This window comes from Mobula hypostoma, chromosome 6 (genome assembly GCF_963921235.1).
Source record: "Mobula hypostoma chromosome 6, sMobHyp1.1, whole genome shotgun sequence".
NCBI lineage: Eukaryota > Metazoa > Chordata > Chondrichthyes > Myliobatiformes > Myliobatidae > Mobula > Mobula hypostoma.
The window spans coordinates 24,269,787-24,376,166 of record NC_086102.1 but is presented as its reverse complement, the minus strand read 5'-3'; the positions used below and the strand labels follow the sequence as shown (position 1 = coordinate 24,376,166).

The following is a 106,380-nucleotide window of genomic DNA, read 5'->3' as shown; positions in this document are numbered from 1 at the left end:
CACATCCCTCCTCTTGTATTCAAGACACCTTGTACTGAATGCTAACATTGCATCTACCTTCCTTGCTACCGACTCAACCTGCAAGTCAACCTTTAGGGTATTCTACACAAGGACTCCCAAGTCCCTTTGCATCTCAGATGTTCGGATTTTCTCTTTGTTTAGAAAATAGTCTTCACATTTATTTCTACTACCAAAGTGCAGAACCATGCATTTTCCAACATTATATTTGCCACTTTCTTGCAAATTTTCCTAATCTGTCTAAGTCCTTCTGCATCCTACCTGTTTCCTCAACACTACCTGCCTTTCCACCAATCTTTGTATCATCTGCAAACTTGGCAACAAAGCCATCTATTTCATCTTATAAATCATTTATATACAGCATAAAAAGAAATGTCCCATCTCACCAGAAATGCATAGTGTTATTTACAAAATAACTGCGAATAAAAAGTAAGTGCTACAGCATACAAATATAAAAGTACTGAGACAGTACAATATGGGTGCAATACTGCTTAGCGCTGTGATGAGAGGTTCAGCAGGGTCACAGCCTCAGGGAAGAAGTTCTTCCTGTGCCCGCTGGTGCAGGAGCAGAGGCTCCTGTAGCCCCTACCGGATGGGAGGAGAGTAAAAAGTCCATGGTTAGGGTGAGATGCATCCTTGATAATGCTTGATAATACCCAGGCAGCGTTTATGGTAGATGTTCTCAGTGCTGGGCAATTGGGTGCCGATAATCTGCTGGGCAGTTTTCAACACACACTGGAGTGCTTTGCAGTCTGATATGGCACAATTGCCATACCACACTGAGATGCAAAAGATGTGTATGCTCTCAATGGTACAGCGGTAAAAGTCCGTCAGTGTCCTGGGACAGAGGTGAGCTTTCTTGATGCTCCGCAGGAAATAAAGGCATTGTTGCGCCTTTTTGATGAGGATGGAAGAGTTCAGGGACCAGGTGAGATCCTCGGAAATGTAGACACCAAGGAATTTGAAGCTTGATACACACTCCACTACAACTCCGTTGATGTAGATAGGGATGTGAGTGTGGCTCCTAGCATGCCTGAAGTCCATAAAGATCTCCTTGGTCTCCTGGGTGTTAAGGGCCAGGTTGTTGTTGGCACACCACGTGGCCAGGTGCTGGACCTCATCCCTGTAGTCCATCTCGTCATCCCCTCTGATCAGGCCAACCACCGTGGTGTCGTCTGCGAACTTGATTATGGAGTTAGAACCATGTACAGGAATGCAGTCATAGGTGAAAAGGGATTACAGAAGAGGGCTCAGCACACAACCTTGAGGCACACCGGTGTTCAGGGTGAGAGTGGAGGAGGAGAGGTTGTCTAACTTAACTGATTGGGGTCTGTTTGTCAGAAAGTTCAAGGTCCAATTGCAGAGGGATACGCTGATACCAAGCTGGTGAAATTTGGCGATCAGCTTGGAGGGGATCACAGTATTGAATGCCAAAATAAAGTCAATGAACAGCATTCTGACGTAAGAGTTGGGGCTGTCCAGGTGGGTCAGGGCAGAGTGAAGTGCCGTGGAGATGGCATCCTCTGTTGACCTGTTGGTGCGATAGGCAAATTGATGGGGGTCCAGGGTAGTGGGCAGACAAGATTTCAGATGTGTAGAACCAGTCTCTCAAAGCATTTTGCAATGATGGGGGTGAGTGCAACTGGGTGGAAGTCATAGCTGTAACATTACCTCTTAGCTCTTAAACTCAATCCCACGGTTGATGAAGATCAATGCACCATATGCCTTCTTAATCACATAGTCAATCTACATAGCTGGTTTGAGTGTCCTATGGACTCAGACCCCAAGATCCCTTTGATTCTCTACACTGCCAAGAGTCTTACCATCAATATTATATTCTGCCATCATATTTGACCTACTAAAATGAAACACTTCACACTTATCTGGGTTGAACTCCATCTGCCACTTCTCAGCCCAGTTTTGCATCCTATTGTCGTCCCGCTGTAGCCTCTGACAGCCCTCCACACTACCCACAACACCTCCAACCTTTCTGTCATCACCATATTTACTAACCCATCCCTCCACTTCCTCATCCAGGTCATTTATGAAAATCATGAAGAGAAGGAGCCCCAGAACAGATCCCTGAGGCACATCACTGGTCACCGACCTCCATGCAGAATATGACCCATCCACAACCACGCTTTGCCTTCTGCGGGCAAACCAGCTCTGAATCCACAAAGCAATGTTCCCTTGGATCCCATGCCTCCTTACTTTCTCAATAAGCCTTGCATGGGGTACCTTATCAAATGCCTTGCTGAAATCCATATACACTACATCTACTGCTCTACCTCCATCACTGTGCTTAGTCACATCCTCAAAAAAATTCAACCAGGCTCGTAAGGCACGACCTGCCTTTGACAAAGCCATGCTGACTATTCCTAATCGTATTATGCCTCTCTAAATGTTCATAAATCCTGCCTCTCAGGATCTCTTCCATCAGCTTACCAACCACTGAAGTAAGACTCACTGGTCTTTAATTTCCTGGGCCATTTCTACTCCCTTTCTTGAATAAGGGAACAACATCCGCAACCCTCCAATCCTCTGGAACCTCCTGTGTCCCCATTGATGATACAAAGATCTCGCCAGAGGCTCAGCAATCTCCTCCCTCACCTCCCACAGTAGCCTGGGGTACATCTCGTCCGGTCCCGGTGACTTATCCAACTTGATACTATCCAAAAGCTCTGGCACATCCTCTTTCTTAATGTCTTTCTGCTCAAGCTTTTCAATCCACTATAAGTCATCCCTACAATCCTTTCTTCTCTCTCTTTCCTTTCTGCACCACGGACCCACGCTCAGTGCCTGTAACCCGGTTGCCGTGGCGTTGCCCCGGTAGGTCATTCCCACAAAAGTATCCAAAGCGGTATACTTATTTCAGATGGGAATGGCTACAGGGGTGCTCTGCTCTAACTGCCTATTTCCATTTCTCCCGGCAGTCACCCAGCTATTCGCCTCCTGAAACTGTGGGGTGACTGCTTCCACGTAACTCTGATCAATTATCTCCTCACTCTTCCGTACAAGCCGAAGGTCATCCAGTTGCTGCTCCAGATCCCTAACACAGTCTTCAAGGAGCTGCAGCCAGATGCACTTCACACAGATGCAGTTCCCCAGGAGACTCTGGGTCTCCCAGGATTCCAACATCTGGCATGAAGAACACACAACTGCCATTTACTGTACCAGGTCCAGTAAGAGAAAAACAAAAAGAAAACCTGAACAGAAGCTTACCCAGAGCCAATGCCTCCTTCGAGTCGAAGCCTTCATTGAGCCAAAGCCTGATGTTTCTAGTCTTGCCACTGGCCTACTCCCAAAAATGGCTGAAGATTCCTCTCTTTGCTTATCGATTTCTCTTTTCAAGATCACTCCCAAATAACTAACTTCTTGTTTCAGCACCTGTGCTTTTTGAGGGTTTACCTTCAGTCCCAATGCAAGTAATAAATGCAACAGTTCTGTCAATAGCTGATAATGTTCTTGCTTGGTTTCAGTCTGCAGAAATTGATCATTTACAAATTGTACCAAGTACTCGGGTTTTGAAAACCATTTCAACCCTTTCCCTAAGCACTGGTGAAATATAGATGAGAAATCATGGAACCCCTGTGGTAGGGCAGTCCATGTACCTGAAAGGTAAATGCAAACTTGTATTGACGGTCTTGTTCTAGTGGGATAGACCAAAATCCATTATTTATGCCTAAAACTGTGAACCATTGTGCTTTTTCATTCTGTTGGACCACTGTCTCTGGGTTAGTTGCTACAGTTGGGCTCTTAACAGGGTTACATTTATTCATCTCTTGATAATGTATTGTCAATCTCCAACTACCATCTGGTTTCCTCGCTGGCCATATGGGTGAATTATTAGTGGAGGCTACTGGTCTCAGTACCCCTTGTTGTTCCAAACTCTGTATTAATTACCTATATCTTCCTCTGCATTCTTGGGAAACCAATATTGCTTTTGTGTTTAGGGTTCTGGACCTTGTATGCACACACTGCCAGCCATCTTTCTGCAGTCATGCTTGTGCCTTGCAAGTTGTCCCTGAGTTCTGTGCAATAATTAGTGGTGGACCAATCCATTCGCAGAGAGTGGGAGTTTCGCACAGGTTGGGGAGTGGAGTTTGAAGAGGGAGTATTTCACAGGGCTCTGGCGCATTGGCAGCAGATTATTCGATTCGCGATTCATTAGCAGGAGCAAATAAAAGTAAAGCAGGGTCAAGCAGAGCAGCCATTGTGTGAGTGGGCCAGTGTAGGAGTGGGAATTTGAGGCTTTGGTAAGCAGGCACAGGTAAGTAGCAGGTAAGGCTTTTGTAGTGGTTGAATAAAAAATCACAAAATTACAGCTAATTAAATAAAGTAGGGATGATGCAGGATCAGGTGATGTGCTGTGGCTGCATGATGGTGGAGCTGGTGGACCCCATTGTGGTTCCTGGTGACCAGATCTGCAACAAGTGTTGTCTGCTCAATGAAATCAGGCTCAAAGGTGATGACCTGGAATCTGAGCTTCAAACACTGCAGCACATCAGGGAGGGGGAGAGTTACCTGGATTCTCTGTCTCAGGAGGTAGTCACACCCAATAGATCAGCTGCCTTAAATTTGGTCTGTGGTCGGGGACAAGAAGGTGTGACTGCAAGCGTGGTGGGTAGTGGGATCCAAGAGACAGTGCTGGAGGAGCCTCAGCCCTTGAGCTTGTCCCAACAGGTCTGAGATTCTTGCTCCTTGTGTGGGTGAGAGTGGGGGCTGTAGGAAGGATGAGCAACCTAACTGTGGCACCGTATTTCAGGGAGCCATTCAAGAGGGGGTAGAGAAGAGAAATATAGTGGCCATTGGGGATAGTATAGTCAGGGGAATAGACAGAGTTGTCTGTCGCGAGAATAGAGTGTCCCGAAGGCTGTGCTGCCTGGGTTTGGGACATTTTATGCAGAGCAGTTTGCAGTGGGAGGGGAAAGATCCAGTTGTCCTGGTCAATGTGGGTACCAATGACATAGGTAGAACAAGGAGAAAGGCTCTTCTGAGGAAATTTGAGCAGCTAGGGACTAAATTCAAAAGCAGAACCAAAAAGGTGATAATCTCTGGATTACTACCTGAGCCATGTACAAACTAGGGTCAAGAAGATTAGAGAGTTAAATGTGTGGCTGAAGGATTGGTGTGGGAGAAGAATGTTTGAACTCATGGTAAATTGGCACCAATATTGGGGAAGGAGGGAGCTGTTCCAGTGGGACGGGCTGCACCTGAACTGTGATGGGACTGATTCCTCGCGAATCACATAACGAGGGCTGTGAATAGGGCTTTAAACTAAATAGTATGGGTGTGGGTTCAACTGATTGGAGAAGATGGATAAAGTTTAAAAAGAAAAGTGTGGATATGTAGATAAAGTAAAAGCAAAAGTTAAAAAAGAGAAAAGTAAGAGTGGAGTGAAGAAAAGTCAAGTGCAAAAGAGTAAAAGATTACAAGAATTTAGAAGCACAGTGAGTGTAAGGGAACTTTATCTGAATGCCTGTAGTATTCGAAACAAGGTCAGTGAACGTAGTACAAAGGGGTGTGAGTTAGTGGCCATTACAGATACGTGGTTGCAAGGTGGAGAGGATTGGGAATTAAATATCCAAGGATATCAGGTAGGCAGGAAGGTAAGGGAAGTGGGATAGTGCTCTTAATTAAAGATGAGATCAGAGTGGTAGTGAGAGACAGTATAAGATCTAAGGAGCAGAATATTGAATTCATCTGGGTAAGGATTAGGAAGAGTAAAGGGAAAAAATCACTGGTGGGAGTTGTCTATCGGCCACCGAATAATAACATTACAGAGGCACAGGCAATAAGCAGAGAAATATCTGAGGCATGTAAGAATGGAACAGCAGTTATCACGAGGGAATGTAACTTGCATATAGATTGGGTGAAACAAGTTGGTTGAGGCAGTCTTGAGAAGAACTTCATGGAATACATCTGTGATGGCTTTCTTGAACAGCATGTTACTGAACCTACAAGGAAATGTGCTATCTTAGATCTGATCCTGTGCAATGAGACCGGTAAAATTAGTGATCTTGTAGTTAGGGATCCTCTTGGAACGAGTGATCACAGTATGATTGAGTTTCTCATACAAATGGAGGGTGCAGTAGTTTGATCTAAAATCAGTGCATTAAGCCTAAACAATGGGTCTACAATGGGATGAGGGAGGATTTGGCTAGTGTAGACTGGGAACACAGGTTTATGGTGGAATGGTTGAGAAACAGTGGAAGACTTACAAAGAGATTTTTTACGGTGCTCAACAAAAGTATATCCAGTTAAAAGCAAGGACAGTAAGGCTGGGGAGCGCCAGCCTTGGATCGCTAAGGAAATAAAAGAAGGCATCAAAATAAAAGCTGGTGTATACATAGTTGCCAAGAATAGTGAGAAACTGGAAGACTGGGAAAACTTTAAAAAGCAACAAAGAACCACTAAGCCAGCAATAATGAAAGGGACGCTAGATTATGAAAATAAACTTGCACAAAATATAAAAACGGATAGTCAAAGTTTTTATAATTATATAAAGCGGAAAAGGGTGGCTAAAGTGAACATAGGTTCCTTGGAGGAGGAGAAAGGAGAATTGATATTGGGTAATGAAGAAATGGCTGAGGTTTGGAATGACTATTTTGAGTTGGTCTTCACAGTGAAGGACATGTATGACATGCCAAAGAGAGATGTATGGGTGTGATGGGAGGTGAGGATCTCGATACAATCGCTATCACTAAGGAGGTAGTGCTGAGCAAACTTGTGGGCCTGAAGATCGACAAGTCCCCTGGTCCTGATGGAATACGTCCTAGGGTACTGAAAGAACTGGCAGAAGTTATAGTAGAGGCTTCGATGATAATTTACCAAAATCCTCTGGACTCTGGGCAGGTCCCAGCAGATTAGAAGACAGCGAATGTCACGCTACTGTTCAAAAAAGGATGTAGGCAAAAGGTAGATAACTATAGGCCAGTTAGTTCAACATCTGTAGTTAGGAAAATGCTTGAAGCTATCATTGAATAAGAAATAGCGAGGCATCTAGAAAGAAATGGATCCACCAGGCAGATGCAGCATGGATTCAGCAAAGGCAGATCTTGTTTGACAAACGTACTGGAGTTCTTTGAGAATATAATGAGCACAGTGGCTAGAGGGGAACAGGTGAATGTTATTTACTTGGATTTCCAGAAGGCATTTGATAAGGTGCCACATGAAAGACTTATCCATAAGATAAAGATGTATAGAGGATGATATTTTAGCATGGATAGAACATTGGGTAACTAATAGAAAGCAGAGAGTTGGGATACATGTGTGTTACTCTGGTTGGCAATCAGTGGTGAGCGGAGTGTCGCAGGGGTTGGTGCTGGGCCCGTAACTGTTCACAATATACATTAACAATCTGGAAGAGGGGACCAAGTGTAGTGTATCTAAATCTGCTGATGATACTAAATTGAATGGAAAAGCAAATTTGTGCAGACGATACGGAGAGTCTACAGAGAGAGATATAGATAGATTAGTTGAATGGGCAAGGGTCTGGCAGATGGATTACAATGTTGGTAAATGCGAGGTCATCTACTTTGGAAGGAAAAAATGGAAGAGCAGATTATTATTTAAATGGTAAAAATTGCAGCATGCTGCTGTGCAGAAGGACTTGGGAGTGCTTGTGCATGAATCACAAAATGTTGGTTTGCAGGTACAGCAGGCTATCAGGAAGGCAAATGGAATGTTGACCTTCATTGCTGGAGGGATTGAATTTAAGAGCAGGGAGGTTGTGCTGCAAACGTACAGGGTACTGGTGAGGCGGCATCTGGAGTACTGTGTGAAGTTCTGGTCTCCTTACTTGAGGAAGGATATAATGGCTTTGGAGGTGGTGTAGAGGAGGTTCACCAGGTAGATTCCAGAGATGAGGGGGTTAGTCTATGAGAAGGGATTGAGTTGCTTAGGACTGAACATACTGGAATTCAGAAGAATAAGTGGAGATCTTACAGAAAAATATAAAATTATGAAAGGGATAGATAAGGTTGTTTCCACTAGTAGGTGAGACTAGAACTAAGGGACAGAGCCTCAAGATTTGGAGGAGTAGATTTATCAGTGAGCTCCAACCTTGCGCTATAGACTTGTTTCATAAGAATGGGCCCTTTTTCTTTTTTCTTTTTTTCTTTTCTAACCATGTAGTCAAATTCAGAATTATAAAGCTTAATCGCTTAATCACATATTGTGTACTGTTTGTTATTTCGTGGTACTGATTTGTAACAGGGGACACATCACACAGCATCCATCCAGCCGAGATTTCTTAAGTTTGGCCGGGCTAGGGGCTACCGTGCCCTATATTAAGCTGCTAGCTGAAGCGAGAGTTGCAAATCTCTTTCAGGTGACCTCTCATCCTCCGTTGCTCCAAGGAAGAAAGGCCGATGATCTCAGAGCTAGGGTGCTGAATTAGAGGGACATTACGACCACGTGTGTCCTTTGTTTCATGGAATCCTAGTTAACCCGTTCCATATCAGATGCAGCAATTCAGATCGATGGGTTTACTATACACCTTCAGGATAGATCTATAGAGTCTCTCAAAAGCAGAGGTGAAGGAGTATGCCTCATGATCAACTCTCTTGATGCACAAGTATATCAGTGCTGTCCCAATTCTGCTCACCAGACCTGGAATATATAGCAGTTAAGTGCCATCCTTTTTACCTACCAAGGGAGTTCTCCGGGGTCACTTTGGTAGCAGTATACATTCCAACTCAGGCCAATGTCAATCAGGCTTCAGATGATCTGAGCAATGGGATGAACATGCATGAAACAACGCATCCTAACGCCTTCACCATTGTTTTGGGAGATTTTAACCAGGCCAGTCTGAAAAAATTACTAAGCAATTACCATCAACAGATCACTTACAATACCAGAGAAAACAACACACTGGACCATTGCTACACCACCATTAAGAATGCCTACCGTGCTATCCCACACTCTCAGTTTGGAAAGCCTGATCACCTGGCTGCACTTCTACTCCCTGAGTATAGGCAGAGACTGAAGATCGCAGCACCAGTAGTGAGGACCAAGAAGGTATGGACAAGGGAAGCACAGGAGCGCCTACAGGACTGCTTTGAATCGGTGGACTGGACTGTATTCAAGGATCCATCTTCAAACCTGGATGAATTTTGTTGCAGTTGTTTCCAACTTCATTAAAACCTGTGTGGATAAATGTGTGCCTACAAAGACTTACTGTACATTCCCAAACCAAAAGCTGTGGATGAACCAGGAGGTACGTCATCAGCTAAAGGCTAGATCTGCGGCATTCAAGTCTGGCAACCCAGGCCTGTACCAGAAAACCAGGTATGATTTGCAGAGGGCTGATTCAAGGGTGAAGAGATAATTTTGAATGAGGTTGGAGGCAATATTGGATGCATGGCAACTCTGGTATGCTTTGCAAGACATTACTTCCTACAAAACGAAACCCAATAGCATGAATGACAGTGATACTTCACTACCAGATGAACTCAACGCCTTCTATGCCTATTTTGAAAGGGAGAACACAACAACAGCTGTGAAGATCCCTGCTGCACCTGATGACCCTGTGATCTCTGTATCAGAGGCCAATGTTAGGCTGTCTTTAACAAGAGTGAACCCTCGCAAGGTGGAAGGTCCAGATGGAGTACTTGGTAAGGCTCTGAAAACCTGTGCCAACCAACTAGCAGGAGTATTCAAAGGCATTTTCAACCACCCATTGCTAAGGGTGGAAGTTCTCATTTGCTTCAAAAAGGCAACAATTATACCAGTGCCTAAGGAGAATAATGTGAGTTGCCTTAATGACTATCGCCCAGTAGCACTCACATCAACAGTGATGAAATGCTTTGAGAGGTTGGTTATGACTAGACTGAACTCCTGCCTCAGCAAGGACCTGGACCCATTGCAATTAGCCTATTGCCACAATAGGTCAACGGCAGACACAATCTCAATGGTTCCCCACTTGGCTTTAAACCACCTGGACAACACAAACACCTACAGTGGTATGCAAAAGTTTGGGCACCCCGGTCAAAATTTCTGTTACTGTGAATAGCTAAGTGAGTAGAAGATGACCTGATTTCCAAAAGGCATAAAGTTAAAGATGACACATTTCTTTAATATTTTAAGCAAGATTACTTCTTTTATTTCCATCTTTTACAGTTTCAAAATGACAAAAAAGGAAAAGAGCCCGAAGGAAAAGTTTGGGCACCCTGCATGTATTTAGTAACACCCCCTTTGGCAAGTATCACAGCTTGTAAATGCTTTCTGTAGCCAGCTAAGAGTCTTTCAATTCTCGTTTGGGGGATTTTCACCCATTCTTCCTTGGAAAAGGCTTCTAGTTCTGTGAGATTCTTGGGCCGTCTTGCATGCACTACTCTTTTGAGGTCTATCCACAGATTTTCGATGATGTTTAGGTCAGGGGACTGTGAGGGCCATGGCAAAATCTTCAGCTTGCGACTCTTGAAGTAGTCCATTGTGGATTTTGGGGTGTGTTTAGGATCATCATCCTGTTGTAGAAGCCATCCTCTTTTCATCTTCAGCTTTTTTACAGATGGTGTGCTGTTTGCTTCCAGAATTTGCTGGTATTTAATTGAATTCATTCTTCCCTCTACCAGCAAAATGTTCCCCGTGCCACTGGCTGCAACACAAGCCCAAAGCATGATTGATCCACCCCCGTGCTTAACAGTTGGAGAGGTGTTCATTTCATGAAATTCTGCACCTTTTTTCTCCAAACATACCTTTCCTCATTGTGGCCAAAAAGTTCTATTTTAACTTCATCAATCCACAGCACTTGTTTCCAAAATCCATCAGGCTTGTTTAGATGTTCCTTTGCAAACTTCTGATGCTGAGTTTTGTGGTGAGGACGCAGGAAAGGTTTTCTTCTGATGACTCTTCCATGAAGGTCATATTTGTGCAGGTGTCGCTGCACAGTAGAACAGTGCACCACCAGTCCAGAGTCTGCTAAATCTTCCTGAAGGTCTTTTGCAGTCAAACGGGGGTTTTGATTTGCGTTTCTAGCAATCCTACGAGCAGTTCTCTTGGTCTTCCAGACTTCAACTTGACCTCCACCGTTCCTGTTAACTGCCATTTCTTAATTAGATTACAAACTGAGGAAACAGCTACCTGAAAACACTTTGCTATCTTCTTACAGCCTTCTCCTGCTTTGTGTGTATCATTTATTCTAATTTTCAGAGTGCTAGGTAGCTGCTTAGAGGAGCCCATGGCTGCTGATTGCTGGGACAAGGTTTGAGGAGTCAGGGTATTTTTAAAGCTTTAAAGTTTGCATCACTTGGCCTTTCCTAACGATGACTGTGAACAAGCCATAGCCCTAACAAGCTAATTAAGGTCTGAGACCTTGGTAAAAGTTGTCTGAGAGCTCAAATCTCTTGGGGTGCTCAAACTTTTGCATGGTGCTCCTTTGCTTGTTTTTCACTCTAAAATTGTACAAAACAAAAATAATACACAAATTTTGCTTCAAATGTTGAAAAGAATGTTTCATCTTTAACTTTATGACTTTTGGAGATCAGTTCATCTTCTACTCACTTAACTATTCACAGTAACAGAAATTTTGACCGGGGTGCCCAAAATTTTGCATGCCACTCTATGTCAGGATGCTGTTCATCAACTATAGCTCAGCATTTAATACCATCATTCCCACAATCCTGATTGAGAAGTTGCAGGACCTGGGCCTCTGTACCTCCCTCTGCAATTTGATCCTTGACTTCCCGACTGGAAAACCACAATCTATGCAGATTGGTGATAACACACCCTCCTCACTGACTATCAACGCTGGCACACCTCAGGGGTGTGCACTTAGCCCACTGCTCTACTCTCTACATACATATGACATTGCGGTTAGGCATAGCTCAAATACCATCTATAAATTTGCTGATGATACAACCATTGTTGGCAGAATATCAGGTGGTGACGAGAGGGCGTACAGGAGTGAGATATGCCAACTAGTGGAGTGGTGCTGCAGCAATAACCTGGCACTCAACATTAGTAAGATGAAAGAGCTGACTTCAGGAGGGGTAAGACGAAGGAACACATACCAATATTCATAGAGGGATCAGAAGTGGAGAGAGTGAGCAGTTTCAATTTCCTGGGTGTCAAGATCTCTGAGGATCTAAACTGGTCCCAACATATCGATGTAGTTATAAAGAAGGCAAGAGAGCAGCTATACTCTTCATTAGGATTTTGTAGAGATTTGGCATGGCAACAAATAGCCTCAAAACCTCTATAGATGAACAATGGAGAGCATTCTGACAGGCTGCATTACCGTCTGGTATTGGGGGGGGGGGCGCTGCAGAGGGTTGTAAATATAGTCAGCTCCATCTTGGTTACTGGTCTACAAAGTACCCAGGACATCTTTAGGGAGCAGTGTCTCAGAAAGGCAGCGTCCATTATTAAGGACCTCCAGCACCCAGGGCATGCCCCTTTCTCACTGTTTCCATCAGGTAGTAGATACAGAAGCCTGAAGGCACACACTCAGCGATTCAGAAACAGCTTCTTCCCCTCTGCCATCCAATTCCTAAATGGACATGGAACCCTTGAACACCTCCTCACTTTTTTTAATATACAGTTTTTCTGTTTTTGCAGTTTTTTAATCTATTCAATATACATATACTGCAATTTATTTATTTATTAATTATTTTTATTTTTTTTCTCTTCCATGTCATGTATTTCATTGGACTGCTGCTGCTAAGTTAACAATTTTCACGTCACATGCCGGTGATAATAAACCTGATTCTGATTCTATTTATTTTGTGGGCTCAGTCTTTCTGGCCCCTCCAAGGGCAAACCACATTGCTCTACACTTCTTCGTCTCAGGTTTGGCCATTCTTTCTTAATGTGTCCTCTTTGACCACAGTTATAGCTTTTAATCACTCCACCATCAGTTCTCCCTCTTCCTGGCCCTATTCTGTTTCCTCTGCCCTCCCTTGCCCCTAGATAGCATGGCAGGGAGGCTCTTGGCATGGGTCCCCTAGCCTGACTTTTAATAGACATCGCCTTCTCAATAGAGGGTTTAGTTGGTCTTTGTATCTCCTTCTCCCAAGCTCTACGCATTTTCCTCAGTATTCATGCACCAGTGTGTGTAGGATTAGAAGGATCAAACATTCCAGTGCCTTTGTAGATTCATTGGTAAATAGTCCAGGTCTGATGCTGTTCCATACCCCCTTGGAACACAGTCCATAAACCGGATGCAAATACAGTGGGATGTTCACCTCTCCTCTGGTAACAGTTGGCTAGCCCGTCTACCAGGTCCCCTCTGCTAACACCCATTACAGATATTATTGTGTTCTTTGTTTCCTGACTTGTTCCCCCACCATGTCATTTATCTGGCAAAGCTGAGTGTATAATTGGATGTAACCATATCTAGTAGCCTTATCTGCTAAATCATGCCAATCAATGTCTCCATATTCACCCTCCTTCCCTTTTTCAGATCCAAAAGCACATACAGTATTATTCCTGGCTGTGTGGCAAGTTGGTCCTGCAGCTTTTGAATCTGTTTTGAACACTTTGCATTATCGCCAGCATTGTTTCATTAATCCTTCCACCACGTCCTTCACTTCACCCTGATTACTTTTTTTCTGTAAGTAATTTCTCACACTTCAACTGAAACTGGTTCATCAGCATCAAGTCCATACTCCTCTGACCCTGTGAATCAGTAACCCTTTCTCTTAACGTTTCTATCTCCTTCTGGAGCCTTTCGCGTTCTCCTTCTAACTGATCTCGCTCAGCTTCAGCTTTCTGTCGGAATTTGTTTTCCATTTCTAATCTGTGCTGTTCCACCTTAGCATTTTGTTGTAATTTTATCAGATTCTCAATTAAACAGCCAACTGCTACTGGTTTTTATAATTGTTTAAACTTCCTGCGCGACAGCTTCACTTGGGTGAAATTCTACTGGATGTTCCCTGCGGTGTTCTCTTCACAGCCAGGAGGACCGACAAGCTCCTCATATTGCAGCCACTTGCCCAACACGTAATTCTGGAGGTACCCCTCCAATCAAAGCAATCCATGTCCGTTGAATTTCCTGAATTCTTCATGCTGCTAACTACCCAGCCACAGATCTCTCTGTACCTCACCCATGTCGTCGGACTTGAGTCTTCCGCTATCCTCGAGCCCCCAACAGGGACGCCAGTTCTGTTACTGGAATCACCCCTTGTAATAATGATCAGTGAGGCACCGAGAATCTGTATTTGTTAACTAGTAACTTCTATTGTCTCAACTAAAAAGCAAGTGCATTCATAAACTAACTATCTGTGTGCACCCTGCTAGAATCCCTGACCCTCCATGACCAGTCAATGAAGAGAAGAGGCATTCCCAGAAAAGGAGTCTATGCTGGCTAGGCAGTCCTTGTAGTCCCGATCTCCACATGTCCATGGGGTCCTACTTATCCGCGATGGTTGGTCTCTGGTTGCTGGAGAGTTATCAGCCCGACATATTTGGAGATCCTGACTCTTATCGTGTTCCTCATCAATTGAACTGGTGGATCTCCATCACATTGGCTCAAGGTCACCTGACCTACCTGGGTCACCGTGTTACTGGGCATTGTTCAGGGCTACAAACAACACTGTTTCATGGCTTTGTCCACCCCAGCCTTGTGTATTTGTGAGTTTCAGCTCTGACTGTGTCTAAACCAGTTAAATGAGGTGACCCAGACAGAGTCTAATGAGATTACAGATTGCTTCTTTGGTACGTCTGGCATTGTATATAAGTAGATACTCATCCAAGAATAGTCTCATCTTTAGCAGGTCATTACCTGAAGCTTCCTGTGTCCACATTCAATTGCTCTGGTTAGATTATTCAAGAGCAGGAATCAGTTCAGAGACCACAACATTTGTGGGGAGGGGTGGAGGGTGGGAACAAAGACAGCTGATTTGTCTGCTTCCCCTGTCCTTGATTAGACTGTAGTTTCTTCTGGCCAACAGTTCATAAGACCAAGGAACTTATTCAAGACCTCTGGAGAGGGAAAGCAGAGATCCACGAGCCAGTACTCATCCAAGGATCAGAGGTGGTGAGGGTCAGTAACTTTAAATTCCTGTGCATCACTATCTCAGAGGATCTGTCCTGGACACATCATATAAATATAATTGCAAAGAAAGCTTGACAGTGCTTCTACTTCCTCAGGAGTCTGCGGAGATTCAGCATGTCATCAGAAACCTTGACAACCTTCTATAGATGTGTGGTGGAAAGTGCATTACAACCTGGTATGGGAGCTTCAATGCCTTTGAGTGGAAAATCCTACAAAAGGTAAAGAATAGGTAAAGCCCTCACAACCATTGAGCACATCTACATGAAACATTGCTGTAGAAAAGCAGCATCCATCATCAAAGACCCTCACCACTGTCACAATGGCGGGGGCTTTGGGAGCAATGGTGGACCCAAATGCAAGGCACATCTTGTGAGGTTAATTAAATTTAGTTTATTGTTCGATGCCAGGAGAGGAAGGCAGGAGCAGGAGTAGCGAACTGGACAAGGACAGAGGACTACAACTAGGCTGGGACCAAGGGTCTGGGCTAGGATGGAATCGGCTCCCAGAACTACAGGAGGCATGAAGAGACTAGGGTATGGACTCCGAGCCCGAGACTGGGTCTGAGTACCTGGGTCTTGCCTCGGGCTCGGACCCCAGAACCAGGCATGGACATGACATGGGCTAGGGAGAGGAGGAACATGGAGAACAGAGCCTTGGTCTCGGGAGAGCAGGTACATGGAACCGTAGACACATACACAGAACACAGAGCCAGGACCCCTCCTTCGGTACAGGACATAGGGCCGGGACTCATGACCCTCCGCGGGGCAATGGCAAGATGGCCTGACTTACCCCACGGAGGCGAGGACAAGGTAAGACAGAACATGACCCCCTGGCAGGGCAACGGCAAGAGGGCCTGACCTACCCCATGGAGGCGAGGACAAGACAAGACATGACTCCCTGCGGGGCAATGGCAAGACGGCCTGACCTACCCCACGGAGGCGAGGACAAGACAAGACATGACTCCCTGCGGGGCAACGGCAAGATGGCCTGACTTACTCCACGGAGGCGAGGACAAGACAAGACACGACCAACACGAATGAACACCAGACAGTACCTATCTAGCTCCGGCGATGGAACTAGACCGAAGTGCAGGCGGGGGCTGCAGATGAGGGCTAGAGGCGAGAGGGGCAGAGAAGGGACTCAGACAAGGGTTAGGACAGGAATCACTGACCGCCAGGGCCAGGACTTGACTCAGAACTGGGAAGCCACCAGGGCCTAGGACTCGACATGGTACTTGAACGCCGCCAGGACCAGGACTTGACATGGTACTTGAACACCGCCAGGGACAGGATTTGGATGTGGAACTTGGACGCCGCCGGGGCCAGGACTTGACATGGTACTTGAACGCCGCCAGGGACAGGATTTGGACGTGGAACTTGGATGCCGCCGGGGCCAGGACGTGGACATGGAACTTGGACGCCGCCGGGGCCAGGACGTGGATGTGGTACTTGGACACCACCGGAGCCAGGATGTGGTGCTTGGAACCTCCGGGTAGTGCCAAGTTCTTGACTCGGCCCGGGAACAGTAGACAGTGGCTCTTGATTCTCTCCGGCAGGTTAACAGACGGACCCACCTTGATGAGGAAACTTTGCAGGCTCGCTTCGAGGAGGGAACTGGACAGGGTTGCACCGGTGAGGAAAGGCGAATTACCAGCACTCGCTTCGGGCGGAGACAAGGCTTGCTCTGGCCAGATGACATTGGCACGTCGTGACTTTGCAGACGCTTCTGCACCGAACGGCTGAAAGCCGGAGATTATAAACTACCGGTTCAGCCGAGTGTTAATTGCCTCTAATCACCAAAGTCGAGGAACACGGAAAAACAGGGAATCAACAGTCAGGATCAAAACATAAACAAGCTAAATTTAAAGGGACCCCGATCCGGACCATGACAACCATCACCCAGACCATGTTCTTTTCTCACTGCTGCCATCAGGTAGAAGGTACAAGTGTCTCAGGACTCACACCACCAGGTTAAAGAAAAGTTACTATCCCTCAACCATCAGGCTCTTAAACAAAGGGAGATAACGACACTCTTTCTTTTTCTGGTGTTCCCACAACCAATGGTCTCACTTTGAAGGACTCTTTATCTTGCTATTTTGTGCTCTTTCATTTCATGTTATTTCATACTCCTTACATATTGCTATATATTTATATTTGCATTTGCATAGTTTGCTGTTCATTGATCCTGTTTACAGTTACTGTTCTATAGATTTGCTAAGTATGCCTGCGGGAAAAAGAACCTCAGGGTTGTTTGTGGTGAAATTATGCTCTCTGATCATAAATTTTACTTTGAACTTTGCTATCCTGGAAGACCACAAAGTTTTGGGCAGACCAAAGGGTGTCTTTCATTGAGTTGATAACCTTCTAGCAGGAGTTGATATCAGTCTTGGTGAGTGTCCCTCTGCAAAGATGTGGGTGACTGTCACTTCCCCACCACAGCCATCCCAAGAGCAGTGTGCGTTGGGATGATATCTCATCCCTACAGGTCAGATCTGACCGGGAGGGTCCCTCTCACCGCTGGGCTGGCGATGGTTTCGTGCTTGTTGCTGAGTTCTGGCGACGAGTCATGTTGTCAGCTCGTTTGGAAAAAAACACCACAGTATCCATAGAGTCCACAGATGTTCTGGATATTCTGTGCTGACCACTGCCTGCTGTAGTTGGAAGAACTCTTCCACAAAGACAAGGTAATGCAGTAACATCCAGCTGACAGGGGCATTGTCCTGTCTGGCTATGGGGCCAGAGCCCATCCTCCATTACACAAGGGACAGGTAGAACCGCAGCATGTAATGGCATTTGGTGCCTGTGTACTTTGAGTTTACACAGTCTGAAGCAACCACACATGAAAGTGGTCATCAGGATGAGGGCAGCATTGGGTATTCTTTTGTCCTCATTCTCTGGGGACTTTTGCATCATAGACCATCAGGCTTGCTGCATCTTGGAAGCGCAGAAATGCTAGAGGATGGTGCAGATGGGGGATCAGGGAACAGGCCACATCTGTGCCAAGTACAGCAGGCCTGATGATCAGGTTACTCACAGTTATTGACACAATCCACTGTTTTCACAGACCCAACTTTCCTTTGACATTTCCAATCTGCTTCAGCCAATTCTGATTACATACCTCAGCCCCTCTGAACCAGATCCCCAGGATCTTCAGGTAGTCAGACCTGACGGTGAAGGGGATGTGGGATTGGTTGTGTTAGTTGTCAAAGAGCGTGGCCTTACTCTTACTGCAATGAGTCTGGTCCCCGATGCCAACTCAGACTAGTCGTAGATGATGATCGGTCTGCAATCTAACTGTGGAAATAAACAAAAGACAGCAACATCATCCACGTACAGGGAGGATTTGACCCAGGTGCCTCTACTGCTCGGCAACGTCACCCCACTGTTGTCCTTGTCTCTCCTGATGAATTTGGTGAAGGGTTCTATGTTGTCCTTAGGCATCGTTTCTTTTGGGACAAATTACATCACCATTGCAAACCATCTAGTACACAAAATAATGAGCAGAAAGATAGGGTGATTGCAAGCAGGCCTTTTCCACTGAGGTTGGATGAGACTAGAACGAGAGGTCATTGGGAATTACTGGGAGCAGGTTATGCATCAGGGGTAGCAATGGTCAACACCCTAGATATAGCAGAATTAGTAAACCAGATACAATCCCTCCAGCCAAAAATATAGAATATTACTGGAGAAAATTATCAAGATCAAGGAGAAACTAATCAGATTGGTCGAGATGTATCCCAGGTAATTCTGGATGTGGTTAAATTTCAGAAACCCCTTCAAGATACAACAGATCTGATTATTGACCATCCAGACCTTATCTAAGGAAATACATAAAACTGAGATCTATACTATATATGGTAGTTGTTTGCTTACCATGATTGGCACTGATTTATTATAAGTTGATGTACATCAAGTATCAAATTAGATTAGATTAGATTCAACTTTATTGTCATTGTGCTGAGTACAGATATAAAGCCAATGAAATTCAGTTAGCATCTAACCAGAAATGCACAGAATAGTATTATTTACAAAATAACTGAATAAAAAGTAAGTACTACAGCACACAAATATAAAAGTACTGAGACAGTACAATATGGGTGCAACACTGCTTAGCGCTGTGATGTGAGGTTCAGCAGGGTCACAGCCTCAGGGCAGAAGCACTTCCTGTGCCTGCTGGTATGGGAGCAGAGGCTCCTGTAGCACCTACCAGATGGGAGGAGAGTAAAAAGTCGATGGTTAGGGTGAGATGTATCCTTGATAATGATTTTCACCCTGCCCTGGCAGTGTTTATGGTAGATGTTCTCAATGGTGGGCAATTGGTTGCCTATAATCCACTGGGTCTCAGATGAGCATCTAAAAGAATGGGTCAGAGAAAGGGTGCTATTGTGTCATACTAGAAACCATACTATTATCAGCAGAGTACTGGGTACCTGTGATGATGGTAAAGGAAATTTTTATGTTGGTCCAGTATTCCACATTCCCTGGCATGGAAATTATTCAATCTACCCTTTGAAAAGGGTTCACAATGTTAGTAAATATCATTAGAATGCATGGATATCCTTAAGTAACCCACCAACACATGCTATTGTTATGAATAGTTGTGGGAAAGGGATAGATTTATCAAGATGCCGTCAAGGGACAGACCACTGATCTTGTCCAGAAGAAATGACAAAGCTTACAAATTGTGGTTTCAGTACTTATGAAAAATGCTCTTTGTGTATTTTGCCTGTGAATAATCAGTCTTTCTTACAATATGTATGGTAGTACAGGCATATTATGCAGCAACAGCAGCCACAAGTTATACCTAAGGGATGAAACAATGCCCTTTGGAAAGTCACAATGTTGCCAGAGGGAATGTGACTTTAGATCTGGCCACTGGAGGATGAACTTTGCCTCAGCTAGCAGGATACACAGTAATGCAGGAGAACTTCAAGATCCAATGCACTGATACAGGTGAATATCTGTGGGACTATGTTGTTACTGAGTTGCCACCAATTCCTCACTTGACTGCAGACAGGATACGTGTTGTGGAGGAGGCAAGGGAGATCATCCATCAATGGACTAAACACACTAAAGTAATGAAAACACACGCTGGTAAAGCAAATTAAATATTGAATGACCCAGGTGTTTGGAGTAAATTTTCGAATTGGGGGACAAACGTTGAAGTACATCCATGGGTAAGAATAGTATCACATGCTGCTGTAATACCAATTTTATGTACCCTGATAATTGCATTGCTCAATGTATATCACCTGAGAAGATGGAAGCTGAAATAATGGAAAAAACTGCGGATAATGCTCTCATGAAACAGCAGAGACCAATGTCAGCATAAAGTGGGTGGATTTAGTTAGTACTGTAAATGTTAATATTTGTTATAGAATGTAAGTGTTGCACACCTACTGGGGTTCCATGGCAGTCATATGGGCAGTCAACTGATTGAGAGGAGGATAATGATCCTAAGATAAATATCTTTGGATCAAGAGGAGGGAGATGTTGGGCAGAAGGAACTATAGTAGAATCAGCAGACAAAACAGTTGACTTTTTCCACCCATTTTGTGGACAATGAACTGACCTTGCTCCGGGATAGTCTAATCAGAGCAATTCAATATGGACACAAGAAGCTTCAGGTAATGGCCTGCTGAAAATCTGAGACCATTCTCGGATGAGCAGCTACTTATATAAAATGCTGTTATGGTCCGGTCCATGAAGTCCACATTCCGGTTCACGGTCCGGTCCATCGACCCTTGCTCCAGGTTTTCCTGTCTACCCTGTTTCTGTTCTTGTTGAGCACTAATTGAGGCAGCTGATTCTCGTTGGGGCTGGCTGCATAAATACCTCCAGAGACCAGGGCGTGGCTGCTGGATTGTTCTTGTCCTTACTCCTTGTATCCTTTCCCTTGCCTTCTGTTTCCTCACCTGAAGCCTTGCCTTGTCTTGCTGGTAACTTTCGCCTTGCCTAAAGTTCTTGTCTCGCCTTGCATTGCCTGAAGCCTTGCCTTGTCTTGCCGGTATCTCTCGCCTCGTCTCGCCTGAAGTCTTGTCCTGGAGCCACCCTGTACCTAGCTCCCTTCCTGTCCCTTGCCTCTGCCGGGTAAGTCAGGCCGTCTTGCCGATACCCTGCAATTGGTTCTGTCCCTTCCTGTCCTTTGCCTCTGTCAGGTGGAGTACCGCGCCCTGCCCTGGAGTACCACACCCTGCTCAGGAGGAGCTTCAAGACCCCAAGCCTCGAGCCTCTAGTCTCAAGCCTTGCCTCAAGTCTCTAGCCTCAAGTCTCTGGTCTCCAGCCTCGCCTCAAGTCTGAAGACTCCAGCCTCGTCCTGCCTGCCAGCCAAGTCACGTCCTTGCCTAGCTCTGGGGTCCGAGCCAGAGGCAAGACCCAGGTTCTGGGTCCTTATCCAGTCTCTGGATCAGAGTCCAAGCCTGGGCTCCTAGCTCTCTTGTCCAGTCCTGTTCCAGGTTCCCGGTTTTCGTGTCCATGTCCTTGTCCTCGCCCTGTATCCTAGTCCTGTCCCTAGTACTTCAGTGTCTGTGTCTTGCACTTGGGTCCGTTCCCAGCCACCTCCTTATGACAAATGCCAGACGTACCAAAGAAGCAATCTGTAATCTCATTAGACTCTATCTGGGCCACCTCATTTAACTGGTTTGGAGTTGAAAGACACAAAGGAAGGGTGCAATAACTCTACTGGGTGTTTTTATAGACCCCCCCCCCCCCCAATAGTAACAGAAACAACAAGGAGTAGATAGGGAGGCAGATTCTGGAACGGTGCAATAATAGGGTTGTTGTGATGGGTGAATTTAACTTTCCAAATATTGACCGGCACCTCCTTAGAGCAAGGGGCCTGGATGGGGCAGAGTCTGTTAGGCCAACTAGAGGAGACGCTGTACTTGATCTGGTATTGGGAAATGAACCTGGTCAGGTGTCAGATCTCTTGGTGGGAGAGTACTTTGGAGGTAGTGTCACAAATCTATTTCCTTTACCATAGCGCTGGAGAAGGATAGGAGCAGACAATTTAGGAAAACATTTAATTGGGGTAGGGGTTCAAATGATGCTTTTAGGCAGGAACTTGGGAACATAAATTGGGGGTAGATGTTCTCAGGGAATTGCACGGCACAGATCTGGCAAATGTTGAGGGAACATTTGCGTAGTGTTCTGCATAGGTATGTTCCATTGAGGTAGGGTAGGATAAAAGAACCATGGTGTTCAAAGGATGTAGAAAATCTGGTTAAGAAGAAAAGCTTATGGAAGATTCAAGAAACTAGGTGCTGTTAGAGCTCTAGAAAATTACAAGGAAGTGCCAGGAAAGAGCTCAAGAATGAAAGTAGGAGAGATAGAAGGGGCCATGAGAAGGCCTTGGCGAGTAGGATTAAGGAAAAACCCCAAGGTATCCTTCAAGTACAGGTGTCCACCACTTTTCTAATGTTCGCTTTACGAAACCTCACTGTTACGAAAGACGTACATTAGTACCCTATTTTCACTTTCAGAAGGTGTTTTCACTGTTATGAAAAAAAAATTCAGTGCGCGATAAAAAATCAGCCCGCGAAAAAATCAGCGCACGGTAAAAGGCAGCGGTCCCTGAGCAGCCGCTCTCCCCCGGATTCTCACCGGCATTGCTTAAACACGAGCCTGTGAGCAACCGTTTGCAAGATGAGTTCTATGGTATCGGAAAAGCCTGAAAGAGCTCGTAAGGGTGTTACACTTACGTTAAAACTAGACATAATTAAGCATTTTGATCGTGGTGAACGAAGTAAGGACAAAGTGAGTTTGGCTTGTGGAAGCTGACGAACATGATGTTGAAGAGGTTTTGGCATCCCATCACCAAGAACTGACAGATGAAGAGCTGATGCAATTGGAAGAAAAAAGGATAACAATTGAAACCGAATGAGTAATGATAAAGTACGACTTTAATTTTGAAAGGATACGTCGGTTTAGGGGATATTTGCAGGATGGTTTGAGTCCTTATTAAAGAACTGTGTGATAGAAAAATACGTGAGGCTCAGCAGTCAAGCAAGCCTTCTGCATCAGCCACAGCAAACGACGAACCTCGACCTTCGACATCGAGGCGGGCAGAGATAGAAGATGAGCTGCCTGCTCTAATGGAAACAGACAATGACGAGATGACACCCCAGTGTCCCACCACCCCAGCCCCCAGGCCACAGACAGATACCGATTCGCGGAGAATGCTAAGGTAGCCGGGAGGCACACAGCACATCTTTAAGAGAAAAGCCAAAATAAACATGCTAATTAATTAGGTGCCGCCGACACGTAATTGTCGGCCCAGATCAGAGACGACGCAATTGGAAATCTGCACTGGTCTGGGCCGACAATTACGGGCGGCACCTAATTAATTAGCATGTTTGTTTCGGCTTTTTTCTTAAAGATGTGCTGTGTACCTCCCGGCTACCGCTGGACCCCTGCGTTCTTCATGGCAATGTATCGCTCGGTGGCTCAGGGGGTGGGGGCCACTGCACCACCCAGCCTGCCATGACTCAGTCTAACACACCAACATCAGTATGCTCGGCGCTGAACCTATTCCGGTAAGTGATACTACACTGTACATACATTATTTCTACTTTATATCGGCTGTGTATTTTTACGCGTTACTTAGTATGATTTGGCAGCTTCATAGCTTAAAGGTTACTGCAGAGCGCTTGTGCGTGTTTTTGCCAACAGCGCTTGCGTGAGATTTTTGCTCTGGAGAACAGTTTAGTAATGATTGTGGAAAAGTATTTCTACTTTACATAGGCTGTGTATTTATCATATCATTCCTGCTTTTACTATATGTTAATGTTATTTTAGGTTTTATGTGTTATTTGGCATGATTTGGTAGGTTACTTTAGGGTCTGCGAACACTCACAAAATTTTCCCATATAAATAAATAGTAATTGCTTCTTCGCTTTACAACATTTCGGCTTACGAACTGTTTCATAGGAACGCTCTACCTTCGGATGGCGGGGGAAACCTGTATGTGAAGAGCAAGAGGATGAGCCATGTGAGAATAGGACCAATCAGGTGTGACAGTGGAAACGTGTGAATGGAGATGGAGGTGGTAGCAGAGGTACTTAATGCATACTTTGCTTCAGTATTCACCAGTGAAAAGAACCTTGGCAATTGTGGGGATCACTTACCATGGACTGAAATGCTTGAGTGTATAGACATTAAGAAAGAGGATGTGCTGGAGCTGTTGAAAAGTATTAAGTTAGATAAGTCGCCAGGACCGGACGAGGTATATCCCAGGCTACTATGGGAAGTGAGGGAGGGGATTGCTGAGTGCCTGGCAATGACCTTTGCATCATTAATAGGGACAGAAGAAGTACTAGAGGATTGGAAGGTTGCAAATGTTGTTCCCTTGTTCAAGAAAGGGAGTAGAGGTAACCCAGGAAATTATAGACCAGTGAGGCTGACTTCAGTAGTGGGCAAGTTGTTGGAGAAGATCCTGACTGGCAGGATTTATGAGCATTTGGAGAGACATAATCTGATTAGGGATAGTCCGCATGGATTTGTCAAGGGCACGTCGTGCCTTATGAACCTGATTGAATTATTTGAGGATGTAACAAAACACACTGATGAAGGAGGAGCAGTGGATGTAGTGTATATGGATTTCAGTAAGGCATTTGATAAGGTTCCCTATTCAAGGCTCATTCAGAAAGTAATGAGGCATGGGATCCAAGGAGACCTTGCTTTGTGGATCCAGAATTGGCTTGCCCACAGAAGGCAAAGGGTGGTTGCAGATAGTTCGTGTTCTGCATGGAGGACGGTGACCAGTGGTGTTCGGTAGGAATCTGTTCTGGGACCCCTCCTCTTCGTGATTTTTATAAATGACCTGGATGAGGAAGTAGATGGGTGGGTTTGTAAGTCTGCTGATGACACAAAAGTTGGGGGTGTTGTGGGTAGTCTGGAGGGTTGTCAAAGGTTACAGTGGGATATCGATAGGATGCAGAGCTGGGCTGAGAAGTGGTAGATGAAGTTCAATCCAGAGAAGTGTGAAGTGGTTCATTTTGGTAGGTCGGTCAAATTTTGATTACAGAATATAATATTAATGATAACACTCATGGCAGTGTGAAGGATCAGTGAGATGCTGGGGACTGTGTCCATGGACACTCAAAGCTGCTGCTCATTGTTAAGAAGGTGTATGGTGTGATGGCCTTCATCAACCATGGGATTGAGTTCAAGAGCCTTGAGATAATGTTAAAGCTATATAAGACCCCAGTTAGACCACACTTGGAGTACTGTGTTCAGTTCTGATCACTTTACTACAGGAAGGATGTGGATACTATAGAGAGAATGCAGAGGAGATGTACAAGGGTGTTGCCTGGATTGGAGAGCATGCCTGATGAGAACAGGTTGAGTGAACTTGGCCTTTTCTCCTTGGAGTGACAGAGTATCTGATAGATGTGTATCAGCTGATGAGAGGCATTGATCGTGTGGATAGCCAGTGGTTTTTTTCCTAGGGCTGAAATGGCTAACACAAGCGGACATAGTTTTAAGGTGTTTGGAAGTAGGTACAAGGGGGATGTCAGAGGTAAGTTTTTCTCACACAGAGAGTGGTGGGTGCGTGGAATGCACTGCCAGCGATAGTGGTGGAGGCAGATGAAATAAAGCCTTTTAATAGACTCTTCGATAGGTACATGGAGCTTAGCAAAATAGAGAGCTATGTGGTAGGGAAATTCCAGACAGTTTCTAGAGTACAATACATGGTTGGCACAACTTCATGGGCCAAAGGGCTTGTAATGTGCTGTAGGTTCCTATGTTCTATGAGTCCATAGGCTGTGGAATCAGTTCAGAGTTGAGGTGAGTGAAGTTATCCACGCTGATGGTTGAAGAGCAATAGCTGTTCCTGAACCTGGTGCTGATCAATGCATTGAAACTTAGATGCAAGGGCTCCATTGGCAAGGACCACCGGCAAGACTCCTTCTACTACAAGGACTTGGAGGGGCTGAGTTGGGTGTAAGAAGCCCCTCAAATATTGAAAGAGCATATCACCCTGCGGGGGGGGGGGGCAGGGGGAGAGGGCATGTGAGTGGCAATGATGCCATGGCTTTAAAAGAAAAGGAACACTGCTAAATGTAATGACCATGAATGTATAATTTGTACTATGTTTATACTTTTGTATCCATTTACTATTGTGAATAAATGCTGTGCTGTTCTGCAGGAGGTGCCTGTCTTTTACTGGAACCTTTCCGGAGTCTGGGATGTTGTTTATCTTTAGTCAGAAAGCCCTTCCCCCATCCAGCAAAGGGGATTGATGCCACTGCTAGGCCAGAAGGCCAAAGGAATGGATTGGAAGATGGACAAGTATGCTGCTTCCATTTGGGCTCTTGGCTGCGGCCTTTGGCCATCCCGTCATGAGGGCGGAGCTGTGGAATGATCTTGGCTCAGCCGGAATGACTCATTACCCCAAAACCCTCCTTGGGAAGAGGGCTTGCACAACAGGAGCCATCTCTAGGAAATGACCTCTGTTGCCCCTCCACAAGTTGTGGATCTGTTTCCTGCCTGTTCTGCTTCATCGTGCTCAGCTGATGCCCAGCCACACTGTGACAGACATTTCTACCCCCTGACAGTGAAGAGAGACCCCACTAGAGTCCCAACTACACTGAAGTCCTCCCACTTTACATCTGAAACCTGGGGTGGAGAGTGTTGCACAGACCGGTGACCTGTGCTAGAGTTGGTGCAGACTCAAAAGCTGCCTGCCATTTACGTGAAGAATTGCAGTCCCTCCTGACGTACTTGAAAGGGCAGCTCCTCAAGTTCAGCTCGCACTTCAGCCAGCCCCACTCCCCCGAAATTTGTGGAGAGTTTTTAGAAGAGAAGGAGAAGGCGAGTCAGTTGAGGTAACCTCCTCATCACCCTGCTCCGAGTGTGGCCAAGAAGGCCGCTGGTACCTCCACCATAACTGAGTGTCTGCCCTTCTTCTGAGGAATGACACCTGGGTTTTCCTAAAGAAGCACAGAGAGCCCACAGGCCCTCTTGTGCCTTTCCAGGATCGGTGGTCACTGCAGGGCATAACTGCATCCCGGGCAGGAGTGGTCATGTCTCAATCTCAATCTCGTTCATTTTTGCCAGAAATTCCATGCACGTTGTCTACGTCTGAACACGCTTCTTATAAAAGAAAGTAAATTGAGGGACATTGATGTTGTCCACCCTGATTTGTCTCAAAACAGCAGACACCTCCTCTGTAATCTGTGTAGGGTCCATGGCCTCACTTCTATAGACTCTGTACCTGTCTCCTGAGTAAACACAGATGCAAGTCTCCCCCATCTCTTTTGGCTTCACTCAGACTGATTTTCCAGAGGACCAATTTTGTCCTTTGTAATCATTTTGCTCTTAACATATCTGTAGAAGCCCTTGGGATTCTCCTTCACGTTGTCTGCTAGAGCAACCTCATGCCTTCTTTTCGCCCTCCTGATTTCTTTCTTAAGTATCCCCTTGCATTTCTTGTACTCCATCAGTACCTCATTTGTTCCTACCTGCCTATACCTGCAATGCACCTCCTTTTATTTCTTAACCCAGGGCCTCAATACCTCTTGAAAACCAACGTTCCCTAAACCTGTTACCCTTGCCTTTTATTCTGGCAGGTGCATAGAAGCTTTCTACTCTCATAATTTCACTTTTGAAGGCCTGCGACTTACCAAGTACACTTCTGCCAGAAAACAGCCTGTCTCGATCTACACTTGCCAGATCCCTTCTGATACCATTAAAACTGGCTTTTCTCTAATTTAGAATCTCAACCCACAGACCAGACCTATCTTTTTGCATATTTACTTTGAAAGTAATAGCATTGTGATCATAAGATGCGAAGTGTTCCTCTACACAAAATTCTGTCATCTGCCCTGTCTCATTCCCTAATAGCAGATCAAATATCGTGCACACACTCATTGGGACCTCTATGTATTGATTAAGGAAAGTTTCCCGAACATGTTTGACAAACTCTATCCCATCCAGTCCTTTTACAGTATGGGAGTCTCAGTCAATATGTGGATAGTTAAAATCCCCTGCTATCACAAACCTATGTTTCTTGCAACGGTCTGCAAACTCTCTACAAATTTGTTTCTCTAAATCCTATAATATAGCCCCATTAACGTGGTCATACCTTTCTTATTCTTCAGTTCCATCCATAAAGCCTCACTGGACAAGTTCTCCAGTCTGTCCTGATGGAGCACTGCCACCACCCCCCTTTAATCCCTCATGTTCTTTCACCTCTAAAACAATGGAAACCCAGAATACTGAGCTGGCAGCCTGCTGCTCTTCCAACCAAGTCTCACTAATGTCCACAATATCATAATTTTGAGGTGTTGATCCATGCCCTGAACTCACTTGCTTTTCCTACAATACTTGTATTGAAGTATACTCAATCAGAGCATTAGTCGCACTTTGTAGAAGCAAGCCACTCTTCCTACCTATGTCATTGGTACCTATATGGGCCACAACCTCTGGCTACTCACCCTCCCGATTAAGAATACTGAGGATTCGGTCAGAGATTTCCCAGACCTGGCACCTGGGAGGCCACCTGGGAATCTTGTTCTCGTCCACAGTACCTGCTGTCTGTTCCCCTAACTAACGAATCCCCTGTCACCATAGCATCCCTCTTCCTCCCACTTCCCTTCTGAGCCACGGAACCAGACCGAGTACCAGACACTTGATTGCTCTGACTTTCCTCTGCTAGGTCATTTCCCACCCCACCCCCAGCTGTATCCAAAGTGGCAAACCAGTTGTTGGGGGGATGACCACAGGGGTATTCTATCTTTGCCTCTTCTCACTGAAGCCTCTTGAGCCAAAGCCTCAATCCCTCCATGCTAACACTGGCCAACTCTCACAATTCTGCTTTAAATTTACAGTAACTTCTTCTTTTATTAGCCCTTGCCAAGTGTCTAATTACCCAACGATCTCAATCGATGCTGAATGTCCCAAATGGCCAGGCTCTTTTTTAAAATCTTGCATTCATTCATCACAAGCCAACAGGCCTTTTGATCTCAGGCCTGCTGAATGTTCCCACTGGCCCTGCTCGCTTACACTGAAATGTTCTGGAAGACAATATACTGCTAGTAGCAGGACCTTTAGTAGTGTTGATGTGCAGAAGTATTTATTTTATATTGAGCTAGAGTGCGGAATATGCCCTTCCAGCCCTTCTAGCTGTGCTGCCCAGCAACCCCCGGTTTAACCCTAGCCTGATCACAGGATAATTTACAATGACCAGTTCACCTACCAATCAGAATATCTTTGGACTGTGCGAGAAAACGGGAGCACCTGGAGGAAATGCATGGGGAGAACATACAAACTCCTTATGGACTGTAGCGGGAACAGAACTTGAATCACTGGTAAAGTGTTGTGTTAACCACTGTGCCACTTGGGTTGAATCTTGGGTTCATGTCCAAAGTCCCTGGAAAGCCGCTGCATAGTTTGATAGGGCACCAAGTAAGCTGTATAGCATGCTTGCTTTTATTAATCAAGGCAATGAGTTTGAGTTGAGAGGTTACATGCAGTTGTATAAAACTACAGCTAGGTTGCATCTGGAGCCTTGCATTTAATTCTCTTCAATTCATTGTGGGAGGGATGTGGCTTTGGAGAGGGTGCAGAAGAGGTTCACTGGGGGGACTTTCACCTGCTGCTTAATGGAGTAACACAAAACTTGTGTGGCTATGTTTAATTCTTCCCTTTCCCCAGTTTAAGCTCTGAATTTTTAACTTTTATTTGTCAGATCTTAGAGGGGAATAGTTGTCACTATGTCACACTCTTTAAGAAGTGGAAAGCAGCTTTCTGAATCCAGCAATGGAAAGGGAAAAACTTCAAAAGAAAAATCAGCGGATATGCCTGTTTGGGCTGAGCGTTTAGAACATGCGTTGATGGCTCTCGACAGGAAAATAGATAATAACACTTCTGAGATGAAGTTTTTTCGACAGAGTTTTCAGTTCGTAGAGGAAAATATTACCTCCTTGAATTCTGAACTTAGAGTCGAGGCGTCAGATAGCAGATATTTCAGCCCGCTTGGAACAGTCTCAACTCAAGATTATCGATCTGGAAGCAAGATTTTGTCGGAATAACATCCGAATTGTTGGACTGAAGGAAGGATCTGAGAGCGGGGATTTATTAGAGTACTTTGCTAATTTGTTTCAATCTCTGTTTCCGGATATTTTACCTCAGCCTCCCGATATTGAAAGAGCACATAGAATTTTCACTTCAAAATCTCAAGATCCGAATAAACCAAGGTCAGTTTTGGTCAGCTTTCTTTGTTTCAAAGTTAAAGACCAAATCATAAAATATGCAAGGAAACACAGAGTTTTTAAATTCAAGGGTTCCGAGATTCGTTTTTATGAAGACTATCCACGGGAAGTTATGGAACAGCAGTTCAAATTTGTTCCAGCTATGAAGATAGCCCATGATAGGGGATTATTCCCATCAGTTCACTATCCAGCCCGATTAAAATTATTTCCTAAAGATTCGACTCCATGTGTTTTTTGGATCCCAAAGCGGCACTGGACTATGTTAATTCTAATTTGGAGGTGCCTGAGGTTTGAATGGTATTAGGTCTGCTGAATAATTTTCTGAAGGAAAACAGGCTTTGAAGATTTCTGGTATGTTGAAGATCTCCTTTGATCGGTGGGCCATTTAAAGAAGATGTGAACTTCTTGATTTGACTGATGAATGACTTTTCTGAAATCTGTTTGGTATACTGAGTGAATAAACACAGTGGACTAGTTAACTGTTTTGATTATTTGTTTTTATCCTTCGTTTTCTTCATTAATTAAGTGATAGTTTTCATAGTTTATAAGGACTTTTTCTTATATATAGCGCGGAGTGCTTAGTAGATAGATAATTAGTCTCAGTTTTTCTTCTAAGAACAGTTTTTTTATTGTGCAGTAAGTCGAAGGGATAATGGAGATTACATAGACAGTTTTTCTTTTTGTTTAGGCTTAACTTTATTGTTTTGACGTCTTTGGAGATTGTTTTTGCATTCCCCAGTTTATTTTTGATGATTAAGCATAAACATTTTTTTTACCTCTGCTGGGCTTTCTTATTTTAGGGCCATGTGTCTTTTTTTGTAAATGTGGGGGTGGGGGTTGGGGATTAAGGAAAACTTTAAAAATCATTATTATAAATTGGGCAGCTCGCGGAGTTCTGTTTTGTTTTTCTTTTTCTATGGGGACGCATTCCAGCTTTTTCTTTTGCTTTGCCGGATTTCTAGCTTTTGGGATGGTGGGAGGATTGGGGTTAGTTTTGAACTATAGGTTTCATTGTAGGATTAATTTCAATATTTTTTCAGTTTTTTCTTATTGTATTTTTTCCCATTAGAGTTCCGGAGCATGCGTGTTTTCTATATGGTTACAATTATCACCGCCATTTTTGATTAGCCCGCATTGGTATGCGTGTATTTATGTGTTAAAAATATTTTATGGTAGTTAAACAGATAAACTTTATTAGTTGGAACGTGCGTGGCTGGAATCATCCTATTAAGCAAAAGAAGACTTTTAAAATTATTAATTGATTCCCAATTGATATAATTTTTGCTCAAGAAACCATATCAGTATGGGTGATCAAAATAGATCTTTTTAAATGTGGAAGGGCCTTCAATATCATGCCACTTGCCAAAATAAAACAAAGGGAGTATCTATTTTTATTAAATCTAATATTTTATTTATCCAAGAAGACATTGTGTCAGATACTAATGGTAGATTTTTAATTGCCAAAGGAACAATTTGTAATAGAAAAATTGTCCTGGTTAATCTATATGGACCTAATGTAGATGATCTTTTTTAAAAAAAAACATATTTGTTTTTTTGCCAGATTTAAATGAATATATGTTGTTAATGGGTGGTGATTTTAACTGTCGTTTAAATCCTTTGACAAGAGTTCAACCAATCAGCGACTTCCGAGTTGTTCAGCATCACTTGATGATGGAACTTGATCCGTGGCGGCGCCAGAGATTTTCTTCTTTCTGGTGCTACGGAGGGGCTGAATGATTCAGTGATGGTGCTGAGGGATGCACTGTAATATGTATTCGCAAGGCCAGATGCGTGGCGTTAAAAAGTCAATTTCAAGCATTATGTGCCTACTATAAATGCCTCTGTTGATTCACAGGCAACAGCAATTGATAGATCTAATAGAGAAGTGAACTGTTACAGTGTCAACAGTATTGGAGACAACCTGGGCTACGCAGAGCATAAACAAAAAAAAAACAAACAGAGCATCCGAGCAACAGCGGACAACGTGAATCAGGCACCAATCCCGCAATCAGCGTCAAATGCGTGCTTTTCAACTGAAAAACACAAAACGAACCCACTGCTATTCGCATTACATAGACAGCAATGCCAAAAGATACACCATTATTAAAGTCGAATAAGGCAAACAACAGATGCAAGGCTTTACCAGAGTTGGACAAATCGTACTCTGACCATGCAATACCTCAATTAATTCGGCTATTGAATTTAAAACAAAAATCAACAGAATCACGCTTGGAAGTCTAAGCAAAACCAGTAGGCTTAATAGCAGTAAATATAATATTTTAGGATTTGCAGGAAACATAAGGACTATGGGGTATCCACCACAAAATAATAATAATAATCAGCATTAGTCTTGGCCCAAATTTTTAAAGAATCAACTGCACTCACCATTAATGTTTTCAGAGAAGCACAATCTGTCTGTTGTTGTGATTGGTGACGAAAGCATCAATGATTTTCTGGATGTCACTGTCTGTCCTTGCTTTTGTTTTATTTCCAGCAGACGCCAAACCTGATGTAGCTCTGCAGTCAGGTTCACTTCAGTCACTCCATAGTATTGGGCCATTGGCCAAAGACAATTCTTGTCTAGGAAGAGCTTGTGTTTGGGACTAAATGCTGACACTCCCGTCAGAACACTCCCAGTCTCAATTGAGAACCGTCTTTTCATTTCAGTCAGAAGTCTGTCTATAACTGGATAGAAACAGTGGTTGTGAAGGTCACCAGAGGATGTGACAGGTGTGCGTTCAGTTTGGGCCGCAACAACAAAATCATGTAGGCGGCGGGGTGGCTGGGCCTGTCTCCTTTCATGTGTTCTGCTCTGTATACCGGCCTTGACGCACAGGTCCCCAGCTCTTGTGTGAATTTCACTCCATGATTCCTCTCCCCGTTTTGCTGAGAGGGCATTGATAACAGACTGAGCCAAGTCCACAGTGGTTGAAAGCTCCAAACTGGGAGATTGTAGCTGGTCTGACATGAACTTGGTGATTCAGAATAAATCCTCAAACAGAGTGAGAAGTAAAGCAAACTGCTCGTCAATCAGTCCATTTACAGCTCTGGCCTCCGTCCTCCTCCATGCATTTGGTTGACCCATAATATCCTGTAGTGTAGCTAGAATGGCAGGGAGTGATTTCCTTATAGCCCACAAAGCTGTATACTGCCATGCCCAGCGTGTATCTGACAATTTCTTCAACTCCACGGGCTGTGCAGTTGATTCCAGTTCTCTCTGTTTCTTCATGAAAAGATCATGGGCAACAGAGTTTGAAAAGAAGTTGTAAAGCAGCTGCACAGTTTCAAAAAACTCACCTGCTTGTAGTACATTGCTCACAACATCCACTAAAACAAGGTTCAGTCTGTGAGCATGGCAGTGTATATATAATGCCAGCGGGACCCCTTTCCTGAACCTCTCTTGTACCCCGTTATTGCACCCAGACATCACTGCCACCCTGTCATAACACTGACCTATACACGCGTTCTTATCAGTAACACACTGGGTGAGTGTCCGTTCAATGCTTTTAAGAAGCGACTCTGTGTCCAACCCTTCTGCTGGAGTGAAGTGCAAGAATTCTTCAAGCACTGTTTCGTTACTCAAATACCACACCACCACTGATACAGTATTTGCTCCTCTTTACTCACGTCTTTACTTTCATCCACCATGATGGCAAAATGTCCAGCCTCTTTGATTTCTGCACTTATCTGACGTCTGACCATAGCTGCCATCATACCCATAATTTCATTTTGGATATCGTGATGGGTGTTTTTTGCATTTCCAGGATTGTCCCCTATTTTTTTAGCTACAGTCTTATCAAACTGCCCAATTACACTGAGCAACTCGACAAAGTTTCCACCTATTGCCAGATCCATCATCCTCCTGGTGTCCTCGCTGGGCAATGCCTTGGCACACAGTATAGTGTAGAGACTCAACTACTGCTCTCATATACTCATGATTTTCTTGGACAATCTTTGCATGTCCTTTGTCAAGCATATTTCCCAATCTTGAACTGTCTTGTTTTCTCAATCTGAATTTGGCCCATGCTTCCATCGCAAACTTATGAGCTGCACTTACATGGTGGGTTTTGAAAGCTGTTGTAGCTATCCACCAGTTGCGGTAACTGGTGACAGTGAAGGTAGACTCAGAATGGAACTCATGTCCTCCACACAGGAAATGCCTGCATGCGAAGCAGAACGTAGTATCTTTTGTGATTGAATATTCCAGTCAGGAGTACAGGTCAAACCAGCCATGAATAAAACTCCTTTGCTGCTTGCCAAACTGTTGCGAAAGGTACTTTTTCAATGCTGGCCGACGTGGTCCTTCCTCAGGCTGCTGGCTAACATCGCTAACAGTATTCCCACTCGCACTAAGAGCAGCTTCATCCACGTTCCCTTCCGAATCCCACTCCGTTTCTTGTTCCTCTACTTCGCCCTCACACTCCTTCGATGAACTGCATCCCCACTTACTCCTTTCTGCATGTTACTTTCAATTAAGACAGGCTCAGGCTGAGGCACCACTGATTCCTCTGGATGAGGTCGTTTTCTGACTAAGAATCGATCTATTTTTCACGCCGGCCAAGATAATGCACGTGCCAGGCCCATGCTCGCTTGTAAAAGCACAATGTGTATGTGTGGGGCATCCGTTAGTCTCGCGAGACCACGGATCTGCGCCTGGATGTATACTATCAATCTCTCCCGTGAGTGAGAGTGGTGACATCACCACCTTAAGTGATCTTAGATCAGCTTAACTGATCTGAGGAACAGCAACGGCAAGACATTGACAACGAACGAAATAAGCAGAAGTGTAGAGTGGATCTGACAGAGTTTATAACTTTATTGCTGTGTGGGGGCGTTGTTTCACTAGATTAGCTGGAGGAAAAAGCTGTGTTCAAAACTATACAGAGAAAGCAAAGCAGCCGCAGTTAATTTCTTGGTGGTGTTACACTGGTGCCATTGCAATTTCTGCTGGGGCTGAACTTGATGATGGTGAGGACAATATGAGTGAGGTTGATGTTCTGGAGCATGTTGATATCAAGGGAGAGGAGGTGTTGGAGTTGTTAAAATGCATTAGGACGGATAAGTCCCTGGGGCCTGACGGAATATTCTCCAGGCTGCTCCATGCGGTGAGGGAGGAGATTGCTGAGCCTCTGGCTAGGATCTTTATGACCTCCTTGTCCACAGGAACAGTACTGAAGGATTGGAGGGAGGCAAATGTTGTCCCCTTGTTCAAAAAAGGTAGTAGGGATAGTCCAAGTAATTATAGACCAGTGAGCCTTATGTCTGTGGTGGGAAAGCTGTTGGAAAAGATTCTTAGAGATAGGATCTATGGGCATTTAGAGAATCGTGGTCTGATCAGGGACAGTCAGCATGGCTTTGTGAAGAGCAGATTGTGTCTAACAAGCCTGATAGAGTTCTTTGAGAAGGTGACCAGGCATATAGATGAGGGTAGTGCAGTGGATGTGATCTATATGGATTTTAGTAAGGCATTTGACAAGGTTCCACACGGTAGGCTTATTCAGAAAGTCAGAAGGCATGGGAGCCAGGGAAGTTTGGCCAGGTGGATTTAGAATTGGCTTGCCTGCAGAAGGCAGGGGGTGGTGGTGGAGGGAGTACATTCGGATTGGAGGATTGTGACTAGTGGTGTCCGACAAGGATCTGTTCTGGGACCTCTACTTTTCGTGATTTTTATTAACGACCTGGATGTGGGTGTAGAAGGGTGGGTTGGCAAGTTTGCAGACGAAACAAAGGTTGGTGGTGTTGTAGATAGAGTAGAGGATTGTCGAAGCTTGCAGAGGGACATTGATAGGATGCAGAAGTGGGCTGAGAAGTGGCAGATGGAGTTCAACCCGGAGAAGTGTGAGGTGGTACACTTTGGAAGGATAAACTCCAAGGCAGAGTACAAAGTAAATGGCAGGATACTTGGTAGTGTGGAGGAGCAGAGGGACCTGGGGGTACCTGTCCACAGATCCCTGAAAGTTGCCTCACAATTAGATAGGGTAATTAAGAAAGCTTATGGGGTGTTAGCTTTTGTAAGTCGAGGGATAGAGTTTAAGAGTCGCGATGTAATGATGCAGCTCTATAAAACTCTGGTTAGGCCACAATTGGAGTACTGTGTCCAGTTCTGGTCGCCTCACTATAGGAAGGATGTGGAAGCATTGGAAAGGGTACAGAGGAGATTTACCAGGATGCTGCCCCATTTAGAGAGTATGCATTATGATCAGGGATTAAGGGAGCTAGGGCTTTACTCTTTGGAGAGAAGGAGGATGAGAGGAGACATGATAGAGGTGTACAAGATAATAAGAGGAATAGATAGAGTGGATAGCCAGTGCCTCTTCCCCAGGGCACCTCTGCTGAATACAAGAGGACATGGCTTTAAGGTAAGGGGTGGGAAGTTCAAGGGGGATATTAGGGAAAGGTTTTTTTACTCAGAGAGTGGTTGGCACATGGAATGCACTGCCTGAGTCAGTGGTGGAGGCAGATACACTAGTGAAGTTTAAGAGACTACTAGACAGGTATATGGAGGAATTTAAGGTGGGGGCTTATATGGGAGGCAGAGTTTGAGGGTCGGCACAACATTGTGGGCCGAAGGGCCTGTACTGTGCTGTACTATTCTATGTTCTATCACATTAACTTTTTTAATCGATTATGGTTTGATCGAAATCTGGAGACATCTACATCCCAATCACAGAGATTATTCCTTTTATTCACATGTTCACAAAAATATTCGCGAATCGATTACTTTATAGCTGATTTCCGATTTTTGTACAAAGTCCAGAAATGAGAATATGACGCTATTGTTGTTTTGGATCATGCGCCTTTAAGCTTAGCTTTTGAATTGAATGATTTCCGTATTGCAAACTTGCCTTGGCGTTTTCCAGAAAATTTATTACAACGTTTGGACTTTGTCAAACTTATTGAGACTCAGATAAAAGATGTTTTTTCTTTTTAGCAATACGGGAGATGTGTCAAAATTCATTATATGGGATACATTTAAAGCATACTTCCGAGGTCAGATAGTCTCCTAATTAGCTAAGCTTAAGAAACAGGCAAATAATAGAGTTAGATAAGATTGCAAAACAAATTAAAGTCTTGGATAATATTTATGCGAGCTCTCCTAATATTGATTTATTTCAACAAAGAGTTGAACTTCAATCACAATATAATTTACTGTTAACTTATCCTATTGAAAGAAATTTGCTTAAATTGAAAAGAAATTTTATGTGTTTGGAGATAAAAATAATAAGCTATTAGCATCCCAATTAAAGGCAGCTAGAGCTAAAAGACAAATTTTACAAATTTGTTATGGAGACGGTAGTTTAGCTTGTAATTATGAAGACATTAATAAAATTTTTCAATACTTTTACATTGAACTTTATAAATCTCAGTTTCCAGCTGATCCTTCTAATGCCTTTTCACAAAAGATTGATTTTCCTAGAATATCTATTGAAGATCTACAAACTCTTGATACTCCTGTTACTGAAAAAGAAATTCAGAAAGCTATTCTTTCAAGGCAATCTGGTAAAGCTCCTGGACTGGATTTTTTTTTGTAGGATTTTATAAAAAAATTGAAAAATTGCTTTCTCCATAAATGTTGGAAACGCTTAAAGATTCTTTTTTGTTAGGAGAGTTACCTCCCACATTTTATGAAGCTTCTATTTCTTTAATTCTTAAGAAAGATAAAGATCGTACTGACTGTGCTTCATGTAGACCTATTTCATTATTAAATGTGGATGCTAAAATTCTTTCAAAAATAATGCCTATTCGATTGGAGAATATTCTAGCTAAAATTATCTCTCAGGACCAAACTGGTTTTGTAAAGGGCCATTATTCCTTCTCTAATACTCGGAGACTGTTAAATGTTATATACTCATCCCTTTCTAAGACGCCCCAATGTGTTGTTTCTCTTGATGCTGAAAAGGCATTTGAGAAAGTTGAATAGAAATACTTATTTAACGTTTAGAGAAATTCAACTTTGGTACTAATTTTAATAAGTGGATGAGAATTATATATAAAAGCCCTATTGCTACTGTTATTACTAATAACTGCAGATCTCCTTTTGTTCAACTTTCGTGGGATAAGAGACAAGGATGTCTGTTAAGTCCCCTGTTATTTAATTTGGTGTTGGAACCCTTGGCCGTTGATAGATAGATAGATAGATAGATATGCTTTATTGATCCAGAGGGAAATTGGATTTTGTTACAGCCGCACCAACCAAGAATAGAGCATAAATATAGCAATACAAAAACCACAAACAATCAAACAACAATATGAAAACTATGCCAGATGGAAATAAGTCCAGGACCAGCCTATTGGCTCAGGGTGTCTGACCCTCCATGGGAGGAGCTGCAAAGTTCGATGGCCACAGGCAGGAACAACCTCCCGTGATGCCCAGTGTTGTATCTCGGTGGAATATGGCCAGAGTCCAACAGCAAAAAGTTCAATATCCAGTCTACAAACACGTTCCTCGATTGTAATATGACCAGGATTGCACCATCCATTGTTAACCAGAACAGCAGGCCCCAACTCCTTTACACTTACCGCTCTCAGTGCACTTCTGGTCAGCCCAAACGGTCTGGAAGCCGTCCATGGAAAAGTTTTGATGGGTATGTCCTTGTGCAGCCCCGTTTCAGTAAAACACATAACACTGCACTCCTGAAATGTTCTCTGACTCCTGACTAGCGCTGTTAACTGGATCATTTTGTTACCCACCGAACTCCTCTTCTCCATAAGTCTCTCATTGCACTTTGTGAAGCTAAAGATATACATGGAATTTCCACAAATGGGACAATTCATAAGATCTCCCTTTATGCTGATGATCTCTTAATTTATGTTTCGAATCCTGAAGAATCCATTCCTAGTTTATTGAAATTATTAAATGAAGTTGGAAAGTTTTTGGGGCATAAACCAAACCTTCATAAAAGTGAATTATTTCCTCTAAATGATTCTGCTTCTATAGATGATGACATTCCTTTTAAAGTTACCGGCTCTTTTAAATATTTAGGTATTATTATCACTAAAGATTACAGAGACCTTTATAGAGCTAATTCGGTTCCTTTAGTGGATTTTATGAAGCATTTATTTTGTAGGTGGAATCCACTTACACTTTCATTAGCTGGCTGAATTCATGCAGTTAAAATGATGATTTTACCAAAATTTTTATATGTATTTCAAAATTTTCCTATTTTTTTAACTAAGAAGTTTTTTGATCAGGTTGATTCTATTATTTCATCTATTGTTTGGAATAATAAAAGACCAAGAACTGGAAAATATCATCTACAAAAATTAAAAAAGGATGGAGGTTTTGCTCTGCCTAATTTAAGAATGTACTATTGGGCTGTTAATATACGTTATATGTGTTCTTGGTTATATTGGGCTGATAAAAATGAATGACCACCTTGGGCTGATTTGGAATTGAAAGCTGTGAAACAATTTTACTTTACTTCATTATTAGGAGCTTCTTTACCTGTACAACTGGCGAAAATTTCTAATCTAAATTTATATCCTATGATTAAGCAGACATTACGAATTTGGTACCAGTTTCGTAATTTTTCTTAATCTCAAAAAATTTAACCTTCTTAGTTTAATTTATCAAAACTATTTATTTAAACCTTTACTAAGTGATCCTACCTTTTTTCTTTGGAGGAATAAAGGAGTTTATTCCTTCATGGATCTGTTCCAAGAAGGCTAATTGATGTCTTTTGAGAAATTAGTAACTAAATGCACTCTCTTGTACTCACATTTCTTGCAGTATCTTCAGGTCAGACATTTCTTACAAGAATATTTAAGTAATTTTCCGTATATACAGGATTCTGACCTGTTAGACATTATTTTAAAAATGAATCCTTCAGTGAAAGGTTTTATTGGGAAAACTTATAATTTATTATTACAACAGTACAATTATCCTTTACTTAAGATTAAGCAAGATTGGGAAAGAGAGCTTAACATGACCTTGATAACAGAGGATTGGTTGCGAATTTTGAAGTTGGTTAACTCTTCTTCGATTTGTGCCAGTCACTCCTTAATTCAATTTAAAATTGTACATCGTTACTATTTGACAAAGGAGAGACCGTCTAAAATATTTCCTAATGTTGATAGTCAGTGTGATAGATGTAAAACCGAGCCAGCTACACTAACGCATATGTTTTGGTTGTGTTCTGTATTGAAAGAGTTTTGAAAATCTATTTTCTCTACAATTTCTAAAGCTTTAAAAATTAATTTACAACGTAATAAATTGACAGTTTTGTTTGGTATAATCCCTCAATATATTCATGGTATTTCTATATCAGACCAACATGTAATTGCATTTGTTATATTATTGGCCAGAAGGGCGATTTTATTGAAATGGAAAGGTGCCTCTGCTCCCACTTTGATACAATGGTCATCTCAGGTGATGTTATGTCTTAGTCTAGAGAAAATCAGAAGCCGAACTTTTGATCCTTGATTTGACTTTGAGAAAAGTTGGGGTTCTTTTGCCTGCTACTATCATCTGATTTGAGTTAATTAAGATGGATTCCTTGTGATTCTTGTTTAAATGGATTTGAGTTGGCGGATTGATGTTTTTCTTTTATGGACGTTTGTATGGCGTATAGCTCCGGGGTTGTGTTCCCAATGGTTTTTCTTTTGGTTTTTTTGTTAGCAGTGTTTTTTTTTGGTTTTAGTTAGTAGGGGTTCTTTTTTCCTTCTTTCATTTTTCCAAAAAAGGTAGTTTTAAGACTTTATTTTTTCTTATTATTATTGATATATTGTTTAGCTTTGTTAATCAGTTAATTGGTAATTTAATTCCTCATTGTACATATTGACATGTTGACTTGATTACTTTAATGTATTTTGTTTGTTGATCCTCAATAATAATTAATAAAAAAGATTTAAAAATGAGAAGAGATTCACCAGGATCACACACAAGATGCTGGAGGATCTCAGCAGGCCAGGCAGCATCTGGGAAAAGAGCACAGTTGACATTTCCGGCCAAAACCCTTCGGCAGGATGAAACTTCCCAGCCCTGCTGAAGGGTTTCAGCCCAAAACATCAACTGTACTCTTTTCCCAGATGCTGCCTGGCCTGCTGAGTTCCTCCAGCATTTTTTGTGTTGCCTGGATTTCCAGCATCTGCAGATTTTCTCTTGTTTGTGATTAGGTTCACCAGGATGATGCCTAGATTAGAGAGCAAATGCTCTGAGGAGAGTTTAGACAAACTTGGGTTATTTTTCACTGCAGTGACAAAGAACATCAAACATGGAAATCTACAGCATATTACAGGCCCTTCAGCCCACAATGTTGTGCCAAACATGTAATTTATTCAAAGGTTGAAGAGCAACATGACAGATGTTTATGAGATCATGAGTACGGTTGATGAAGTAGATGGCTTTTTCCCAAGGTTGAAATGTCTAATACCAGAGGGCATGTATTTAAGGTGAGATGAGTACGTTTGAAGTTGTGTGGAGCAATTTTCTTAGACAAAGTATGGTGGGTGCCTGGGATGCGGTGCGGAGGTGGTGGTGGAGGCAAATACAAAAGATGTATTTAAGGTGCTCTTCGATAGGCACTTGAATGTGCAGAGAACGGATGGGATATGGACATTGTATAGCAGAAGGGATTAGCTTAGTTAGTTGTTTAATTTCTAGTTTAATTAGTTTGATGACATTGTGGCTTAAAGTGCTTGTCTCTGTGCTGTACTGTTCTCTGTTTCATGTTCTGTCTTTAAAGTTGTGATAAAATATGGGATGAAGAATAACACAATTGCTTGATGATCAATAAACATCAGTGACTATTGGTACAGAGCTGAAGAGTTGTGTTTCTATTATAGGAAAGGATGGATGTTGCATTCATGACACAGACAGAGAATTGTTTCACTGAACACTTTACATCAGACAATGATCTGAGTGAAGTTCCAGTCCAAAATGGAGGCATTAAAATCTCCATAAAGAATGGCCTACAGAAAGATTTCTGGCAGAAGGCACTCGGTGCAGCAGAGGCACAGCAGGAACCGAAAGATGAGAGAAGTGATTCAGTTAAGGTGAGTGACCTTACTGTATGAAAATCCCAAAGAGATTTGCCCCCAAAGCTACCCTGAGATTCCAACTCATTTTTTCCCCCTGAATTTAGAGGCAACAGATACCTGGATATTTCTGTTACCTTGTTCAAGTAAGTGTGCAAGATAAAATGAGAGAAGGACATGTGTGGCAATTAGCACAACATCAGGTTGTCCTAAAAGATGTTTTCAGCCACTGAAGAACCTATTAGAGAGTAGTCAAAAACAGAAATAAATCAAAGATGGCATGCAACAGAGATAATAGAAAGGACAGGCAGGAGATGAGGCTTGTTCAAGCCAGTTGGATGAGTTGTGGGGCAATAAAGACTTGGTGCAGTTAAAACAGAAAGCATCAAAAACTGGACTGAAAGTGTTGCATTTGCACGCAGCATAGGAAATAAAATGTACGATCTTGAAATTCAGCTGCAGATTGGCAAGTATGATGTTGTGGCCACCTCTGAAACCTGGCTAAGGGATGGCTGCCATTGAGAGCTGAACGTCCAAGGATATAAGATGTATCGGAAAGATAGGTTAGTAGGCAGAGGGGGTGGTGTGACCCTGTGTATAAGAAGTAATATTAAATCATTAGAAAGGGATGGCATAGGATCGGAAGGTGTAAAGTCTCTATGGGTTGAGTTAAGAAATAGCAAGGGTAAAAAGACCCCAATGGCAGTTGTATACAGGCCTCCAAACAGCAGCCGGGATGTGGATTACAAATTACAGGCGGAGGTAGAAAAGGCCTGTCAGAATAGGTATGTCATGATAATCTTTGGGGGTTTTAACATGAAAGTGGATTGGGAAAACCAGGCCAGTACTGGTTCTCAGGAGAGAATTTGTAGAATATCTAAGGGATGGCTCTTTGGACCAGCTAGTTGTTGAGCCCACCAGCGGTTGGCTGTGCTGGATTGGGTGTTGTACAATGATCCGGAGGTGATAAAAGAGATTAAGGTTAATGAAACCTTAGGGAACAGTGATCACAACATGATTGAGTTCACGTTGAGGTTTGAAAAGGAGAAACTAAATTCCAATGTGTTGGTATTCCTGTGGAATAAAGGAAATTACAATGGCATGAGAGGTGAACTGGCCAAAGTTGATTGGAAAGGGACACTAGTTGGAAGCACAGCAGAGCAGCAATGGCTAGAGTTTCTGCGAAAAATGAGGAAAGTGCAAGACAGATATATTCCAAATAAGAAGAAATTTTTGAATGGAAGGAGGACAATACCATGGCTGACAAGTGAAGTCAGAGGCAAAGTAAAAGCAAAAGAGAGGGCATACAAGGAAGGCAAAGCTAGTGGGAAGATAGAGGATTGGAAAGCTTCTAAAAACTTGCAAAAGGAAACTAAGAGGGTCATTAGGAAGAAAAGGTGAATTATTAAAGGAAGCTGGCGACTAATATCAAAGAAGATACTAAAAGCTTTTTTAAGTATGTAAAGGGTAAAAGAGTTGAGGGTAGATATAGGACCAATAGAAAATGATGCTGGAGATATTGTAATGAGAGACGCAGAAATGGCAGAGGAACTGAATGCATATGTTGCATCAGGCTTCACAGTGGAAGACATCTACAGTATACTGGACATTCAAGAGTGTCAGGGAAGTGAAACTTGTGCAGTGAAAAGTACAACTGAGAAGGTGCTCAGGAAGCTTAATGGTCTGAGGGTGGATAAATCTCCTGGACCTGATGGAATGCACCCTCGGGTTCTGAAGGGAGCAGCTGGAGAGATTGCAGAGGTATTAACAATGATCTTTCAAGAATTGATAGGTTCTGGCATTGTACCGGCTGACTGGAAAATTGGAAATGTTGTTCTGCTATTTAAGAAGGGTGGGAGGTAGCAGAAAGGAAACTATAGACCTGTTAGCCTGACATCAGTGGTTGGGAAATTGTTGGAGTTGATTGTTAGGGATGAGATTACAGAGCACCTGAAGGCACATGACAAGATAAGCCAAAGACAGCATGGTTTCCTGAAAGGAAAATACTGCCTGATAACCTCCTGCAATTTTTTGAGGAAATTACAAGCAGGCTAGACAAAGGAGATGCAGTAGATGTGGAGTACTTGGATTTTCAGAAGGCCTTTGACAAAGTGCTGCACGTGAGGCTGCTTAGCAAGATAAGAGCTCATGGAATCACAGGGGAGTTACTAGCATGGATGGAGCATTGGCTGATCAGCAGAAAACAGAGTGGGAATAAAGGGATCCTATTCTGGCTGGCTGCCAGTTACTAGTGGAGTTCCACGGGGGCCAGTGTTGGGACCATTGCTTTTCACAATGTATGTCAATGATTTGGCCTGTGGGATTAATGGATTTGTGGCTAAATTGGCTGATGATAAAAAGATAGGTGGAGGTGTGGGTAGTGTTGAGGAAACAGAGCCTGCAGAGAGATTTAGATAGTTTTGGGGAAATGGGCAAAGAAGTGGCAAATGAAATACAATGTTGGAAAGTGTATGTTCATGCACTTTGGTGGAAGAAATAAACAGGCAGACTAATAAACTGGTATGGCGGGAGGCGACTGCACAGGACTGAAAGGAGCTGCAGAAGGTTGTAAATTTAGTCAGTTCCATCTTGGGTACTAGCCTATAAAGTACCCAGGACATCTTCAGGGAGCGGTGTCTCAGAAAGGCAGCGTCCATTATTAAGGACCTCCAGCACCCAGGGCGTGCCCTTTTCTCACTGTTACCATCAGGTAGGAGATACAGAAGCCTGAAGTCACACATTCAGCGATTCAGGAATAGCTTCTTCCCCTTTGCCATCCGATTCCTAAATGCACCTTGAACCCTTGGACACTACTTCACTTTTTAAATATTTAGTATTTCTATTTTTTGCACGATTTTTAATCTGTTCAATATATGTATATTGTGATTTATTTATTAATTATTATTATTTTTTTCTTTTATATTATGTATTACATTGGACTGCTGCTGCTAATTTAACAAATTTCACGTCACATACCAGTGATAATAAACCTGATTCTGATTATTTAGAGGGGGAGAGAATTCAAAATGAAGAAATACAAAGGGACTTGGGAGCCCTTGTGCAGGATACCCTAAAAGTTAACCCCTAGGTTGAATTGGTGGTGAAGAAGGCAAATGCAATGTTGGCATTCATTTCTAGAGGTACGGAATATAAGAGCAGGGATGTGATGTTGAGGTTCTATTAGGCACTCGTGAGACCACACTTGGAGTATTGTGTGCAGTCTGGGCTCCTTATTTTAGAAAGGATGTACTGCTGTTGAGATAACTTATCCTTGGTCATATAAGCCCTATGGACCAGTTTAAATTGCAGGAGGGAATAACAAGCACATAACGATGAAATATTAACCAATTTAAAAATTTCATTCCAAGTTTCTTCAGAAATTGAAGTCTGTAAATCTTGTTCCCAAAGATTTTTGATTTTATCTAAAGAATCATTTCTCATTCTTATCAACATATCATAAATATTGGATATTGAATCATTATAAAAAGATTTCATATTAAGAATTTCATCTAATAAGTTCTTATCAGGACTATTAAGAAATGTATATAATTGAGAACGCAGAAAGCCTCTAATTTGTAAGTACCAAAAACATGGGTTTTTGGTAAATTGTATTTAGTTGACAGTTGTTTGAATGAAGATAGGCTTCCCCCCCTCAAACAGATCCTGGAAACATGTAATGCCCAATCCATCCCATTGTTTAAAAACTACATCAGTCATAGAAGGCTTAAAAAATAATTTTAAAAAATGGGACTAGAAAGAGAAAATCTCAATAGATCAAAGTGTTTTCTAAATTGTATCCAAATCCTCAAAGTATGTTTGACTACCACATTTTCAGTTATTTTACTTAAGGATAAATGAAGTGAAGATCCCAAAACAGAGATAATAGGAAATTTATTAACAGAGTTAGCTTCCAAAGAAACCCACCCTGGGCAGTCCTCATGATTAATATAATATAACCAAAACGTAAGATTCCATATATTAGCTGCCTAGTAATAAAACCTAAAATTTGGTAAAGCTAAACCTCCATTCTTTTTAACTTTCTGGAGATGGACGTTATTCAATCAAGGACGTTTATTTTTCCATATATAAGAGGATAAAATAGAGTTCAGAGAGTCAAAAAAGGGTTTAGGAATAAAAACAGGTAAAGCCTGAAAGAGGTATATAAATTTAGGTAAAACACTCATTTTAATAGAAATAATTCGACCAATCAATGATAACGAAAGAGGCGACCAATTTGATAATGTTCTTTTTGTATATTTTAATAAAATAAGCAAATTTTCTTTAAATAGGTATTTATAATTTTAAGTAATTGTTACACCCAAATAAGTAAATTGGTTTCTTACAATTTTAAAAGGAAGGTTAATGTCAATTAATACCAAATTATTCAAAGGAGAAAGTTCACTCTTGTGTAGGTTCAATTTATATCCAGAAAACTTACTAAAACAAGGGAGTAAAGAAAGTACAGAAGGTAACAAAATTTTGGCATTAGAAATGTAAAGCAATAAGTCATCCACATAAAGTGAATCTTTGTGGGTGGTACCCTTCCGTAAAATACCAGTGATATCATTAGATTCTCAAAAAGCAACAGCTAAGGGTTCTAAGGCCAGGCCAAAGAGCAAAGGACTCAAAGGACAACCTTGTCTGGTTCCATGTTGAAGTTTAAATGGTTTAGAATTCTGAGAATTAGTAAGAACCTGAGCAGAAGGAGATAAATACAGTAATTTAATCCATTGAATAAAGTTGGACCCAAAATTAAATTTTTCTAAAATTTTAAATAAATAATGCCATTTAACCTGATCAAAAGCCTTCTCAGCATCTAAGGATATCACACATTCCAATATCTCCTTAGAAGGAGAATAGATAACATTTAATATCCGGCAAATATTAAAATGGGAATCTCAATTTTTAATAAAAACCAGTCTGATCGTCAGAAATGATAGATGGTAAGATATTTTCAATCCTACGAGCCAGAACTTTAGATAGGGTTTTAGCATCTACATTAAGTAAGGAAATTGGTCTATATGAAGAACATTCAATTGGGTTCTTTTTTTTAAAAGGATAAGCAAAATAGAAGCTTCGCAAAAAGATTACGGCAACCTACTTGACTTAAAAGAATCTGAAAAAACTGAACATAAATGAAGTATAAGCAAAGAAGAAAAAGCCTTATAAGAGCTGGAATGTTATGATGAGGTTGTATAAGGCATTGGTGAGGCCGAATCTGGAGTATTGTGTTCAGTTTTGGTCACCAAATTACAGGAAGGATATAAATAAGGTTGAAAGAGTGCAGAGAAGGTTTACAAGGATGTTGCCGGGACTTGAGAAACTCAGTTACAGAGAAAGGTTGAATAGGTTGGGACTTTATTCCCTGGAGCGTAGAAGAATGAGGGGAGATTTGATAGAGGTATATAAGATTATGATGGGTATAGATAGAGTGAATGCAAGCAGGCTTTTTCCACTGAGGCAAGGGGAGAAAAAAACCAGAGGACAGGGGTTAAGGGTGAGGGGGGAAAAGTTTAAAGGGAACATTAGCGGGGGCTTCTTCACACAGAGAGTGGTGGGAGTATGGAATGAGCTGCTAGGTGAGGTGGTAAATGCGGGTTCTTTTTTAACATTTAAGAATAAATTGGACAGATACATGGATGGGAGGTGTATGGAGGGATATGGTCCGTGTGCAGGTCAGTGGGACTAGGCAGAAAATGGTTTGGCACAGCCAAGAAGGGCCAAAGGGCCTGTTTCTGTGCTGTAGTTTCTATGGTTCTATGGTTCTATGGTACTTCTCTGATATGACGCTTTTAAACTTAGCAATGCTCCCTCAAGATCTCTGCCGAGAAATCTTAAAGAATTCAAGTTTTCTTACCATTATAATCGATCATACCTTTCCGATGGGATTCACGAATTATAAGGTCCTTTGTTCGAAATTCATGAAAACGAATTATTACTGAAAGAGCAACTTTTATGTGTGTTGCTTGAATTTCCAGCATCTGCAGAATTCCTGTTGTTTGTACTACTGAAAGAGGTTTGCTTCCAAACATTCTGTTCCCAGGTACTCTGTGCGCTCGGTCAATCATTGGTGTCGATTTTAAAATATCAGGGAATACCTGAACCAGAAAGTTTGCAAAAAATTCCGTAGGATGATCACCTTCAGTTAACTCTTTGAGACCAAGAATTTGTACGTTATTCCTTCCACTTCTGTTTTCTAAATCAGTAATTTTCTGTCTTAGTTCTTCGTTAACCTTGGATTATTTTTCTTAACGCTTTTGCAGGTCTTCCATTTTCTCATCCAGAATTGACAGGATTTTTTCATTCTCTTTTATCTGTTTATTGTGCTCAGTTAAGGGTTTTTAAATAGAATCCAGTTTTGTCCTTAGTTGTTTAATTTCAGAGCCGAGTTGTTCAAATTCTTCGGAGGATTCTTTTATGAATCGCTGGATTTCCTCGGACAATTCTTTTCTGTGTTTTTCCAGCAATTCAATAACATTGCCTTCCAAAATAAACTTCTGGTCCTAATTGATATCTGGCAATATTTTCCTTGTGACAGGAATTGTAACCAGATGCCCACTGGAACTGAAGCGAAAAAAAAGTTAAAAACGAGAATGTTTGGAAGGGGAAAATCAGCTACAGGGATTATTCAAAGAAACTCAGCAGGGCATCTGAGGTGGAAGAAGTTGTCAAAGGTATTTTCCAAAACATTGCTTTGTAAGACCAGCTGTGGATTCAAAATGAATGATAAATTAGGGTTTAACACCGCCGCGATGTGCGCTGATAATGTCAACACCCAAGTGCAGAGGGAAGACAAACTGTGATGTAGAGATGGTGACCAGAACTTATTTATAAGAATCCCTACGGAACATTGGTGTCTCGACATCGCGAGGCATAATATTCTCAAAACTAGGACCCCACAATTAATGCTCACCAGGTGTCCGCTAAAGTAGAATGGAATATGAGCCTATCAAAATAATCTTAACAAGCTTAAACAGAAAACACTAGGAGACCGCATTACAAAAGAGAGGTTGCTTGAGAAAAACTCAAGGAACCCTAAACAATTAACGACTCTTATTAAACAACAATTAACCAATTTGAGAGCTCTAAAAAAATCAGAGCCCCTCACTCTCCTGTTCCCTGCAAAGGTCCAAAGAGCTCATTACAAACATACCATAATACTGTAAAAATTAATTTAAAATATCATGAGAGCCAGCTACTTATTTTTTTTTCTAAGTTAAATATGGCATGTTCAGGTCTTGTGGCAAAGTCACCATTTTGTCTCAGTAATCATCAATAAAAAGTCAGGAGAAATATGGTTTTGGGTTTCGATGTACGTCTCCTTAATACAAATCATTCTATCAAATGTTTCTCTGTTAAGCAAGCGAGGACTGAGGCTTTTAAAGATTGGATTTTTAGCTTTATTTGTCACGTGCATGGAAACATCAAAACATGCAGTGAAATGCCTGCAGTCCAAGGATTGTGCCGGGGGGTCTCAAGTATGGCCTTGCTTCTGGCACCAGCAATCACCTGGCTGTAGTTCTACTCCCTGCGCATCTGTGAACAGTTGAGATCCTACTGTACTCTTCATTTAAATGATTATTAACACCTCTACCTTCCAATAGACCAAAGTATTTCAGTGTGTCCCAATGTCATTAACTCTCAAAAAATGTAAACGCAGAGCGGGTCTGATGAGGAGATGGGATTAAGCTTAGGCAGAACATCAGAAAAGGTGAGAAAAAACAAGTGCTGAAAATTAATTCAGTAGAATAAAAATGGAAAAATACACATATTAATGAAATAGTCTTTTATTGAATCATAAAAACATCAAACTCAGTTCAGTTTAATGTGTTAGTGTAAGGCCTCATTACCAGTGCAGAGTCTTGCATGGCTGTTCATTGGGACTAAATTCATACTGAATATATTTTGCAATCACTAAATATAGATTTGGAAGAGAACATAGTTTAAAAGTCCCAGAAAATGTGCATTGCTCACCTACAAGAAGTAGGTGGCTAGAGGTAAAATATTGTTCTGTTTGAAATTTTTGCAAAATAGACAATTCCTACATTGAACCTACACCTAAATGCAAACTACTGAAGCCAGTGGAAAATTTTCATAATGTTTGAACTACATTGAGCTTCTTTTCACATGCATGGGCTATCAACAGCTATTGCTATTCATTCACTAGTTTATTTAATGTTCGCTATAACTAACAGCAGGATATGTTCTGTTAATACATGGTCAAGGCCTCACTAGCTTTTTTCAGTCTCTTCAGACATTTGGAGAGGAACCGGCGCTTCTCGAAGATACCTGCCTCTTCCATCAGCAACATCTCAATCTGATCCTTGCGCTGCAGCAACAGGAGCATTTTACATTGTAGCTTGTCTGCCAGCTCCTGCAGCAGGTGAAAGTTAATGGCCATTGGCACTATATCAGCCAGTCGGTTCAAAGCAATCTGAAATATAAAGTGGATCCACCGTCAACCTTCTGCAAGTCTTTGCTGCAGGTGAGGACTGAGGCTTTTAAAGATTGGATTTTTAGCTTTATTTGTCACATGTGCATGGAAACATCAAAACATGCAGTGAAATGCCTGCAGTCCAAGGATTGTGCTGGGGGCAGTCTCAAGTGTGGCCCAACAAAGCATGTCTCCAACTCACTATCCTAACGGCCTGAGCACCGAGAGGAATCCCATGCTGTCACAGGGAGAATGTACAAACTCCTTACAGGCAGCAGTGGAAATAGAACCCAGATTAGTGATCAATGGTGCTGTAAAGCAATTGCACGAACTGCTGTGCTACCAAGCCACCCTTTTGAAGTATCTTGTGTACTATGGGTGCACAACATTGTGGTATTATGACGTACTAAGGAAAAGGTAAGAGAGAAAATACACTGTACTACATTAACCAGGTTTACCAGAGTCTTATTTCCTGGTGCCAGAGTCTTTTTGCAGACTCAGGCGACTATTTCCAGTCCGTCTGCAAAACAGGTTATCCTTCCTCTTTTTTTCAGTCTCTCTTTTCTTCTCAATGTGTCTGGGGTCCTGTTGGAGTCCGTGATCTACAGATTTAGCTCAGACTATGGTTTTCTACGCGCAGTGAATTCCTGTTTTCGGACTCGCCGTGTGGCCTGGTGTTTCGATATCTCCAGGTGCGGCCTGGAAGAGGTGTGCCTTTGGGTGTAGCCCTGTGGACAGCCTGAAGGCCCCTGCACTCGATCCCTCTCTTTCTCTTGATGGTGAGTAAAGGTCAGTCAGTCCTCGAGTCGGGGAGCTCAGACAAGCAACATGGCAGATTGTAACATCGAAACAGTGAGCTGTTCGTCTCCCCTCTTTTTGTTGCAGGAGCAATAACTCTCTGCCACTTGCTAGTGAGAGGGAGAAACTGTCTGAGATGTTGAAGTGTTGGGATGGACAGTAGTTTTGATGGACTCCAGATTGTGGTTTCTGGGGGCTTGCTATTGCGTGTATGGTGGGGGTGGGGGGGATTTGATGCTTTTGCTGGACAAAGTGGGAGGAGGGGGAAGGGGGGGTTGATGCTTTTGCTATTGCCTGTGAATGGGGGGGGTGGATTGGGCTTTGGGTTCTAACATTTTCTGCCTTCGTTCTTTGGGGTTTTTTCCTGTTCTGTGGATGCCTGTGAAGAGTAAGAATTTCAGCCTGTATATTGTATACATTCTCTGATATTAAACTGAACCACTGAATCAGAACAGTGTTTCATAAACCTTCTCAACAACAATACAACCACACATTTAGGATGGGTGAAGAGGTTTCTGCTAAAAATAACTTGGGCATCTTTGGTCTTTAACAGCAGTTTATTTTGTTCCTGGAAGCACTTGCTGCTCATATCCCAAGGGTGTGGTGACCTTTGCCCTCCTCATGTTCAGAATGCTGTGTACATGCAGAGCAATCAATCCAGACCTACTGAAGGGAGTAGCACTGTTAGATTATTGTTAAAAATCTAGTTGTATTAGTTGGCTAGCTCACCTTTAAATAGGCCTTCAAATGAATTGACATTCTGGTCATTTCTTTGTTTTTAACAAAATCCTCTGGGGTTTCCTCGTCTTCGTCTGATTCTTCATATGTGTCCTGAATCTTCTTCAGCTTTTTGCAGTAAATGAAGTCCTGAGTGTAGATCAGGCTTTCCATTTTGAACAAAGTCTTCAGCATTTTCTCCGCTTCCATTTCCTGCTCCTCCTGAATATCATCGATCATTTTCTGCAGAATACAGGTTGTTTGTAAATATTGGTTGAGTACCCCTTATCCAAAAGGCTTGGGCCAGAAGTTTTTTGGATTTTAGATTTTTTTTGAATTTTGGAATATATAATTGAATAGCTTGGGACCGCCATAATTTCCAACTCTGAACTTATGTGCTACTAGTAAGCAGTCTTTGTCTCACACTTGTTCATCACACGTCCTGCTGCAGCATTAGATTTTCATCAGCGGCAATCTTATCAATAAATTTCTCTGCTGTTTCATGATCAGCATACACTTTATCACCACAAATCTTTAAAAATTTAATACTGTGCCTTTTCTTAAATTTTTGCAAACAGCTTGTTGAATATTCACAATTACCTTCAATTTTCAGTTTACCATGATAGAATTTTGCTTGTTTCATGATCAGCATATGTTCACTCTGACTCAGCGTTTTTCTATTTTTCATTATGTTCTGTTCTTTACAACTGTGAGGTCCCTTTTCAGAGCTGTCTGTGGTGTGCAGACATCTCCACAATGTCTGGGAACCTTCCCAGCACCTTGGGGAATTTACCATTTGTGACATCATGTCAACACTCAAAAAAACTTTGGACTTCAGAGGTTTTTGGATTTTGAATTTCAGATAAGGGGTACTCAACATGTACTTTGTTGGTACTCTACAGATGGTTTGCGTCAGTGCCAGACTTGGCTATGGGTCAAAGTCCACTGCCGGTGTTATCCACTCCCACTCAAGTTTGTCCTGGACTTGGAGAGTGTTGCTTCTACCTGGGGTATACTGAGTGAGAGATGTTGGTGCATATATCACTCTCCATTGCTGGGCCATGTGGAACTCAACAGCAGAGTCTCAACATGCTGGGATTCCCCTTCATTATCCAGTGAAAGCTGCTTCTCCCAGACCTCACCAGGCGAGCATGGCTTCAGATCACTACTTTCTCAGTGATAGGAATGGGGATTCTGCACTACCAATTACAGGGGAAAAGGTAGGTAGCAGTGTTGTTTTAGAACTTACTTCATTTCATGTTACTAGTACCATAAGATGTATGAGAAGTAGGCCATTCAGCCCATCATGTCTGCTCCGTCATTCAATCATTCCTGATTTATTCTTCCTTCTCGACCCCAGTTTCCTGCCTTCCCTCCATAACCATTGACATTCTTACTAATCAAGAACCTATCAACCTCACTTTAAATATACCCAGTCACCTGTCCTTCACAGCCACTTGCGATAATGAATTCCAGAGATTTACCAACTTCAGCCTAAAAAAAAACCCCTCATTATGTCTGTTCTAAAGGGATGCCCTATCCTGAGGCTATGCCTTCTGGTCCTAGACTTCCACATCCACAATATCTATGCCTTTCAATACTTGGTAGGTATTTGATAGTTGATTTTCTGTCCCCTTCAATGATACTGCTTTCCCACACACTCTTTCAAAGTGCATTATTCACATCTCATTAAACTATACCGAGCAAGACTTTTCCCTCAAAAACTACAACTGTTCTTTTGAGTTACTCTAGTTGCAAAGTGAAGAACACACTGAGGTATATGGAACGAGCTGCCAGAGGAATTGGTAGAGGTGGATAAAATTGTAATATTTCAAAGACATTTGGACAGGCACATGGATGGAGGGAGATGGGTCAAACACAGCCAAAATGTAACACTTCACACCTGAGTTAAATTCCACCTGCCATTCCCAGTTTCCCAGTTGATCAAGATACAGCTGTACCTTACATAACCTTCACTGTCCACTATAATACCATTCTTTTCAGTCGTGATGAAGGATCTCAGCCTGAAATGTAAACTGTTCACTCTTCTCCATTGATGCTGCCTGGCCTGCTGAGTTCCTCCAGCCTTTTGTGTGTGTGTGTGTGTGTGTGTGTGTGTTAGTTACTCGGCTTTCCAGCACCTCTTGTTTGTACCTTTTGTTTTTTTTGTCATCTAAAAAGCTACTAAGCATGTCAACTACATTCTCATCCAAATCCACAACAGTGGGCTAGGAATCGATCCTTGTGACACATCACTAGATAAAGTTTTACAATTTTCCGAGTGTTTCATTGTTACCATTACTTAGATTGTTTTTTTTAATTACTCCATATTTTGTTTAAATTAGCTGAGTTTCAATTCTCCAGTAGCTGAGATGAGATTTGAACTCGTGCCATTAGATCACCGATCCCAACCTCTCGAGCTGCTCAATTCTTTCTAAATATTACCAGTCATTTTCCCTGGGAGATTCTGCTTTCCAGATTCAGCATCCTCTAATGGATTTCAGACACATCACTTGTTCCCAGCCCTTCGCCAATGGAAAAACAGATGTCAACTATCCACGTACCTGGACAGATCTCAGTAGGTTTGGCAGACATTTAAAGTGACAGAAAGTCAGATTTTTAAGCACTGACTGGACCAGACCTAAAAAGAAAATAAGAGTGAAGTCAGTCAGAGAATTATAATGTCTTGATTGTGTTTTAAATGACTTACAAGTAAATCCTGCTTAAAAGGCAAAAGCACTAGCACTCAATGGCCACTCTGTTAGGTACACCTGTACACCTACTCGTTAAAGCAAATATCTAATCGGCCAACTCAATGCATAAAGCTTGCACACATGGTCAAGAGGTTCAGTTGTTGTTCAGACCAAACATTAGAATGGGGAAGAAATGTAATCAAGTCACTTTGACCATGGAATGCTTGTTGGTGCCAGACAGGGTGGCTTGAGTATTTCAGAAACTACTGATCTGGGATTTTCACACACAGCAGTCTCTAGGGTTTACAGAGAATGGGCGGCAGATCAGTATGCAAAAACACCTCAATGAGAGAGGTCAGAGGAGAATGTCCTCTGAAACTGACAGGGAGGTGACAGTAACTCAAATAACGAAGCATTACAACAGTGGTGTGCAGAAGAGCATTTCTGAATGCACAACATGTCAAAGCCTGAAGTGGATGGGTTACAACAGCAGAAGACCACAATAATACACTCAGTAACACTTTATTAGGTACAGGTGGTGCTTAATGAAATAGCCACTGAGCGTTAGTCCAGAGATAAATATAAACAACGTAGGATCATTCATTTGAACTTTAGAATTCTAATGGCTTTCCCAAACCTTTCCCTTTACCTGTGTTAATTCTCTATTTTCCAAAAAAAAACAAACATTTAGACTAGGGGTGCTTACGTTAGCAATATTACTGTGTTGATGAGAAGAACAATATAAATCATTAGGAGAGTCATCTAAAGTCTGCTCGCATTGGGGTTATATATTCAATCCATTTATTCCAGATTTGATAAAATGTTTCTTTTTGAGTTCTCAGGGAGTAAGTCAACTTTTCCATTTTAAATAATGAAAAAATTAAGTAAATAAGTACATAGGGATTGGATAATTATGTCTGCGGGCAGGAACAAGCACGAACAAATTGGGTTATAAACACCTACAATGGTTGGTATATAGGCTTGTATGCAACATTTTGGACCAGTGGAAATGGTCCAGAAGGGTTGTATGGAAACTATTATTACCATTTTCTTAACAACTAATTTCATTACTTAGCCTAATAGGTTAGATTTACCACAGTACATAATTATCTATTTAAATGTTTATTTTCCTTTTATATCATCTCAATGTGTACTTAAGAATGTATAAATAATTGTAGTTTTATACATATAAAAAAATGGAAAAGGTTATATGTGTGAAAAAAGTACATGATAATTGTGAATTCCTTATCCAAATAAAAATAAAATTAAAAAAAAAATAGAATTCTAATGGCACAGCCTGAGCATTTGGAAATGATGAACACAATAGGTTCTGCAGATGCTCAACATCCAGAGCAACACATGCAAAATGCTGGAAGAACTCAGCAGCTCAGGCTGTTCTGTCTATGTACTGGGATAAACCGTTGACACTTTGGGCCAAGACCCTTCATCAGGTCTGGAAAGGAAAGGGGAAGAAAGCAGATAAAAGAAGTGGGGAGTGAGGGGAAGGAGTACAGGTAGGCAGGTGTCTGGTGAGACCAGGTGAGGAGGAAGGTGGGTGGGTGTGGGAAGGGAATGGAGTAAGAAGCTAGGGAGTGATAGGTTGGGTAGTAAAAGACTAAAGAAGAAATAATCAGATAGGGGAGGACAGTAGACTCTGGAAGAAAGGGAAGGAGGAGGGGAACCAGAGGGAGGTGATGAAAGAAGAGGTAAGAATGGAGCCAGAATGGGGAATGAGAAAAGAGAAAAGGAAGAGAGGGAAGAAATTACCAGAGATTAGTGAAATTTCAGGGCCTGTGCTCCGGAGTTCTCCCAGTATTTTGCATGTGTTGCTCTGGATGTCGAGCATCTGCAGAACCTATTGTGCTTCCGATTTTCAGCCTCTTCCAAATGCTCAGGCTGTGCTGTTAGAATTCTACAGTTCAAATGAATGATCCTGTGTTGCTTTTATTTATCTCTAGACTAACACTCAGTGATGAAATTCCTCTCATCAGGTTCCCCCTTCTCCAGCCATAAGACCATAAGACACAGGAGCAGAATTAGGCTATTCAGCCTGTTGGGTCTGCTGCACCATTCTATCATGGCTGACCCCAGATCCCACTCAACCCCATAGACCTGCCTTCTCACCATATCATTTGATGCTCTGACTGATCAAGAAATGATCAGCTTCCACCTTAAATATACCCACGGACGTGGCCTCCACTGCAATCTGTGACAGAGCATTCCACTACTTTATCTCTTTCAACAATCAACTTCCCAGCTCTTCACTTCACCCCAGCCCCACTCCCAGTTTCACCTATAGAACATAGAACATAGAATAGTACAGTACAGTACAGGCCCTTCGGCCCACAATGTTGTGCCGACCCTCAGACCCTGCCTCCCATATAACCCCCCACCTTAGATTCCTCCATATATCTGTCTAGTAGTCTCTTAAACTTCACTAGTGTATCTGCCTCCACCACTGACTCAGGCAGTGCATTCCATGCACCAACCACTCTCTGAGTAAAAAACCTTCCTCTAATATCCCCTTGAACTTCCCACCCCTTACCTTAAAGCCATGTCCTCTTGTATTCAGCAGTGGTGCCCTGAGGAAGAGGCGCTGGCTATCCACTCTATCTATTCCTCTTATTATCTTGTACACCTCTATCATGTCTCCTCTCATCCTCCTCCTCTCCAAAGAGTAAAGCCCTAGCTCCCTTGATCTCTGATCATAATGCATACTTTCTAAACCAGGCAGCATCCTGGTAAATCTCCTCTGTACCCTTTCCAATGCTTCCACATCCTTCCTATAGTGAGGCAACCAGAACTGGACACAGTACTCCACGTGTGGTCTCACCAGAGTTTTATAGAGCTGCATCATTACATTGCGACTCTTAAACTCTATCCCTCAACTTATGAAAGCTAACACCCCATAAGCTTCCTTAACTAGCCTATCCACCTGTGAGGCAACTTTCAGGGATCTGTGGACATGTACCCCCAGATCCCTCTGCTCCTCCACACTACCAAGTATCCTGCCATTTACTTTGTACTCTGCCTTGGAGTTTGTCCTTCCAAAGTGTACCACCTCACACTTCTCTGGGTTGAGCTCCATCTGCCACTTCTCAACCCACCTCTGCATCCTATCAATGTCTCTCTGCAATCTTTGACAATCCTCTACACTATCTACAACACCACCAACCTTCGTGTTGTCTGCAAACTTGCCAACCCACCCTTCTACCCCCACATCCAGGTCGTTAATAAAAATCATGAAAAGTAGAGGTCCCAGAACAGATCCTTGTGGGACACCACTAGTCATAATCCTCCAAACTGAATGTACTCCCTCCACCACCACCCTCTGCCTTCTGTAGCCAAGCCAAATCTGAATCCACCTGGCCAAACTTCCCTGGATCCCATGCCTTCTGACTTTCTGAATAAGCCTACCATGTGGAACCTTGTCAAATGCCTTACTAAAATCCATATAGATCACATCCACTGCACTACCCTCATCTATATGTCTGGTCAGCTCCTCAAAGAACTCTATCAGGCTTGTTAGACACTATCTGCCCTTCACAAAGCTATGCTGACTGTCCCTGATCAGACCATGATTCTCTAAATACCCATAGATCCTATCTCTAAGAATCTTTTCCAACAGCTTTGCCACCACAGATGTAAGGCTCACTGGTCTATAATTACCTGGACTATCCCTACTACCTTTTTCGAACAAGGGGACAACATTCGCCTCCCTCCAATCCTCCGGTACCATTCCCGTGGACGACGAGGACATAAAGATCCTAGCCAGAGGCTCAGCAATCTCTTCCCTCGCCTCATGGAGCAGCCTGGGGAATATTCCATCAGGCCCCGGGGACTTATCTGTCCTAATGTATTTTAACAACTCCAACACCTCCTCTCCCTTAATATCAACATGCTCCAGAACATCAACCTCACTCCTATTGTCCTCACCGTCATCAAGTTCCCTCTCATTGGTGAATACCGAAGAGAAGTATTCATTGAGGACCTCACTGACTTCCACAGCCTCCAGGCACATCTTCCCACCTTTATCTCTAATCGGTCCTACCTTCACTCCTGTCATCCTTTTTTTCTTCACATAATTGAAGAATGCCTTGGGGTTTTCCTTTACCCTACTCACCAAGGCCTTCTCATGCCCCCTTCTTGCTCTTCTCAGCCCCTTCTTAAGCTCCTTTCTTGCTTCCCTATATTCCTGAATAGACCCATCTGATCCTTGCTTCCTAAACCTCATGTATGCTGCCTTCTTCCACCTGACTAGATTTTCCACCTCACTTGTCACCCATGGTTCCTTCACCCTACCATTCTTTATCTTCCTCACCGGGACAAATTTATCCCTAACAACCTGCAAGAGATCTCTAAACATCGACCACATGTCCATAGTACATTTCCCTGCAAAAACATCATCCCAGTTCACACCCGCAAGTTCTAGCCTTAAGGCCTCATTTTCCCTTCCCCAATTAAAGATTTTCCTGCTCTCTCTGATTCTATCCTTTTCCATGATAATGCTAAAGGCCAGGGAGCGGTGGTCACTGTCCCCCAGATGCTCACTCACTGAGAGATCTGTGACCTGACCCGGTTCATTACCTAGTACTAGATCTAGTATGGCATTCCCCCTAGTCGGCCTGTCCACATACTGTGACAAGAATCCGTCCTGGACACAATTAACAAACTCTGCCCCATCTAAACCTTTGGAACTAATCAGGTGCCAATCAATATTAGGGAAGTTAAAGTCACCCATGATAACAACCCTGTTATTTTTGCACCTTTCCAAAATCTGCCTCCCGATCTGCTACTCTGTATCTGTGCTTCTACCAGGGGGCCTATAGAATACCCCCAGTAGAGTAACTGCTCCCTTCCTGTTCCTGACTTCCACCCATACTGACTCAAAAGAGGATCCTGCTACATTACCCATCCTTTCTGTAGCTGTAATAGTATCCCTGACCAGTGATGCCTCCCCTCCTCCCCTTCCCCCCCTCTATCCCTTTTAAAGCACTGAAATCCAGGAATATTGAGAATCCATTCCTGCCCTGGTGCCAGCCAAGTCTCTGTAATGGCCACTACATCATAATTCCATGTATGTATCCAAGCTCTCAGTTCATCACCTTTGTTCCTGATGCTTCTTGCATTGAGGAACACACTTCAGCCCTTCGACCTTACTACCTTTACACTGTTTATTCTGCTTCTCTTTCCTCAAAGCCTCTCTATATGTTAGATCCGACTTTACTCTGCACTTCTTTCACTGCTGTATCGCTCCGGGTCGCATCCCCCTTGCAAATTAGTTTAAACCCTCCCGAACCATTCACTCAGTAGCCACTTTATTAGTACCTCTTGTACCTAATAACGTGGCCACTGAGTGAACAGCTGAAGCAAGGCATCAGTACGTGAGTGCTCAAAGCTTTTCTGCTTCATGGTTATGGCTTGCTGTCAGTTGTACACATTACCCGAATTAGCATAGTTAGAGAGTAAGGTTGCTTGTTCAGGATCAGATTCTTGGTGAGTGACTCAAAGATCTTGTAATTGATAAATCCAGGTAATTCTCTCCCACGGGACTTTGCAAAGTATTCTGTTACTGTAGCTTTCATTAGCTTTTTGGCTGGACAGAAAGACAGAAGGTTGAAGAATAAAGCCTTTTTATGGCTTACTTTTATACTTTGACTATTGTTTTTTTAAAAATTTAAAATCTTTGGTGAACCTGGCCTCTGTTCTTGTCCCTTCCCATATGTCTTTGGAACGTAGAAGGAAACTAGAGCACCCAGCGGAAACCCATGCGGTCACGGGGAGACGGTACAAAGTTCTTACAGGCAGCAGCAGGAAATGAAGCCTGTCACTGGTGTTGTAAAATATTACACTAGCTTCTAACTACCATGATACCCATAATAGTAACTCATTGGTCTTTGGGCTCACAGAAAGCTTGGTAAACTATCTGTGTGCACTTTCAAGTGCATACCCCATGACATTATAGATGGATGTCAGTTTTAATACTTACACTCAGCTTGGTCTGAATTAAGCCACTCATTCCATTTGTTAAAAGTCCTACGTGCCATGCTGTACAGTGTATTGTTATCACTGTAGTCCTTTGTGTACTCGCCGCTTGTTACGTTAACAACGTCCTCAATATAGCCTCTAATTTTCTGCAAATAATGCAAAAAGTAATTTCTCAGATGCATTTGGGCACCACACTTGTACCAGCACTTTCCATTCCCTTGACAGCTTTACAACAATCGTCCCCATTACATGCATTTTGTGATTTCTATTGTAGGTTTTCGTATATAAAATGACAGAGACATTTTAAGTTTAATGCAAACCGTAACAACTGACTATATTGTCAACCAAACACAGAACATACAGCGCAGTAAATAAAACTCCACGTCGTTACATCAGACCAGCCTCTTAAAATGAAACCCAACTCAATGTCGGTGCCTATGAATTATGTGTAGGTTTCCAGCCCTTACTTTGCTTATGTTCCTTTTCATGCATTGGGCAGCATTTTTTTTTTGCTGTTTCCTTAGCATTTGTATGTTTTTTTACGAGCTGAGCTGCAAGATCAACACTGAACACTCAACCCAGATGAGAAGTGTGCAAGGAGCCAGACAGATCCGAACCCGGGCCTCAAAGTCCAGTGCTGAAGCCACTACACTATCAGCCAGCATAACCATACCCCAGCCTCCCTTACATTACCCTGAGCAATTGCCTGAAAAAAACATTTCATCACAGTGGAAGGCAACAGTTTCAGCACTTTATAGAGTAGGTAATTCCAAAGATTCATAATCCTCTTTCTGAAGAAATTCCTCTTTGTCCCAATCTTAAAAGGAAATCTCTTATTCCCATTTTCTAAATTTCCACCTTGGGGGCAACATCTTCACTGCAGCTACCCTGACAAGCCTACTGAGAATAGATAAAGCCTTGTACTTTATTGTTCACCTGCACTGCACTTTTTCAGTAGCTCTCACATTTCATTCTGCATTGTTACTGTTTTACCCTATTTTAGCTCAGTGCACTGTATAATAATTTAATCCATATAAACAGTACGCACATAAACACAGGAGATTCTGTAGATGCTGGAAATCCAGAGCAACACACACAAAATGCTGAAGGAAATCAGCAGGTCAGGCAGCTTCTACGCAAGGAATGGATAGTCCACGTTTCGGGCCAAGTCCCGATGAAGGGTCGCAGCCTGAAATGTTGACTGTTTATTCCTCTCCATAGATGCTGCCTGACCTGCTGAACTCCTCCAGCATTTTGAGTTTGTTGCACAGTTTGCAAGACAAGTTTTTCACTGTGACAATGCTAACACTAATACCAAGGTTTCGATAAGAACACAGAATATACGGAAAAATACAATATTGGAATTAGCTTTTTGAGCAACAATGTCTGTGCTGACTGATGCTGATTTAAACTAATCCTATCAGCCTGCGTGAGCTGTATGGGGTCTCCAGGGAGGGGTAGTACCTCTGGTGAAGGGGCTTGATGTGTCCATTCTGGGGCTGCTCATTCCCCACTGGACACCCAGCTCTCACCTTTGGCTCCTAGTAGTTATTGCCATGCGAGAGTGGTCACACCCTGGTACAGCGTTTCGACAGCCAGGTGAGGGTAAGTCAGGGGTGGGGGGGGGGTGTTTTATACCCCAGTGAAATATGGACATGCCTGCCCTAACATTCAAAGTCAGCTCCAGCGTGGCAGACTGAGTGGATGAGATCTACACTGAGACCCAAAGGCCAGGATTTACAGCGCTCTGTGGAGAGCAAAGGGCAAAGGAAGACTCCAGTGTGACAGCTATTTGTACCACTGGATCCAGACGTCCGAGATTAAGAGAGTGGAATCACCCCAGTGCCTTGGCTTTTCCACTTGAGAACTCTCCCACACAGGTTTCTTGTCACCTGTGAATGCGACAGACAACTATCATCAGCCTGCACACAGCCTATATCCACTCATCCCCTGTCTGTTCATGTGCCTGTCTAAATCCCTCTTGAACATTGACACTGGCAGCCTTCTCTGGGCACCTACCCCTCTCTGTGTGAAAAAACAACTTGCCCTCATAAATCTTTAAACATTGCCACTCTCACGTTAAAGTTATGCCCTTTAGTAGCTGATATTTCCACCTTGAGGAAAAAGGCCATCTCCTGGTTTCTATGCCTCCCTCTATCTTCCATCACGGTGCCCCTTAGCCTCTGACACTCCAGAACATACAATCAATGTTTGTCCAACTTCTCCTCATGGCTAATACCCTCAATGCCAGGAAACATCCTGGTGAACATCAGTACCCTCTCCAATGCTCCCACATCCTTCCTGTAAAGTGGTGACCAGAACTGCACACAGTACTCCAAATGTGACCTAACCAGAGAGCATCCCTATCTTCAGAAAGCGCCAGGGTCTGTAACAGAGCTTTAATCTGATGGTTTGGAAATGCAGATGGTCTATCCTCTGGCTAGCCCATTAGTCTGGAATTTGATTCAGTGGTCCAGGGTGGAAGTAGGATGTGTGGCCAGAGCCAGGATTTAGACTGTGGGCAGAGCCGCAGACCAGACTGTGAGTGGGGTGGGTGAGTGAAGCCAGGATTGGAGTTCGGATCCTTGATGATGCTCAAGAACGGGACAAAGTTGTAGCTGGTGTCAGGGTCCGGAATGTTTTTTATCACCAGCTCCACTTAAACTAAATGACCAGTCCACAGTCCCTGCTAGCTAATGAAGTCAAGGATTCTTCTAAGTTCAAATAAGGCTGCATATGGATATTGGTGCTGTATTTCTCTTGAAGTTGGCAAGTGGTGAAGATAAATTCAGTCCTGACGAAGGGTCTCGGCCTGAAACGTCGACTGCGCCTCTTCCTATAGATGCTGCTTGACCTGCTGCGTTCACCAGCAACTTTGATGTATGTTGCTTGAATTTCCAGCATCTGCAGAATTCCTGTTGTTTGAAGATAAATTCAGCACCTGACGACACAAGAGAGATGCTGGAATCTGCAGCCACACACAAAGCATTGGAGGAACTCTGGGTTGGTAGCAACTATGGCACACACTCTCACACACTCACACTCAACTGAACACCACTCCACTCCTTTTGCAATTTTTGCTCATTTCTTTCTCAATTCCTGCTGAAACATTGTTTACATTTACATCATTTATTATTGTAATTTGTCCTTTTCTGTGCCTATTGTCTTGTTTATTAATTATTGTACTGTCTTGTACTGTCTTGCACTGATTTGGGCACTTTATGTAGTCCCCTGTAGGTCTGAAATCTAATGTAGTTTTGTGTTGTTTCAAGTAGTCCAGTGCAGTTTTGTGTTGTTTCATGTAGCACCATGGTCCTGGAGGAACACTGTTTCGTTTTTACTGTGTACTGTACCAGCAGTTATGGTTGAAATGACAATAAAAGTGACTTGACTTTAGTGAAATGGAGTGTAGAGACCCTTCATCTGGTCCAAATGATAGAGAGCGGGCCGATATACAAAACAGAAGTGGAGTGATTTGGTGACACCTACTAACCAGAGGTGGGATTACAGGTGAGGGTAATGCTAACATAATGAGTGTGTTACCAGGCCTGTCTTCAGTTAGGCTTTGAGAATACACATTTAGTTATAAGTAGACAACGGGGTGACCTGTTGGGGCACCCTTTGAGAGAAGGGTAGTGCAGTCTGATGTGACCAGAATAAAAATTAAATTTTCCTGAATGCTATTAATATCGCTTTGCTTTGGAAACTGAAGTAGAAAACCACAGTTTATTAAAGAAGAACGACGCGTAGCAAAGCAAACATAGCTCCTCCTCGTTTAAGGAAGGACACTTTTGATGGCATCATTTTTGGTTTATCTGCCACCATTGTGCCTCTTGTTGTCATTCTGGAGACGTGCAGCCCTTTCATCCCCCGTCTCATCTCTTCTGCTGTTTGCTGTTTGTCTCTGATCCTGGAGATGTGCATGCCTCTCCTCCTCTGACTCTTCTTCTCTCATCTTTTTTTGTCCTGAATCTTTGATCCTGGATTCGTGCGGCCCTGGCCTCATCTGATTCTTGTTCTCTCCCTCTCCTTGCCGTTTCCCGGCGATGTTTGGCATCATCTCTTGACCATAAATTCCCCCTTCCCTTTCCACGCGGCATAATTAGGCTGACCATTTTTATTTACCCTAATGCTGGATAGAAGATACGAAGCAGTAACACCAAAGGATGCTGATTATTCTTGATAATGTGGTTGGCGCTCTCTTAAATGGATGTGATAAAGTCACTGCTGTCCTTTGACTGGAGCAAAGGGTTTTATGAGTGTCTCGAAGTAAAATTAATTATCCCTTATTGATGGGTGGCAGTTAGATCTGTCCCAATCCTGCACATGCTGATGGTGATTTGCAGAATGTGACCCTTTGAAATAGAGCTGCCGCACCCTTTTGCTCTGGTGGGTGTCACTGCTGAGACTGGCCGTGCACATGCGTTGGGCTGTTGCGTCCCAATTTCCATGATGGCGGATCGGCTCTCGGGTTAAAACGGAGCCTGTTGATTTTTGCGAATGAGCAATTTTATACGAATATATAACACTGAACTTTGCCTGCATTCTGTAAGTTAGCGCATTTTAATTCAACTTTGCCAAAAAAAGTGCCGCTGTAATGCACTGTTTGTGTTAATTGGAGGTCACAAACAGACAAACAGACAGACAGAGCATGAGAATTTTAGTAGTGTATAGATAGATAGATTGCATTTGTGGGATAAAAAGCTGGTGTCAATGAGATAGTTTCAAATATGGCCCTGTTAAAAGACTTCTCCACTGCAAGTTTTTATTATACTAAACATTGGGTTATGCCGCAAACACGAGATCTTACAGATGCTGGAAATCCACCGTAACAAACAAACACACACACACACACACATACACACACACACAAACACATACAGTGCTGGAGGAACTCAGGAGGTCAGGCAGCATTTGTGGAAATGAATAAATAATTCAGAGAGCAGTGGAGATCACAAAGGGGGAGCAGTGATAAGGTCTCAATGAATTCTAATCAAAGAGGAGATAATACATATCACAGAGGAAAGCAGTGAGAGAGGGTCTCAATGAGCTCCTGGAGAGAAGACAGTAGAGATCATAGATGGGGCAGCAGTGAGAGAGGATCTCACTGAACTCCCCTCGAGAAGTTAGTGGAGATCACAGAGGGGAGCAGTAAGAAAAGGTTACCCTGAACTTCAGTGGAAGAGAATATCACAGGTACCTCTGATGAAAAGTCTCGGCCTGAAATGTTGACTGCTTATTCCTCTCTGTCAATGCTGTCTATTGCATTTTGCCACTTGGATTAAATCATGGCACGCTATAGCACTGAAAACACCACTTAACCATTTTGTATTGGTCCATTGGTGAATCCATCCAAATAGTCCTAATCCTCCCAGCCTTCCTCTAAAGCTCCTTTGAATCCTCTCTCCCTTTGGAAATGGAGCCTACTATTCTTGGTACTGAATTCCAGTTACAACAATGCCCCTATATAGAAGTATTTCTTTCTACTGCCTCTTCCTCTTCAGCCAGTCATTGTGCCCCTGGATAACACGTTTCACTCTATTTACTCAAATATAACCACTGGTGCTTTGGAAAACCTCTACTCCAATTTCTACTTACATACGTTCCCTGCTTCATAGAAAACAACCCCACTTTCACCAGTTATTCCACGTGACTGAGGTCTTTCATTTGTAGTCACATCTGGCACATCATGTCCACATACTCTGACTTTGTACTACAAGACCATAAGACATAGGAGCAGAATCAGGCCACTCAGCCCATTGAGTTTGTTCCATCATTACATCCATCATGGCTGATCTCGGATCCCACTCAACCCCATACACCAGTCTTCTCGCCATATCCTTTGATGCCCTGACCGATCAGGAAACTATCAACTTCTGCCTTAAATATACCCGTTGGACTTAGCCTCCACCGCAGTCTGTGGCAGAGCATTCCACAGATTCACTACTCTCTGGCTAAAATAATTTCTCCTTAACTCTGTTCTAAAGGGTCGCCCCTCAATTTTGAGGCTATGACCTCCAGTCTGGATACCCCCACCAAAGGAAATATCCTCTCTACGTCCACCCTATCGAGTCCTTTCAACATTCGGTAAGTTTCAATGAGATTCCCCCACATTCTTCTAAATTCCAGTGAGTACAGGCCCAAAACTGCCAAACACTCCTCATATGTTAACCCCTTCATTCCTGGAATCATCCTTGTGAACCTCCTCTGCACTCTCTCCAATGACAACACATCCTTTCTGAGGTATGGTGCCCAAAACTGTTAACAATACTCTAAGTGCGGCCTGACTAGTTTCTTATCTCCTTGCTTTTATATTCCATTCCCCTTGAAATAAATGCCAACACTGCATTTGCCTTCTTTACCACAGACTCAACCTGTAAATTAACCTTCTGGGAGTCTTGCACAAGGAGTCCTAAGCCCCTCTGCACCTTTGATCTTTGAACCTTTTCCCAATTTAGAAATAGTCTGCAGTATTGTTCCTTTTACCAGAATGCATTGTCATACATTTCCCAACACTCTATTCCATCTGCCACTTTTTTGCCCATTCTTCCCATTTGTCTAAGTCCTTCTGCAATCACATTGCTTCCTCAGCACTACCTACCCCTCCACCTATTTTCGTATCATCTGCAAATTTTGCCACAAAGCCATCAATCCCATTATCCAAATCATTTTCAAACAAAGTGAAAAGTAGCGGTCCCAACACTGACCCCTGGGGAACACCACTAGTCACCGGCAGCCAACCAGAAAAGGCCCCCTTTATTCCCACTCACTGCCTTATGGCTGGCAGCCATTCTGCTATCCATGCCAGTACCTTTCCTGTAACGCCATAGGATTTTATCTTGTTCAGCAGCCTCATGTTTGGCACCTTATCAAATACCTTCTGAAAATCCAAGTAAATGACATCCATTGCCTCTCATTTGTCCACCCTGCTTGTTACTTCCTCAAAGGACTTGAACAGATTTGTCATGCAAGATTTCCCTTCACATAAACCATCCTCACTTTGACTTACTTTCTCATTAGTCTTGAAATACCCCAAAACCTCATCCTTAGTAAGAGACTCCAACACTTTCCCAATCACTGAGGTTAGGCTAACTGGCCTATAATTTCCTTTCTTTTGCCTTCCTCCCTTCTTAAAGAGTGGAGTGACATTTGCAATCTTCCAGTCCTCTGGGACCATGCCAGAATCAAGTGATTCTTGAAAGATCATGACCAATGCATTCATTATCTCTTCAGCAACCTCTCTCAGGAGGTTATGGAGTGTGATGCTTGGAAGTGGGCACAACTGAAAATCAAAGCACTACGGATGGTGAAAATCTGAAATTATAACAGAAAACGCTGATAACACTCAGCAGATCAGGCAGCATCTATGGAAGCAGACAAAGAGCTATATTTGTTCTCTGAAAAAGGCCCTTTGGCCAAATATATTAAAAGTATCTTCATCCACTGATGCTACCTGACCAGCTGAAATTTTCCAGCACCTTCTGCTTCATTTCATTACTGAACAATATCTGACATCACCACTATCTTCTTCCCAATGCTAAAAGAAAAACATGCAGTGTAGATTATATTGTTGGTATAGTGCCTCTTAGTCCATTAGGGACAAAAATAATTTATCACAAATTAAATTATAAATGAGCTCACTGTGAGCCGACAGGCTGAGTTTTGAGAGAAGTTCTGAACGATTGCCTTCTGTTCCCTAGCTCTCCTGTCAGCCTGACTCCTATCAAATCAAAATGGCTCAAACATTTTTGTCACAAAGCTAAACGTTTTTTTGGAGAAGATCCCTGAGTGAGTTGTCTATTGTGAAACACCCCGGTTTCCTTGGCTGCGCAAGTCAAGGGAAGACAATCTCTGGCCCTGCTATACTCGTCAGATTGAGGCACACTCGATCCCACCCCAAACCCCGGTTTGTGTGGATGCTGTGTCATCTGCTACTCCGTTACAAATTAATGCCACGAAACAACAGACAGTGCACTGCATACGATTAAAGGAATTATATTTATCGTAACTAAAGGAGTAGTAAAGAATAACAAAAAGAAAAGGGCCCGTTCTAATTAAACAGTGAAATGTACACAAGTTGGAGCTCATCTTGAACTTCTCTGTCGCTCACACGTTGGGCCCTCGGTCCATGTGAAAGCACACACCACCTTCCGAATGTCACTCGCAATCCATCTCGAACGTACGGGTCTCCCACCAGACTGTGTGCTACGACCGGTTCTCCCCAGCGTCTTCTCTCTTCATCTCCTCTCCAACAAAAGCATCAAGCCCATCCTTAGTGTCCCTCACCAGAGAAACCTCCCCTTTATCTGACCATCCTAATTGGATGGCACACATTTCTCCTGAGCTCTTATCTTCGACAGTCACCCAAACATAAGCTGAAAACAAGCAGCTCGCACAGAACAGCACAAAACGAAATACATACAGCATAACAGGAAAAAATATGAACCAGGCCATTACAATTGTACTTACATCAAGGAGAAAGTTCGTCTTTTCCTCGTCATCCACAGGCACTCTCTGTCCAAGCCTCTCCAATTCTTTATTGGTATCGGCAATTTTGCACTGAATTTCATTCTGAATTGTTGGTAAAGTTTTCTTCATTGTGGAGAGAAGTTGAGAACATGTTATTATACGCTACAAAACCGTCCTGAGCAGGCAGAGTTTACCCCCCACTGTCACCCCTTTAACTGAAAAATTGCTCCTAAAACCTATTTTCGTCTCCTGGGTAGCATTGATTTCACCTTTTTTCGGAGATAAATTTTTATTTATTTAGCGCAGGGTTTCCTAACCTTGGATCCACAGACCTCTTGCTTAATGATATTGGTCTGTGGTTTAAAATAAAGTTGGGATCCACTGGTTTAGAAATACAGAGCAGAATAGATCCTTCCAACCCATCAAGCCTCACTGCTTAGCAACCTCCAACAACCCCGATTTAACCCTAACCTAATCACAAGACAATTTACAATGACCAGTTAACCTACCCGGTACGTCTTTGGTCTGTGGGAAGAAACTGGAGCACCCGGGGGAAACACATGCATTCCACGGGGAAGACATACAGAGATTCCTTACAGAGGATGCTGGGATTGAACTCTGAATTCCGATGCCCTGAGCTGTAATAATGTCACACTAACCACTATGCTACCATGGCACCCATGATAAATTATACAATTCAATGTAAAGTGCAGTCCTTTCATATCTGCTCCAGGTACCATGTCTATGGACTCACTTCTATTCTGAATGCTATTTGCTAGCTTTTTTTAACGATTTATTATTTTCTCTCTCTGCAATTTGGGTGTTTAATGGTCTTTTTTAAATGTTTTTTTTGGGTTTCTTTGTTTTGTAGCTGCCTGTAAGGAAATGACTCTCAAGTCTGTCTAACGCATACATACTTTGATAATAAATGTACTTTGAACTTTGGCACCTGGAGACAATTGGAGAAACTTTTGATGCTGGGCCTTACTTCACCCTGGGCACGTCCTTACCCTGAGAAGTTCCTTTTTCCCATCCTGAGTTATTGCCACCTCAGGCCTGTTCCTTCTCTGACCTTTGGTGGGATCCTCTCTTACCCTGGGATGCCTTTCACCCTAAGCACTCCCTCACCTCAGGCACTCCATCACTACCAACTCTAAATAATATTTCATCCAAAGCTGAGAGAACAATCAACAGAAGATTTATATCAGAGACTGCATGGTTGTAAGGAACCTCCCCATGTGCAATGACAGGATACAGCTATCAAAGTTCAAAGTAAATTTATAATCAAAGTCTATATATGTCACCTATTCAACCCTGAGATTTGCTTTCTTGCAAACATACTCATTGGATCCATGATGGAATAATAACCACAATAGAATAAATGTAAGACCACACCAACTTCAGCGTTCGAAAGACAACAAACAGCAAATCCAAAAGGAAGGAAATAATGATAATAAATAAAACAACAATAAATGTTGAGAACACGAGATGAAGAGTCCTTGAAAGTGGGCCCATACGTTGTGGGAACAGTTCAGTGATGGAGTGAGTGAAGTTATCCTGATAGTTGAGGGTCAATAACTGTTCCCGAGGCTCCTGTACCTTCTTCCTGATGGCAACAGTGAGAAGAGTCCTTATCCTGGGTGGGCAGGGTCCATGAAGATGGCTTTGTCTGACAGCACTTCATATAGATGTGCTCAGTGTTGGGGAGGGCTTTACCCATGATGGACTGGTCCACTACTTTTTTGTCAGATTTCCTGTTCAGGGGAGTTGGTTTTTCTATATCAGGCTGTGATGCTGCCAGTGAATATATTCTCAACTACACACCTATAGAAATTTATCAAAGTTTTCAATGTCATGCTGAATGTTCGCAAACTCCTCAGGAAGTAGAGGCAATGCCATACTTTCTTCGTAATTACACTTCCATGCTGGGCCCAGGACAGTTCCCCTGAAATAAAAACACTAAGGAATTTAAAGTTGCTGACTCTCTCCACCTCTGATCCTCTGATGAGGGCTGGTCTCTGGTTTCCTCCTCCTGCAATCAATAATCAGCTCCATGGTCTTGAAGACATTGAGTAAGAGGATAATTTGATCACACTGGAGCAATTTTCTCCAAACAGTAAAGAGAAAACATCTAATTAAAGTCGTTATAATAATGGAGACTCAATAGGCCACACTGAATGAAAGAGCAGACTCCCATGGTTGTCTGATGGAGACTTGCACTAGAGGACATCAGTTAGGATCTTCACCATAAATCCAGTAAGGAAGATGGAAATATCTCCATTCAAGAAGAAGCAGAAAATAGGATATTCTACTGCTTTGAAAGAATTAGACAAAAGCAATATAATCATAAGGTTATACAATACAGAAACAGACCCTTCTGTCCATCAATTTCAGGCTATCTACCAGCACCCATTTTCACCACCCTGCACTAAACCCATTACGCTCCCATCAACTCTTGAATATTCTACCATTGATCAACATTACCTGGCCAATTAATATCCCAATGCACACATCATTAGGATGTGGATGAAAGCCAGGGAACCCAGTGGAAACCATACAATCAAAGGGAGAACTTGCAAACTCCACACAGACCACGTCTAAGTTTGTGATCAAATCTGAGCTCGAGAAGCTGCGGGCCAGCAGCTCTAATAGGTACGATGCCGCGCCACCCAAAGTCGTTCAGCCATGAAGTCATACTACACAAACCAGGTCCTTCGATCCATCAAGTCTGTACTGCCCATTGTACCCCTGCTTACAACGGATATACTGATAGGATGGCTACTCAGTGTAGGAAGTAGGAAAGAAGGGAAAGTTACTTTGGCAGATTATGAGAAAGACCATAAAACATAGGAGGAGGGGGGAGGAGTGTGAGGGGGGAGGGAGAGAGGTGGGGGAGAGAGGTGGGGGAGAGAGAGGGTGGGTGGGAAGAGAGGGGGGGAGAGAGAGAGGGGGGAGAGGGAAAAACATATCATCAAGGCAAGCAACAGCATTCAGAACGAGAGTGAGTCCATAGACCCAAAACACGGAGCAGCCAGAGCAGGCCAGTAGCCTCAGCCTCAGTTCCTCACACAGCAGGGCAACATTCATGAAGCTAGGGGCATTTTACAGCTGCCTGTTAACCTACTAATCCACATTGTGTTGGGATGTGGGAGGGAAACCTACGATCACAGGGAGAACATGCCGACAGTGCCAGAGGTCGGGTTTGAACCAGGTCTCTGGTGCTGTGAGGCAGCAGCTCCATCACCATGTCATTTTGCCACCCATAAGACATAGAATTAGTCTATTCGGCCCAACAAGTGGCTGATTTATTATCCCATTCTCCTGCCTTCACCCCATAACCTTTGATGCCTTTACAAATCAAGAACCTATCAAACCCTGCTTTAAATATACCTAAAGACTTGGCCTCCACATTCATCTCTGGCAATGAATTTTAGAGATTCACTATCCTCTGGCTAAAGAAATTCATCCTCTTCTTGTCCTAAAGGGATGTCCTTCTATTCTGAGGTTGTACCCCTCCGGTTGTAAGCTCCCCAACTATTGGAAACATCTTGTCCACGTTTACTTCGTCCAGGCCTTTTAATATTCAATAGATTTCACTGAGATCCCCCTTACTCTTCTGAACTCCAGGAGGATAGGCCCAGAGCCATCACACATTCCTCATATGTTAATCCTTTCATTCCTGGATCATCCTCATGAACCTCCTCTGGACCCTCTCCAATGCCAGCACATCTTTTCTTAGATAAGGGGCCCAAAACTGCTCACAACACTCCAAATATGGTCTGACCATTGCCTTATAAGAACACAGCATTACATCCTTGTTTTTATATTCCTGTCCTGTAAAAGGGAACGCTAACATTGCATTTACCCAAATCAATTAAAATCACATCAAACTGGTGTTTAATTATCATACAACCGTACATTAATACAGCTGAACAAAACAGCATTCCTCTGGGGCTAAGGTGGAAAAATACACTGCACAAGGTACATAGCACATTCAAGATAGCAAGCACACATACAGTCACACAATAAAAATATGTATATATATAGCCAACATATTGATGGTGCAGTTCCCAGCAGTCTGCAGGCAAACATGCATGCAATCCAACTTGTCATTCCACTGATCTAACACTGGAGGGCAGCACTGACAGGAGAGACCAACCTCCAACCCAGCATGGATGCTATGCCTCCGGCGTCTCCTCTCCTGAATGCCCTGCAGGCAAGCCCATGGATTGTGGCCTAGTTATCGCTACAAACAATCCATACAATTTACAGGCTGGATGTCGCATCTTACATTATCAATGTCCAAAAGGGTTTTGTGATTGCAAGAGAAATGTCCAAGACAACCACCCATGGTTACTCTGCACGCTGTTTTCGCACACCAAATCCTTCCTGTAGCAGGCAGCAACAGAGTCTTCACCAAGTCCAGCTCCTCCACCAACAAGCAGCTCACTGATAGGGTAGCCCTATGGTATCCGAAATTCTTGGAGTCCAGCATTGTCTTGCAATCGTAAGAAAGACATTTTAAAAAGAAAAAAGAACACCTTTGTTTGGCCACCCAAGCACACCACCATCTTACCAGAAGAAGATTAGAGGACATTGTGCTGTTTGCTGAACGAGCTGCTTGCTGCGCTGTTTTTCAGGGTTTTACAGCTACTGTGAGTACAATACAGAGTTTTATATTCAAAACCTCCAAGAGGACCACAACCTTATCCTGGCTTGGAGGCTTGCATGCCTCAACAATCCGGAGAGCTATCTTGGCTGGAGTCTGGCCTTTATGCTTTGGCTCTTGGTAGGGTCACCAATGCCAAACAGGTCAAAGGGTAGAGGACAGACTAAGAGTGGTCCACCAGTGCTCCAGGTTTGGGGCTTCAGTTCAGGGCTAACAACCCTGACTGGTAAAACAAAATTGTTACGGAAACAGCAATGAAGATCCCTTCTACATCTGAGTGCGATGAAATTCCTGAGTCTTGCATGACTGACGGTAGAGAACACTGAGAGGAAGCTACTGACATGATGAAGGAAGCCCTGAACACCACCAGAGATGGAAGACCTAAATGCCAGCAGTGTAACAGGCAGTAAGTTCAGTATACTGGATGAAATAAAGAGTCACTGACCTGAATGTGCATTACCAGTTCTGTCAACAGTCTAGCAGCCACGCACTGTATTGCCGCCGCTTTGTCATCCAAGAGTGTTCTAAGAAAAAACAAGAAGGTAAGAGAAAAACATCACAACTGGATTCCTGTGACCACTTAGGTGAGATCATAAAGTCTGCAGATCCAAAGCAACCTACAGAAAGTGCTGAAGGAACTCAGCAGGTCAGGCAGCATCTGTGGAAATTAATAAACTGTTCATGTTTTGGGCTGAGATCCTTCCTTATTAATTTGTTAGTCATTCTTTAACCCATACAGTTGCCTACTACAAAGACATGATGTGCTTTAATAGTCAATATTTGATGTTATTTGTAATCTTCCCTATTGAAACAATAACAATGAAAATATAATGACAAAGGAACAATAACAACCATTTTGTCTTACCTGAAAAACTTATTTTGCTTGAAAAAAGCTTTCTCGCTCTCTAAAGCCTCAGCCAGTGTCAAATTGTCATTAATATCCTGCTGTCCACAGCATTTGACAACCATATAACCTTTCTTCAAGGTAACAACCTCGTTATTCCCCAGTTTAAGGATGTTTATTTCTGTTCCCTTGTCAATCAGGTCAGGTTTAGTCAATATACCTGCATATATAAAAAAACAGCAAGACTTCTGTTACAAGCAGCAGAGTCATGGAATGGCAGAGAAAGGCCAATTCCTGAATGATGTCTATATTTCTACACATCAAATCCCACACCCTTGGATCTTCCATCACCACTGAGTGGATCCTAGTTTAGAGTTGATTCTGGGTGAATACCTTCATGTGGATTTTAACGTACTTCTGACCAACTTCAAATTCTTTTCAGGATTCTGATTGGATGTTAGTTCAACAAGCAGCACATCAGCTAGACTCACAGTAGCGTAGTGGCCAGCAAATGCTCTTACAACTCAGGGCATCGGAGTTTGGAGTTCAATGCTGATGTCAACTGTATGGATTTTGTATATCCTGCCCATGAATGCATGGATTTCCTCCCACATCCCAAAGACAGACCAGTTAGTAGGATAATTGGTCATTGTAAATTGTTCTGTGATTAGGCTAGGGTTAATAGGTGGGATGCCAAGTGATGTGACTCGTTGGGCCAGAAAGGCCTGTTCAGTGATGTATCTCTAACTTATATATACTCCATGACTTCCTTGTTCATTCATCCCTCGCCACCGATCTTCCTCCTGGCACTTATCCTTGCAAGCAGAACAGGTGCTACACCTGCCCCTACTCCTCCTCCCTCACTACCATTCAAGGTCCCAAACAGTCCTTCCAGGTGGGGCAACACTTCACCTGCGAGTCTGTTGGGGTTATATACCGTGTCTGGTGTTCCCAGTGTGACCTCCTGTATATCAGGGAGACCTGATGTAGATTGGGAGACCGCTTTGCTGAGCACCTACACTCTGTTCTCCAAACAAGCGGGAGCTCCCAATGGCCATCCATTTTAATTTCACTTCCCATTCCCATTATGAGACGTCAATCCATGGCCTCCTCTACTGTTGCAATGAAGCCATACTCAGATTGGAAGAATAACACCATATATTCCGTGTGGGTAGCCTCCAACCTGATGGCATGATTTCTCGAACTTCCGGTAATGCTCCCCTGCCCTATCCTTCACCATTCCTCATCTCCTTTTCCCTCTCTCACCTTATCTCCTTGCCTGCCCATCGCCTCCCTCTGGTGCTCCTCCCCCTTTTCTTTCTTCCATGGCCTTCTGTCCTCTCCTATTAGATTCCCCCTTCTCTAGTCCTGTACCTCTTTCACCAATCAATTTTCCAGCTACTTACTTCATCCCTCCCCCTCCAGGTTTCACCTATCACCTTGTAGTTCTCTCTCCCCTTTCCCACCTTTTAAATATATTCCTTAATTTTTTTTTCTCCAGTCCTGTCAAAGCACCTCAGCCTGAAACGTCAACTGTTTACTCTTTTCCATAGATGCTGCCTGACCTGCTGCATTCCTCAAGCGTTTTGTTGTGTTGCTTTGGATTTCCAGCATCTGCAGATTCTCTCTTGCTTGTGACTGTAGCACCTTCACCAGTTTCACTGGCAGTTCATTCAATGATACACACTACCCTCTGCGTAAAGAAATTGCCCGTCATGTGTCCTGTGAACCTTTCCCCTTTTACCTTAAACCTGCACCTTCTAGTTTTTGATGCCCTTTCCATGGACTGTGTGCATTCACCCAATCTATGCACCTCTAACATCATCTGCGGTGAAGGGGAAAGATGACAATATCACGGCCTATCAAGCAGAAAGAGAAATGTTGAGTTGAATGTTACAGGTTCACAAGATTACATCAGAACTTGAGGAAAATGGGGGAAAACACTGTCTTTGACCTCCTAAACACTTCCAGTGAAGCCCAATACAAACTGGAGACTCAGCCCTCAGGCCTCCGTATTGAATTGATTTATTCCATGTAAGTAGTCTACCAAGATACAAAGTCATCCATCTATCAGTCACAGCATGGAAACAGGCCCTGCAGCCCAATTCCTCCTTCCAACTATGAAGCCTTTCTGAGCTGGTCCCATTTGCTTATAAACAACCCATGTCCATTTAAACTTTTCCAATCTATGCACTGCCCAAATATCTTTAAAACACTGCAATTGTAATCTCCTCTGGCAGCTTGATCCATACTCACAGCACCGTCTGTGTGAAAAGCTTGCTTGTCAGGTCCCCGCTAAATCTTCTTCCTTTTCCTCAATCCTTGGCCCTCTAGCTTGAGACTCCCCTGCCCTGGGGAAAATGACTCTGGCCCCTCACCTTATCCATCACATGCCTCTCGTCAGTTTGTATACCTGCATCAGGTTACCCCCCAGCTTCCTACATTCCAGGCCTATCCACTCTCATTATAACCAAAGACAAGCAGCACCAGCAAAACAAAAGCTCAAAATATCAGCAGAGGCTGGAAATCCAAAGCACACACTCAAAATGCTGGTCAGGCAGCATTCATGAACAGTTGACGTTTCAGGTCGAGACCTTCTCTCCACTTCCTTTCCAGACCTGAAGGGTCTTGGCCTGAAACGTCAACTGTTTGTTCATTTCCATGGATGCTGATGGCCCCAGCAAAATCCTTGTGATGATATGAACTCAGTGTTTCCCTCCCTACAGATGTTACCTGATCTGCTGGGTACTTGCAAAGTTCACATTACCAGCATATTGTTGCTTTCTGTTTCTCATTCATCTCCCTCCGGAAAGATCAACAATGATCTATTAACTAAACAGCACTCAAAGCAATTTCCCTCAAGAGGACCACAAACTTGTCATTGGGTTTGGAGCCTTGTATGCCTCAATGACCCAGAGAGCAGTGTTGGCTGGAGTCAGGCCTTTATGCTTTGGCTCTTGATAGGGTCACCCATGCTAAACAGGTCAAAGGGTAGAAACCAGACTAAGAGTGTTCTCCAGGGTCGGGGGTTCAGCTCAGGGCTAACAACCCTGACTGGTAAAACGAAATTGTTATGGAAATAGCAATGAGGAATCTTTCTACATCTGTCTGTGGCAGTACGGACTGACAGAGATGGAGGACCTTCACTGCTGCCTTAAGTACCAGTGCATAATGAGTAGTAAGTACCCCAAGCAATTGTGTCTCACAGTACGAGGAACATGAGATCTGAACCTTGCATGCTGTCTGTGTGGAGTCTGCTTGTTTTTCATGTGACAGGGAGATTTCCCACTGCAAATTCCATGCAAACAGAACTGATGCTTGGACCCTGGAGCTGTGAGACAGCAGCACCAACTACTCTGTCATCACAGAATTATCAGCTTGAAGCCGGCCTAGGCCAGATAGGTCAAATGGAATTGAGTCATCATAAGAGATTCCTTTTTTTCCCATCCTTTCCTCCTTTCTGTGCCTTAAAACATGCTTGTTCTCTCACTTTTTCTCCATTCTGAAGGAAGAAGATTGACCTGCAACATTTGCTGACCTGACCTGCTGAGTACATTAACCATTTTCTGTTTTAATTCCAGGGGAAAAAATTATCCAGCAATTTTCATGCTCTTTTCAGAACATCTAGATCACTTTACAGCAAATGAAATGCTTTGGATACAATAATAGTAAACATGGTAACTTATTCACACACACTAAGCACTAACATCAGAGAAATTATTGCATGTCTGCAATACTAGCCCTTCCATGCACAACCTACTTCCTTAGCTTCACCAATGACCCTTGTACTTTCAACTGTATGTTCTTGTCCTCAGACATTTCCTTGTACAATCTCTCCCTCACTCACTTCACCTTTAAGACATCCACAGAACCTACCTCCATGACCTGAGATCTCGTTGTAAGACTCACTGTCAAATTTTCTTTGATGAAGTTCTATGATAATGTGGTAAGGGACCACATATGGCTGTTGCAAACCCTTGATGTTTAATCAGAGGTTTGGTGCACTATTAATACGGCAGCTTTCGAAAAGTGGGAAGATTTTTTCTTACCCAGTGTTCTTTCTCCAGTAGGATCAACTTCCTGGGCCATTTTCAAGGCCTCTGTGGTCGCTATGTCAACGTTACATGGTATGACAACAAGGTTAATAGTCTTATCCTCCTTAATGTAGGAACTAATTAGCTGCTTGATCTAAACGAAGAATGAGGAAACTTAATTCACCCAACAAATTGATTGATTGATTTAATATTTACAATTTTTCTCCATCTCTTTAAACAGAAATGCAACACTCAATGTGCTCATGGCAGAGAAGAAGTTCAACAATATGATTCATTATCTTTCAATGTTAGTTGGCATATTGGAAATTTTTATCTGTTTCTTGTCCAGATTGGGACCAGTTGGGTTCAGCTGGAATGGTTTGAAGAAGGCACCCCTAATGAAACACTAACAGCTCACTTCTGGACAGAAGGAGAAGATGTCGCCATTTTGGAATAAATTGTGTAGTTGAAATGTAAGCAACATCTTTAGAAAGGACCTAAAAGTGGATGGAAAAATGCAGAGCATGTGACATAGAAGATCAATATCCGAAGAGCAGATAGATGAAGTGAACAGTTAACAAAAGGGGTATTAATTCCCAACATAGATTGAGAGATTGCTTTGCCGAGCACCTTTGCTGCATTTGCCACAAAAAGCAGCGTCTCCTGGTGGCCACCCATTTCAATTCTACTTCCCATTCCCATTAAAACCTGTCAGTCCATGGCCTCCTCTACTGCCGCAATGAGGCCACACTCAGGTTGGAGGAGAAATAACTTATATTCCACCTAGGTAGCCTCCAACCTGATGGCAACACCTTATATTCCGTCTGGGTAGCCTCCAACCTGATGGCATAAAGATCAATTTGAAGAACTTTTCGTAATTCCCCCTCCAACTTCACCATTCCTGTTTCCCTCTCTCACCTTATCTCCCATCAACTCTCTCTGGTGTTCCTCCCCCTTCCCTTTCTTCCATGCCCTTCTGTCCTCTCCAATCAGATTGTCCTTTCTCCAGCCCTTTATTTCTTCCACCAATCAACTTCCCAGCTCTTAACTTCACCCTTCCCCCCCACCCAGATTCACCTATCAACTACCACCTTGTACTTATTCCTCCCCTCCCTCCCCACCTTCTTACTCTGACTTTTCCCCTCCCTTTCCTGTCCTGATGAAGGGACTCAGCCCAAAATGTTGACTGTTTACTCTTTTCCATAGATGCTGCCCAGCCTGCTGAGTTCCTCCAGCATTTGGTGTGCGTGGCTTTGGGTTTCCAGTATCTGCAGAATTTCTTCATATTTGTATTGACTGTTTCCCCAGTGGCTTTCTGGCCTTCTGAGAACTTATGTATTGTCTATTTGAGAAAGAAGAAAAGAGCAAGGGGGCAAGACATAAAGTGAGGAACAAGAGAAATGTGGAGAAAGCAGACAAGAGGAATGGAGAGAGATGACTAGTAGGAGTGAAAGAAGAGGAACAAAATGTGAGGACAAGCTTCACCTACAACACAAGGATGAGTGGGAAGAAAGAATAACAGATATGCTCAGGTGTGAAATAAACTCTCCCTTTAATTTGCTGTAAATAGAAAGTTCAAGTAGCTGACTGGGATCCAGAGATTACATTCTCACATAATAATTTCCTACCGCACAGCCAGTTTCTGCCTTACTTGGTCTCCAATATCCCGTGGCTGGTTACCAACAGCAACCCTAGTGATGCCTGGAAGGTCGATTAACGTGAGGTCAGGGATGTTGTCGGACTCCACCTCCAGACTGATGAGCTCGGAGCTGATTCCCAGGTTCCCGCCGGCCATGGTGTCCTGAGCTATGACCCAAACAAACCCATTATCAGATTCACTGCACAACTACAAGGATTCTGCAAAGAGACACATCCCTCTGGTGGCAACCCCACCAGACAAGTAAAGAACGTGAAGCAACACACATCAAAGTTGCTGGTGAACGCAGCAGGCCAGGCAGCATCTCTAGGAAGAGGTACAGTCGACATTTCGGGCCGAGACCCTTCGTCAGGACTAAATGAAAGAAAAGATAGTAAGAGATTTGAAGGTGGGGTGTGGGAGATCGAAAATGATAGGAGAAGACAGGAGGGGGAGGGATGGAGCCAAGAGCTGGACAGGTGATTGGCAAAAGGGATATGAGATGATCATGGGACAGGAAGCCCAGGGAGAAAGAAAACGGGGGGGGGGGAACCCAGAGGATGGGCAAGGGGTATAGTGAGAGGGACAGAGGGAGAAAAAGGAGAGAGAGAGAAAAATGATGTGTGTATATAAATAAATAACGGATAGAGTACGAGGGGGAGGTGGGGCATTAGCGGACGTTTGAGAAGTCAATGTTTAAGCCATCAGGTTGGAGGCTACCCAGACGGAATATAAAGTGTTGTTCCTTCAACCTGAGTGTGGCTTCATCTTTACAGTGGAGGAGGCCGTGGATAGACATATCAGAATGGGAATGGGACATGGAATTAAAATGTGTGGCATGAACATTGACTTCTCAAACTTCCGCTAATGCCCCACCTCCCCCTCGTACCCCATCCGTTATTTATTTATATACACACATTCTTTTTCTCTCTCTCCTTTTTCTCCATCTGTCCCTCTCACTATACCCCTTGCCCATCCTCTGGGTTTCTCCCCCCCTCCCCCTTTTCTTTCTCCCTGGGCCTCCTGTCCCATGATCCCCTCATATCCCTTTTGCCAATCACCAGTCCAGCTCTTGTCTCCATCCCTCCCCCTCCTGTCTTCTCCTATCATTTTGGATCTCCCCCTCCCCCTCCCCCTCCCACTTTCAAATCTCTTACTAGCTCTTCCTTCAGTTAGTTCTGATGAAGGGTCTCGGCCTGAAACGTCAACTGTACCTCTTCCTAGAGATGCTGCCTGGCCTGCTGCGTTCACCAGCAACTTTGATGTGTGTTGCTTAAATTTCCAGCATCTGCAGAATTCCTCGTGTTTGCGTAAAGAACGTGAAGGCCTGAATTCAAATCCTGCTGAGACAGCTGTGGAGTTCAAAAGGAGACAATTAAGTAAATCGGGAATCAGGAGGGTGGTTCAGCCGCATTTATTCGGGGAAGGGAAAGCCCAGGTCTGACCTTTAAAGCAACATGCTATCATACACCAGGGAAAAGGCCCTTTGGCCCACAAAATCAAGGTTGGATAACTCAGGGTTGTTTTCTCTGGAATGGCAGAGGCTGCAGGGAGCCCTAATGTAAGTTTATAAAATTACAAGAGGCAAAAATGAACAACTAGTATCTTTATCTCAGGATCAGAAAGTTTCATACCAGAGGATAGGCTTTTAAGATGAGAGGGGGTAAGTTGAAAGGAGATGGGTGGGTCAAGTATTTTATTTTACACAGAGAGTGCAGGGTTCCCAGAATGCAGTGCCTGGGATGATGGTTCAGGCAAACAAGATAAAGGTGTTTAAGATGGTCTTAGATAAGCAAGTGAATATGTTGAGAATGTTGAAATATGGGCCAGGTGTCAACAGAAGGGATTTAGCGTCATTAACTTCAACTGTTTGGCACAACATCGCGGGTGGAATGCTTTGTTTGTGTGCTGTACTGTTCTCATAATGTTCTATAAGTCCATGCTGACCATCAGTTACCAGTTTACATTTACTTTATTGCATAGAACATAGAACAGTTCTGCACCGTACCGACCCTTTGGGCCACAATGTTGTGCCAATCTTTTAACCCACTCCAAGATCAACCTAACCCTTCCCTCCCACATAGGCCTCCATTTGTTTTTCACCCGTGTGCCTACTAAACCTCCAATCTACTACATCTAGCAAGATCAACAACACCCTGGCGAAGCTACTGACCCAGCTGGAGACCACCGTGCCAGAACTGCTTCTTAAACTCCGGACCGCACCTGGACCCGACCAGCGAGGCCTGGTCCGAGGCCCACCACGTTCCCGGAGACCCGTGGCCTGCTACCGTGCCAGAGAGCTTGGAGACACGGCCCATTTCGACCAGCACCTCTCCAGAGCAGACGACCACGCTGAAGTGACGGCGGAGACCTTAAGGTGCCCCAGACACTTCCCCGGAGCGACCACCGTAAAGCCCCATTGGTGGCCATGCACAGTTGCCGGAAGTGCGGCCTCCACCGCTGACCTCAGAAATCGAGCCCGAGGCTCGGCTGGAGCAGAGGCCTCTGCAACTGTGACTTGGCTTACGGACTTGTTTCAGCCAGCAGCCCGGCCCTCCGGGATTAAGTGTCGGCTTCAGGGCCCGACCCAATCAACAGCCCGGGCCCCCGGCAGCTGTAAGTGGCAGCAGAGCCTTCCCCGTCACTCGGCCCGACCCGGAGCGCCAGACGACATGACCCGCCGATCGATCAATCCCCACAGGACGCGTCCACCAACATCAAACAGCTGACAACAACACACTGTATCGATGGAAACCTGGAAAGATGCAATATTTACTGAGGAAGTGTGGGAAAAGAGCTGGGCTGCTGGTCAGATTGGAGATGAGGGGATTCACGGTCCCTATGCCCTCATTCTACTAGTTAATGTCCAAGCCATAGAGAACAAGGTGGATGATCTTAAAGGGAGACTCACCTACTGCAGGGAGATGCAGAACTGCTGTGTATTCTGTTTCACCGAGATCTGGCTCTCCCCTGCAACCCCCGACTGTGCCATCCGACCGGAGGGATTTTCGATCCATCGGATGGACTGCACAGCGTCTTCGGGCAAGACGAGGGGAGGTGGTGTCTGCCTACTGATCAACACTGCGTGGTGCTCGGACACGGTGGCACTGACAAGCTCCTGCAGCCCGGACCTGGAATACCTGTTGGTGAAGTGTCGTCCCTACTATCTACCATGGAAATTCACCTTGGTCATACTGACAGCGGTCCACATTCCCCCCCAGGCGGACGTGGAGTGTGCTCTGAACGTACTGTATGCCAACATCAGTGAACTTGAGACCAGGTATCCGGAGGCTTTGCTCATTACAGCCAGGGACTTTAACCAGGCCAACCTCAGAAAGGAGCTGCTAAAGTTATACCAACATGTCTCCTGCCCCACTAGAGGCCCGAATATACTTGACCACTGCTACACAGCAGTCAAGGATGCCTACCGTTCTGTCCCACGACCTCACTTTGGAAAATCGGATTATCAGGCCATACTCCTCCTCCTGGCTTACAAACAGAAACTGAAGTGGGAGGTCACGGTGTCAAAAGTAGTGTCGCGTTGGACGGAGGAAACGGATGAGGGCCTCCGTGACTGCTTTGAATCGGAGGACCGGTTAGTATTCAAGGACTTGGCAGCTAACCTCGATGAGTATGCCTCAGCTGTCATGGACTTTATTTGGAAATGCACGGAGGACTGTGTTGAGTATAAGAACACAATAAATATAAACATAAATGCAATCCTAAAAACTACAAAGCACAAGTAACTGTTATACACTGTCCATGGGGAATGAAGGGTGCTGAGGGGCTGAGGAAAGGAGTAACTGAAGTAGGGTTAGTGATGATGGGGTGTGGGTCAGTGGTGGAGCTGTTGATCAGCCTGATAGCTTGGGGAAAGTAAATATTTCTGAGTCTAGTGGCTCTGGTGTGGATGCTGTATAGCCTTCTCCCTGATGGGAATGGGACAAACAGCCCATGGGCAAGAGTTAAGGAGATCAAGAGGAAAAAAATTATGAGAACATGAGTTGGGCTTGAAGTATCAGTTCCCATGTTACAAAACTCAGAATTACTGTACATAATTATAATTATACTGTATATGATTATAATCAAACAACGTGGAATAGACAAGGCATGTCATAGCTGTGATCCAGCAGTTACACAATTTCAACCGACCTTTTAGAATTTCTTTGCCCACTTCAGATGGGCCCGACAGTTCTTTGCTGTAGTTGTTGTAACTGATTTTGGCCGTCCATGTATTCTGCACCTCGGTATGCTTCAGCTTCAGTTCCAAAGGACATCTAGTCACAATACCTACCAAATAAACAGAAATGACAGTGTCAGGCTTGCAATAATCAGAAAGGAGACGGGCATTCACAGAGGTTCGGGTGGGGCAGGATGTGGGTGTCAGAGGATGAGTACTTTTGGTCTGCTACTGACTGTCATTTTCGTTACTAAAATAGGATTAATACTAACCAAAAATGAAAAGAATAACTGACTTCCTTATTTCCCTTTAGAAATCTTCAGGCATAACCTATTCAGACCCTCAAATGCTTACTAGGTCTCAAGATTATTCCTGTTGTTTTATCATCTCTAGTACATTATTACCAACAAGAATCTACCAGTCTATAACTGAGGGCTAAGTTCCAGCTTTCTCATTATCCTTACCACAAGAGCTTTTGCAGATGCTAGAAAACCGGAGTAACACACACAAAATGCAAGCCAGGCAGCATCTATGGAGATGAACAAGTAGTCAATTATCAGGGTGCAGGCAATTATGGTCTATCCGTGTCCATGACCGTTCTTGGCAAATGTTCTTACCGATGTGGGTTGCCATTGTTTTCCTCTAGCTGCAAAGAGTTGTAGAATTAGTCAGCCCTGTCATGGGCATGGACCTCTATAGTACCCAAGACATCTTCAAGGAGTGGGGTCAAAAAGATGATGTCCATCATTGAGGACCCCACCACCCAAGACAGCTCTCTTCTCATTGTCAGCATCAGGAAGGAGGTACAGAAGCCTGAAGGCGCACACACAATGATTCAGGAACAGCTTCTTCCCCTCTGCCATCCGATTCCCAAAGGAACATTGAACCCATGAACACCACCTCATTACTTTTCTATCTATTTCTGTTTTAGCACCACTTATTTAATTTAACTAATATATATACACACACTGTAATTAATTTTTTTACTATATTATCACATATTGCATTGTATTGCTACTGCAAGGTTAATGAATTTCATGACATATGACAGTGATATTAAACCTGATTCTTATCTGCCTTAAGTAGATAGCTTTGGTAAACCTCGATTAAATTTGTTCAAAGGGACTGAGTACTTTTCTTACCACTGCCTCTGGGTAGACCGATCCCAGAAAGTGCCTCAAGGACGGAGCTTTTTCCAGAGCTTTGATCTCCAATTACTGCGATGGCTGGAAGAGACAGATCCTTTTCCAAACCCAATGCTCTCAGCTTGTCAATGAGGTCAATGCAAGGTCGCACTCTCTTTTCATATTGATCGTACAGCACTGCATCGCTTTCCTGAGGCAAGAAACATTGGACCATAGGGTGAGGTACACTTCATAAAGTAATTTTTCTCTGTGCCAAAAGATGTACTTGAAGTCAAGTAATAGTGTTCATAATCTCGAATTATCCCAAAGAACTTCACTGGCAATAAAGCATCTATGCAGTATTGTGGATAGGACAGCATGGCAGTTATGAATTTGTTTGTGGAGAGCTGGGCCACTGATGGTGATCATCTAAAGGTCATGGGTTAAGGATGAAAGGTGAAATGTTTAACGGAGCATGAGAGGAAACTTTTTTACTCAAAGGGTGGTGAAAATGTGGAATGAGCTGCCAGCAGGAGGGGTAAATGCGGATTTAATTTCAATATTTAAAAGAAATTTAGATATATATGTAGATAGGAGGGCTATGGTCTGGACACAGGTCAATGGGACTAAGCAGAATAATAGTCAAGCACAGACCAGATTGACTAAAAGGCCTGTTTCTGTGTTGTAGTGTTCTATGACTTGATCATGAAGTTAACTTTCACCATTTTAGCTGGTGTATAAATTATGAGTGAGGAGACAACTTTAAATGTAAATTTTAATTCAATTCTAGATAGAGTATGAATTTATTTGGAAAGCTCCAAGTTCAATATATATTTCACTCATTGCTTACAACCTTCCCTCGTAGGAACATAAGAATATAAGAAAGTAGGAACAGGAGCCAGCTACTTGGATCTTTAAGCCTGCTGCACCATTCCGTAGATCATGGCTGAACTGTCCCAGGCTCCATCTCCTCTTCTGCACCACTTACCCAAAGTTCTCAGTTCCGTGACCTTTCAGGAAAACCATCCCACTCTACTTTTTAAATATCACAGCTCAAACGCAATCTATATTAATTGAACTTGATCTCTAGTGGTTTAGCCTTCACAACCTTCTTGGGTAGAGAATTTCATGCATTTAATTTGTTCCTCTACATGTTAGTTTTAAATGACTGCTCCGTAATCTTGTAACCATGTTTCCTTGTCTGAGATTCTCTCATTAAAGAATTCATCTCCACATCTATCCTAAGGATTGTATAGATTCTTCTAAATTCCAAGAAATGTAGATCTAATTTCTTTAGTCACTCTCATCCTAGAAAATGGCCCGATGAGTCATTTTTGGACCACCTTCAATGTCAGTATATCCTTTTAATAAATAAGGGGACTAGAATTATGTACAGAGCTCCAGGTGTGGCCTCACTAGCACTATATGCAATTTCAACAACACTGCTTCATTTCTAAACTCCAACCTTCTTGGAATCGAGGTCAGTATGCCATTTATCTTCCTATTCATATGGTGCAACTATCTGCTCATTTCTGCAAATTGTGCATGAGTACACTGAAACCTCTCTGCACTTCATCCACCTTCAATGCCTCTCCACTGCTTTTGGATTTGTCTTTCTGAAGAGCATAACCTCACACTTTCCCACACTGAACTCCATTTGCCAAGTATTCACCCATTCAACCAGCCTGTCTGTATCTGGTTGCAGAGTTGTGATATCTGCTTGTTACATCCTCAGTGAACTTCAGTAAATTTGTCAGACGTGATTTACTTTTCATACATTAACTGGTACGTTGCTGAACTGTGGGAAGAAACTGGAGCACAGGCAGGAAAACCACGTGGTTCACAGGGAGAACGTACAAGCCCCTTTCAGCCAGCGCCAGAATTAAACCTGAACTGCGATGCCCCAAGCTGTAATAGCATCATGCTAACCACTACGCTGCCATACCTATTTATTTATTTATCATCATTATTATTATTTTGCTTTTCTTTTTGTATTTGCACTACTTGTCATCTTTTCCACATTGGTTGGTTGTCCATCTTTGGTTGTGCATAGTTTTTCATTGATTCTATTGTGTTTCTACTGTGAATGCCCACAAGAAAATGAATTTCAGGGTAGTATTTGGTGATGTATATGTATTTTGATAATAAATTTACTTTGAACTAAGTGAAAACGCAATAATATTTGCAGACCCACCAAATTATTAGCATGTGTGTCCATTGATGGAAGAAAGGAATCCTTGTTCGTCTCCTGAGAGTTTTGTACATGGCTTTGCTCTGAAAGGCAGAAGGGGAAATGCAACAGACATGGTCAATCAACATTCCTGAGAGTTAAGCAAGTGTTTTCTATCATAGTCCTATAAAGGAAAGGATGAGGTCAGAATATATGCCAAAATTATTTGGAAATATGTCAGAATTATATTAGTGGCTAGTGTACTGGAACAAATCTCCCAAGCCAGGAAATGGTGACCAAATGACACAAGATCAAAACTCACCATTTGCAGCTACATTTAACATCATTTACTTAAACCCACAAGTGGAATTTGCTATTCTTACCTTCTCCTTCTTCTCAGCAGTCTTTTGCAGTGAATAATGACTCCAAGTCAAGGTACTTATGTGTGTATTCTTTCAGTGTGGGACAGCTCTTGGAAACCAGCTAGCATATGGTCCTGATGGAGTGAGGTTTTTGTCCAAGATGATGTACCTTATCTACACATTGATAGGCATACATAAGTTCAAATAAGTCCCCTTCTCCATTCCTTCCTCCCAGACTGCTATGACCCTGCCTTGGGCACCTGGATCCTGGACTTCCTGAGGACCTGAGTCACCCCAACCACAGTCTATTCCAGCTGGTAACATCCAGGAAATGGTACCGCAACATAAAAGCCAGGACCAACAGGCACTGGGACAGCTTCTTCCACCAGGCCATCAGACTGATTAACTCACGCTGATTTGAGTGTATTTCTATGCTACAGACTGTTCTATTAATTATAAATTATTATAAATTACTATGATTGCACATTGCACATTTAGACAGAGACATAACATAACATATCATAAAGATTTTTACTCGTGTATGTGAAGGATATAAGAAATAAGGTCAATTCATTCATTCATTAAAAATGTGCTAGTTAGGGTTAGAATTTGAATTTACTTTGAGATGGTACAAGTAGCCTGACAGATATTTATAAAATTCATCATCGTTATGTGCTATGTCATATGACAAAGGCAATTATTGTATTTGACCATGATTGTTCTTGGCAAATTTTTCTACAGAAGCAGTTTGCCATTGTCTTCTTCTGGGCAGTGTCTTTACAAGATGGGTGACCCCAGACATTATGAATACTCTTCAGAGATTGTCTGTGGTCACATAACCAGGACTTGAGATATGCATCAGCTGCTCACACGACCATCCACCACCTTCTCCCATGGCTTGACATGGCCCTGATCCGGGGATGGGGGGGTTAAGCAGGTGCTACACTTTGCATAATGGTGATCTGCAGGCCAGCAGAGGGAAAGAGAGCCTTACTCCTTCTTTGGTAGAGATTTATGTCCACCCTGCCACCCCAATGTGTAAAATTATTGAGAGGCATAGATAATTAGGGCAGACATAGTTTTTCTCCCGACATGGAAATGTCAGATACTGGAGATCTTGGCTTCAAGGTGAGAAGAGGAAAGTTTAAATATTTGTGAGGCAAATTGTTTTACACAGAGAGTGGTAGATGCCTTGAACACACTGCCAGGGTAGAGGTAGAAGCAGATATGATAGCTATGAAGAAGAGGCATTTAGCTAAACTTATGAACAGGCAGGGAATGGACAGCTATAGTCCATGTGCAGGCAGATGTGAATAGATTAATTTGGCATCATGGTCCGGAGCCTAAGATTCTGTTTCTGTGCTGATTTATGCTCTTTCTCATTTCCTAATATCCCAGAGTTAGGCCTCTTCTCAGATTCCTGCTATCTATGCAACATATTTCAGATCTACTTAAGTATGCTTTGGAATGTTTTGATTATCATTTTTCTCTTTCACTTTAGGTATATCAAAACTTAAAGTGAAATGTTTGCATCGAATTAAATCAGCAAGGATTGTACTGGTGGCAGCTCTGGCAGCAATATAGCACACCCACGACTGAATAACCCAAACCCGTAGGTCTCTTGAATATGGGAGGAAATCTCACATGGTCATGAGGGAGAATATACAAACTTACAGACTGTAGTGGGAATCAAACTCTGATCTTACAGTGGGCACAGTAATAGTTACGCTATCTCCTCTGGCATCTCTCATTAACAAGGTTTTTTCACTCACAGGACTGCTACCCACTGGATGTAGTCTATTTTTTGTTTTTTGCACCGTTCTCTATAAACTCTAGACTGACAATCCCAGGAGATCAGCAGTTTCTGAGATACGGAAACCTCCCCATCTGGCACCAACAATCAGTCCACAGTCAAAGTTAGTCATTCTTATGTTTGATCTGAACTTCAAATGGATCTCTTGACCGTGTCTGCATGCTTTCCTGAGTTTCTGTCACATGATTGGCAGGTTAGATATTGCATTAATGAACATAAGTACATGTGTACCTAATAAAGTGGCCATGGGGTGTAGGTTCTAATATTGCCACTAATCAGTGGTAAACTCATGATTGATTTAAGCATTCAAACAACACAGAAATAGGTTTTTTGTTGTAAAATATGATGCTTTGAAAACCAGGAAAATGCTCTGTCCTGCATTGACAAAACCTCGTTGTATCAAGTTCCATCTGTTCTAGAACCACCTGGACTGTACATTTGAAGGTTGAATATCAAAAATTACTGATGCTGTACATCTAAAATAAAGCAGAACATTGATCTTGCATTTCTCCAGGCAGCAAGCCTACTGGACTTGTGTTCCCAGCTGCCCTCTCATCCCAGTGCTGATCAGGTCTGAGCTGAGAAAGTGAGAGATTGGTGAACCATTATTTAGAACGTAGAACAGTACAGGACAAGAACAGACAATAAGGCTCACAATGTTGTGCCAAACCAGCTAAAAAGCAAATCAAAACCACCTGAACACTATTCCCTCATACCTACACAATGCCCATATCCCTCCAATATATCCTCTCCCACCATACCAGGCAGTGCATTCCAGTCATCCACCACTCTCTGAGTAAAAACCTCATCCCTCACATCCCCTGTCACCCTCAGTGCATGCCCTCCGGTGTTAGACATTTCAGTCCTGGGAAATAGATAACCCTGTCTACCCTACACATCTCATAATCTTATAAACCAATTTCCCTCGGGATCAATAAAGTATGACTATGACTAAACCTCTGTCAGATCTCCCCTGCCTTTGACACTCCAGAGAAAACAACCCATAATCTCATCTCATAATCTTATAAACCAATTTCCCTTGGGATCAATAAAGTATGACTATGACTATGACTTTGACTAAACCTCTGTCAGATCTCCCCTGCCTTTGACACTCCAGAGAAAACAACCCATAATCTCATCTCATAACCTTATAAACCAATTTCCCTCGGGATCAATAAAGTATGACTATAACTATGACTATGACTATGACTAAACCTCTGTCAGATCTCCCCTGCCTTTGACACTCCAGAGAAAACAACCCAAGTTTATCCAGCCTCTCATGATCGCACATGCCCTCTAAACTTGGCAGCATCCTGGTAAACCTCTTCTGCACCCTCTCCAAAGCCCCAGCATCCTTCCTATAGTGGGGCAACCAGAACTCACATATGCCTCACATATTCATAGACACACACACACATTCTGTCATAAGCTTAGTGACAATTTCACAACTGTCTGTGCAATAGAGACATGCTCACAATAATATACAATCATTGGATGCTTTATGAGGTATAGGGGGTACTGACTAAAGTGGGCACTGAGAGTACAGTATGTTCAGGGTCTTTTGCTGCTGTAGCCCAGCCACTTCAAGGTTCGACATGTTGGGTTCTTCTGCACACCACAGAGTCATAGAAAAGTACAGCACAGAAACAGGCCTTTTGGCCCATCTAGACCATACCGAACCATTTAACCTGCCTACTCCCATTGATCTGCAGTGGGGACATAGCCCTCCATACCTGTACCATCCAGGTACTTATCCTAACTTCTACTGAACATTGAGATCGCATGCACCACTTGGGCTGCCAGCTCGTTTCACGACTCTCTGAGTGAACAAGCTTCCCCTCATGTTCCCCTTAAACATTTCACCTGTCACCCTTAACCCATGACCTCTAGCTGTAGTCCCATCCAACCTCAGTGGAAAAAGCCTGCTTGCATTTACCCTATCTATACCCCTCGTAATTTTGTGTACCTCTAAAATCTCCGCTCCATATTTTATGTTCCAAGGAATAAAGTCCTAAACTATTCAATCTTTCCTTCAGGTCCTTCAGTCCCAGCAACACCCTTGTAAATTATTTACCTTATTTACATATTTCCTGTAGGTAAGGGCCAATGTACCAAAGGTTTTCTTTATGACCCTAGCTACCTGTGACACAACTTTCAATGAATTGTGCACCTTTATTCCCAGATCCCTTTGTTCTACTGCACTCTTCAGTGCCCTACCATTCATTGTGCAAGACCTACTCTAGTTGTTCCTACCACTGTGCAAAACTTTACACTTGTCTGCATTAAATTCCATCTGCTATTTTTCAGCCCATTGTTCCAGCTGGTTCCACATCCCACAGCAACGCATGATAGAAACATAGAAAAATAGAAAATAGGTGCAGGAGTAGGCCATTCGGCCCTTCGAGCCTGCACCGCCATTCAGTACGATCATGGCTGATCATTCAACTCAGAACCCTGCACCAGCCTTCCCTCCATACCCCCTGATCCTTTAGCCACAAGGGCCATATCTAACTCCCTCTTAAATATAGCCAATGAACTGGCCTCAACTGTTTCCTGTGGCAGAGAATTCCACAGATTCACCACTCTCTGTGTGAAGAAGTTTTTCCTAATCTCGGTCCTAAAAGGCTTCACCTTTATCCTCAAACTGTGACCCCTCATTCTGGACTTTCCCAACATCGGAAACAATCTTCCTGCATCTAGCCTTTCCAATCCCTTTAGGATTTTATACGTTTCAATGAGATCCCCCCTCAATCTTCTAAATTCCACTGAGTATAAGCCTAGTTCATCCAGTCTTTCATCATATGAAAGTCCTGCCATCCCAGGAATCAATCTGGTGAACCTTAGTTTTCCCCTCTATTCACTACACCCCCAATCTTGCTGTCATCCGCAAATTTGCTGAACCAGTTTACCACATTATCATCCAGACAATTGATATAGATGACAAACAACAGACCCAGCACCGATCCCTGCGGCACACCACTAGCTACAGGCCTCCTGTCAGGGAGGCAGCCAAATACTATCACTCTCTAAGTTCTCCCACAAAGCCAATGTTCAATCCAATTTACTATCTCATCTTGAATGCTGAGTGACTGGATCATCTTAACCAACCTCCCATGCTGGAACTTGTCAAATGCCTTGCTAAAGTGCATGTAGACAACATCCACTGCCATGTCTTCATCAACTTTCCTGGTACCTTCCTTGAAAATCTCTATACCCTACCTTAATTATGCAGATGACAGTCAGATTTTTATAACAGTGTCAACAAGTGACTATGATCCCATACAATCACTAAAAACCTGTATTGAATAAATCACTGATTGGATGAGCCAAAATTTCCTCCAGTTAAACAGTCCAGCTATACCAAAACCATGGCGAAAGCTGTATCACCAGACGGAGAAACAGCAGTGTTCGAGCTCCTAGCTGGTGTGCTGCAAGGAGACACTCTGGCACCCTACATCTTTACAATCATCCTTGATAATGCTCTACGTCAAGCTACCAAAGATCATGACAAGCTTGGTTTTACCATAAAACCAGGACGAACCAAAAGGGTCAGACCAGTTACGCTCACAGATCTTGATTTTGCAGATGACATAGTCCTGCTCTCTGACCAGATGGAGGAAGCACAGCAGCTACTGACATAAGTGGAAATTGAGTGCAATAAAGTTGGACTTCACCTAAATGCTAAAAAGACAGAGTACATGGCATTTAACTGCGATGAAGGTACTCTCAAGACCGTAAAGAATGATACCATTAAGAAAGTACCTCAGGTTAAGAATGATGAGTTCGGAGAAGGACATAAAGAAACGGAAGACGCTGGCGCAGAGGGCTGTGAGCGAGATGAAGGAAATCTGGAAGTTGAACCTGACCAGAGGGCTTAAAAAGAGGATCTTCATGGCAGTCATAGAGTCCATTCTCACGTACGGATGCGAGACATGGACACTCACCAAGACTATGTAAAAGTCTCTATATGGTTGCTATACACGAATGCTCCGGATGACTCTTGATGTGAGTTGGCAGCAGCACATGATGAACATCGAGCTCTATGATGACCTACCGATGCTCACCACTAAAACCGAGGTAATAAGTCTGCAACTAGTGGGGCACTGTCTACACCACCCCGAGCTACCTGTCAGCCTAGTCATCATATGGGAGCCCAAGCACGGGGGGATGAACCCTGGGGGCCCTCCCAAGACTATGGTCAACATGCTCCTAGAAGACAGCGGCGTGGCTAATGTAGATGAACTGAACACACTGATGAGGGAGAGGGAGAAGTGGAAAGTTTGTTATCGTGCCCAACGCTGGACCCCAGGCCTGAGTCGACGTAGTAGTAGTAATCAAAGAGAAAACTGAAATAGTTGTTTTTGGTGCCAAAAAAGAATGATTAAAAGTCAGTGCTCACTCACAGTCCCTGGCCTTACAGACCACAAACCAATCCAGATACCTTGGTATTTTTATGGACTCGGGGTTAAATTTTAACTGTCATATTAAGACAATTATAAAGTCAGCCTACTACCATCTGAAAAATAGAGCGAGAGTTAAAGGGCTTCTGTCTCAACAAGATCTAGAAAAACTCATCCAAGCAGCTGCAGCTCATTCAGAACGCTGCGCCTAGAATCCTTAGTGAGAACACATCACTCCAGTTCTCAGCTCTCTACACTGGCTTCCTGTCTATCAGAGGATTGACCTTAAAATATTACTACTGTTTACAAAGCACTGAATTGTCTCCGATCTCTTGGTGCATTATGAACCTTCTTGAGCTCTCAGGTCATCTGGGGCAGGTCTGCTTACCTTCCCCAGGGTCAAAACTAAACACAGCGAAGCAGCTTTTCGTTACTATGCTCTACATATCTGAGGATCCAAAGTCTGCCCCAACTTGAAGCTCTTTTAAATTGAGGCTTAAAGCTTTTCTTTTCGCTGTAGCTTTTAATTAGAATCTCCTGCAATGTAACTTCTATTTATCATAGCGATTTTTTGTGTGATTTTCTTCTCTTATTTTAATATTGTCTGAAATCTAATGTTTACCTCTTCCTATAGATGATGCCTGGCCTGTTGCGTTCACCAGCAATTTTTAAGTGTGTTTGATTTTTAAATCTTGTTCTATATAAAGCACTTTGAACTGCCTTGTGTTTGGAAAGTGCTATACAAGTAAACCTGCTTGCTATAAGTTTGGTTAGACACTGCCTACTATACACGAAACCATGTTGACTATCCTTAATCAGTCCATATCTATCCGAATACTCATACTATATCCAGTGCCTCAGAATACCTTTCAATAACTTTCCTACTACTGATGTCAGGCTAACTGGCCTGTACTTTCCTAGTTTATTTATAGAGCCTTTCTTAAACAGTGAAACAACAATAGCTATCCTCCAGTACCTCACCCATCACTAAGGATGAGTTAAATAGCTCTGCTATGGCCCCTTCAATTAATGCATTTGCCTCCCATAGGGTCCGAGTGAACACTTTGTCAGGCCCTGGGGATTTATCAACCCTAATTTGGCTCAAGGCAGCAAACACCTCCGCCTCTGTAATCTGTATAGGGTTGGGTCTATTACCTTGCTGACTTTATCTGATCTGACCTTGGGCACAGAAGCCTCACTTCCATAGACGATGTCCATCTCCTGAGTAAATACAGATGCAAAAAATGCATTTAAGATCTCCCCCATCTCATTTGGTCCATGCATGGATTACCATTTGATCTTCCAGAGAATCAATTTTGTCCCTTGCAATCCTTTTGCTCTTAACGTACCTGTAGAATCTCATGCCTTGTCTGCTCGGGCAGCCTCATGCCTTCTTTTAGCCCTCCTGATTTCTTTCTTAAATGATCTCTTGCATTTCTTGTACTCCAGAAGCACCTCATTGTTCATACCTGCAATGCACCTTTTTTTTTCTTAAGCAAGGCACCTGTTATCTTTAACTTTTATTGCAACAGGCACATATAAGCTTCTTACTCTCAAAGTTTCACTTTTGAAGGCCTCCCACTGACCAAGTACACTTTTACTGGAGAACAGCCTGTCCTAGTCCACACTTGCCAGATTCTTACTGACGCCATCACAATTGGCCTTTCATTAATTTAGAATCTCAACTGGCAGACCATACCTATCTTTTTCCATATTTACTTTGAAACCAATGACATTTTGATCATCAGATGCAAAGTGTTGCCCTACACAAACGTTTGTTACCTGCCCTGTCTAATTCCCTAATAGCAGACCAAATATCGCACACTCTCTTTCGGAACTTCCATGTACTAATTAAGGAAACTTTCCTGAACACATTTGACAAACTCTTTCTCATCTAGTTCTTTCACAGTATGGGAGTCCCAGTCAATATGTGAAAAGTTAAAATTACTTGTTACAACAACCTTATGTTTCTTGTAATAGTCTGCGATCTCTCTACAAATTTGTTCCTCTAAATCCTGTGCACTCCTGTGTGGTCTGCAATATGGTCATACTTTTCTTGTTCCTCAGTTACATTCATAATGACTCACTAGACAAGTTCTCCAGTCTCTCCTGACTGAGCAATGCCGTGACATTTTCCCTGACTTGTAACACCGCCCCCCCCAATCCCTCCATATCTGTCACATCTATAACAATGGAACCCCAGAATGTTGAGCTTCCAGTCCTGTCCCTCCTGCAGCCACGTCTCACTAATGGCTACAATATCATAATTCCATGTGTTGATCCATGCCCTGAGCTCAACTGCCATACCTCTGATACTTCTTCCATTGAAATATACACGGCTCAGGACATTAGGCACACCACACTCAACCTTTTGACTCCTGACTTTGTCTGAGGTTTTAACAACATCTGTCTCCACAACCTCTCCATTAACTGTTCTGGCCCTCTGGATCTCATTCTCCGACAACTCTAGTTTAAACCCACCCCCATGCAACACCAGTAAACCCTCCCACTCGGATATTAGTCCCCCTCCAGTGCAAGTGCAAACTGTTTCTTCTGTACAGATCCCACCTTCCCTGGAAGAGAGCCCAGTGATCCAAAAATCTGACATCCTCCCTCCCAAACCAACTCCTTAGCCACATGTTTACCTATATGATCTTCCTATTTCTGGCCTTGCTAGCATGTGGCATGGGTAGCAATCCTGAGATCACAATCCTGGAGTCCTGCCCTTAACGTAGCACCTAACTCTCTGAACTCACTTTGTAGAACCTAATCACTCTCCCTACCAATGTCATTGGTACCTCCATAGGCCATAGCCTCTGGTTGCTCACCCTCCCACTTAAGAATGCAGAAGACTTGATCGGAGATATCCTGGGCCCTGGCACCTGGGAAACAACATACCATCTGGGAATCTTGTTCTCATGCACAGAACCTCCTTTATGTTTCCCTAACTAACAAAACCCATATCACCACAACTTGCTTCTTCTCCCCCCATTCACTTCCGAGTCAAAGAGCCAGACTCAGTGCCAGAGACCTGATCACTGTGACTTTCCTCTGCTTCCTGCGCGACAGCTTCACTTGGGTGAAATTCTACTGGATGTTCCCTGTGCTGTTCTCTTCACAGCCAGGAGGACCGACAAGCTCCTCATATTGCAGCCACTTGCCCAACACGTAATTCTGGAGGTACCCCTCCAATCAAAGCAATCCAAGTCCTTTGAATTTCCTGAATTCTTCATTCTGCTAACTACCCAGCCACAGATCTCTCTGTACCTCACCCATGTTGTCTGACTCAAGTCTTCTGCTATCCTCGAGCCCCCAACAGGGACGCCAATTCTGTTAGGTCCTGATCTCCACATGTCCATGGGGTCCTACTTATCTGCGATGGTTGATCTCTGGTTGCTGGAGATTTATCACCCCTACATCTTTGGAGATCCTGACTCCTATCATGTTCCTCATCAATTAAACTGGTGGATCTCCATCGCATTGGCTCAAGGTCACTTGACCTACCTGGGTCACCGTGTTACTGGTCATTGTACAGGGCTACAACAACACTGTTTCATGGCTCTGTCCACCCCAGCCTTGTGTATTTGTGTCTTTCAACTCTGACTGGTCTGAACCAGTTAAATGAGGCAACCCAGACAGAGTCTAATGAGATTACAGATTGCTTCTTTGGTATGTCTGGCATTGTATATAAGTAGATACCCATCCGAGAATGGTCTCATCTTTAGCAGGTCATTACCTGAAGCTTCCTGTGTCCACTGTTATGTAACCAGCAACAATGAATATCAATCGAGACAGGTTATATAAAAACAACCAAACCTTTATTAAACACGGATAAACGATAAAAAAAACCGAAAACTTTAACCGGAAGTTAACTGTTATGCAGCCGTTCAACAAATCGTCACTCGGCACTGGTTCTTAAAGCGTTAAATGTGGAAACAGTTCTTAAAGCGATAAAGTCAGATGTAGTTCTTAAAATGGTAAATTTGAAAGTCCAGCAGATTTATACGTTCAATTGGGAGAGATTTCACTGGAGAAAGATTTCTTCATAGACGCGACTTTCCTGCTGGTTCTGTCCACAGAATTGACGATGCAGTAAATAAACAGTTCAAAACAACTGACCTTAATTTCTTTTAGAGAGAGCAAACCTTTACTCTTTTGGCAAGAGTTATCTTTGATGCAGGTCGCTACTCCTTCAATGAAGACTCAATAAGGTCCATCCTTTGTTAAACTGCCAAACGATGCGGATTCCTCTCAATCCTTCGTCCTGTACTTCCATAAAGTCTTCACTCTCCCTTCAACTACTGCTGAAATAAGGTACATCAGCACATCTAGCCAAAAACTTCCAGTCCAATAATATTGTATCTTGCAACAGAACGCAACACTCCATTTTAAAAATGAAACTGCGTCATAAAAACAAATACGCAACAGAAACAGAGACTCAGCACGTTCTACCTGGAAATCTACAAACTAAAAACTAACTGCATCATCTGGGGTCTACCCTTATATTCCCATGGTGCACATGTCATCACATGACCTCACATCGGCAGGAAAATTACATCAGGTGACCTCCAAAAGACCGTTACATCATTCTCACAAAAAAATCACAGATCTCCTTGAACGTGTAACACCTCCCTCCAAAAAAAATGTTGGTCTCTTAAAGAATAAAATTTTAACAATTTATACAAAAAAAAACAAAGGTATACAATTTACAACATACACAATATATACAGTCTTATCTTTCAGCACTTTACAAACTAATGTACAGTTGGAGTGTTACAAATGTGAAAATACCACTCCAGAAAAAATTAATTTTCATTGTACATTTAACATCTAGATAAACAGTCAGCGATCACATTATCTTTACCCTTAATATGAGTGATCAAAATATTGTACTCCTGTAACATTGGACTGTATTATTAAATTGGAGTTTAATTTCCTTAACCCTTTTCCTTAACAGTCACAGTGGCATGACCAAATTCACTTTTAGCTAAGTTAATAGTTAAGTTAGCTTTTGAAACTCTCTCAAATAGTTTCTCCACCGCAGTAATATGTGCTTTCCACATATTATTTCCTGTAACTAAATCATCAATATAAGCATCTGTATCTTTTAATCCCTGTATCACACTATTAATCATCCTCTGAAAAGTACCTGGTGCATTCTTCATCCCAAACGGAAGAACATTATATTCATATAACCCAGATGGGGTTACAAATGCTGAAATCTCTCTACCTCTATCCGTCAATGGAACACACCAATAACCTTTTAACAAATCAATTTTTGTAAGGAATTTGGCCTGTCCAACTTTATCCACACAATCATCTACTCTAGGGATTGGATATGCATCAGTTTTTGTCACAGCATTCACCTTTCTGTAATCCGTACAAAACCGAATACTATTGTCTGGCTTAGGCACCATAACACACAGTGAACTCCAATTCGAATTAAAATGTCTGATAATATCATTCTCTAACATATACTTAATTTCTTGTTCAGCAAGTTCACATTTTTCTCTGTTCATTCGATACAGATGTTGTTTTATGGGTTTTGCATCTCCAATATCTACATCATGCGTAGCTACGGTGGTTCTTCTAGGGACGTCTGAAAATAAATCTCTATATTTAAAGATTAACTGTTTCCTCTGCTGTCTCTGCTCTGGCTGTAAATGAGCTAATTTTTCATCAATATTTTCTAGAATTTTTGAATTTGGTAACCTGGCTGAAATAATGTTCGGTTTAAAATGAGTTTCAGATAAATCCTCCATTAAGTTTTTATCAAGATCAGACTCATTATTGATCACAACAGTCATAGTAGCAGCTTCTCTCTCATAATACAGTTTTTATCATATTTATATGACACAGCAGTGTTGTCTTTCTCTGATCTGGGGTTTTTACCACGTAATCTACATCATTTACCTTAGATTTAATCTCATAAGGATCATGAAATTTAGCTTGTAATGGGTTCATTTGCACCGGGAAAAGAACCAACACCTTATCTCCAGGCTTAAATGACCTCATCCTAGCTTCCTTATCATACCAAGTCTTCATCTTCTCTTGAGCTAATTTCAAATTTTCCTTGGCCAAGCTACAAGCTTTATACAACCTTTCTTTAAATTTTAAAACATAATCTAGCAAATTAGTGTGCACTTATTTATTAATCCACTTTTCCTTCAACAAGGCCAAAGGTCCTCGAACTCTATGCCCAAACACAAGTTCAAAAGGACTAAAACCTGATTCCTGTACTGCCTCCCTTACTGCAAAAAGTAATAAATGTATACCTTCATCCTAGTCCTTTTCATTTTCCACACAATATGTCCTAACCATAGTTTTTAGTGTGGAATGAAATCTCTCCAAGGTTCCTTGTGATTCTGGATGATAGGCTGAGAAAATAATCTGTTTTGCTCCCAGTTTATAAACTATCTGCTGAAACAACCCCGACATAAAATTACTACCTTGATCTGATTGTATTTCTTTAGGCAACCCAAAATAAGTAAAGAATTTTATAAGAACCTTTGTCAGAGTTTTGGCTGTTATATTCCTAAGAGGTACTGCCTCCGGAAACCTAGATGCTGTGCACATAATAGTTAATAAATATTGATGTCCAGTTTTAGTTTTTGGCAAAGGACCTACACAGTCTACAATGATTTTTGAGAACAGCTCACCGAATACTGGAATTAGTTGCAGTGGGGCCGCTGGAGTAACCTGATTAGGTTTACCCACAATTTGACACGTATGACACGTTCTACAAAATGACGCCACATCTTGTCTTAAACTAGGCCAATAAAAATGTTTAGAAACTTTGTTCATAGTTTTCTTTACACCTAAATGACCACCCAAAGGAATACTATGAGCCATAGTTAAAATCTCATTTCGGTAAATTTTTGGAACTACTACCTGATGATTAACTTCCCATTCCTCACTAGCAGGAATTGTAGGTGATCTCCACTTTCTCATTAATACCCCCTTTTGAAAATAATATCCTACTGGCACTTTTTCAATCTCACTATCTGGAAGAGCTATCTCAGGATCTCTACCCTGCTTGGCTATCATCTCCTTCCGAGACAAAGACAAATCTTCCTGGTCAGACTTACCACCAAAATCCTGATCAAATAATGTAGGTAAGAAAGTTTCTGATACATCCTCAAAATTCGAATCTTGATTTAAACTGTCATGGGTAACAACCTCATTCTTTATATCAGTCTTTTTAGCCATAGCTCTTGTTACAACACAGGAAGAACCTGTGTTAGAATCCCTCCGTGGTTCCTCAGAATTTGAATTTATTGTCAAATGCACTTCAGGAAAAACTTGTCCACCTGCTAAGTCATTCCCTAACAAAAGAGAAACATCATTCACAGGTAAACTGGATTGTAGTCCTACTTTAACAACCCTTGTAACGAATCCTGACCTTAAATTTACTCTATGTAAATGTACTGGCATAAGAGCACTCCCAACTCCTCTTATATAATTTACCTCACCAATGTCAGACACATCACTAAACTTTAGCACATTGTCTAATATTAGTGATTGAGAAGCTCCAGTATCTTTAAGTATTCTTATTGGTACTGAATTGGATCCTTCTTTCAAGGATACAAATCCTTCTGTTATAGAAGTTTCATATCCCGTCTTAACTTGGTCAGACTCTGACACATCTTTATTACTATTTTCTGAACCCTGTGGCTTTACAGGTTTTTCAATATGCTGCACATAAGCAACTGGGACCACTTCTTTCTCTTTCCTTTTTAATCAGAAGCAATTAGCTACTACATCTCCAGGTTTCTTACAATAATTACAAATAATACCAAAATGTCTTTCCTTCACGTCTCCCTTCATCCTTACTTTTCTCACTAACTTCAGGTTTAATTTCTGGTTTACCTTGACTTTCTGTGCTAGTTTTCCTTTTAAAAAATTTACCTGGAGAAAATTTATTCTTGGGAATTAAAACATACTCATCAGCCAATTTAGCAATCTCCTGCAATGTAGCACTGTCCAGTTCATTTAAGTATGTTCTCACTTCAACAGGAATGCTTCTTTAAAATTCCTCCTGGAAAATCAACTCTTAATTTATTATACTCCCCATTCACATTTTTAGAGTGTCACAAACCCCTCCCCCCCATGACGGGAATAAAGAACCAGCAGAGATGGAAAACACTTTGGAGTCTAGTATTGCTATAAACTAATATTATTTATTAGTGACTACGCAATACAGTAATATAAATGTAAATAAATCAAACAGGTTAGCAATGATTATATATAAGTAAGTAAATCAGTAAGTGTGGAAATAGATATATGAAAAACCAAGCTTCTTTAAGTCTAGGGGTAAAAAGATACAGTCTTACGATGTTGAGTAAAGTTCAGTTCAGTTCGTGGTATGTAGTTGAATAGTGATGGAGAGAGAGAGAGAGAGAGAGAGAGAGAGAGAGAGTGGGTTGAGTCTTCAGGTGAGCTGTTGCTGTCAATCTTCTCATCGTCCTCTGAAATCCTTCACAAGTCACCGACTGTGACTTTAACCAGGGGGACCGGTTTTCCTGTGGTGGAGCTATCACCCCAGCAAGGGTGGACACATAGACAACTCCCCACCAGTCAACCCCTTCTCCTTCACTGGAAGAGCAATTTGGATCGATCCGCCTGATCGACCCTCCAAAATCCACTTTCTCTGCGGGGACAACAATGCTCATTCAGTGTCCAAACATGTGTCTGAGGTCCGTATCATCTGACCTCCTATTTTATCTTCCTGTGCTGAGCATCAATTGTCACTCAAATAATCCCTCCTTCCTTTGTCTGTGAAGAAATGCACAAGCAGGTGAACTGTCCTTGAAGTAATATCAACAACCTGCCTTCGGTCACCATAGCAACTTTCGATCTGCTCGGTGTTGTCTCCATCTCCAAACTCAGTAGAAATCCAAAGTTACTTCCAATGCCTTAAAGTGACAGTCCAACCGTTAATCTTCGTCTTGCTCTCTCTTTTCCAAACAAGCTGTTAAATAACTCTGTCTCTCTTCAAACAGTTAATAGGGCACTCCTGGATCCCCTCACACTCCCCTTCCTCAGGGAAAAAAAATTGACAAAGACGATATTTTTTTGTCTAAATGTAAATTACAGAGTTTGCAACAATACAGGTAAAATCATCAGATGACTGAGCGAAAATGTGTACAATTTCCAACTTAATATCTGGATAGCTAATCAGCTATAAAATTGTCAGTACCTTTCACATGTTTGATTTTTAAGTCACCTTCCTGCAACATCAGACTCCAATTTAACAATCTTCTATTCTTATCCTTCATCTTAGTTAGAAACATCAACGGATTATAACCCATGTAAACCACAAGTGGTCTCTGAGCAACAGAAAGGTTTTGAGGTCTGTGGTAAACCATATATATGTTGTAACTGGGTTAACAGTCTGGACACACCCCTCTGCTGACTGCCCCTGTGGCTCCTCCCAAAGATTCTTGTATAAAGGTGTTTCGCCTTGCCCCTCTCCCTCAGTCCGGGGGCAGACACTCATCATGGAGGTCGTATTGTACAGCGAATAAAAGCCTTTCAGTATTTTACCCAACCTCAGTCTTTTGGAGTTATTGAAGGTGTTTCAATTTTATTCACTGTACATTTTAAAGCATGGAACACGCACTGAGACCCGACAAATTAGACTTCTATCTGCAAACGCCAGAAGCTGGAAACGCTTTCGAACTCTGGCTGGCCTGCTTTGAAGCGTACCTAGAGGAGATTAAAGCGACCGACCCAGTAGCAAAGCGCAGAGTTCTACTCTCCAGGGTCAGTCCACGAGTCTATTCGCTGATCAGAGACCAGCCGAGCTGCGATAGCGCGATGAGCGCCCTCAAAAGACAATACCTGTGGCCGATGAACAGCGCCTATGCTCGGCATCGCTTAGCGACAAGGCAACAATGGCCCGGGGAATCAAGTGCTGAGTTCGTCCAGGCCCTACGGACACTCGTGCAAGCCTGCAATTGCCAGGAGCTGACGGCGGTGCAGCATGCAGAACTCCTAGTGAGAGACGCCTTCGTCACGGGGACCAGGTCAGTGTACGTGATCCAGCGGCTGTTGGAAAAAGCCAATCTTACCTTAAGTTCAGCGATCGAACTGGCTGACACACTGGAGGCTGCTCTGCATAACTCCGAGGCTGTCCAGGCACGCGATCCCCTGATGGCCTTGTGGGCGCCGCAGACCCCGCAACCCACCGGCGAACCGACCTCGGCTGCTGCCAGTCACGAGTCCGCAAAATGCTACTTCTCCGGATTGGAGAAGCACCCCCGGAAATGCTGCCCGGCCCGACAAGCTACCTGCTCCAGCTGCGGAAAGAACGGCCACTTCGCGAAGGTCTGTAAGTCCAAACCGTGAGTGGGATCGAACAGTGCCGCATGCGAAACATGGGGGTCGCGATCTTGCTTGCCACCATCTTCCGTGCACGTTGCCACCACGTGCGAGACATGGGGCTGCCATCTTGGTCGGCGCCACCTCCCACTGCCTACGACCAAAGGGTGCTCACGGGGACCAAGACAGCGACCCAACCCTGGCTTCCGTGACCCTTGACCAAAGTGCTCCCCACCAGCTCGCAAGGTCAATGATGGACATCCTGGTGGAGGGGTGCAGGACAAGCTGCCTGTTTGACACGGGCAGCACAGAGAGTTTTATCCACCCGGACACGGTGCAGCATTGTGGACTCATGATACGGCCGGTAAGTCAGAGGGTCGCCATGGCTTCCGGGTCACATACAACAGACATCCGGAGGGGTTGCGTTGCGACACTAGTGGTGCAGGGCACAGAATATTGAGACTTTACATTACTGGTCTTGCCTCAACTGTGTGCTCCTGTGCTATTGGGGCTCGATTTCCAGAGCCACCTGAAAAGTGTGACAATGAAGTATGATAGGCCCCTCCCACCAATTACTGTTGTAAATCCCCTGTTTTGTAGAGATATGTCACGTACCCCGCTACTGACCACACACACACACTGACCCGCGCATCCCACCCAACATCGTGCCAACTGCCACACTACCGACACCACTTGTAGCCTCTCCACCCTCAGGATCCCTCCCCCACCGCTGTTCACCAACCTGACCCCCGACTGTAAACCTGTGGCAACTAAAAGCAGGAGGTACAGCGCGGGGGACAGAGCTTTCCTTAAATTGGAGGTGCAGCGGCTGCTCAGGGAGGGGGTCATTGAGGCAAGCACAAGTCCTTGGAGGGCGCAGGTGTGGTTGTTCGGAACGGGGAGAAGAATAGGATGGTCATGGACTATAGCCAGACCATCAATAGGTTCACGCAGCTCGCGCATACCCTCTACCCCGCATCACGGATATGGTCAATCAGATAGCACAGTACAAGGTGTACTCGACCATAGACTTAAAACTCGCTTACCATCAGCTCCCCATCCGCCAGGAGGACCACCCTTACACTGCCTTCGAGGCGGACGGCAGGCTTTATCACTTCCTGCGTGTCCCCTTCAGTGTCACGAATGGTGTATCTGTCTTCCAGAGGGCAATGGACCAGATGCTGGACCAGTGCCAACTGAAGGCCACATTCCCATATCTGGATAACATCACCATCTGCGGTCACGACCGGCAGGATCACGACAACAACCTCCAAAAATTTCTCCAAGCAGCCAAAGCTTTCAATCTCACCTATAACAAGGACAAGTGTGTGTTTGGGATCACCCGACTTGCTATCCTTGGGTGTGTCGTGGAGAATGGAGTCATTGGCCCTGGCCCTGACCCCGACCGTATGCACCCACTGTTGGAACTCCCTCTTCCCAACACCCTCAGAGCCCTCAAAAGGTGCCTGGGCTTCTTTTCATATTACGCCCAATGGGTCTCTAACTATGCAGACAAGGCC

At 43.0% G+C, this 106,380-nt stretch overlaps 1 protein-coding gene across 1 annotated transcript; it reads right to left on the bottom strand.

Annotated features, from left to right (window-relative positions):
- Nucleotides 1–50,187: 50,187 nt before the first annotated feature.
- Nucleotides 50,188–92,736, bottom strand: LOC134347870 (interferon-induced GTP-binding protein Mx-like; the record flags this gene model as incomplete). Its single annotated transcript, XM_063050418.1, has 14 exons — nucleotides 50,188–50,640; nucleotides 52,168–52,398; nucleotides 54,720–54,796; nucleotides 60,286–60,444; nucleotides 60,838–60,982; nucleotides 69,306–69,428; nucleotides 74,420–74,498; nucleotides 74,840–75,038; nucleotides 78,868–79,006; nucleotides 80,504–80,658; nucleotides 84,641–84,778; nucleotides 85,811–86,003; nucleotides 87,987–88,066; nucleotides 92,721–92,736. Coding segments are annotated over 14 exons (1,959 nt in total), but the record flags the coding sequence as incomplete, so codon positions are not given.
- Between the last annotated feature and the right edge of the window lie 13,644 nt (nucleotides 92,737–106,380).